Source organism: Dasypus novemcinctus, chromosome 27 (genome assembly GCF_030445035.2).
Source record: "Dasypus novemcinctus isolate mDasNov1 chromosome 27, mDasNov1.1.hap2, whole genome shotgun sequence".
Lineage (NCBI taxonomy): Eukaryota > Metazoa > Chordata > Mammalia > Cingulata > Dasypodidae > Dasypus > Dasypus novemcinctus.
Window position 1 is genome coordinate 16,113,291 of NC_080699.1, and position 121,896 is coordinate 16,235,186.

At 39.6% G+C, this 121,896-nt stretch overlaps 1 protein-coding gene across 5 annotated transcripts; it reads left to right on the forward strand.

Annotated features, from left to right (window-relative positions):
* The first annotated feature begins 41,812 nt into the window (after window positions 1-41,812).
* On the forward strand, window positions 41,813-121,622 carry ZC3H12C (zinc finger CCCH-type containing 12C). 5 transcript variants are annotated; one of them, XM_071212320.1, is made up of 6 exons: window positions 41,813-41,976; window positions 81,223-81,980; window positions 108,853-108,992; window positions 111,394-111,628; window positions 113,700-113,806; window positions 114,425-121,622. In XM_071212320.1, the coding sequence occupies exons 2-6, from the start codon at window positions 81,295-81,297 to the stop codon at window positions 115,816-115,818; spliced, it is 2,562 nt and encodes an 853-aa protein (XP_071068421.1). In that variant the 5' UTR covers window positions 41,813-41,976; window positions 81,223-81,294; the 3' UTR covers window positions 115,819-121,622. The 5 variants fall into 5 exon arrangements, with proteins under 5 accessions (XP_071068421.1, XP_058145385.1, XP_058145384.1 ...); XM_058289402.1 differs by lacking the exon at window positions 41,813-41,976 and adding an exon at window positions 42,242-42,367; XM_058289401.2 differs by lacking the exon at window positions 41,813-41,976 and adding an exon at window positions 42,634-42,729.
* The last annotated feature ends 274 nt before the right edge of the window (window positions 121,623-121,896 follow it).

Here is a 121,896-nt window from a genome sequence, read left to right on the forward strand (position 1 = left end):
TGTTGTATTCATCATTATCTGATCATGTATTGCATCACATCAGGAGGCGTATAATGGTAGTTTTGCTCTCTACGATACTAAATTTGATCACTGGGTTAAGGTGGTGACAGCTACTTCATGCCACTGTAAAGCACATTTCTCCCTTTATCATTAGCAAAAATTTCGTGTGTGGATATTTTGGCAGCTGGTGGAAATTGAGTTCCTTTTACCTAAGACGGTTGTTTTTAAGCTTGGTTGCTCACTAGAAGTGGCCTGGGAAGCTCTGAAAATCTTGATGCCCAGACTTCATTCAGACCAATTTTATCAGAAACTCTAGTAAAAGCATGAATGGTTTTCAAGGCCCTAAGTGATTTCAGTGAGCAGCCAAGTTTGAGAACCACTGATCTAATGGTTTTAGCATTCAGACCTTGACTTTTCCAGGTTTTCATTATACCGTTAGGTGATTTGCTTTCTCTATAATTCCTTCTACTTATATTAAGGAAATGCTTTCCCTTACCATTGGGGTTATTGGAAATACAATTCAGCTGGAAAGAGGACAAGTGCTTAATTCTTTTGTCATGAGACAGTCACATGGTTACATCACTTAGACATTAAAAAGATCAAGGTGAGGAGAGCCCAACAGGACCTGTAACTCTCAAAACCCTCATTTAAAGACTCTTATATAAAATCTTTGATATCACTGCTGTGTGATTCTCTCCTGCTTAATTGCGTTTGATCTCTATATTAATTTCCTAGGGCTACTGTAACAAATTACCATGAACTTGTGCTGTAAAATGGCATAAACTTATTGTCTCACGGTTCTGGAGACCAGAAGCCCAAAATCAGTTTCAGTGAATCAAAATCGAGGTGTCAGTAGGGTCACATCTGTTCCTTGTCTCTTCCAGGTTCTGATGGCTGCTGGCATCCTTGGCTTGTGGCTCACTACTCCCGTCTCGCCCCTGTGATCACGTTGCTTTCTCCTCTTCTGCATGTGTGAAATCTCTCTCTGCCTTCCTTTTATAAGGATGCATGGTATTGCATTCAGACCCACCTAAATGATCTAGAATAATCTCTCCATCTCAAGATCTTTAACTTAATCACATCTCTCTACGATGTGTACATGTCATATCAGGGAACATCCATAGAGTCCAGGGATTAGGACATGAATGTCTTTTGGGAGACCATTTTTCAACCTACCACACCTTCTGAGAAGACAGGCCTTAAGGAGAGTTGGTCAACGTGTGGTTATCCTAGTTTTCATTCTTTCTCTCCTTCCTCCTACATCTTGTTATTACCTCTTCTCCTATATCCCACAAGAAGGAGAAACAAACGTGTGTGAAAACCACTGGTGCATGCTGGTCCTTAGTTCTGCTTTGTGCAATCCAGAAATCACCTGTTGGAATGTTAGAAATGCCCTGCTCCTAGCAGATACTAGTAACTCAGCCTCCTCAGCCTCTCTGCTCCTTCCATCACGTCACTTCTCTTTATGTTCCAAAAACCCTCAGAGTGGACTGATGTTCTCAAACAGAGGGAATTGTATCTCTTGAGAGAATCGGTGGCTCCCAATGGGTTAGGGCAGTCAAGTATGTCAAATTGTCAACATTTTTGCAAGTATCTCTGAATATGGTCCCTCAAGTAATGAAGATTGATTGTCTTGGTGGGCCCTGAGGGGAGAGGGAAAGAGGTGTTGAATACATGGAATCAGGGTAACTGTGGGGCAATGGACATGTTCCACAAGATCATGCCATGATGGATATAGGTCATGTTAAATTACACCAAAAATGTATAAAAGCCTATAGGCTAAAATGTAAACCATAATGTAAAACATAAGATAACTAAAAGTTTAGAAAACTGTATAGTCTAAAATATAAACCATAATGTAAATCCAAATGGAACCATGTTTGAAAGCTATCGTTTCAATATCTGTACATTAGCTATAGCAAATATAATATGAACATGTAAAAAGATCACTGTTGGGGAAGGGACATTTGATGTTGAATATGTGGGAGTACCATGTATTGTATATATGAATTACTGTGACCTAAAACTTATGTCAAGAGAAACTTAATAATCAGGAAAAAAAGAAAGAAAGAAAGAAGGTAGACACTGAGGAAGAAATGGGAGAAACTGCCTTGCCACTGTACATACAGGGCAACACCTGTAGCAGTGATGAAAGGCAAAATGTCAAAAACAAAGCTTTTTTATTTTTTCATTTCTTTGCTACCCCAATTTATTTTTCCTTTATTTAATTTTTTTAAATTTCTATGTATTCTGTATCTAACCTTTAAACCCATCACTATGTTCCATTTTTCTATTAATGGAATCTGGCAATATATTGGGCTTCCTTTTTGAAGAAGTTTTGAACTACAGAGAGGTTCAACTATGGCAGGGGAGGAGCACTTGTGTGGGGTGTCATTAGTGGAGGACACACGGTTGGGAGGGAGTTCTCCAGGGCATGTATACAGGGTACATAGAAAGGTTTGGATATATTCATAGTGGTTTCAGTTGGAAACGACAGATAAGAGAGTGCTGAATTCCTGACCAGGGGAGCTCTTATCACATTCCCCAATGGAACAACAACAATCCCCCAAGTGCAATGGCAAAGACCAATAAAGATGGATGGTCCAACAATGAGCCCTTGATACTGATGGCACCGATTATGAGCCTGTGTGCCTGAAATATGAACTAGGCCTATAGCTGTGGGGTGCCTAAGAGTTACCTCCTGAGAGCCTCCATGTTGCTCAAATGTGACCACTCTCTAAGCCAAACTCAGCATGTAGATGCATTGCCTTCCTTCCCCCCAGCATGGGACATGACTCCCATGGATGAGCCTCCCTGGCACCGAGGGATTACTACCAAGCACCAGTTGATGATGTAACTACAAAAAGACCATGAACAAAGAGGTTAACTGAGACTGGCAGAATATCTCAGCCTACATGTAATATCAGGTGTTAAAAACTGCTTTTTGACTTTGGATAAAAAGGGGGAAATGGATAGGACAAGTGAGTTTATATGGCTAAGAGTCTCCAAAAAAGAGTTGGAAGGTCATTAGGGGGTGATGCTGATGCATGCCTCAGCAGGGTACCAGAGACAGCCAAGGTAGATGGAAACGCAGGTACTGGTTCTCCTGAGGGCTGCAGCAACCCACAGGTGCTATGGTCAAGGCAGATGGCTCTGGAGTTCAGGGCGACATCAGTTGGGCCTACTTTGGAGTTTGTGTTCCTGAGTGGGATGGAGTTGGACTCAGATATAACCTTTCTACACATGCCTCTTCTGTTACTTTTACCAGACCGGTGGTTGGCGTTTGGGTTGGTGTATACTCGGGAGACCTGAATCTCTGAACTGTCCATGTGATGGCCAGGCCCTGGGCCTCAGCAGACTTGCAGCTTCTACCCTCTGGTTTCTTGGACTTACCCTTGCCAGCTGAAGAGGGAGGTGAAGAGAGTTAACCACCACACCAGGGAGGCAAGAGTGCCTACAGCTGCAAGCAGGAGAATTGCATCCATCATCCATGTGGAATCTAAACCCCCTCTTGATGTAGAGGGGGACTGGACATAGCCATCCCAGGTTCACAAGATGGAATAGAGTGGACTTACTGGTGTTCTGCTGGGGAACTATTGTGATTAGTAAGGGAAGAAATTGTAGTAGTGATGTGGAGAGGGTGGCCACGGTGGCTGCTGATGGTCAGGAGAGGGAAGAAAAGATATGGTTTGGGGGCATTTTCAGGATTTGGAGTTGTCCTAGGTGGTGCTGCAGGGACAGATGCTGGACATTGTGTGTCCTGTCATGGCCTACTGGGAAGAGTGTGGACTACAATGTGTACCACTGTCCATGTGCTGTAGTGGTTCTCCAGAATGTATTAGCCGGGTGCAGTGGATATGCCACAATGATGGAAGAGTTTGTTGATGTGGGAGCAGTGGCATGGGTGGGACGGGTGGTTATATGGGGACCTCATATTTTTTTAATCTAAAATTTAAAAGAAAATAAAGAAAACACACACACCAAAAAAAAAACCCTCAGAGTGACCTTTTTCCCACTTACTCTTCCTGTTCAAAGATGTGTCTCTCTTGCTTTACTTGTTTAATCATTTTTTATTATTGTCTTTTTTTAAAAAAGATAAATAGATTACACAAAATGTTACATTAAAAAATATAAGAGGGGAAGCAGACTTGGCCCAGTGGTTAGGGCATCCACCTACCACATGGGAGGTCCGCGGTTCAAACCCCGGGCCTCCTTGACCCGTGTGCAGCTGGCCCATGTGCAGTGCTGATGTGTGCAAGGAGTGCTCTGCCACGCAGGGGTGTCCCCCACATAGGGGAGCCCCATGTGTAAGGAGTGCGCCCCATAAGGAGAGCCGCCCAGAGCAACAGAAAGTGCAGCCTGCCCAGGAATGGCGCTGCACACATGGAGAGCTGACACAAAAAGAAATGCAGAATCCCGTGCCGCTCACAACAACAGACGGGGACAAAGAAGAAGATGCAGCAAATAGACACAGAGAACAGACAACTGGGGCGGAGTCAGGGGGAAGGGGAAATAAATAAATAAAATAAATCTTTAAAATATATATATATAAATATATATATGTATTTATATATATATAAGAGTTTCCCTATACTCCACTCCCTACCCCAATCCCCACTCCTCCCATATCAACATTCCCTCTCATCAGTAAGGCACATTCTTTTTTTTTTTTTTTTTAGATTTTTATTTTATTTTATTTTTATTTATTTAATTCCCCTCCCCTCCCCTGGTTGTCTGTTTTCTGTGTCTTGCTGCGTCTTGTTGCTGCGTCTTGTTTCTTTCTCCGCTTCTGTTGTCGTCAGCGGCACGGGAAGTGTGGGCAGCGCCATTCCTGGGCAGGCTGCTCCCTCCTTCGCGCTGGGTGGCTCTCCTTATGGGTGCACTCCTTGCGCGTGGGGCTCCCCTACGCGGGGGACACCCCTGTGTAGCACGGCACTCCTTGCGCGCATCAGCACTGCGCATGGGCCAGCTCCACATGGGTCAAGGAGGCCCGGGGCTTGAACTGCGGACCTCCCATGTGGTAGACGGACGCCCTAACCACTGGGCCAAAGTCCGTTTTCCCAGTAAGGCACATTCTTTGCATTCATTGCATTTGGTGAATACACCTTGGAGCACTGTCACACCGCATGGACCATAGTTTACATTGTCATTCATACTCTTTCCCAGTTCATCCAGTGGGTTATGGCAGGATATACAATGTTCTGCATCTATCCCTGCAGTATCATTCAGGACAACTCCAAGTCCCGCAAATGCCCCATATCACACCTCTTCCTACCTCTTCCTCCCTCTCCCTGCCCTCAGCAACTCCTGTGGCCACTGTCTCCACATCAATGATACAATCACTTTCATTGTTAGAGTCACAACAGTTCTATAGTAGAATACCAGCAGGCCCATTCTAATCCATATTATATTCCTCCATTCTGTGGACTCTGGGATGGCGATGTCTACTCCACCTCTAAATCGAGAGGGGGCTTAGATCCCACATGGCTGTTGGATGCAATTCTCCTGCTTGCCCTTAAAGACACTTTCGGTTCCCTGGTGTGGTGGCTGACCATTCTCAACCTCAGAGGTCACATCTGAGTCCAATTCCATCACATTCAGGAGCCCAAATTCCAAAGTAGGGCCCACTGGCAGTGCACTGAGCCCCAGAGCCATCTGCCATGACCACAGGACCTGGGTGTCTCCTTAGCCCTCAGGAGCACCAGTACCTGAGGTTGTATCTACTTCGGCTGTCTCTGTCTCTCTTACTTTAAATACGTTGTCTCCTGTTTCTCATCTTTGTGATAGTTAAGACTTTTTTACTCTCCTTCATAGTTCCAGGTGCTCCTGGATAAAGGTAGGCTGATTTCAACAGAAACAAGAATTTGTTTCTCAGATGATTTCCCACTTCCTTCCAGACCTGTGCTATATATTGCAGGGCAGTTTAACCTTGCTTTTCAAGAACTTGGCCAAGCTCATCAGATCTCAATTGGTTCCACACTCTTTTCTGCTATTTGAATCCTATTTAACATCACTATTTCTTTCTGTGTTCCTAGCAGGGAATAATTCATCTGTAAATGTTCATTTGGCCTTGAATATCTTTCACAGTATTCTGTCAAAGTGCAGTACAGAGGCACCAACCAGGATGCCAAAAAACAATTATATCCTTATGCTGGGCATCCTTTCCAAGAAACTTCACACCAGGTTTTTAAAAATGTCTTGCTTTCCAATTTCCCAGGGAGATAGACAAGTGTCCTCACATTTTGCAGGGGAACAAGATAAGGCAAGATATTTAACTGTAGCAATCAAGGTACTGAATTGCAGGAGCAATACTTTTTCAGTTATATTTTATTTATAATAGCTAAAGCCTTTCCATCACTTCAAATGAAACCTAATTTTTATTAATTTCTATAGCACTCTTATCAATCCAATATCACCACTGTGTGATTCTATGCTCCTTAGCTTAACGATTCAGACAACTTGAAAATGGGACGTGTAGTTAATTTCATTTTCCGATTGAATCAATAGGAAAACATTTTTACCCCCAATCTTTATTATTAAATATCTTTCTAGAAGGTATGAGTCCACTTTCTATTTTAGTAAGCATGGACTAGTGGACATGATTTACTTTATTTCTAGATAACTTGGAACCTTGTGATATTATAGGATGAATATGCTGGAAAATAATCACAATTAGAGCAAATGTTCATAATCTGGGACTCATGATTGAGCTTCAGGGTTTATGAATTATCTGAAGTTGTACACAAACTATGTGGCATATTTTTTCCTGAGAAAATTGACTAAGAACCACTTATTTAGAATATATAATGAACATAGAGCATGACACTACTTAGAGTTTTAAAACTTGCCAAAAAACCTATATACTCATTGTTCTTGGATCCACATAAGTGTAGAAAAAGCATAACTTATTCTTGGGGTTAATGAACACAAAATTCAGAATAATGTTTACTTCTGGGAAGGTAAGATCAAAGGGCAATGGGACTGGAGGCCACAAAGAGTGCTGCAACTGTTATCTGTAGTGGTTTATTTCTTTAAAAAATAAATAACTGAAGAAAAGTATGGCAAAATGTTAAATCTGAGTAATAGGGTGGTAATATATGAGTTTTCATCATATTCTCTATGCTTAAAATATTTTTATAAAGAACAAGCCAACGAAAACTTCTTTAGATTTCACTAGAAGATGATTTCCATGTGGACCAGGATTTTGTCTGTTTTGTTCCCTGCTGTTTTCCCATTACTTAGAACAGAAACTGTTCCAGAATTGACATTCAATAAATATTTGTTGAACTGAATGAAGGGAAATATATGAAGAATTAACTTGCAATTTACTGAACCTAAAATATGCAGTGAACTTAAAAACCTTTAGAAACGTTATGTCCATTTTCTAGAATTTCTTTACATATATAAATATTATAAATCTAATTAAAATACTGGAAATAATGGCCTAAGTATCAAAATGATAATAGCTGTGAAACTGTATATGAGACTGTGTGCCTTGCTTCTTATAGAACTATAGCTCATTAGAGTCAGAAGAGAATTCAGGTTAAACCTGATGTTTCATTTTATGATTCCTGCTAACTACATTCCTTTCTAAGGGAATATGGCTTCCCTACAGCCCTGTTAGGAACAGCAGCCGTGTCTTCTAACACAGAATGCTACCACCCGCTGAGTACAGCTGACTGTACGTAATGGGAAGCCGATCAAAGAGTACCTCATCTATTGGTTGGCCAACGACTCAAGTGGATGAGCTGTTTTCAAAAAGATAAGGTAGGCCACACGGATTCCTCTTTGTTAGTAAGAATTAAGTGGAAACTGACCAACTGAGCAACTGGCAGCAGAGGCAGAAACTGAAAAGATATAATAGAAAGAATGGAGTAGGGAGACATGAGCCAATCATAATGGACCAAGTGAAGATCAAAGTTATGAGAAAATGGAAACTCAGTGGAAAAATAGTAAAGCAAATGGTAGAGAGATGAGAACAGAACAGATCTACAAAGGAAAAAAACAGAGATTAGAAGAGAAGGAAAGAGAGAGGGAAGTTAGGGAAAGCCTAACTAAAAATCGTCTAATCAATCTCCTTATTTTATAGGTGAGGAAACAGATGAGTTTAATAACATGCCCAAGATCAACAATGATGAGGAAAGGACATTTATTTCAGTATTTTTACCATCCTTCAGTGCTTCTCAAACTTTTATCATGTAGTAAGCCCAATGGCAGAGGGGAATAAACAACCCCCAGGGGTCAGAGGGCACAACTTGCCCTTTACTACTCTTTTGCAACACTTGGTCCCTCATTCCAAATATTTTGAGATGGCCAGTGTCTTGCTAAGACATCCTGTGGATGAATATATTCTCACTGATACTTTTACTTTGTGTAAAAGTCAATGACTACTTGCACCCCAAACAAGACAGCAGCATTGTTGCAATGCCTAGCACACAGCTTGCTCTTGACCATGAGACGCTTTTGTTTTTAAATATTGCTGGATCTTGTTCATAACGCATCACTTACTTGCCCCAGAGACTTTACCCTTTCTCTGGGGAGCTGCCTGTACACACTTTAAATTTCCTCTCACTTTCTTAAAGCAGGTAAGATCCTCCCTTCAACCTCTGGCATCAGCTTCCATCATCAAATGGGTCCATTTTGCTAATGGAGGGAAATGTCTACCAAAGCAAAGGAAGTTTGCAGTATTAAATAGGATGGTGGTAGGCCTCACTGAAGAGATTTAAGCAAAGACTTGAAGGAGATGAGGCAGCTGGCCAAGAGGTTATCTGAAGAAAGAACATTCCCGCAGGAAGAGCAGAGCCCTCCGGCAGGAGAGGACCTGTGTGTGCCCAGGGCAGAGTGAGAAGGAGAGAGTAGTGGGAGAGGAGATGGAAGAGAGGAGGGGGCTGGTCTTGTCGGAGCTTGGAGCATAGTTTGTGGACTCTGGCTTTTACTCTGAGTGAAGTGGGGCCATTGAAGGGTTTTGAGGAGAGAAGTCACATGCTCTAACTTGGGATTTAACTTAAAAGGACTGGGTCTGAGCAGAGTGAGGCAGGTGTCCCTGTGCAGGGCAGCCTAGCACAGGAGCCAGAGCACAAGCAGGGGCAGGCTGGTGGGGAGTCAGCACCCAGAGCAGGAGAGAAGAGTCTCTGTAGAACAGGGGCTTCCTGTCACATAAACCAGCATTCCTTGGAGAAGGGACTAACGCCAAGGTTTGGGCAGGAGAAGTATAAAATGTGCCTGGAGCATCTTGTTGTGCCAAAAACAAGAAAGTGACCAAAGAATGAAGGGGAGTTGGCAAAAGGACACAGAAACCAGCCTGAAAGGGCTCTAATTGGCTAAATTAGGGACAACTGAGCATCAGAACAAATAATGATAATAATGGGTAAAATAGGAATAAAATAGAAAAATGAGTAAAATCATATAAACTAAAATAAAACTGAATAATATAGAAAGCGACAAGTCTATACCAATACACATAAATACATGAATAAATTGAAAGTGTGATAAGGAGCAGGGTAGTTACATAGTTTCAAAGTAATGCTATAAAAAACAAAGGGGAAAATAGTAGCTTTACAACAGAGAAAACTAACAGACACCAAGTGGTCAAACTAAATATATCTCAATTTCATTGATCAAACAGATCAAGCTGAAGTTGTGTGCCACCAGATGCAGTAAGTAAAACACAGCATCACTTTCTGTCATAGTCCTGCCAAAGAAACATAATCTGCATCTATTCAGGAGGAAACATGAGACAAACCCATTCTGGGAACCATTTTAACAAATAACTGGCTTGTAATCTTCAAGATCAAGGAAAGATCAAGGAACTGTTCCAAACCAAAGTTGTCTAAGGAGACACAACAACACGGGATTTTGAACTTTTGCTATAAAAAGGATTATCGAGGGAAGCAGATTTGGCTCAACTGACAGAACATCCACCTACTACATAGGAGGTCCAGGGCTCAAACCCAGGGCCTCCTGGCCCGTGTGGTGAGCTGGCCTGCACGTGCAGTGCTGATGTGCACAAGGAGTGCCCTGCCACACAGGGCTGTCCCCCGCATAGGGGAGCCCCACGCGCAAGGAGTGTGCCCCTCAAGGAGAGCTGCCCCACACAAAAAAAGTGCAGCCTGCCCAGGAGTGGTGCCACACACACAGAGAGCTGACGCAGCAAGATGACGCAGCAAAAAGAGACACAGATTCCCAGTGCTGCTGACAACAGTGCAAGTGGACAAAGAAGAACACACAGTTAATGGACACAGAGAGCAGACAACGGGGTGGGAGGGGGGCGGAGGGGAGAGAAATAAAAAATGAATCTTAAAAAAAAAAAGGATTATTGTGACAAGTGGTAAAACTTGAATGTGGATTAAGTCTAATGATTTAAAATATGAGGATTAAGTCACAGAGATATATCATTGCTACTTTCCTGATGTTAATGGCTATATTATTGTTAAATACATTATCCCTGTTTATAGGAAATACATACTAAAGTATGGGAGGAGGGGCTGATGGAGCACCAGGTCAGCTCTTGATGCTCAAATGATTCAGGAGAAAGTTCTTTGTACTGAACAGGCAACTTCTCTGTAACTTTGTGATTGTTTCAAAAAAGTAATAATAGTGGTAGTAATAGTAGTAAAAGAAAAGTCAGACTGAAGTTATTGAGTTTGGAATAGGGGTCACAGGGAGACTTTTAGGCAGCTACTAGGGCAGCCCAGGTGAGATGATGGTGGTTTAAAACAGATGGAAGCTCCAGCAGGAATCTGCAGTATATTGAAGAATTCCTCCTGATTTCCTGATGGCTTAGATGAGGGGGATGAGATAAAGAGACACATTCAGTAAGGATTTCAGTGTTTGGGGCCTGAGCAGCAGGGAAGATGAATCACTGTTACCTGAGAGACACAGAGAAGGCTACAGAGAGAGAGAAGATTTGAGGGAGGGTTGGAAGAAGTATTACAGGTCCATTTTTGAACATGTTGAGTTTGATACATCTATTGGACATCCAAGTGGCGATGCCAAATAGGTCTTTGAATATATGAGTCTGGAGCTGAGGAAAGAGGAATAAATTTGGCAGTAGTAAATATATGGAAGGCATTTAAGTTGGGGGACAAGATGAGATCACCAAGGGGGTGACTATATAGAGAGGAGAGAAGAGGACCATATTCAATGGTCCAAATTTATATACATATTTCCCAAATATTTATTACCTAAAAAATAATAGTATAATAACATAAGAGAAACATTTTGGTTCTTTCATTTAGCACATCAAAATTTTACTTTTGAAAAACTGAACAATATTCTGTAAAGAATTCTCTTCTCCTAAAGAAAAGGACAAAGGGAGATTAGTTATGCTGAATATTATATTTTTGCTTTAAAATTAAATTCTGTCTTTGAAACGCCATTTGTTGATAATAAGGTAACCAATGTCTTGAATTATGAACCATCATGGCTTTTACCTTCTGGTCCCGGTTGGCTCTCTACTTTGGATTCTGTCCCAGATCATGTGTCATGTGCCCTGCCAAAAGCCACCTAATCTAGGACACAAATGTCAACCTCACCTCATAAGTGTGAATCATGAAATAGAGAAAAAGGAAGGCAATAGTTTCACAGATCTTCACAGAGTAGAAAAGAGTAGACATGTAATTTTTCTTGAGAGAACATAATAGACTTATAGTTCATACTAATTAAGTGATTAAAAGGATTAATGTGTTTATGTAATTTGTAAAGTTATTAAAATACTCAACTGCTATTCAGGGCTTCTTTTCTTATTAAAGTTTGGCTTTAGGATTTGAACTCCTCTAGGGTTATTTCATTTCCTGCCTAAAAGGACATTTTGCTTTGGAAATTTACTGAAAATTATAAAATACACTAAACATCTTCAAACCTTTTCTGCTCTCTCGTTTCCCCATTATTGTCAATAGCGTCACCACTCTGTCCTTATGCCATGGTCCATAGTCTCCTATGTCCTGACAACATAGCAAAGTGTTTCACTCTGAGTTACTCGAGAGACTATCAAGGATCAAGTTGTGACCTTTGCTTCAGGAAGCCACAAGCATCAGTGGAAACAGCAGAATTTCAGAGTCTCTTTGAGGGACAAGGCTTTGCTCATAGAAATCTCAGCCATTCCTCCTGACTTCAGCTTGTCCTCCATCCCTCTACGTCCTCAGTGCCTCACGCTGACCAGCTTGTCCACCACTTGTTGGCCTGCCTCTTGTTCCTTTCTGGCTGCCACGATTTGCCCTCTCAGTCTTTGCCCTGGTAAGGAAGCAGAGAAAATATAATTCAAGGCAAAATGCACTGAACAGAATAAGGACACACTTCATACTGACAAAGGGTAGAGTCCGACTGGAAGATGCAGGAAAGATGCACCAGTCATGCATTTTTATTAATCTTACAATGTAAGTTTTAAAATATAAAACAAAGCAATTTAAAAATTAGGAGGGAAAGCCTTAACCAGTATAATAAAGCAAAAAAATAAATAAAAAAGATAAAGATAAAAGGTATAAGAAAGGAAAAAATGAAATGTATTATTCAGACATGATTATGTACTATACATAGAAAACCTTATCGAATCTACCCAAAAAATCCTACTAGCATTAATAAGTGAAATTATTACATAAAAAGTCAAATTCTAATTCAAATTTACCACCAGCAAAAAAATGGACAATGAATTTTATTTAAAATACCATTTAAAATAGCATCAAAGAACATGAAATCCTAGAAATAGATCTAACAAAAAGTATGGAAGACCTCTAACTAAAAGCCACAAAACATTGCTGAAGGCAATTAATGAAGAAATAAAAAACATTTATGGATTCAAAGATTCAATATTATTAAGATGTCCATTATTCCAAATTTGATTTATAGATTCAATACTAACCCTATCAAAGTCCAGCAGGATCTTGTGTAGAAATTGACAAATTGACCCTAAGACTTATATGAAAATGGACAGGAACTAAAAAAGCCACAATGATCTTGAGAAATTACTTCCTGATTTAAAGATTTACTCTAAATCTACAATAATCAGAGCAGTGTGTTATGGGAGTTAGGATAGGCAAATCAGTGAAACAGAATAGAGAGCTCAAAAATAGATCCTTACATATATGCTCAAATGATTCTTGACTGAGACACCAAATCAATTCAATGAGTTAAAGAAAACCTTTCCAACAAATTCGTGTTTAAAATAGAAGCAATCTGATATTAGTACAAAAAAAATGAACATTGATCCCATCTCACTATATATACAAAAATTCATTTGAGATGGACATACACCTAACCATAAAAGCTAGAACTATAAAGCTTCTGAACAAAAACATCTTCATGACTTTAGGAGTTCACCAATATTTCTTGAGACAGACACAAAAAAGTATTAATAAATTGGATTTCTTCAAAATTTTAAATTTCAACTTCTCCAAAGTCACCATTAAGAAAATTAAATAGGTAAGCCACAGACCAGGAATATACATATTCACTGTATAAATATATGATAAAATATATATTTGTATCCAGAATATAAAAATACCTCCAACAAATCAACAATAAAAAGACAACCCAAAAAAGCCCAAAAGATTTGAAAAGTTGTAACATGAAAGAAGATATATGAATGGCCATAAGCCCATGAAAAGGTGCTCAATGTCACAGAGAATTGTTAATTTAAAACACAACGAGACAGCATTTCATACACACTAGAATGGCTAAAATTCAAAAGTTGCAAAACCAAATATTGGCAAGGACGAGAAGCAACTGGAACTCCCATATATTGCTGTTGGGTGTATAAAATGGTTCAACCATTTTGGAGAACTCCTTGGCAATTACTTATAAAGTTAAGCATATATTTACAATGAACCAGTAATTTCACTCCTAAGTATTTACCAAAGAGAAGTGAAACATGTTCCCAAAAATCTTACTCAAGATTGTCTATGGCAGCCTTACATATTAACCAAATCCTGTAAACTGTCCCAAGTGTCGATCAACAGGAGAGTGGATAAATGAATTGTGGTATATTTTTACCAGGGAATATTGCTCCCAAATAAAAAGGAGCACTGCTGGTAGATGCACAACATGTATGAATCTCACAGACACTATATGGAGCAAAAGAAATCAGACGCAAAATATACTGTGTAATTTCATTTAAGTCCAAGAACAGGCAAAACTAACTATCAGTGGTAATCGACGTGAGAAAGTGATTGCCTCTGGAAAGGAGAAGACTCAAGTAGAAAGCACTCTGAGAGAATTTTCTGAGCTGACAGTTATGTTCTATATGTTGTTTTGGGTAGTGGTTAAATGGGTAAGTGCACTTGTCAAGATTCAATGAACCAGGGAAGCGGATTTGGCTCAACTGATAGAGCATCCACCTACACATAGGAGGTCCAGGGTTCAAAACCAGGGCCTCTTGACCTGTGTGGTGAGCTGGCCCACATGCAGTGCTGATGCACACAAGGAGTGCCGTGCTACACAGGGGTGTCTCCCACATGGGTCCTCCCCTCAAGGAGAGCTACCCTGCGCGAAAAAAAAGTGCAGCCTACCCAGGAGTGGTGCTGCACACACGGAGAACTGATGCAGCAAGATGATGCAGCAAAAAGAGACACAGATTCCAACAATGCAAGCAGACAAAGAGCTAATGGACACACAGCTAATGGACACACAGAGCCGACAATGGGGAGGGGGGGAGGGGAGAGAAATAAATAAAAAATAAATCTTTAAAATAAGAACTCAATGAACCAAGCCCTTAAGATTTGTGCATTTTAGTGTACACAAATCATATATTAATTTTTTTGAAATGTGATTCAAAACAAAAGCGTAGGAAGCTAGGATAAAACTGGAAGGAAAGTCCCTTTTCTTGATAAAGGGTATGTTCCTAGAACCCCCAAAAAACATCATATTTAATAGGGAAAATTTAGAAGCATTTCTACTACATTCAGATATATGAGGACTCTAACTTGTTCCCGCCTCTCTTGACCAGTGCCCTAGAAGTGCATGTCAACAATATTTGGGGTGGGGGGAGAAAGAAAGGAAGTATAAATACTGGAAAAACAAAGAGAAAATTTCCCATTTGCAAATTATTATCTACCCAGAATATTAAAGAGCGTCAACTGAAAAACAATTAAAACTAAAGGGAATTTCAGTAAGATTATCAGACATAAGATCAGTATATAAAAGCAATTTCATTTCTATTTCCTTTAATGTTTACAAAACATAATGAAAAAGATTTAATCACTACTGTAGCATCAAAACTACAGAATAGCTATGAATAAACCTGGCAAGAAAAGTAGAAGACCTATATGAAGAAAACAACAAGAAATAAGGACTTTTTAAGAGACCAAACTAAATAGAAAAATATTAAATTTCTGGATGGGCAAACTCAATATTGCAAAGATACCAATTCTCCCCTCAATCCATAAATTCAGCGTAATCCTAGATAAAGCCCTAATGAGATTTTTATGAATCATAAGCTGATTTGAAATTTCATGTGGTAAAAATATATATGAAAGAATAGCAAAGTTTAAAAAAAAAAAGTAAAACAAGAAGAAATAGCTCTCCCATTAAAAAAAATATTTGTAATTACTATAGTAATTACATTAGTGTCATATGGATGGCATTTATATCAGTTAGGGATAGATGTACTCATTCAACAGATAGTATTAGAACAAATATCAATCTGGAAAAATGTAAAGTCAGACTTCATATTCAAATTATAATGGCAAATGTACAAAAGAGCTGAGGGTAAAAAAGAAATTTTAAAAATAGAGGGAAACGGACTTTGGCCCAGTGGTTAGGGCGTCCGTCTACCATATGGGAGGTCCGCAGTTCAAACCCAGGGCCTCCTTGACCCGTGTGGAGCTGGCCATGCGCAGTGCTGATGTGCGCAAGGAGTGCCCTGCCACGCAGGGGTGTCCCCCGCGTGCGGGAGCCCCACGCGCAAGGAGTGCGCCCGTGAGGAAAGCCGCCCAGCGTGAAAAGAAAGAGCAGCCTGCCCAGGAATGGCGCCGCCCACACTTCCCGTGCCGCTGACGACAACAGAAGCGGACAAAGAAACAAGACGCAGCAAATAGACACCAAGAACAGACAACCAGGGGAGGGGGGGAAATTAAATAAATAAATAAATCTTTAAAAAAAAAAAAATAGAATAAAATACTAAAGAATATTTTTTGTATATTTAGGATTGAAAAGACCTTCCTAAGTAATAAAACTCCTAAATTCAAAAGTGGAAAGACTGACAGACTTTATTAAATAAAAATAAAAATTTCTTAATGATGAAGTTTATTGTGAATTAAGTTAAAAGACAATACTGGAAAGAATATTAGAACATGAAACAAACGCAATTAATATTTAATCATTATGAAGTCTCATACAAATCAAAGGTTATGAAATAGTAATTCAAAGAAATGTAAATGGCCAATAAAAACCCATAAAAAGTTTTCTGACCTGTTAATCAAGGAAATGCAGATTAATACAGAATATTTTTTCTTCCATCAGTTTAATAAGAATTTAAAGGATATTTAATTTCTAGTATAAGCAAGAAGGCAGGTAAATAGGCAGTTAGTGGATACATTGACAAACTCTTTCTGTAAGAGAATTTGGTATATTTAATAAAATTTTAAATACATATACTTCTGGTCCAGCTATACCAATTCCAGTAATATCTACTACAAAGTTTGCCCATGAGCACAAATAAATATGATTAGAGTGTTCATTATAGTATTATTCAAAACACTAAAAAAATAAGAGTAATGTTACAATAAGGGAATTAATAAATTAATGTTTAAATGAAACATAATGCAATCATATGGAATATGTATGCCACTATTGCTGGAATGAGGTGGACCACATTTTCCAACATGCAAAAATCTTACATACATAGGATAATTTGTTAAAGAACACATACAGAATGAGCCCACATAAACATTTTAAATATATATATATATATCATGTAAAAATTTAGAAAAATATTGGAAGGATACTTTTCAAATATTTAACAGAGGTTACCTCGCAAAGGGGAGTGGTAGTAAATGAGAATGAAAATGGCTTTTAACATTTTACACTGTATGTTTTTCCGTTTTTGAATCATTAGTTAGGCTGCATCTCTTTTATTAAATGGGGTTATGTGAAATTGCTGCTATTTGACCATTTTGACCTTCAAAAATGGGAATCCATAAGATTCAATCTGATAGAATTGTTGTGTATTTGCCTTGTAATTTTTAAAAAAATGGGTAAGGAAAGGAAAAAAACAAATGTGTGTGCCTGTGTGTGTGTGTGTGTTAAAAGAGCAGCATTAGCTAGGATGCTAAGGATTTATGAGAGACTGTTCAAAAAGAGGGCAATACTCAATCATTTCCCATTTAAAACAGCCTCCATTCATCACATGGGCCTTTCTGCCGTTTGGCGTGGGTTTCACGACCTTCTCAGCTTTGGAGAGCCAGAGCTTTCTGCCTTCTCCTCCACCCTGGACCCTGGCTACTGAATGCGACAGTGGTCTCATAACCATTCATTCCTCTTTGGACACATCCTAACTTTTTTGCAGGCTAGAAACAAAAATTCCTTATTTTATAAGGAACATTGAGAAAGTTGATATTTATTATTTCTACACCTCCATTAGTAACTTTCTAAAATAATCCTTAGTTCTGTAGTGAACAATGGTCCAGGAGTCTTTCTTTCTCTTTCCTTCCCTCCTTCCTTCCCTTCCTTCCTTCTTTCCTTCCTACCCTCCCTCCTTCCTTCCTTCCTCTTTCTCGTTTTTGTCCCCATTAACAAAAACCCCATTAGCAATTTTATTTGAATATACTGAGCCTTTTCCTATAACCATGCCAAATAATTTTAAATCAATTCACTTTTATTTCCTAAATGAACATATGGTTGTTAAAAGCTTCATTGATTTAAAAATAAGAAAAGAAAAGCCATTCTTTCTTATGTTTTTTTGCACTGATTTACTAAGAACATATAATCTTATTTAAAACAGATCTGGGGAAGCAGACATGGCTCAACTGATAGAGTGTCCGCCTACCATATGGAGGGTCCAGGATTCAAACCCAGGGCCTCCTGGCCCATGTGGTGAGCTGGCCTACGTGCGGCACTGTGCCTCGCAGGGGTGTCCCCCACATAGGGGAGCCCCACGTGCAAGGAGTGCACCCCACATTGAGCTACCTGGTGCAAGAAAAGTGCAGCCCGCCCAGGAGGGGTGCAACACACATAAAGAGAACAGACAAAGCAAGAGGATGCAACCAAAAAGAGGCACAGATTTCTGGTGCCACCAAGAATACAGGTGGACACAGAAGAACACACAACGGGGGGTGTGGGGGGGTGGAAGTGGAGAGAAATAAATAAAATAAATCTTTAAAAAAATAAATAAAACAAATCTGTGCCAGTCTATTCAAATTCAAAAATTTAAAAATTCCTTTTTAAAAATTTCCCTAAAGTAAATTTGAATAAGGTCTGTAGCTTAGATAACAATATGTTAATATGAATTTCCTGATCTTGATAACTACAGAGTGCTTATGTAAGAGCATGTCCTTGTTTTTAGGAAATACACACTGAAGTCTTTAGAATTAAAGGGTCATCATACACAACTTACTCTTAAACATACCAGAAAAAGAAAATTACACAGATACAAATAAAAAGGAAAGATAAAAATGGATAATAAGCAAATGCGGTAATTTGTTAGGATTTGGTGATTCTGGGTGAAGGGTAACCGGGAATTTTTATACTCTTTTGCAACTTTTTAAAGTCTGAAATCATTTCTTTTTTTAACGTTAAAAAAGAAAACTATTTTCCCCCCAAGTATCCATGGATTCAATAATAGCAACTACTAGCCCCTAAGTGCCCCTGTGTGCCAGGCGGCCGGCCAAGCCTGTACAGGCACCGTTTCTAATTCCAGCATTACCCTGGGAAGGGCAGTGTCAGCGCCGCGCTGCGGGGGATCGGGGCCTCCCCAGGACTCCAGCAATCCTCTTGCCGCTTGGCTGTACTTAGCCTTTGATTTATGGACTTACACAAGGCTATTCTAAGCCTTCATTCTCTTCCAGCCTGCTTCCTCTCTCACCCTCCCAACACGCTCCACTCCCCCCTCCCGGCACATTATTTCACTCTTTTGGTCATCATTTAATTCCGAGTCTCTTTTTCTCAACTGATCCTCTCAGGCCATACATATGGTGAATTTACTTCCATCCTATTTAAAACATCCTCCCTTAAGTCTATGTCCTTCTCTGCCTTCATCCTTTTGTCTTCCTTTAACGATCAGGCTTTTTTGAAAGAATAACCTGTATCTCCAACCCTCACTTCATATTCATGCCAGTCAAGAGAGGGGCTCTACCATCTGATCGATTTTTGCCAGTTTTTTATAGACATCTAGTGAACAGAGAAACACTGAATTTTGAAAAAGAGATAGGTTGGGGAGCAGATGTAGCTTAAGTGGTTGAGCGCCTGCTTCCCAGTTATGAGGTGCTGGGTTCGATCTCTGGTATCTCCTAAAAACGAGCAAACAAACGAACAAGCCAGCTCTCTTTGGGGAACAGATGAAGCTCAGGGGTTGAGTGCCTGCTTCCCATGAACACCGTCAAATCCCCGGTACCTCTTAAAAAACAGAGAGGGGGGACAATGCTTGCAGGAAGGACTTCTGAATATCTATGTACAAAGCACTCTTAGGTATTTAGATACTGAATGATTAAGATGAAGTTCTTGTTAAAAATCTTTTTCTGACCATAAACATAAATCCAACAGCCAGAAACAAAATAAATGCTAAAGACAAAGCTTCCAAATGTAGTAGAACGATGCCAATCAGTCTTCCAGGTTTTTAGATCAGATAATACACTGGCAACCAAAGACAAGGTTGATAAAAAACTGCTGCCAGGTGAATCTGTGATCAATTCTTTTGTCACCAAAGGATACTATCCTCATTTAAAGAGGCTTAAAACACAGGAGAGTTTGGGGCTTTGCTTTCTTTTGGGATCCAAGTATCCTGTGGATCTGGAAAGGACTGCCAAGGGAACCTGAGCTGAATGAGCCCCTACCTACTGCCTGCTCCCTCCAGGGGGTAGCTCTTATTAGTTTCCTCACCGTGGCCTGAGGTCAAGGCTTTGCTCCACTCCCTATATCTGGCCCCTTACCACCATTGGGAGCCAACTTGGAGCTGCAGGAACAGAGGCAACTTTCTGCACTGCTGAGGGAAAGAATGAATGAATGAATCATATCCCTAGTGTCCAGCACATGGGTGAAATTTCATGAATATTTCTTGAAAGAATGAATAAACCCACAACCCAACTGACAGAAGTCAAGGCAGAATTTCTGGCCCTGCAGCTATAAACCCAACCTCCCATCCCTAATCAGCCCAAGCCCCACCCTCACCCCCAGGGTCCTAGTCCCTGAGGAGAGAACAGTTGACAAGCCAAGCCAGGCCTGTCCACTTAGACAGCTTACGTCTTCATTCATCCAAATGACAAATATTTACTGAGCAGCTACACATGCCAGGCCCTTGAGGGAACACTGAGTATACATTATCGAATAAAACAATTCCAGCCTCCATGAAATGTGCACTCTAATGGAAGAAAAATGGAAAATAACAAAGTAATTTATATTGTATATTGGAAGGTGATGAATCCTGTGGGGGGGGGGGGTGATGGAAATAAGGAAAGGGGATAGAGGGTATGGGAGGGAGGGTGCAATTTTATATACGGTGGATGAGCTGGACCTCAGAGAGAAAGTGACCTTAGGAGGTGAGGTAGCAGGAAATCTGGGAGGATGAAGACTTTGCCCTGTACTCTGACTGAGATTGGAAGCCATGAGAAGGTTTTGAACAGAGAAGTATCATAATCTGACTTGGGGTTTAACAGGCACACTGACTGCTGGGCTAAGAACAGGATGTAGGATGGCAGAGAATTGGTGGGATAGCGAGAGAGCAAAGTGAGCTCAAGAGAGGACTTTTAAAGCATGTTTGCATGTCGACGGTGAACGTAGGACGCTCTAGTGAAAACAGGAGATTGATACTGCAGGGTGAAGAGGGATAATTGCCAGAGAAATGTTCTTGAGGAGGCAAGAGGAGGCGGACTCTAATACCCAAGTAGAGGCACAAGGAACGCGGAGTGTTTCTCAGTGGTCAAGGAGGGAAGGCGGAGTTTATGGGCATAGTGGGCAAATGTGGTGGAACTATGTGCCATGTCTCTCGTGTTTGTCTCCATTTTTTTTCAGTGAAATAGAAAGCAAGATCATCAATTGAGAATAAGACTGGGGCAGGAGCTACTGCAAATTTGAGAACAGAATCATACAAGGATGTATACTTAAATAATTCCCATGAAAACCTCATAAAACAATCACATAAAAGTAAATTCCTGACTATAGATTTGGTTCCTGAAGAAAAGAATGACCAGAAATGCTTGTATACATACAGCATACGTAAAGCCAGCTGAGTACAGCAACATGTATAAACCAAGTGACGTGATTGGCACATTTCCTTGAAGCAATGGAGACCTAAATCAATTCCCTAAATTCTACTGAGATTTGAAGCAGGCAAATACCTTTTTATTATTGAAGATGATTTAAATTTAGGTCATTGCCTTAGGGATTAAATATTGTAGTGTAAAGCACATGGCCAGCATTGGTCAAGTTTGAAACACTGGCCAAGAGAGCATCATTGTAGGCTCTTTCTCACGCCACACACTGAATTTCCACACCAAGTGCCTTTCTGAGTTCTATGTTGCGCCACTTGAACTAGAGTCTCCAAGGAAGCACTTTCCTCCAGTGGTTGGGAACCTGAACTTCCCAGGATTTTTTGACCCTTCCTTTTCCGGTAACAGCTCATCATCAACTCCACTACAGGAAGCATGCTTAGGCTACACCCAGTTTCACTCCTAGGTCTTACCATCTGGGTAAGACAACTTCATGGTGCATCATGGAGGCAGTTTAGTTAAATTAAAAAGCCCATAGCCCTACATCATTCTTTTAACTAGTTTTAAACTTGAAACATTTTTAAGCACTATGGCTTTTCTCCCCGTGGCTTCCCTTGGTGGCTGCAGGCTGTCCTCCAGCCCAGCCTTTGGCCACATTCCCAAGGTCCCATGGCTGGTTGCTGGGGTGCCCCGCTGGGCCGTGTAGGGGTACTCCAGGGTTGTAACAGCTGTCCCACCCCACAGAGTCCTTAACCAGTGGTGCAGAAGTGGGAACCAGCCTGCTTGCAGGGCAGCCACACACCCTTGCTCTCAGCTGTCAGCTCTCTGTGCATTTACTGGATCCTCATCTCGGAATCCTTGGAGGTTTGTCCCCAGATGGAGATGTTAAACCTGAGCGTTTTGATCTATTATGCTCTTTTACTTTCGTTTTTAACTCTGGGTTTTTATTTTCTTAATTTCTCAGTCTCAACTTATTTGCATTATTTTTAGCACAATGTATTATATTCATTTTTTTCTTTTTTTCTTTTGTCTTTATTTTTTTAATGTTACATTAAAAAAATCTGAGGTCCCCATATACCCCCCATCCCTCTCACTCCACTCCTCCCCCATAACAACAACCTCCTCCATCATCATGAGACATTCACTGCATTTGGTGAATACATCTCTGAGCACAGCTGCACCTCATGGTCAATGGTCCACATCATAGCCCACACTTTCCCACAGTCCACCCAGTGGGCCATGGGAGGACATACAATGTCCAGTAACTGTCCCTGCAGCACCACCCAAGACAACTCCAAGTCCCAAAAATGCCCCCTCATTACATCTCTTCCTCCCACTCCCTACTCCCAGCAGCCACCATGGCTACCTTCTCCACACCAATGCCACATTTTCTTCGATTACTAATCACAATAGTTCATGAATAGAATATCAGTAAGTCCAATTTAATCCATACTCTATTCCCCCATCCTGTGGATCTTAGAATGGTTGTGTCCACTCCACATCTGTATCAAGAGGGGGTTTAGATTCCACATGGATGCTGGATGCAATCCTCCTGCTTTCAGTTGTAGGCACTCTTGGCTCCCTGGTGTGGTGGTTGACCTTCTTCACCTCCATGTTAGATAAGTGGGGTAAGTCCAATAAACCAGAGGTTAGGGGTTGCAAGTCTGTTGAGGCTCAGGGCCTGGCTATCACATGTTCAGTCCAGAGATTCAGGTCCCCTGGGTATACATTAAACCCCAGCACCAACTACAGTTCCGGTAAAAGTAACAGGAGAGGCTTGTGGACAAAGATCACACCTGAGTCCAGCTCCATCACACAGAAACACAAACTCCAAAGTAGGGCCAACTGACATGGCACTGAACTCCATCTGCCATGACCATAGAAACTGTGGATCTCTGCAGCCCTCAGAAGAACCAATACCTGGTGCTGTATCTACTTTATCTATCTCTGGGACTCTGCTAAGGTATGCATAAGGGTGACCCCTCTGATAACCTCCCAACTCTTTTTGGAGACTCATCTTCGGTCATGATGGCTTATAACATTTAGCCCTTTTGTCCTTTATTTTTTTGAAAATCTTTTTCTAGTTTTATTAATAGTATTTAAGTTTTCAAACTATTCAAATATTCAAAGGAAAAGTAGAAATTTAACACATGAAATTATCAAATCTGTTAATGTGCAATATTTGTGTCATATCCAAACATGTACTTTTTTAAACTTTTTATTGTAGTAACACAAATACAGTTCAAAAATTTCCATTTTAACCACTTTCAATAGTACAAGTCAGTAGCGTTAAATACATTTGCAATACTGTGCTACTATCATGTCCATACTTACTATTTAATCTTTGCATTTTAATATTATTTTTAATTCTACTAAAAATCCTATATTTGCTTTATCTAGTCAATTTTAATTCTTTGACTACTTTTTATAAGACCAAATTTATTGCTATTTTGTCCTTTTTTCCCCTTTAACTATCTATAGAATTGCTTCTGATTTCTTAACATTGCATAGTAGCTCCCCCAATTCTTGCAATTTTAGCAGTTGGTCATCATTCCCCATCCACACTCCCAAACTCCTACCTAAAATCTTTAGCCCAAATAATTTAGAAGATTCACCAGCCACAATTCCTTCCTTGCAATATTTTTCTATTCTAGCTGCACGTACTTGAACATCTGGAATAGTATTTTTTCCTCACACTGTGCTCTGTAATGCCCTCCAGCTAGAATTTATGGGGTCTAGAATCCATGTCTCAATGCTATAAAATCAGTCAATAGAAATAAGACCTGCAGAAAATCACTACACAGCGGAGAGGAGGGGAGCAGATTTCTTTCAGAGAGGGGCCATAATGTCCCCGATTTCTTTTAAGAGGGAGAATACCGAACCTTATAACAACTGGCCCAAGAAGGAGGTGCAGTAAGTCTTCAAAATACAAACTCCCTCAATTTGCCTAAATCTAATACAATTAATCTTTTTTCCAGGTTCAATATTATAAAACCCTATTCTTGAGTGGGTCTTCTGCCTTCCTTACTTTCTTTTACATTTCAGGGAAAGATGGGTTATAGCAGGAATTATCCCCAAAAGGACATGAGTTTGGGTTTTGTTTTAAAACATACATATAGAGAAGTGGTTGTGGCTCAACTGATAGAGCATCCGCCTACCATATGGAGGGTCTAGGGTTCAGTACCCAGGGCCTCCTGACCCGTGTGGCGAGCTGGCCCATGTGCAGCGCTGCCACATGCAAGGAGTGCTGTATCACACAGGGGTGTCCCCCATGTGCAAGGAGTGCGCCCCACAAGGAGAGCCGCCCCGCGTGAAAAAAGCATAACCCACCCAGGAGTGGCACCGCACACACAGAGAGCTGACACGAGATGACGCAAGAACAACAAAAAAAGTGACAGTTTCCCAATGCCACATGACAAGAATGCAAGCAAACACAGAAGAACACACAGCAAATGGACACAGAGAGCAGACAACAGGGGGGAAGGGGAGAGAAATAAATAAAACAAATCTTAAAAAAAAAACTCTCCCAATATAATCTTATTTCAAAAAACCATACGTATGTTTTTTAAAAATACACATGTTTAAAAGCATATATATACGCTTTTCATATGCACATGAAACACATATGCAGGCATTTACATTATATATATCCATATGCTTACATAAACACTATATATATATACACATATTCAACTGTGCTTTTGCTATATTACTTATAAACCCAAATCTTATTACACAGCCTGTTCTGCCATGAACCCCAAAGGCCCACAGGAATGATTGACCTGCCTCACTCCTAAAAAGATACAAGAAAACAATGATCACCAAAATGTTAAGATGGTTATCTCAGGGTAGTGGAATTTTAAATGACCTTAACTTCCTTTTATGCTTATGTATTAAAATATACCTGTATGTATTGATAAATATATTTTATATTATATAATTTATATGTTAGATTTTATTTATTATATTTTCTATAAAAATATAGCGATTTAGCTGTGTAAAAGACAAAGTCAAAATAAATAAAAGTAGGCCAATGAGTGGTGCAAAGAAAAAAAAATGCCCCCTCCTCTTAGCCCTTACTTTAATACAGTAGTTGTTCCCAAATCTCTTTGTACACATATATGCACTATATTGAACTGAAATAAAAAGGATGTCCCTAATTCTATAGCAATCCTCTTTTTTTTTAACTAGAAGAGCTTCATAATCTTAACCCCTGCTCCAATGGCCCTGCCTACCTCCTAGTGGTTGTTAGGTACGGCACCCTTGCTGTGTGCACTTGAGGAGGACTGCCAGGTAGCAAGGTTAGCGAGGAAAAAGGGAACACACAATGCTGTGCTGAACTGACCTGGAAGCACCATAACCAACCAGCCCAGTCACTTGCCCCAAGTCCTATCACTTGGGGAGGTTAAAGGTGAGAAACGCTAAGCTGGGGTGAGGGCAAGGGAGATAGATAATGCATGAGGGCAGCACTAGAACAAAGCTGCTGCTAGATCCTTAGCATACATTTAGGGTTACTGGAATGTGTCTTTGCTTTGCAACCTGAAATAGTCTATTATTTCCAGCTTTAGAATCCTAAAATGACTTTGCATGCCTCAACTTCCTCAAGTTTTGTATATTCTAAGCCATTCTCAGATTGGACCTGATCACTAGCCTTGTAATTCATCTGAATAAACCTCTTCACTTAAAGTTTAGAGTGACTTTGTTTGACCCAAAACCATTTAGCTTCTGCTCCCCCACGATGGTACACTTTCTCATCTCAGAGAAAATTCTAAGACTGTGATGTGCATGCCTGCAAGAGAATAAGGTTGCATTGTGTGCCTTCTGGTTCTCCCTGAAGGTGTCCCCTGGGAAGTGGTGGCTAGAGATTTTGCGCAACCACCCTTAGATTGGGGCCTGGACTGGATGGGTTAACGTTAGACTTGGAGGGAGGACTTGGGTAGCCATCCTAGCAAGGGGAACTTAGATAGTCAGCATAGCTACTTTAGAAGCCATCTCAGAGCCCCATTATCTGGAAGCAGAGGCTGTGCTTTGGGGGTGGGAGGGCCAAAAGATGAGCTCTTTGGGGGAATAGGAGAAGGACAAAGGGTAACAGAGGTTGGGTCTAAGGACTGAACACCTGGACCTTATTCCCAAGAGGATCCTATATTCAATCTGATAGAGCACAAAGAGAAGGCTAATGAACAGGAGTGGAACACTGAACCTTCACACCTTCACCAGGACCTTACAGAAAGATCATTGGCCTGCAAGTGCTTTGAGTCCTCACAAACCAAGACAACTGGCCACATTCAGACAACCCCAAGCCTCACTCCAGGATCCACATGAACCACTGGTCATCTAGCTGGGGCAGGAGAGTTCTCCATTGTGCATTTTGGAGCCAGACCATGGTTCACTGAAGCAATCCCACAGGGAGAGAATAGAGCAGGCACTTCCATTACAACTGTTTGCAACTTTCAAAGACCCATCATTGCCCTTTCCTTCTAGAGGCATAAAGGGGCTCTGGATCAAGCTGCATGATCTCAGTACAGACTCTGATTATTTATGTTCATACAAAACCAGGGTAGGCACAAGGGGATCCTGACAAGTCAGAGGATAATCTCCAGTGCTATGTGTTCTGGTCCTACTTCTTTTACATTTATTTGACATTTTGAAATTATTTAAAATGACCTGGATGGTGCTCTCTTCCACAAATAATAAGAAATTAAGCATTCTGAAATATGCCATTAACATGATTTTATTATGAACTGGGAGATGGTTTCCATAAACAATTGCTCATTCAGTATATTGCCAGAAAGAGAGGGTCAGTATCAATTATGCTAAAGCTAAATGAATTGTCTTTGCTAGTCTCCAAAATCAAACTTCAAAGCTTAACTTAATAAAAGAACTGCTTGCCACAAATTAGTTTGATTTATCATCTAGAGGTACATTTTGCTGCTAATTTATCCTGGAAAGTAACTGAAAAGCTCTAACATCCATCTCTTCCTCTTCATCAACTCTGCCACTGTTGTGGTCCAGGCGTTAATGTTTCTTGGTTGGACAACAGAGCTCTAACTAGACTCTATGTTCTTGGTCTGTCTCATCCAGGCTACTTTCAATGGCCCATTCTTCTACCCATACAAATGTGTACTGGAAATATGCAGTTGTGCACCAAGAACACATTAGAGTCCCACCCCATAACAGTGCCACTGCAGGTGCTAGATGGAAATCTTTGAAATATACCCAGGAAACCTCTTGTTCCTCCTATTCCAATCTGACCCTCTATGTTCTTGTCGCCTCTGGGTCTCTGTCCTTGGCTTGGACCCTCTACTCCAGTTTCATCTCAAGTGTGTCTCTCAAACATAATCCTTATCGCTTCTAGCACCTTCTAGCTAGATATTCCCTTCTAGCACTTGGCAAAAGATACTTCTAATCCTCTCCACATCAGTCCTTCAGCACAAAATAGTCTGCCCAAGGAAATTAGACAGCTTCCAGTCTTTTCTCTTTCTATTCGGATCCTTTAAACCAAAGCCAGGTTTCTTTCCAAACTGAAACCCTGATAATCTCCACCCCCCCCACACCCGCTTAAAATTCTTCACTGCTTCCCTATGACCTTTGAGATAAAGTCCAAACTCCCTACGGCAAGCATGGCAGACAAAGTCTTTCATGATGTTCCATCAGCTGCCCTTTTCAGCCTCCTCAGTCACAACTCCTTCATAACCATTCTTCATCCTAACCGTTCTGATATACTTGCAGGTTCCCAATGTGCCATGATTTTCTACCTCTGTCATTCCCCCTTCCTAGAACGCCCTTTCCTGCATTGTTCACCAAGTGAATTTTTACTCAAGTCTTCAAAATTAAAGTGCTTTCTTCTCCAAAAAGCCTTACTTGACTTCTGTGAGCAGAGCTTACCATTCCATTCTTGATGGTTCTAGAGCAGGGGTTCTTAACATTTTTGTTCCACAGACCCCTTTGCCAGTCAGGTGAAAACCACAGATCCCTTACTAAGTCCACACTGTGTTATTTAATAAATATATCACATCAGCACTAACATGTCCCCAAAAGAATAATTTTTTAAAAAATTTAAATTCGAGCTATGGACCCCTGGTTAAGAACCCCTACTCTAGAGTGCTTTTTACTAACCTTGTTATATATCACTATAATCATTTGTTTTTACATTAGTTTTCTGACTATACCACAAACCCTTTTGATAAAGGACTATCTTTTCTTAATCTTTGGATCCCTTGTTCCTAACACACCATTAACTTATAATACTTGTCAGATGAAGGCACTAATAAACAAATGAATGAACATTAGAGTGGATCCAAAATGCAGTCCTGGGAAGTTTTCAACCTTATCTTTGGATGTATCATTCTATCCTATTTGTGTAACATCACTGATTTCTTTTTGGTTAAAGAGAAGGAGAAGCATGTATTCTATAGTTTTGGACCAACGTTTTGAGAGAGGTCACAGCTGTTTTTCTGGAGACACTGGTGATTCCTGCCCATCTTCCAGGAATTCTGAAATTCAAGAGATTGTGCTGGGAGAGAAGAGAAAGAAAGGAACGTCAAAAAAACAGTGGCTGCAGATTTTACCAGGTGAAAAATAGAAACGCTGGCCTTGATATTGTCTTCAAATATATTAGCTGCCAGAAAAGAAACCGTAACTGACCAACTTTGTCCAAGTTAAGAGGGAAGAAAATTTTGCAACTGGTGATATAAGGCTGTGTTAGTAATACTATGAGGAAATGTCATGCTGGCAGACAGGGAGGACGTCAGCCGAGAGGAGATGATGTCATCCAAGTGTCATTATCAGTACAGGCATACCAAGGGGCTGCTGATTCTGTTGTTATTGTTTTTTATTATTTTCTATCTTAATGAGGGGGAAAATATGGTTTTTGTGGCATCAGAGAATAAACTGAACCCTGAGATCTGTTTTACAACTCACATAACTGATGACATATGCTTTTGCTGATTCTATTGAACTTCTTTTTAATTTTGAAAAGTTGGGTGGGGAAGAAAGAGTTTTTCCCTCTCCCACCCTCCCTGTCTCCCAGGTGCTGTACTTCTGTACTTAAGATTCTCTGGTCCATTTCCATATGGAGGCAGAAATGACCGTCCAAGAGTGTGATGAAAAATATTCTATATTAATAGAATGACAATCTGACTCTCCTATTTTTCTGATTTTTAAAACACACATCAGTTTCAACCAGCCACAGACACCACTGGTGCATCAGGCCCTGTTCAGGAAGGTACCTTGGCATTATCTACCTCCTACTCAGCTGCCATCAACAGCCTTGCTGAGCACGGCATTATATAGAAATGATCTTTTATGCCCTGTGATTCCTTTGTTCTTTTTAGGTACTATGCTATAGCCTTGAATCAAATGAAACCATCAAATGAAAGGTATATCAATAAAACCTGCAAGAAGCAGTCATGTGAAATTTGCTTTCTGATTTCCTATTTTTAGAAATCATTGAGTTCATTAATAGCCATCCCTTACATAAAGTCTCATATGTAACATTTCTTTTGAACAATTAAAATTAAAACAGGACGAGGAAATTCTTGGTTACCCTGAAACAAATTGGGTGCTTCTTCCTTTCCAATAAGGCAAGTCAACACCACAGCCTTGTAGCCTGCTGACTTCTCTGCACCCTCCATATCAGGTACTATGGCTACTGCAGCCCTTACTCGCTGCCTCTGAGTTTACAAGCCCGCTCCTCCATCTCTTTGTGATTTTCCTCTTGTTTTGTTAGCCTGAAACCTTTTCTAGCAGTAAACTCTCAGTCTTCCTCTTTTATTTTATTCGTTCAACAAATTGCATTGAGGACCCACAATGAACCAGAATTGTGGTATGTACTAGAGATTGGGAACAAGACAGAAACAATCGCGGAGTTTGCAGTCAGAGCTGGAAATCAGCTCATCCTGAGTTAAGTACCTCTTTCACAAACCCATGGTTTCTCTCTCAAAAACTCCAGGCTCTTAGCAACTCTGCCAGCCCCCAACATTGGTTCCTCTGGCTGGAGGCCAGTGACCAGGCTCGTGTTTATCAAGCACCGGAGCAGCAGGGTAATGAAGATCTCCACCCCACCCATTTTGCAATTGCCTGCCCCAAATTCATAATGGCTTTTGAGGAAGCAATTTAACAAAAAGACAGATTATGGGGAAGCAGATGTGGCTCCAGTGATTGGGCTCCTGTCTACCTTATGGGAGGCCCCAGGTTCGATTCCCGGGGTCTCCTGGTGAAGGCAAACTGGCCTGTGCCACAGAGAGCTGACAGCCCATGCTGTGCGGAGCTGGTGCAGCAAGATGACACAACAAAGGGAGCCGCGGAAGAGAGACAGGGAGAGATGCATCAGATCAGATGCATCTGAGATGGCTTAAGCAATTGAGTGCCTCTCCGACGTGGGAGGTCCCAAGATCGGTTCCCAGTGCTTCCTAAAGAGAAGATGAGAAGACAAGCAGACACAGACGAACAGGCAGGATATGGACAGAGCAGACAGTGAGTGCAGGTGGCAAGAGGGGGAGGGAATAAATAAAACAAAATAAATCTTAAAAAAAAAAAAAGATTATGCCAGAGGTTGTAGACTTTCCAGGGTCTGGAAGTCCTGGTCTACCTCCCAGCTCCCTCCCTTCCTTGCATACTGTGTGTAATAGATACCAAACTACCCCTTGCCCTGAACACAGTGTCTTTCAATTCAACAGGCTTTTGCAAATGCTGTTCCCTCTTCCCCTCTGCCAACTCATCCGCCTGACATACTCCCATTTACCATTCAAATCCCAGGTTAAGGAACATCTCCTCCCTGATGCCTGCTCTCCTCCCTCCTCCCCACTCCCTGCTCCTTTCTTCCTTCCCAGGTAGAGTATTATGTGGTGGTTTTGGGCTTGGTTTTCAAATTCAAATAAATCTGGGTTCATTTCTGGCTCTAACACTTAGTAACTACATAATCTTGGACAATTTATTTAACCTTTCTGGACCTCAGTTTCCTGATCTGCCAAATAGGGATAATAATGGTATCTCTCTCATAGCGTTGTCAGAATTAAAGAATGAAGCATACTTAGAGCAATGCCTGGCACATAGTAAGCACTTTTACCATTGACCATATCACACTGGGTTGTAGTTATTTATTTCATGGTCACTCTGCACCCTACACCGGTAGCTCTTCAAGAGCAAGTATTGTGTCTTGTTTCTCAGCACCTAGCACAGGCCCAGTATACAGTAAAGGCACAATAAATGAATATCTAACTGAATCTCTTAAAGGTATAAAATGTGCATGTCATAATTCACAGGCACGGAATTGTAAAGAACAACTCATCCGGACAACTATACTAACTGCAGCTAGAGCTCATTCTACTCTCCCGCCCTTTTTAAAACTCCCCGTTGACCTCCCTCCCTAGCTTCACTTGAGTCATTCAGCACTAAATTCTCAAGTGCCTACTGTTGGAAAGAAATCTTCTGGAAGAAAATAAGGCTCACCTGATTGTGGAGAAGAAAAGAATTTATTCTCAATCTTGCAAGAAGGGGCTCACAACCAGAAAACGTGGCTGGTGCCCCAAACAAAGAAAAATGACACAATTTATACCCCTAAGCCTAGCACGCAAGTCCTTCCTCTGTTTCTCCATAGATTGGATACTTCAGAAGTTGCAGCCTATCCGAGAAGATCTAACTTCCCCCACAAAAGTTTGTGATTAACCACTTCCCCCATCACATTCCAACCATTTTAGTTTTTACCTGTTGCCCTTTGCCAAATAAGGAATGGAATTTAGTGCTGAATTGGTATTGACTTAGCTTGCTCTTGGGCATTTTTTTTTTACTGCCTATAGGACTGGCTTAAGCTGGTTTCCTTTGTTCTTGCTTAACCCGGGAATGGGAGACTGAGGCAGTAGGCTGCCAGGTTACATTAATCAATATTTTCTTCCTTTATGTGAAAACTAAACTAATCTTCGTTTCTTACATCTACTATGTGCTGAGCAGGGCGCAAGGCAGTGGGGATACCTTAGTGAGTGTAAGGCAGCCGCACGGTCCAAAGCCCACCGTGGGATCATCAAAACTTGCCGTGGGGGCCCCCCTGCCGCCCCCCCTTCTGGGAGTCAGAGAAGTCTGGCTGAGACAGCCCCGAAGTCTTTTGTTAATTAAGCATTTACTGGATAGCTACTGGGGTGCCGTGATTAGTATCGCTACCCCAAGGGTTAACATATTTTGACTTTTTAATTCTTTGTTTCATCCCTCACTTACACCTGTGGGTTTATTTATATGGTGAAGCAATTTGAGGGAGGGTGTGAATACACCAAAAAGAGCAAACAGCAACAGAGTCCCTCATCAGAGTTTAAATGGCTTCTAGGCCATAGCTTGGGTGACTCCACTCTAAAACTTCCCTGGAGAGCAAGGGGGTCCTTCCTTTACCTGAGTATCACTCTAGAGCAGTTCTCTTTAATTCACATTTCTTGCTCCCCATTTAAACTATAGCACTTCCCCTCCTATTACTCACAGAATATAATTCTAGGTGTTGAATTTGAGGTAATTGGTAAAGATTAAGAGCTACTGGATGTCAGACAGCACTGTGTTGGAATTCTGGCTTCACCACTGGCTAGGTACATGACTTTGGACAAGTTACTTCACATCTCTGGACTCAGTTTCCTCAACTGAATAGAGCTGTTGTGAAAGATTAAATGAGATAATTTATGTATAAAGCTTAAATGGTTTTCAATAACTAAGCACTGTTCTAAGAGTTTTAAATGTATTAATTCATTCATCTCTTACACAGTGCCCATCCAATAGGGGACTTAGGGATAAGGACAATGTGACCATTTTCCAGCAAGTTCTACCAGCCCAGACTTCCCTGCCCTGCCACGGTCTGCACCTCCCGGTTGCAAAGATAAGGGCAGCTTCCTCTCCTCTGGTCCCCCGGCCTGCTGCAGGCATCCAGCTCCCTTCTGAGCAGGGCTTTTCCAGGCTCCACGGGTCGACTTCCCTGAGGTAGGCCGCATGCTGCACTTTGCACTGGCTGCAAACGGCTCCACATTTTAGTCTAACAGAGCTGGCTCTGCTGACGTGAAGGACTCGGTGCAAAGCACAGCTCTTTAGTTTCCAAATGAATGAAAATGACACACTGAAAGCGAGGCCGGCCACCGCATCTAGCTGGAAAACAATAATGACTCACAGGAAAGGCGAAGACTGAGTAAGCACAAACGAAAGGCCACTCGTCCCTTCATTATCATTGCATGGGAAAATGCGGTCTCGCTATGGAACAACCAAAGCATATGGACAACAATCTCCCAGGCTTTTGAGGATAGCCTAATTCCCATCTGTCTTTTACATGTCCTAACTTCTAAATTAGCTACCCAGGAAGGTGGGGGGAACATACAGGAGACATAGATAGTAGAAATGTTTTACATGGGGCATCTGCGTCATGACTGGCATGGCTGGCCTGTTGTGAGATGACTATTAGATAGCTTTGATAAGAGAGCTTGTTATTTACAGCCCAGATATTGGACCACCAAAATATTTCACTGGGGACAAAAAGGCATTGAGCATTCTTTACTGCATTTGCATATTGTCAGAGGTCTGGGCATAATTCTAAAGAAAAAGGAGAATAAATAAAATATCTAGGATATTACTCCTTCTCTGTTTAACTTATTATTGTTGTTTTTATTATGATGTACCTTTCATGCTACCTAATCTTGGCATATCTTAAGCGTGAGCGTATCTTTTTAATACATAAGCTTTTCTTCCAACTTACTTATTATTTCTATGGGTCATTATTTGTTCAGTGTATTAACAATTATCTTTGTGCAACGAAAACAGATCTTAATTTTAAGAAAAGTAAATATTCAGTGGTTTGAACTAAAAATACTATTTATCTAATATTCCACAAGTGGGGTGGGCACTTAAAGAGTCTGATCAGTCTGTATTGTCTTCACTTTCTTGGGGACTTCTCAGGAATTGCCATAGAGAACCGAAAGTCAAGAAGGAAATGTCTAGGATCTTGGGAATCATGTACCAAAATATCTTGAATTCTCTAAATCAAGGTTTATTAACCCTTGATCAAGCAGTCATAGAAAACAAGACTTGTACACATTTTTATAATGTTTTTGGCTCTCCAGCATCTAAACCTCCTTGCTATGTACAAGAAACCTTGTGAAGCAGAGCCCAACTACCACTATAAAAGCTGAAAATACCATGCATTAGCTTGCCTTGCTTCCCTTGCAGCTAGAGTGCACATGGCTTTAGTTTCCTCCAACCAGACACACTCACCTCAGATTTTGAACCAGGAGCTAGTGACCAAAGAAGGAAGGACCTCAGAGTCCATCCTGGTGAGATCAATAGGAGGGACATTCGTTCTCCAAAGGCAGTAGGTATTTCAGGTGGAGGGTGGGGAAAGCTGTGGTGTCACGGCCCATCAGCAGAGGCCTCAATAACATCATGTTTAATTCTGTGGCATGATTTTGGGTGTGGCACCTGGTTCTCTAGCCTCCAAGTCTGGTTTTCTAGCCCTTCTAGAGATTATGTGGAACACCAATATTCTTTAATAAATTCCATTGTATGAGACCAGAATCCTGACTATTTCAGTGTATTTACTTTAAAAAATATAACAGATACATTATTCTAGAAAAGAGGCCTTTTTTTTTCTAGATTAAGAGAGAAGAGGTTATAAAAACACATAAACAACAATGGGCAGCCATTGCATGAATTCGAGAATGTGCTTTCCAGGCATTTCCAGGTACAACAACAGGCAGTGAGCATCAGCATCTAACTGTTCCTACTTAGCAGTCCTAGAGTCCTCACACCATACTAGGGTTTTTAGCCTGTTCTTTCTCCACTCTGACTGGCCCACATTGGGTGCTTGACTTGGGGAGTAATTCCTGTCCACTGAGAACATCTTCAAAATTCTAGGTCAACCTTCTGGTTCCATTAGATTGTCCCTAGTTTTATTCATTCTTTTCCACTTTCTCATTAGACATCCTTAGTAAAATGTTCTGTTTCTTTAAAGAGGAGACTTGACTAGCTATCATATCCCATTTCATCACAAAATCATAGCAGCAAAATCATGCAGGTATAGACTATTCCTGCTGGTGTTGCCCCCATATTTACCCTCTTTACTAAGGAATGCCTTATTCCTATATTTCTGAAAGAAGAGAAAACCTTTTGTGGGAATCATCACATCCTTGTCTTATCCCTGGAGACTAGCACTACTGTAAGCAGAACCTTGACAAAGGGTTTCAGCAAGTAATTTAATAATTCAATTAAAAACTGTCTCTCTTACTAAGCAAAAAAGGAGTTGTTTGGGACCTGATGATTTAGGGTAGTTATAGTTTATATAGTGCTTTCCAAAGGGAACACCTGTGAAATTATGTACATATCCAATTAATAAGAGAAGCTAGAGATAGAGAAGTATAGTGGCTTGCTCAGAATCACAGCTGATAAAAAGTGAAACTGGGTTGCTGGGACTCAAAATCAGGTATTAAGACTTCAAACCTCATACTCTCTTCTCTACACAACCATATCTCTGATGTATAGTTGGTGCCTGCCACACCCAGAGCCCAGAGCCATTTCTACAGGAAGTTGCTCAATCTTGGACCCTTGCTGACAGGGCAGCCCTCTCCAACCTCTAATGACTAAACAGAGCTAGACAACTGACCCCCAAAAGGAGGCCAACCACAGGCTTGCCTATAAGATGGCTGACACAAGAAGTTCTGACTCAACGAGATTCTGGGTCTTGTTCCTTCTAACCAAGAGACCCCAACTGACTCAACCTCTTTGTAGATAATGATTGTATACACTATTCTGATTAACTGATTGTGCATAACTTTCTATTTCACCACTCTTGTGTAAATATGTCCAGACAGTACATTGCATGTTTGGAAGTTCCCAATATTCTTACTCTTAAATAGCTACTTTTTCATTTAGAAACATATTTTCCTTTGATTCCATGACCCTACACAATCTTAATCCTTTCTCAACTTTTTGGTCCTTCCCTCCTCTATGCACTAGGCAGCATCTAAGTGCTTTACATGTATTATCTTACTTAAGGCTTATAACAACCCTATAAAGTAAGTACTATTAGTATCCCCATTTTATAGATGAAGAAAGCAAGGCACAAAGAGATGGTGGTAGTTTGAATCAGCGTGGTGACAGAGGAGAAGAGGACAGATTATAAATACTTTTTGAAGGTGGAATGAGCAAGGCCTGGCTGCTGGATTAGATGCAGGGATGAGGGAAAGGAAGAATCAAGAGTGGTGCCTCAGTGATAGGGTGAATAGTGCTGTCGTTTGTCCAGCCTACTGGTCATCTCTAATTGAACGTACCAGAAGCACCTCAGGTTCAACATGTCCAAAACTGAATTTATAATCTGTTCCCCAAGATCTTCCCCTTATTATATATTATCTTTTTCAAAAAATGGCAATATCACAGTTACAAAGTAGCAAATTTCTTCAGCAAAAAGGGATGTGAAGGAGAGGAATTTCAAATATAGTAAAAAGCCTTGTGAATATGCAAATTGGTTTCTCCAATTCCTTCATTTATTTACTAGACTGTTAGCTCCCTCATTTGACCATAAGCTTTTTAGGGGCAGAGATTACATCTATAATTAGAGCTAACATTTAAGTTTTCTTTTTTTTTATTTCTTCCCCTCTCCCCCAACCCCCCCTCCCCTCATTGTCTGCTCTGTGTCCACTTGCAGCATGTTCTTCTTTGTCCGCTTCTGTTGTTGTCAGCGGCCTGGGAATCTGTTTCTTTTTGTTGCGTCACCTTGTTGTATCAGTTCTCCATGTGTGCAGCTCCATTCCTGGGCAGGCTGCACTTTCTTTCACACTGCGTCGCTCTCCTTACGGGGCGCACTCCTTGCACATAGGGCTCCCTTACGCGGGGACACCACTGCGTGGCACGGCACTCCTTGCACACATCAGCACTGCACATGGGCCAGCTCCACACGGGTCAAGGAGGCCCCAGGTTTGAACCGCAGACCTCCCGTGTGGTAGACGGACGCCCTATCCACTGGGCCAAGTCCGCTTTCCTAGAGCTAATATTTATTGAGCATTTCCCAAAGGTCAGAGATTGTGTTAAACATCATCCCATGTCATTCTCCCAACAGTCTTCTGAGACAGGAAGTACAGCACAATGGTTACAAGTGGGGCTCTGGAAGTAGAAAGCTTGGGTTCAAATTCTGGCTCTGCTGGGTGATTTGGGAGAAGTAACTAAGATTGGAAGTGAGTACCTGAAGCCATCTACATTGGTGCTTTCCCCTGTATCCTTTCTGATCTTAGCCACCAGCCTTATTTATCCTATCCTATCCTGCCCCCAATCCTGACTCTGAAATCAGACTAGACCCTAACTCAAAATGCCTTGTCCCATTCCAACCACCCAAGTCTCCAGTGGTCCAGTGACTCAGCAACAAATCCACTTTGCTGACAATCCTGCTCTTCCTGGAAACTGTAGGAAGTAGTAATGGGACTCTCTCTACTCGTTTATTGTTCTTGCTATTTGTTGTTTATTTGGAGGATTGTTTTCTTTTAGTTTGTTTATGGGTTGGTTGTTTTTCTTTTTCTTTTCTTCTTTTTTTTTTCTAACCGAGCCCCTGCCTCATTCTGCTAGTCCAGTAGATGGTTCCCTGCTTTGTCTCACCATGCTTGAATATTTTTCTAATTTCTCAGTTCCTTTGAGATTTTAATTCTAGCCCATTCAGAGACTGGAGCCTAGAGCCCATGGCTATGTCCTTACTACCCTCTAACAGATTAAAGTCTAAATAAGCAGCTACAGACTGGAGAGTCACAGGGTATAATGGTGCCCAGTACCAGTTGTCCTAGCTGTCCTCAGTGCCTTGCATGTGTCAGGCACAGGGGAATTGAGGACAGTCATGGGCAGCAAGACAGAGACAAATAACCAGAATTGTAGGTAATGAGGTTTAGGTATTAGCATTATGAAAAAACATGCTCCACCTGCTCCATGCCTCCTGATGACCTGCTGTGATGCCTTCAACTTGCGTGAACTTCCTCCTGTAGCTGCTCATGAGAACTTCCCTGAATGCAGCCCTTTCTTAAAACAGTTCCCTTTGGAAATCTTCACAGAATCTGAGCTCACGACTTTTGACAACTGAATTGTAAAAACGGTGACTAATGTCACCATTAGTAACCATTGGTGCTGGCTGGGAATCCTCTAGCAATTATGGGATCTCCCCTTCCACACGATGGGAGGAATATTCCCCTTGACTGGGAAGCCCCAAACTCCACACGGGCCACTCACAGGACTCCTGCAACTTCCTTTTCCTTGTGACGAAGCTACTTTTGGGAAAAAAAATCAGATCTGGTTATTTAAAGACTCAAGTAGAAAGGTGAGGACATAATACACTTCACCAATAAATGCAGCCTTGTAAAAAATATTTTTGAATGGCTAATTAAAGAACCCAGTTTAAAAATCTAAAGGGTATAGAGTCAAAAGTATTTCTCTCTCCCACCTCTTCCCCCAGTCACCTAGGTCCCCTGCCCAAGGACAACCACTGTTACCAGGCTCTTGTGTGTCCTTCTGGAGATAGTACATGCATATGTAAGCAAGTAGAAAGATTTACTTTTACTTTCACACATGGTAGCATACTGTAATACAGTGACCTCTAGACTTACTTTTTCATTTAACAGTAATATGTCACAAAGTTTATTTCTTCTCCATAAAGCCACTTTACTCTTTTGAATAGATGAATAGCATTCCTATGTACGGAAGCACCACAATTTGTTTAACTAAGTCCCTATTAATGGACATTTAGGTTGATTCTAATTTTTACCTTTATAAGTAATGCTGCAATTAATATTCCTGAGACAGAGCCTTTTAACATAAGATGTACTCTAACCTGAAAATTCAGTAATTCTAGTTTCAAATTATCTCAATTTTGTAAATTTGCAATTTTGTGTATCAATTTCCTTTTAAGAAAACAGACGCTTGCAGAAGTGGAAAGGATGTTTTGGTGATTGAAAGTCCATGTTGAAACACAAATTTTAAAACTTCTGGGTATAAAAACTTAAGCGTGAAGAGTGAAGTGCGATGAAATGACAGGTGTGGCCCTTGTCAAAATGGCAAAGTGCATTTTGTCTACAGTAAGTGTGCACTGTCCTCACAATTCCTGCCTTGGCCAGATGTGGTGAAAGTAGGGCAGCCTCGCCGTCTGGTTCAGGTAGAAGAGCAAGCACATGACCGCATGACACCAGCAGACTGAAAACCTTGCCCTTCCAGCCCTCTCACTACCTTATCAGAAGCCTCCCACAAATGTTGAAAAAAAACAAGAACCACGGTGGTGGTTGGGAATCCTGTGGTAAACCAAGAGAGGAAAGGAGCCCGGGGATTGGTCAACAGCACATATCTCACATCCTCTAGTTTCCGATCCCTAAGAAGAACTTAGTCTTATAAAACAGTTCTGACTAGTCACTAAAGCTCTTGGCCAGGCATCTGTTTTATCCTGCTGTGTCTGCCTTGTACTTACCGTCTGCTTAGCAAATGGTTGTTTAGGGGCATGATGCTAAGTGAAGTTTTTCATTTCATAGGTCATTGGAATTAACCAGAAATTTTCTAAAAGACATGGAAGAAACTGTGAATGAAAAATCGTAATAGTCTCCTGGCTATGCGTGTGAAGCTCTTCAACAGGAGGCAATAAGATGCTGACCAGAGAGCTGGAGCTGAGGTGCATGGAGGGGACCGCTGACAGTGTTCAAATAAGGTAAGGGTTTTGGCAAAAATGGTAGGGGTATGAGACATGACAGTAGGAGAAGCAACTCTCTTGCAGTGTAGTCTCTGTGTCTACACATTTTTAACGAGAAAACTCCTGAGGACACCACTAGGAAGTCTCCAGACAGGACTAGAAGCAGTTGCCAGGACTGTGGGCTGGTTTTGAACGTGGGAATGACCTCTGGGCCACTGGTTTTGAAGCCCCTGGAGTTCTTAGATAAGGCTGCTGTGCCACTGGAAGTTCCAGGCTGAGGCAGCCATGGTGGGAGGTGACGGGGACCTGAACCTGCCTTTTAAAGTCCAAATGTGAAGAATCTAGGTGTGTGGTCATCTATCTGGAAGCCAGCTTTAGAAAGCAGAGGGCTACCTTGCAACCATTGACCTGTTCTTCCCAAAGCATTTCCTTTTAACTAGTAAGGCTGTGCCAAGTGGAGCCACAGCCACTTGAGTTCCTTACGTGCAATTCAAAACCTTAATTCTGAGGTCCAGAATTGATTTCGTAACAAAAATATGAATCAACTCTTCAGAACTGGTAATAGAAAAAGTACCTTATTTGCTTAATCCTTGGTTTTAAGCTTTACTATCAGACACAGAATTTGGTTCCCAATGTTGCCATTTGTCATTAAAAATGGAGTCACATAAAATGATTTCTAAATTTCCTTTCATCGCGCTAACATTCTGTGAACCCATGAAAATTCTTCCCTCTATATTTTCTTTGCCTTTTAAGTAAATATAATTTGGAGTAAAGAAAAGATAATACAAGAATTCCCTAATGCCCATTTAATTCAGAGCCATAGTAGCATTTAATTCTTGTTAGAAATTTTCTTTCAATTCTGGTTTATAAACGGGAACAACCATGCCTGGTTATTATTATAGCAATGACCACATAAAATTTGTATACTTGCTCTCTCAATTGCAGATAAGGGCTTCCTTTACCCAACTCTCTGCATTTTCTAGATAATACTATAAAACACTGCCATGTGCATATCCCAGTAATACAGCAAGCACATGAGTAAAACCAAACTATTCTAAACATTTGCTCAAAAAAGTTACTTCTCTGCTCCTAAATGGCCCCATTTTTTTCCACTCAGTAATACTCCAGATTTCTCATTCATACCCACTAAGTCATTTTGGACACCTTCCTTTTCTTACGTCCATCTCCATGAACTGTATCCAGCCATTCACGAAGTCTTAATGATTTTCAAGTCACAATGTCCCTAACCCATCTCTTCCTTTCCTTCCTATCTACTTTGTTAGTTCATGTCAGTTCTCACATATTAACCTTCAAATTTCTTTCCCTACTCCGATCCCTCCCCTTTCCAAACCATCCAATTACCTTCACAATACAGGTTTTCCTAACTGGGATTTTCTCCTTGTCTTCTGTTCAGAATCCTCCTCAGTTTCCTCCCTTTGTGTACCTTACATCCATCCTTAACTTTCTGCACACATCCTCTCGTTGGCAAGTCTCTGTGTAATCTGGGGTAAATTTTTTAACCTCAGACTTCTGGCGGAAAAAAAAAGGGATTACAATTCCTAGCTCACATGGCTGTGGTGGCAACTGGGAGATAACCCATCTAAAGCAGGCTACCCAGCCCGCGGCACACGCCAGGGACATAGGCCATCCGAGTTCCCTTCCCTCTCACTCCGAAGCATCCTGCCGGAGGCTGGGGGTGAGGCACCCGGTGACAATTCCGCAGGCAGGTGAGTAAGATGATTTGAATATTTCGGAAACGTTTACTTGGACTGGGCTGGGTGTGGTACTTAAAAGGCTCTCTGCGCTCCCCGCTTCTCACAGTCGCAACTCGGGAGCATCACCTCGTGGCCGAGGGCGCTTTCCTCCCCAACTTCGGAGAGAGATCTGCATTCAGCCCGAGCTTAACCTCCGTCTGGACTGCAGTGCCACTTCCAACAGAGCCGGTTTCCTTGCCGGGAGAAGTCCTCCCCCTAGGTGAAATCCCAACAGCTTCATTTGCTTAAGTCCCCTCGTTGGTTTTGCCAGTGCCCGGTGTGGTTTCCCCCCATTACGGAATATTGATAATAAGCAAACAGCCGGGGGAAACTTGCCCGAAGAAGGCGGCCTCTCGCCATCCTCGACTGCCCCGGGGGTGGCCGTGTGGCCGCCGAACGCAGGCGGTGCCGCCGCCGGGAGCGCGTGGGCGGCGAGGTCGGGCCCCGCGGCCTGCGCGCGGGAGGGCGCGGGGGGCGCGGGGCGGCGGCCCCAGCGGCGGGGCCGAGCCCGCCAGGTCCCCGCAGCTCGGCCCGGCGCCCTCCGCGCCTCCCGGGTTTCCCCGGCCTGCCCGGGGTTTCCTGTTTCAGTTCTCGGTGATCTCCAGCAGCAGGTGCTGGTTTGCCAGCGTCGGCTCCAGAGGCGGCGCGGGAGGCGCAGGGCAGGAGGGAAGGGGCGGCGGCGGCGGCTGCGCGGCGGCGGCGGCGGCGGCGGGCGAGGAGCGAGGCGGCGGGCAGAGCCGGGCTCGCGCTCGCCGGCGGAGGGGCGGCCGGGGCGGCGGGCGAGCGGGCCGCGGCGTGCGGGCCGCCGGGCGGGCGGGCGGGCGGCATGGGGGAGCCTCCCGCTCGCCCCGCGCCGTAGCCGCCGTCGCGGCGGCCCAGGGCGAGGCGTGAGGCGGCGGGCGCCCGCCGGAGAGCCCCGGCGCCGCGCGGGCTTCCAGAGCATGTCGTCATGGCCGCTGAGAAGAGGCTGCAAGTAGGTTGAGCGCCGGCGCGGGGGCCGCGACCTGCGCCCGCCGCGCCTCGGGGCCGGGGGAGGGGGCGCGCGGGCGGCCGCGGGCCCGGCGCGGGGAGGGCCCTCGGCGCTCGCTCGCGGGCTCGCCAGGCCGGGTCGCGGCCCCCAGGTTTGTCCCCGGGGAGGGGGAGCCGGGGGGCGCCGACGGCGGCCCTGAGGGAAGCGGGCGCGGGCAGGGCCGCGGGGCCGAGAGGCCGCGCTCGGGCGGAGGGGCCCTCGCCAGGCCCAGGCGGGGCGGGCTCCCCGAGGTCGAGTGGCGGAGCTCCCGAGGCGGGAGCCGGGGCCCGGGTGGGGCCGAGCGGAAAGTCCGGCGCGTCCTCCCCGCGGGCGGCGCCCGCCCCGCCGCGAGGTCGGGAGAGGCGAGGCCGGTGGCCCCCGCCGCGAGGCCTAGGGCACGGGGCGCGGCCGCCGGGAGCCCCGGGCCGGGTGCGGAAGCGGACCCCCAGCCCTGCCCCTGCGGCTCGGAGCCGGGCGCGGAGGCATCTTCATCCGACATCCCGGATCCGGCTCCAGCCATTCGCTCGTATTATCCGCCCCGCCGTCCAAACCGCCGGCGCTCTGCAGGCCGGGGCAGCGCCCGAATGCCCTTTCATGTGCTGCGTCCCTTTTAGCTCGGGCATTTCGCGTTTTAAACTTCCCTACTAAGGGGTGTCGGACAGAGAACTTGGAGAAATGAATCCTGCTTTTCTTCCCTAAACTGTCCCAAGCCTCAACCCCTGAAAAACAGCCTTATCTTCCAAGTCCCGAGTACTTTCAATGGCTTTCTTTCTATTCGGGCGTCCGTTGATAACCCTGGTTTGTGCTGTGTGTTTTGTGATAAAGAGATGAAATACTAATCCGGATTTAGGGAAAGTTTTCCGATTGGTTGCAAGACTCCTGGAGTAGCCGCAGCCCCATCAGGCTCTTATTGATTCCGATGTTTTTAAAAAACTGTCTTGAGAATAGATGCAGAGATAAAAACTTGGAGCTGTATATTTAGAAATTTGGGGAAGTTCCTCGATTCTTGACATTTCCTTATTTAGCTTCCCCCACCCACCCACCCAATGTCATATCATACATAGAAAACGGCTATGCCTCAAACACGTCAGGAACAGTGTGTTATATTTTTTGTCTTAATATATTTAGGATTTAGAGGGAGTAACTTCCATTTATTTAATCACTTGCATATACAATTAATTTCAGTAGCAATTTCTTAATTATAGCATCCTCTGAGGTTAGAATACATAGATGGCTTCACCAAATATTTGTGAAACTACCTTACTGTGAAAAGCCCAGATGCCTATTTCAGACATGCCCCTCTGTTCACCTGGGTTTTTTTTTTCCAATTCGGTATTTGTAAGTTACTTGAATCTGTCCACTTGAAGATACCATGAAAATATCATAATGGTCTAGTAATTGACTATGGTGCTATAATTTAAAATGTTCAAATGATGAGTGTTTTTACTTAAAGAATGGGGTTTACTTTCCAAGTAAGTTACAGTTCTGTCTGGGGTAGCTATAGCACTTTTATCATCTGGTCATCACAAAAGTAATTAAACATTGTTACCAAACTAAAATGAACTCTTAAACCAAACAACAACAAAAATGAGACTAGTGTTTTTTAACCTGGGTTTAATAATGAAACTGCAATGAATGAAACTATTTTAGTATAATGGAAAATATTAAAGGCTTGGAAACAGAAACTTGGAATGTTTGTATGCTGATGGGAGTTTTTATTAGTCACATCCTTTTACTAATTATTTTTTGTTTAGATTACCAGACTAATAAGAATATACTAATTTGTATAACTGGCTTCTTTGGAGCCACATTTTCATGGGTTCTTTCTGCAAGATTGGACTGCAAGTGGTTAATAGAAATTAGATTCCTTAAGTATTTTTCTTTTTCTGCAACTGGGTTATCTTGCCTTCATTCTAGCAGACCATAAATGGTTTCTACATTAATTTTAATTACTGTAGCAGATGGAAGGGTTGCTATCATTTTATACTTTCTGGGTGTTTTTCATTGTTTTTGCACATAAATTCAGAAGAATTCTGTTTCCGTTCTAATTTGATACTTAGCAGCTTTTAAAACTAGGAATTTTTAAAAATTCTTTAAGTGCAGAAATGTAGGATTATATCCTAATCTATAGTTATTGCTCCTTTGAGACTAGCATACTTCCATCCTCTCAGGAAATGATAATTTAGTATTAATCAAGGTGATGTGAGAAGAGAGAGGTTATGTATAGATAGAACATAATGCTGGGTGGAATGTGCTATAACAGAAGATGTGAGAAACTCGGGAATGGGGAAGGCTGCAGACCCAGACTCTCGAGGTGGGCTTCCACAGGCAGGGCTGGGTGGGGGGGGCGTGATTTCCAAAAGAGGGCTGTAAGGAAGTGAGGCATGGCAGGAAAGCAGGGAGGGGATGGCCCCCTGTGTCTGGAGGTGTAGCCAGCGAGAGGAGTGGGTGATTAAGGTGGCAAGGAGAGTTTGGTATATAGTGTTTTATTGGGAAGAAAAGTATTGAATAAGATAGTGAATAGTAAAGAAAATTTTATTAAATCAGGATTCCAAATGTAAACCTAAAATATTGAGATTCTGGGGTTTGATCTTGAATCTACCAACTGTTCTTTTAAAAAGCTCTGTGTTTTAAGTGCTAATATGCCTCTTGGACCTGTACCATGTAAAAGGTCAGGTCAACATTCACTAAAAAATGTGTTATAATCATTGCTGCTCTTTCACAATGAACAGTTCAGGAAAGTGATGAGCAATTAAGAATGGATTTTTTGAAAATCTGTATCTCCAATTTCTTGTTTATTCGGTATGATTAAAAAAAACTTTACAGGGCTGTTGTGCAAGTTAAATGAGACAACATGTAAAAAACAGTGCTTGGCACATCGTATCTTTTTACTCTGATAGCTTAAAGATAACTTTGAAATCTGTAAGGTGGAGATATCAATTCTCTACCTTTGTTGTTTTTATAGCTTACATAATAATAGCTAATATATACTGAACATTGATGTGCCACACACCACGCTGGGCCCATTGCGTGTATTATCTCATTTAACCCTCCAACACTTTGATGCATTCATGACTTTTATTCTCATTCTATAGATGAGTGTCTTACACCACTGGTAAAGGAGAAGAGAGTTTGAACGCAGCAGTCTGACTCTTCACCCCGTGCTCTAACCACTGACCAGTTCTGCCTTCCTGTGATTCTGTTTTTAGTTGGTTCTCGAAAGTGTGTGTCATGGTGTTGACATATCATTTGAAAATTAAGAAATGCATTAAAACTAGTAAGATGGGTATGGAAGAAAAGAAAAGTACAGTAGCCTTTTCTCACAAAGTACCCCATTAGCAGGACAATACTGAAATGCTGGCTGGCTGGGTAGGTTGCAGGCATGGACTCTTTTTAGCAGGTTGCTTAGTTCTAGTGAGGAGACAAATCCATATACAGTTTTCAGTCCAGCATGGCGAACTTTTTAACAGCTGGGTAGTCCACAGAAGGGAGAGAACTTTTTGGCAAAAACCTCAGTGGTTTTTTAAATTGATTTTTACAATTCTTATTTCTGATTATAGAAATGGAATGTACTTATGGTGGAAAATTTCGAAAATATGGAAAAATACAAAGAATTATTTGTATAATTCAACATCAGGGTGACTTTTCTTACTATTTAACTTTCCTGTGCATCGACAATTGATTGTTTTACTCTCTTAAAGTGAAAAGAGAGAGGAATCACCCATAAAAAATAGTAGTATGCATGGTTTTGTCTTATAATACTAACAATAATTCTTATGCCCAGTGAACTAGCCTAAAGCAAAGCCTTTAGCAGATATCTGAACATTCAATGCAGTCTGGCTTTTTAACTATCAAATACCTAAAGGTGAATGGGGAATAAGTAAAAAAATCCCAACACCTGCCTACTTGCCTGGATCATCTGTGACTCCCTGTCCCACCCCTAACCTTTTGCCTGGCTCATGGCAGGTCTCGGCTTAGCTATCACCTGGTTTGGTACCTCGTGATTTAGAACTGATAACAGTAGATAACATTTACTGTGCCAAGCATTGCTCCTAAATGTTTTATGTGTATTAGTGCAGCTAATCCTTACCACACCCCTAGGAAGAAGTATTTCAATACCTCTTTTTTCAGATGAGGAAACTTAACCACAATGTGGTTAAATAACTTGCTCGAGGTCTCACAGTTAATAGTGGCGGGGCCAGGGCTCAAACTTAGACAAGCCAGAGCCCTTGTTCTTCACCACATTGTTTAAGTCTCTGCAACCTAATACTTGTTAATAGAGTTGTCCGTTATTGTGAGGTTAAAACAATATAATGGAATCACCTTTGGGGGGGGCGATGGTTCTAAGAAGATTTGTCTTTTTTCCTGTGTAATTGGAATCATAGTGTTTGTGGAACTTTATTCAGCCTTCCTGCCACATATACATATACTTAACATATACTAAGAATTTTCTCATGACCTTAAAAATATTTCAGACATTTTCTTCCTAAGAATGTGTCATTTTAAAAAAATCGTTTCCCTGTTTCAGTTAGACATTTGTGTTTTTTCCCCAATTCTTTTGTTGTTGTTGTTTGTTTGTTTCTTTTTTGAGGTACGGGGGCCCAGGGATTAAACCAGGGACCTGCCATGTGGGAAGGAGGCGCTCAACCCCTGACCACATCCGCTCTCTTCCCCAATGTTTTGATGTCATAATGTTTCAGTGGAACATTCTAGTAAAAAATGTTTCTGCATCTTTGTTCTTAGGGTGGATTCCTAGAAGTAATGATCAAAGAAAATGCTTTAAGGCTTTTGATGGCCAAAAAGCTGAACTGATGTGTATACCCATTAGCAAAGAGCCAAAGTGCTTGTTTCATTAAATGTTTGAATGCACTGTTAACTTTTACAATCCTTGACAGTTTGATAGATGACCATTAATATCTAATTTTGCATGCTGATTTTTCTACTTATATTTTAAATTATTAAAGTACTACAATTTAAGAAAAAAGCCAAGTACAGAGAAAATTAAAGCCACTTAAAATTTCCTTACCCAGAAATAATTTCTGTGAGTATTTTGATCTATATTCCCCAGGTTCTTTTTGATTCCCATACTTATGCTTTACGGAATTTGTTCTTGGAAACTTAAGAATATATCACAAGCATTTCCTAATCACCCATCCTTTGGTAAATTAATTGCTTACTAATTTCAAAACATTGTATATTCTTTAACAACACTTGCACATTTTATGTTAACTCTTCACTTACCTGCTTTCTGTACCTCTACTTTTCATCTGGAAAATGGAGAAAATACTTCCTCCCTTGTAGATTTGTCATTAGATTTAACTGATAATACAAAATATTGATAACAGTACATTATACTATGCCTAATTTTAAAAAAAATCTTATTAGTAGCCTTTAGGCTCCCTGAGGGCAAGGACTGTGTGATCTACATAATTTCACCGTCAGAGTTTTCTTCAGGGCTTGCCATATAATAGGTATTTCCTGGATGTGTTTTCCCCCCCCCTCCCTCTGCCTCCCCCTCTCCTTCCTCCCCCCCCCCCCCCCCCCCCCCGCCCTGCAGTTTTTGCTGGCCTATGTCCATTTACTGTGTGATCTCCTGTATCTATTTCTCTCTTTGTCTTCTTTTCCCATTTTTTCTCCTCTAGGATTCTCCTTCCAGGATTCCATCCTGGAGACCTCTGATGTGGAGAGAGGTTCCCTGTCAACTGCGCCACCTTAGTTTCTGTTTTCTGCTGTGCTTCATCTTGATTCTCCTCTTGTCTCTCTGTTGTGTCATCATCTTGCTGTGTGACTCCCTTCCACAGGCACTTGGCTCACCGTGTGGGCACTTGGCTTGCTGCGTGGGCACTGGGCTTGTTGCGCGGGTACTCGGCTTGCCACGTGGGCTCTCCCATGGGCACTTGGCTCACCGTGTGGGCACTCCACTCACCACATGAGCACCCGGCTCACCATGCCTGCACTTGGCTCACCACACAGGCACTGGCTCACTGCCCTTCTATTTTATTAGGAGGCACAAGGGATTGAACCTGGGTCCTCCCATATGGTAGGTAGAGGCCCTATCACCTAAGCCACACAGGCTTATCCCCGGATGTGTTTTTACTGTTAAAAGCTGTATAGCACTTTTAGGAGAATCTGCCAGTAGTGGGTAGAACAAATAGAAGCCAGTAGACTTAGTAGAAGATGGTCACAGTAATCATTACAGGGCAGATAACACAATTGGCACCCAAACACTTGTAAATTAACTTAGAATGTGTGATTTTAAGGGTGCATACACATTTGCCTTTAAGAATATAATCAGACCTTATTTACCCCACTCAGCAGGGAAAAGGATAGTACAGTGAATTTTCGGGAGCAAGCCCTTAAAGTCATGCCTCACTGATGTAGTTCAATCAGAAAGCCCTAAATCGATCTTATCAAGTGATTCTAATCAAAGGACCTGCAACCAAATTTAATGTCATCAAAGGCTGTCACACCCAGAGGAATAAGTTAGTTTACAAACATAATCTTTCTGTTTTTGGGATTCATAAAATAATCTCAAACTACCACACACCCCTTCAGTAAAAACACATAAAAACACTGAGTGCTAGAGATGGGGGCTTCTTCAACATCACACAACTGAAAAATGACAGAGCTGTTACTTCACCTCTGCTCTTCTGATGCCAAGAACCTAGATTACTGTAATTTCCATGAATTCGCATTGTATTAATAATTTAAAAAAAACTAAAGCAAAGACAAAAAGAAAAAAAAAGGAACAAATAGTTAATAGTTAATTTTAACTATTTTAATGAAAGAATTTTTACAAATATATTTTTCTACCTTCAAATAATATATGACCTTTAACATCACTCTTTTCGAATGCTAATAATAGCTAACATTTATTGGATACTAACTCTCTGCCAGGCATATTCCTAAGAACTTAATGTAGATTATCTACTTGACTTTTACAACTCCGTAAGATGTATACTGATGTTTTGCCTGCCCTCCAGGTGATGGAATTGATACCTAGAAATATTAAGTAACTTGGATAAGGATATTGAGATCTCGGATTTATCCTGAAAAGTGATCCTTGCTGTGCTTTTTGACATTTTTTTTTTAAATGGGGAGTGGCAGCAGTAATCAAGGATTTATGGGTTTTCTTTCTTGTCTCCTTGCTGTTTGCTCTTATCACCTCTTCTCTGATTTGCATCAGATATTTGCTAAGAACTGCGAAATTATGACAACATGCTGTCATCTAAAATGAAAGTATTTAGGGAGAGACTAAAGGCTTGTAGGACACTCATATAGTCTTAAGTTGAAGAACTGAAAGTTTGCAAGGTATGGCGAGAATAGGTGGGGCCTCTAAAATCAGCAAGACCTGAATTTCAACCCCAGCTCTACCATTTACTGGCAGTGACCCTAGTCAAGTATCTTAATTTTTCTCTTTGACTTCTACTTTGCAGATTCATTTTAGAGATTTCAAGATAATATAGGTAAAAGTGCCTGACACATATAAGGCACTCAGTAGAAGGTTATTTATTATTATAAAATGATTGTACAGTATCCATTCGATTGGACAGAGATTTCATTTGTTTTGTTTTTGTCAACTTATTCACAGCTCTTAATTGTGTTCTGAGTAAATGAGCTTGCCAGATTAAAAAAAAAATTCTGTAAAATCAAGTTTACTTTGATCACTTTCTATATGTCAGTTTATATGTTAGGTTTTTTTTTCCCAAACGGCTTTCAAATCTATTCGTGTCTTTTAGAGTGAAGCTAAAATTAGTTTTCATTCTTTGTTCTTAGTCATCTGTACTCATTTCCTATTCAACATTATGTGGTCTTAATTTTATCCTTATTCCACGGCTTAATCTGTTTCAAATCTTGGCTTTTTCTTTGTAGTTTTTTTAAAATTATGTTGTACACTTACAGGGGTAGGGTTTCCCATATAATTGGGGCTGCCTCCTCATTGTTGACTTACACATTTTTTCAATCTTTATGTTATCCTTTTCTACGATGGGCCCACTAAGTTGGTGATCTTATGAACTAGATTCTCTCTGGAATTTTACTGTAGTTTTAAATGACTAGCACACACCTAAAAAGCTGAAAATATGCAATAAATGGTCCGTTTTAGGTAGAGTAGATTATTTCTGTTTTTGCTGAGATGGTAGAATGCCTTAAGTAACATTAAAAATCATGAACATAAAAGTATATGGAAATAAAATTAGCAGTGTCATAAACAGGAAAAATCATTTTCAATGGGTGAAATGTTTTCTAAACTATATTTGATTTTTTGGCTAGTTCACATTACCCTTTAAAGTTAAGACTTTAACATTTAATTTTTTGTATCAGATTTGTAACAAAGGAAAAGTATAAAATGGTAGTGAAAATCATCAAGAATTCTCAGAAAGCTTAAGATTTAATGTCAGTATTTTCATTTTTTATAATCTTTTAATTAATATAAATATATCCTTTAAAAAACATGTATGCATATATAATTTGTTTCTTGCTTTTTTTATTTAATATATCAAGAGTTTTCCCCATGCCATTAAAAATCCTCTTTTTTTTGTTCTTGTTGAATATCCTTTTAAAATATTATGTTTATTGACTGAATGACATTTAACACATTAGTGTATGGTAATCAAGTTCCTATTGATAAATGCTTAGATTGTGAGCAGGTTTTTTATTGATATAAACAACATTGTGATAAATGTCTCTGTATATTAGCTCTTTGTACACATTTGTGGATTTTTTTTAACAAATTCTTAAGATGTAATCTTGCAAAATTACCTTCCAGAAAAGCTGCACCAATTTATAATTCCTGTCAGCAATGCATAGATGTCCATTTCCTTGTACCCATCATTTCCCTGCTCTCCTATCTTTTGTCAGTTTGGTAGCCAGAAATGAGAATAAGTGCTAAGAAATTCATTCTATAAAGTCAGAGAAACTGAGTTTGAGTTCCTTTTCTGCCACTTAACTGGTTACCTGATCTTGATCCAGTTTCTTATTCTCCCATGTCTCAATCTGTAAAATGATGACCATAGAACCCATTATCATGTAAGAGCATGGTTGTAGAGATAACTAATAATGTATACTGACTGAAGCACTTCAGTCCTTGAGAAATGTTAGCTATTGGTATTTATTATAAATGCGATATCCCATCATTAATACTATATTTTATACTGGTAGTTGCAAGTATACAGGAAAGTTATTCATTTATATATAACTTTTTGGCTACCTAACTGATCTCTTTTAAGTATTGTTAGATAAATTATAGAACTTAGTTCCAACACTTTTTCATTTGAGTCTCTTGATTTTCAGGGTATGTAATAATAATCCAAATCTTAATTTTTTTTCAGTATTTCAATTATACTTCTTTTTTTCTTATCTTATTGCATTGCTTGAAATCAGAACATAGTGTTGAATAATAGATATTTAGGGCTTATTTTTTGTGTGTTTATTTTATTTCTGATTTTAATGGATCTTCCTCTTTGATATTCCACTTTTAAAAATAAGGATGGCTATTGGTTTCTGACAGAGATGGCCCCTGCCTTTTTATATGTGTCCCAGAAAAAAGATATATAAAAGTTAAACGTGAGAAATGTGAAAATAAGTTTGCTTGTAATGGGGGATTCCCTTAAATTATTAAGTCTCTAAGTATCTTTTAGACACGTCTTCACCAATATATTTTTAACATTTGAGATATATTGTCTTTTATTATTGAACACTCAATCAGCTTAAATCCACATATCCAAGTCACACACATACCCAAGCCAAGACGCACATGCAGAAAGGATCAGGTAGGCCCCTATATTTGACCTCTAAACTCATTTTATGGATAAGCTCTGAAGGAGAATACTCACACAAGTCAATCTGAGGGAACTGGGAAAGGTATTTCCTTTTTACTTTTTTTTTTTGTTAGCTCCTGGCATTCAGTGCAAGCTCTGATTTACACTGGCTGGATTCAAGTTTAAGGAACAGATACCTCAGAATCTAAATTCCATTGATAACACATTGAAATATCAAAATATCCAGGTTTTGACAAAAGGTTATAAAACATACAAAGAAACAGGAAGCGATGGCCCAGGAAAAGGAAAAGATTAAAGCATTAAAAACCTCAATGAGAAGGACCACACATGGACATCTAGACAAAGAATTTAAAAAGGATCAAAAAAAAAAAAAAATGCTCAGAGAGCTAAAGGAAAACATGGAGAAAGAACTAAAAGAAATCGGGAAAACAATAGATGAACACAAAGAGAATATCAATAGAAAGATGGAAATTTTGAAAAGGAACCAAACAGAGCTGAAGACCACAGTAATAGAAATTAAAAACACTTAGAGGGGTTCTGCAGCAGATTGGAACTAAGAGAAGAAAGAAACAGAGACCTTGAAGATAGGACAATTTAAATTATCTGGTCTGAGGAGCAGAATGAAGAATGAAGAAAAATAAACAGAATGAAAAAATAAATAGAGCCTGAGGAACCTGTGGGACACCATCAGGCATACTAATTGATGCATAGTGGAGTCCCAGAAGGAGAAGAAAAAGAGAAAGGACCAGAAAGAATATTCAAAGAGTTGATGACTAAAAACTTCCCAAATTTAACAAAAGATATCCAAGACTCAGTGAGTTCCAAACAGGATTAACCCAAATAGAACCACGCTGTGGCATATTCTAATCAAACTGTCAAGTGTCAAAGATAAAGAGAGAATTCAAAATGCTGTAGAAGTAACATGTTACATACAAGGGAACCCCAATAAGATTAAGCTGAGTTCTCATCAGAAACCATGGAGGCAAGAAGGCAGTGGGGTGACATATTTAAAGTTCTGAAAGTAAAAAATTGCCAACCAAGAATTCTATATCTAGAAAAACTCTTTCTAAATTGAGGGAGAGATTGAGACATTCCCAGATAAAAGCTGAGGGAGTTTGTCACCATTAGACCAGCCCTACAAGAGATACTAAAGAGAATTCTACAGGTTGAAAGTAAAGGACAACAGACAGTAGACTAAAGCCATATAAAGAAATAAAGATCTCTTGTAAAAGGTTATGGGTAAATATAAATCCCAGTACTGTTGTATTTTTACAATGAGTATTAGTGTCTGCTTTTAAAGGGCAAATACATAAAATATAATAGTGGTTTTAGACTCATAATGTATAAACATGTAATTTGTCACAAGATTTACATAAAGGTAGGGGGATGGAGGCATATAGGAACATGATTTGTGTATACTACTGAAGTTATGTTGGTATCAAAGCACACAACATTGTTATAGATTTAGGATGCTAAATTTAAGCCCCATGGTATCTATAAATAAATTACCAGAGAATATACAAGCTCGTAGAGACATAAGCTGGAGTACAAGATGCCAGGGGCAGAGGCAGATAAAATGGGGAGTTAATGCATAATAGGTGTAGGGTTTCTCTTTGGGGAGATGGGAAAGTTTTAGTAATGAATGTGATGAGGGTACTGCAATACTGTGAATGTGATTAATCCCACTCAATGGTATGCTTGGGAGTGGTTGAGATGGGAAGGTTTATTATGTTGTTTATATGTTTCTACAATTTCTTAAAAAAAAAAAAAAAAGAGCAACTAAAGAGACAATGATAGGAGCAGATGTGGCTCAAGTGGTTGAGTGCCTCATTCCCATGTTATGAATAAGGTCTGGGGTTCAATCCCTGGTACCTCCCCCCCCCCCAAAAAAAAGAGAGAGAAAGACAATGACAGTTACATACAGTACAGGATCCTGGATGGGATCTACCAAGGAGAAAAGGTTCAAAGGGATGTTATTGGGACATAATGAAAAAAATTAGAATATAGAATGTAAGCTTTGTATCGGTGTTAAGTTTCTTGCTTTATAACTGCACTTAAGGTGAATAGCCTTGTTTGTAGGAAATATACCTGGCAGTATTAAGTATTAAAGGAGTGTGATGTGTACAACTTAAACTCAAGAGTTCAGAAAATGGATTGGGAGATAGATAGAATAGAGAGAGAGAAAGAATGATGTAGAAAATGTTTAAAATTGGTGAATCTGGGTATCTGGGGGAGTAGTAAGGTATGTTGTCTTCCCTGGTGTACCCTTGTGGACATCTCCACATGGATAGCTGTTGGTATCTGAAACAGAAACTATCTAGAAAATGTATCCCTCCAGATCGGTTCCTTCCTGAGTTTCCCCTTCTTCACTGTTACTAGCTTCTCCACAGTTGCTTAAACCAAAAATCTAGATGTTCTTTATTCCTCACGTCCTTCTCTCATCTTCCATACAATTAGACACCAAGCGCTTTAACCAACAAATGTAATGAGTTGAATAAACAAGTGTTGTTCATTATAAGAAAATCTGTTTATCATAGTATAAAACCTACCTGGTCAATTTATTTTAATAGACTATATGAGTTACTTATACGTAGAGCTTTTGAATATCATATAAGTAATACTTTTATATATATATATATCATATATATAAATTTTTTAAAAAAAAGATTTATTTACTTATTCCCACCACCATCCCCCACCTCATCCCCCCACTGCTTGCGCTCGCTGTCTGCTCTGTGTCTATTTGCTGCACGTTCTTCTGTGTCTTCTTGTCTTCTCATCTTCTCTTTAGGAGGCACCAGGAACTGATCCTGGGACCTTCTGATGTGGCAGAGAGATACTCAATCACTTAAGCCACCTCAGCTTCCTGGTTTGTTGTGTCTCTCACTTTCTCTCCTCTGTGTCACTTTTTGTTGCATCATCTTGTTGCACCAGCTCTCCGTACTGCATGGGCCAGTTTGCTTTTCACCAGGAGGCCCCGGTACCAAACCCAGGACCCCCCTTATGGCAGATGGGAGCCCAATCACTTGAGCCACATCTGCTTCCCTATATAAGATTTTATGTATATAAAATCATGTATGTATATATTGACTAGTTTGGATGCCATTTTTAAGTTTTGTCAAAATAGTTATTCGGGAAGAGGATTTGGCCCAATGGATAGGACGTCCGCCTACCACATGGGAGGCCCGCGGTTCAAACGCCAGGCCTCCTTGACCTGTGTGGAGCTGGCCCATGCGCAGTGCTGATGCGTGCAAGGAGTGCCCTGCCACGCAGGGGTGTCCCCCGCGTAGGGGAGCCCCACGCACAAGGAGTGTGCCCCCCGTAAGGAGAGCCGCCCAGCACGAAAGAAAGTGCAGCCTGCCCAGGAATGGGTCCGCACACATGGAGAGCTGACACAAGATGACGCAACAAAAAGAAACACTGATTCCCAGTCCCGCTGATAAGGATGAGGTGCCGCTGATAAGGATGAAGGGGACACAGAGGAACACACAGCGAATGGGCGGGGGGGGAGGAAGGGAGAGAAATAAATAAAAAATAAATCTTTTAAAAAAAAAAAAAGTTATTCTAACCTCATATACCAACTGAGATGTTTTCTATCTTCTTCAGTGTTTTTGAATAAACTAAGTAACATAGGAGTTCCTAGATGCTTTGAGGTTTTGCTGGAACACATCAATAAAACCTATGGTTATAGCAGTTTTTGTCAGGAACAGAATAGAGGGCATAAATCTTTAACAGTGGTTTAATTTCTTCCATGGTTACTCTTACTTGTAACTATATTTCTTCTTAATATTTTGACATGAAGATTTTATGCAGAAATGCTACATTTAAAGACCCTTCTATGTCTTTGAACAATACATTTGTATTGTTCTGTATTTGTGGACTTCCCTACCCCTCAGTTATACTTTTGGAGGTTTTTAAATTCGTTTATTTATAACTAGCTCTCCATTTTATCAGCCAGTTCTACTTTTCACTTCTTAATTTATGTCTGCTTTTATTTTTATTCCTTTGTCCATTTTTATTTTGGTTTGTTTTACTCTTTTTCAACCATCCCAATTTAAGTGTTTAATTCCTTTATTTCTTGTTTTCTATGAGATATATTTAAATTATGTATTTTTCTTTATCAGTTTGGCCACAAAGTGATTTCATTGTCATCTACTTCTAAACAGTTCATCATTTCATTTTTTATTTTTCTTTAACTACAGACTTATTTGGAAGAAAGTTTTAATTTACACAGAGATGGACTTGGGTTTTTTAGAGTTTGTTTGTTCGTTTGTTCTGTTTTGACTATCCACCTGTTGCTGACACCTCATTTTTGTCTACCTTGGTCAGCATAGGTTTCTACTCTAGGTTTGAGTTTTTCCTCTATGCCTTGAAAATACTGATCTGCATATATGCCTGTCTGTATTATCTCGCAGCTTTGAAGTCAAGCAGCTCATAATGGAGTTATTATGTGAGTACATGGGATGAGTCATTTTGTTGTTGTTGTTTAAATACCTATGTACTCCAAAATTTCGTGCCATCACAAAGAGTAAAAGCTTCTGTTTATCAAAGAGGTGACAATTGACATTACCAGACCTCTTCCCACTCTCAACCACTATTTACTAAAGCTGACCTACATAAAACTACCTGATTTCAAACCCTGAAATGATTTTGCACAACTGTATTTTTCCTCCTCTCTGCCTAATTTTTTTCTACTTTTTTGTTTAAATTACACAATAAGTGATATATGATCCTTGTTTTTTTTTTTTTAAGATTTATTTATTTATTTAATTTCCCCCCCTCCCCCGGTTGTCTGTTCTCTGTGTCTATTTGCTGCGTCTTGTTTCTTTGTCTGTTTCTGTTATCTTCAGCGGCACGGGAAGTGTGGGCAGCGCCATTCCTGGGCAGGCTTCACTTTCTTTCGTGCTGGGCGGCTCTCCTTAAGGGCGCACTCCTTGCGTGCAGATGATCCTTGTTTATAAAGCAAAAGTATATAGACTGAAAAGAATCAAAGCCTGCCCTTCCCAGTCTTACCCTCCAGCCTTAAATCCCTTCTTAGAAATAGCCATTGTAAAGTCCATAGTGTTTATCCAGCAGATCATATTCTGTATGATACATACATGTATCCCACTGCACCTATCCTTCTGCTCTTATTTTTTTTTAAGATTTATTTTATTTACTTATTTCTCCCCACCCCCTTGTTGTTTGTACTTGATATGTCCGTTCGTCTTCCTTGTTTCTTTAGGGGTACCGGGAATTGAACCCACGACCTCCAATGTGGAAGGGAGGTGCCTAATCACCCTGCTTTTGTTGTGTCTCTCATAAGGTTTTTCCTCTTTGCATCTCTTGTTGCATCATCTTGTTGTGTCATCTTGTTGCATCAGCTCTGTGCGCCTACCCATCACGTAGCGTGCTGTCTCTTTTAAGGAGGCACCAAGAATGTCCGCTCCTTGCTTTGTTGTGTTTCTCATTATGTTTTTTCCTCTTGTGTCTCTTATTGTGTCAGCCTGCCGCATCTGCCCATCACACCAGCTCACTGTTTTCTTCGGGAAGCACCAGGATCCAAACCAGGGACCTCCCGTGTGGTAGTCAGGAGCCCAGTTGCCTGAGCCACGTCTGCTTCCCTCTACGTTTTTAATACTTAACGTATGTTTTGGAGCTCTTTCCACATCAGCTACATCTTTCCACAGAATGAGCTAACTCGTTCTTTTTAGTCAGTGTATATTATTTTCTGCCATCAATGCAGCGTAGCTTATTAACTATATATTTTAAGTGTAAAGCATTGAATGATTTTGTGAGGTTATTAACTAGTATTGTTTTCCAGATGAACTGGAGCTTTAGGATGAAATACATGCTCTTTGAGGTAAATGTGTGAACTGAGCCTTAGCAGTTCTGCCCTGCCCTGCAGCTCTTTTGCTTTAATTCACCTAGAGGCTGTTAACCAGGCCTGCCGTGGAGGTGTGTGTAGAGAAGTCTCTGGGGAAGGTAACTGGCATTTATTGAGTACCTACTTTGCCATTCCTAGTTTTGCTTCTCTGAGTGCTTTGCATTTTGCTTATAGCGATCCTGAAAGACAAGTGGTATGCTATCCATTTTACTAAAGAGAAAATTGAGGTGCTAAAGGCAGGATTTGAACCCCATAGTCTGATTTCAGATTACTACTCTTTACACTTTATTACAAGCAAAAATTAGCGCTAGTGAGTGGGGGTAGGGGGTTAAAAATATAAATCAATAAATCTAATGCTTTGAATTATCAGGGCTTTTTGTCATCATTAGGTAAGGTTAGGATGGTGTAACTTATAAAATGAGCTGATTTCCCAGTGGGTTTTTAAAGTATTTGGGTTCCTTAAATGGGGTTCCTCAGCCAGTAGAATTTCTTATCTGCTGGCCCTGATGTGCGCCTGTGTTTTTTTAAGAATTTCCTAAGGGCTGGAAACTCGGCCAGCACCTGTGGTTTCTCCATGAACCCTACTACATTCTCTTTACCTGGTTAGTAGTATTTGGGGAGCAGCCTCTGAATACCCTTCCGACTGATTCCATTATAAAGAGAGCCTCTGGCGGGTCCCTTTTGAATAAGAACAGCAGGGTACAAGAGGCACCTAATTTTTTAGTCAAATCTTGATCCCACAAAATTAGAAAGATTTTCTGTACTAAGAGATTAGATTCAGAGTATAGATAGTGTATTTTTAAAGTATGATTTTGACCAAAAAAAAAAATCGGGAATCATCTTGTAAGGAAAAATCTTCATGAAATTAATTTTGAGAGTTTGTTTGAGGTAGGAGATTTTACTCTGGGCCAGGATGTTTGGAAAGCATATGCCGGGTTGGCAGCTGTAGCTTAGTTTCCAGACCATGCGTGCTGTGCTAGCACCTGAGTGAAGGTGGTGGCAGGTGGAGAGAGCACTCTGGAGCTCCTGAGTGACAGTCAGAAGCCAGAATGCTAATTTGGCAAGTGTGCCACCAGCTGCTGAGTATTGGGCCAGAGCATTCCTCAGAGTAACAGGTAGATCATAAATGTTTATTTCCTACTTTGATAGCAGATGACTACTTTTATGTGCATTTTAATCGATGCGGTACTCACTCATTTAATGATAAATACCTCATGGAAGCAGGACAGTTCAACATGGATTTACATAAGATTAAAATCCCAAAGTAATTTTCCTTTATAAACCTTTAGTGTAGAGAATTCCTTAAAATTGTCAATGTGATAGCCTCTTATTCAACTTTTTATGATCTCTTAAAAAGTTAAAATTAAAAGATAGGAAAAAGGACCAGTTACATATTTTAGAAATGCTGATTCGGAAGAAAATTGTTTAATTGCTAATCTTTGTTCTGCCTCCAAAAGTAGCTTTTTGTTTTAACCCCAAAGGATTAAAAATTTCTTCCAAGGATGAGACATGGGGTTGGCGGATTCTACCCCCATAACCCCTTCTCTCAGTGCGCACGCACACTAACATACAAACAGAAGAGAAAAAGTGGCCCATCAGGCGCGCAGGAGACCAGGAGCACCCCAAGATTCTTATATTAAAACACGTTCTCGGTCTTTTATCTAGTAACAAGCTAGCCTTATTGTTTCTCTCGTCCTCCCCAAGACTCTCATACTTAGGTATTCAATTGCTTTACTATAAGCATCTCAGTGCCCTTGTTGATCTTTCTCTTGAAAATTTGATTTTTGGTGGGGAAAATCTGGGAAGAAGCAACAGGGTGGGAGTATTTGGACTGCCAAAAAAGTGGCACCAAGTCTCTGGGGACCTTGAAAGCTAGGAGAAAAGATGGGGAAGGTTAGAAAAGGAGGTGGAGGTACAACAGGGAGGAACTCCTGCCCCAACGTCTGCAGCTCCCCCTCTCCCCCCAGGGCTGCGGAGTGGAGTATGGCAGGATGGTTGGTTTCAACAGAGAAGTACAGGATAAAGTCTCCTGTTTTTCCCGCCTTGCTGCTGTTCCTGCTCAGTTACTCATTCATCCTTTCAGTGACCCATGGGGGCTCGCACACACCTTTCAGCTGTTTGCCCCATTGATTCCCTTCTCCTGGTTTAAAGTTCTTACCTCCCAAAAAGAACAAAAAACCCTTCTTTTGACACCTTCATATACCTGCCCCACCTCTGCCCCCCCAGATGTCTTTCTCTATCCTGTCGCTTTCCTGACAAACTTATTTAAATAATACCCGTGCTGTCATCTCTTCTCCAGCCCACACTTACTTCTTAACCAGGGTTTAAACCTGTGGTCCACTCCCAAAGCATTCATGGATAGAACTTGGAGATTCTGTGATCTTGGATGGGAAAAAATTTACATCTTTATTTTTATATCCTCTGGTCGAAATTTAGCATTTCCCTCCATTATGGATGTAAGCAACAAGCCCAATCTTATTAGGACTGCATGTGTCTGTCACCCGTAGAAATCACTGGTGTTGCCCTGTCATGTTACAGTTGAAGCCAATACCCTGGAATATCATTTGCACTTCTACTACTTCAAAATCACGGTAGTTATTAGATCTGCTTTTATATCTTGTTATTTTCATGTGTTGATTAAGAGGCATGTATATATCACTATGTCAACATTTTTAAAACTTTTGATGACTATAATTTTATACACTTGGCTTCCTTTGTAATACAGTATTTTATTTTATACATTTAAAAGCATTACTTTGAAGAGTTCTGTAGGCTTAACTAGACTGAGAAAGGGGTCCACAGCCGGGAAACACGATTAAGCATAGCTTCCTGTGCCTTCCGCTGCTCCTCGTCTCACAAATACAGCTTCCTCTCTGGTCACTGCTGGCGTCACCCAGTGTCCTCTTCTCAGTCATTCTGAGACATGTTTGGATCATTTGATGCCATCAGTAACTCCCTCCTCTTTTGTCTTAAGTATCAAATTCTGTCTGGACCCATTGTCTCCATCCTAGAAAGTATCTCATAATTGTTTCTTTCCTCTTTTTTTTCTGCACAACCTTAGCTGCCAGTCATCTTTTGCTTGTACTGTTACAATACTTTTCTAGCTTGTAGTCTTTTAGTTTCTTGCCCACCCAGAGTATAGCTAGAGACTTCATCCTGAAAGACAATTGGAAATACATCATCCCATTCAGAAACCTTCAGTGGCTCCCTATTACTTTTCTAAAATGTAGGTAGAAATATGCCACTCCTGTTATTAAAAACCTTCAACAGTTTGCATGACCAAAGTTGGAACTCCTTGGTTTGGCCTTGAAGAATTTCTGTGAGCTAGCCATGGCCTGGCCTTCTAGCCCCTCCTACCACAGTAGTAACCACACCACCTTCTATATTCTTTATCATCTCTCTCACCTCTGGGCTTTTTTTTTTTTAAGATTTATGTTATTTATTTATTTCTCCCCACCCGCTTGCTGTTTTTCGCTTGCTGCGTCTGTTCATCTTCCTTGTTACTTTAAGAGGCACTAGGAGCCAAACCCAGGACCTCTGATAGGGGAAGGAGGTGCCGAAACACTTGAGCCACCTCCACTCCCTGCTTTGTGGTGTCTCTCATTCTGTTTCTCCTCCCCACATCTCTTGTTGTGTCTTCGTGTTGCATCAGCTCACTGCGCCTGCCCATCGCACCAGCTCTCTCTCTCTCTTCTTTAGGAGGCACTGGGGCCTGAACCAGTGACCTCCCATGTGGTAAGCAGGAACCCAGTCTCCTGAGCCACATCCACTTTCCCACCTCTGGGCTTTTGATCCTGCTGTTTTCAGAGCAGAAATCCTTTCTTCCCCTGCCTTATCCCACTTCCTGGCTTACCCCTCCGCCCACCCTCCCAGTGTGCCTAGGAATATATTATCACGTTTTTCTGTACTTGTTCATGTCACCTCTCAGAGCCTTCCCAAATCAGAGGAATTATCTTGCTCTCTTATACCTGATGATATCTGTCATAAGAGATAGCAGCTGTACCCTTGTTTGTAAGCTCTCCCATCTCGTAACATTCCCCTTTCTCATAGTAGGTATTCAGATGTTTCTTGAGTGAATAAATGAATTTACTGAATATTGGCATAATCTTTCACTTAATTAGACTGGGTAATCATGCACCATGCTGCTTGTTTCCTGCCTCTCATCAGAATATTATTTTAAAAATGTATTTATTTGTACTCAATTTAAAAAGAAAATTTGGTCAGCTCAATAACATTTATACAGTACCTTAAGAAGTAAAGTACTTATATTTAAGTGATATTACTATCAATAAAATAAACTCCTCAGTCATAGGGATGCTTTTGTTAAGTAACAATTAATTTCGAGGGAAATTTACTATGGCTTTATTTTTTAAGAGTTAATAACCTTTATAGATCTTGGGGGAAAACTAACTCCTAAAAGTATAGCGATTTATTACATGAGGAAAATTCTGACTAGAATTTAAAATGGTGGTGAAATTACATTATGGGAAGTGGGAGGGGATAGGTGATCTTAGTCCACATATAGCTATTTATTTTTTACTTTTTCCCTCACCATCATCTTTTTTTTTTTTTAAGTAAGGTGAATGTTTTCTCATTTTCTAGAGAAAAATCTTTGTTTCCTTTCAGGTGCTTATTATGCTTTCCTCTAATTATGCTTACATTCTCTCCCTCTTACCTTCATTCCTGCCCACCATCAAACGTATGTGTTTCTAAATCACTGATCCCCAACCATTTTTTACACTCATTTTCCTTACCAAGCTTTTTAACAACATCTTCTGAATAGTCTCATTAGCCAAAATATTCCATGGCACTTTATTCTTGATTTTTCTTACAAAATTGAATAGGTATATTGGCTTTTCCAAAATAAATGTTATTCCTGTCCCCTTTGAGAATCATTATTCTAAATTTTACTGATTTTTATAAAATTCATAAGATATCATGAATAAAGAAATAGAGTAGGGCATTTGAACAACCATAATTTGATTCCTTGGTTCTATAAATATGTGGTAATAAGAGCTAGTGGGACATGATGGTAGCCTTTGCCTACATAGACTCCTTTCCTTTCTAGTAATAAGGAGAGATCTTATATAATTATATTGAGGAGAATATAAAATATGTAAAGAAAATCAGGTTTTCTAATTTTTTGTAATAAAATTTCACACTTAGTGTCAACTTTTATTTAAAGATAACACTTTAGCATTTACTGTGTGCCAAGCACTATTCTAGGTTATTACATAGAAAGGGTAATTTGGTATTTTTGATGTTGGTTCTTATATCCATAAATTATAAAATTGCCCTCTTGCTCATCCTCTTTTCTTCAGATCCCATGCTGGAGTAAACTCTACCCCGGAATTTATAGTAAGGGTTCAGGGACAAATTTCAGAAAACTAATTAATCAGAGCTCTAGAAATAGTGATTCCTATATAGGAACAGGTAGCCTAACCTAGTCTAGCTCCCTGTGGCACATTGACCAGTTGGTGTGCCATTGAGAAAAATTTTTTCATGGAATACCATATCCCTTTGCTAAGTAAGCAAAATAGTGGTGCCCAAATGTGGCAGAGCAAATAAGTTAAAGCAAATGTCTGGCCAGTGTTATGATTATTGATAATAAAATTCTTAGTGAAATGTTAGCATATATAATCCTCCCAAAATTATAACCATGTTTCTATATTTCACAATCTACTAATATAATTCACAATATTAGTTAGCCAAATAAAAAATTATCATCTTTATAGGTCACCTTAATGCAATCCACATTCCTGATTTTCCCCCCAAACCTTCTTGTAGAAGGATAACATATTTCTTCAAATGATTTTTGAAAGGTTGTTTGTAGTGTGCCTGAGAATAAATATAGTTGCATGCATGCATAAAGTCACATATAGCTAACACTTATTGAGTGTGCCTGTCCCTGTTCTAATTGTTTTATACTTACTAACTCATTTAATTACAAGAAAACAACTGTATGCTATCCCTTTTTTCTTTTTACACTTGAGGAAACTGAGTTATGGGGAGATTAATTTGCCTAAGATGATGTATCTGTATGTGGTACATATATATATATGTATAATGCTTAATGTTATTACACTAGACATATTTCCATTATTAAGAATGACACAAAATAACCATTGTTATTTAATATTACAATGCAGTTAGACAAAAGCATGGAATAAGAGTTCTAAAAATCTTCAAGGAAGAGACAATCTGATGATTTTATGTGCCTGGAAAACTGAAGAGACTCATTGGAACACTGATAGAAACAAAGAGTTTGCTGAGATGGCTAGTTCACTAAAGTTTTTGTATACAGGAATAAGTATTTTTTTAACATCATAATTAGAAAATATAATAGGAGAAGACTTCCATTTGCAGCTGCAACAAGAGAAGCAAAATATTTTAACACAAGTTTAATAAGAAACATATAAGTCCCCCATAAAGAAACCTAGGCAGCCTTATTGAAAGATAAAGAAAATTCTGATAAATTGGTTTTTTGACTTTGTTTTAAAGATTTATTTTTTAATATCCGCCCCCCATTGTCTGCTCTCCATGTCCATTTGCTGTGTGGCTTGCAAAGCTGGTACTGGGAATCCGTGTCTCTTTTTGTTGCCTCATCTTGCTACGTACGTCAGCTCTCTGTGTGTACAGTGCCGCTCCTGGGCAGGCTGCGCTTTTTTCCCAGAAGGCGGCTCTCCTTGAGGGGCGCACTCCTTGCGCGTGGGGCTCTCCTCGGCAGGGGACACCCCTGCATGGTACGGCAATCCTTGCGTGCATCAGCACTGCTCATGGGCCAGCTCACCACACAGGTCAGGAGGCCCTGGGTTTGAACCCTGAACCTCCTGTGTGGTAGGTGGACACTCCATCATTTGAGCCAAATCCGCTTCTCTGAATTGTTCTTGACTGAACATTTTAATATAAAAACTCTATAGTGTTTTTTTAGGCAGCTATTACTGCAGCACAATCTCAATCAAACTCCCAACAGATTTTTGGTTAGAACTTGTCAAAACAATTCTAAAGGTCATCTGAAAGCACGAACATGCAAAAATAGCCAGGATAAAAATCTGAAAATAAGGAGGAAAAATAAAATGATAGAATAATTGCTATGTGGGGTACCAAATATATTAGGCCTGTAGTTCTTAATTTGTGATCAGGAACAGAAATAGAAGATCAGTGGAACACAATTGGAAGCTCAAATTTATAAGACAGCTTAGTGTAAAATATGAATTGGACCATCTCTCTCTGCTCAGAAATTCTCCAGTGCTTTCCCTTATCTGAATAACTGACATCCTACAAACTTACTACTCAAAGTGTGGTCCGTGGACTAGCAGCAACTGCGTCACCTATGAGCCTGTTAAATACAGAATCGCAGACCCCAACCCAGACCTCCAAAATCAAAATCTTTTAGACCATCAGATGATGGCAATGTGTAATTTAGAGTTTGCGATGCGTTGCCTCTCAAGACTCCGTGTGATCTGGTTTCTCCTGCCCTTACCTGTCTAGCCTCATCGTCTGACTCCTTCCCTTGCTCACTTGCCAGCAGTAATGCTGGCTGCCTTGCTTTTCCATAAACATACTGTGTACACTCTCATCTCAGGACTTTGTGCTTAGCCCTTCCTCTGCCGGTAACATGTTTGCTTTCACTTTGTTAAGAAATGTGCACGAATATCACCTTATCAGAGAACTTTGCCTGACCCAAGGTATCCCAGTGTTTACCATCTCCTGGCATGTACTGATTGTTTCTGTTCTCCTCCTCTTCCCTGTCCTTCCACTGGCATACTACACTAAAACTTCATGAGAAAAGATGGGCTGCATTGCCTGCTGTGTCCCAGTGCCTGGCACCTAGGCAGTGCCCCTTAGTGAAACTGCTCTTTAAAACACAGGTGAAATAGCTAAAACTTCTGAAGAGAGGGAGAATGCACATCATTCTTTCACTAAGTATTTGTTGAATTTCTGTTATGTGCCACACTCCCAGAATTACTCACCACTCAACCGTTTGTCAAGTGCTACCCTTATAGCAGGGGCCCTAGCAAAATTTAAATAATGTAAAAAGTTCAGGAGTTTCCAGGAACAATTCCATGGCAGAGGCTGACATATAACTGTATCTTCAGTAATTAGGGTAGGAATTTAACATGGGAATCACCTGAGGAGCTCTAAAATGCCTGTGGCATTGATCCCTTCATATATTATAAAAGAGTTTGACCAGACCAGCTAAGTAGAAATCTCCAGGCTTGGGACCTGTGCATCAGCATATTTTAAATCTCCCCAGTTGATTCCAGAGAGAAGTTGCTTTAAATACTTGAATTTGGTAGAGTGTAGGTTATATGAAGAGCACTAAAGACAATTTATATCTGCAAAAGAGAGTTTGACCCAGGTATTGAGATGCCATCATTTATTTCACAGTTTTATTAAGCACCTCCTGAGTGCCAGATACTCTGCTAGGTGCTGGGCCTAGAAAACAGTACAAGAATCCCTGTCCTTGTAGAGCTTACAATCTAGTTGCAGTGGCAGCTCTTTAGGATGATTCATTATCTAGGCTTAACTAATTATAATATATGATGACTTATATTTAGAAGGAATCTCATCCTGAGTCCTCAGAATTCCTCATTTAAGTCTAAATTATTCTATCACCCTGTGGTATGAATAGAAAATTTTGTTATAAATTTTAGTGATAATTTCACTGAACATTTTCTAATACAATCATCAATCTTTTTAACCCCTCAATGTTTTCAATTTCTTGCACATCATGACAATTGTCTAAAATCAGTACTATGCAGTTATTTTAGATTAGTCATATGAGGCCATTGAAAAGTACTAACATAAGTATTTCATTTTCCTGTCTTAAAAGAATTGATAAAGTAATGGTCTTCTATATTGTTTCTTAAGAAGAATTTATGTTTAGATCAAGCTTCTAATTAACAAAGTGCTTTTATTAGGTCATAGTTGGTTTGCAGTTCCTTTTTTCTTTGCTGTATACTGTGTTTTTTCCTAAGTTCCTTTACAGTTATTTAATATGCCATATACCCTGTAATATGCTATTCCATTGACCATTAGTGAATACAGATAGACCTGAAGATAAAGACCTCTTTAAATTCTATATGATATAAATATTCTTTATAGCCTGTCAAGTTCTTTTTTTTTTTTTTGGTCTCTCAAGTATCTTTATTTTTTTAAAAGATACTTAGATTATTAAAAAAAAATGTAGGGGATTCCCTTATGCCCCACACCCTACCCCTTCCACACTTTCCCACATTAACAACATCCTTCATTAGTATGGTACATTTATTACAATTGATGATCACATATTAGAGTATTGCCACTTACTATGGACTATACTTTACATTATAAACTCTCCTTCACAATTTATAAGTTATGACAAGATATATAATGGCCTGTATCTGTCATTGCAACATCATTCAGGACAATTCCAGTGTCCCCAAAATGCCCCCGTATTACACCCTTTTTTTCCCCTTTTCCTCCCCTCAGAACCTCCGGTGGCCATTGCCTCTATATAAAAGGATAAAAGTTCTTCCATTGTTAGAATAGCAATAAGTCTATAGTAGAATAGCAATAAATCTACTCTAGTCCATTATTCATTCCCCAATCCTGCGGATTTGGGGTTGGTGATGCCTACTCCACCTCTAATTGAGAGGGTGGGCTTAGATCTTGTGGGGCAGATGGATGGGACTAGGTAAGTTGCAGTTTGAGACTCTCTCTGTAACTTGGGCTGGTCGTTGTCCAGCATCATTTCCTTGTTAGTTGTCCTGGATGAGTCCAGTGAACTGGAGAATAGGTGTTGCAACTCTGTTGAGATTCAGGACCCAAATGGCTCATGGATAGCCCAAGGATTTAAGTCTCTTGAACATAAACATATCAACTCTTCAATTTCATTTTTAACAATGCTTTTTAGTTAAACAGTTTTGAATTAGATTAAGTAGAATTATATCATACTTAAAGAACAACACCCCGTCCTCATGCCATTAGGTGCAGCCGAAAGACCACACACCTAGTCATATAAGTACAAACATATGTATGAGGAATGCTGTAAGAGAGTCATGTGGTAGCGTCAGAAAGAGAGCTGAGTGGAAAACGGACTTTGGCCCAGTGGTTAGGGCGTCCGTCTACCACTTGGGAGGTCCGTGGTTCAAGCCCCGGGCCTCCTTGACCCGTGTGGAGCTGGCCCATGCGCAGTGCTGATGCGCGCAAGGAGTGCCCTGCTACACAGGGGTGTCCCCCGCGTAGGGGAGCCCCATGCGCAAGGAGTGCACCCATAAGGAGAGCCGCCCCGCGCGAAGGAGGGAGCAGCCTGCCGAGGAATGGCGCCGCCCACACTTCCCATGCCACTGACGACAACAGAAGTGGACAAAGAAACAAGACGCAGCAAAAAGACACAGAAAACAGACAACCGGGGGAGGGGAGGGGAATTAAATAAATAAAAATAAATCTTTAAAAAAAAAAAAAAGAAAGAGAGCTGAGTTTTGACCAGGCCTTGATAATATGTAGATGTTGTTATTATTGTAAGAGCTACAATATCATTTAACTAACATCCAGTTTCATAATTCCAAGAAAGTCTTGTATTTACGTTTCATACTATATAAAATTATACATTTGTAGTCAGCTTTTCCTCCAATATTTCAGGTATACTTAATATATTTTATATATATATATATATACACATACTTAATAGTGCGTCTATTAACATGAATGATAGTATGTACTTTCTGCTTATTTTAAAATCATATGTGTCCTTTGTTCATGAATTTTCTCTTTTCTCCCGAGCTACTACATTAGCTGCTATAGTCACCAGATGTCATTTGTAGTCCCTGAACTTTTCTAAAAATCTTTGTTCCTTGAGTATTTACAGGATTTGTAGGAGTTGAAAATCATCTTTTTTAAAAATACATATTTGCTTGTGTTTTTTAGAAAATAGTAAGTGGTGAGTTAATATTTGAGAACTATCTCAAGTCTTAAGATATAGATTATATTGCCATTTGAAGTGGCTATAGAAAAGTTTATGTTTAGATCACTGAGAAGAAATGCTGTTTTGGTGGGTTTATTTGGTATTTGTCTCAGAATTTTAAAGAGAATTAAGGGTTTTCTGCTCTTTATAACTTGACACTGAAAGATTTTCATAATCAAACCCTAAGAACTTTGATGTTGGGGAAGCATTATCTTCTTTCTTACTTGCTGAATTTTTTTCTTCTTTGTTTTTTGGGTTTTTACTTGTTTTTCATTTTGTTTTGTTTTTTCAATTTATCTCTTCATGTGGATTATAAAGTTTGACCAGGTTAATTTGTGTGAACTTTTTATTACCCTCCTTTTTTCTTCACAGTTCTTTATAACCAAACTGTTTTATTGTTGAGTATTGTTGGAGCTTAAGGGAGTCTTTTTCTTGCCTTAGTTCTGAACCAATTGAGAAATAGAGGAAGGAGCTGGGGAGATGGAGATCAAAATAGCAGCTTTTTAAATTCAAGGAACTCTTGGAGAACATGACTTAAGAACAGAGCATAAAGGGCTTAGTAACACTGAAATCCAAATTGGGAAGAGTTTGCCACCCAGTCTCAGGTAGTGCTGGAAAGGAAAGCAACTGGGTGCTCTGCATGTGGACAGAGCCCCAAGCGAAATGTGCGGAGGAAGGAACTGGGTCCTCTCCCCAGACTTAGTCATCAAGAAAGTCAACCTCAAGCGAGGAAGCAAAGGCCCAGTGTTACTTTTTTGGCTGCACTCAAGCTGGGAACCTGAGGCCAGAGAATGAGACTTCGGGAAAAGACCCACTAGGAGGCTTGGGCTCACTCCCACAGCTTCCTTGAATGCTCAAGCAGCCCCAGTGGCAGTATCAGAGCTACGGAACCTTGTTTATAACCGAGGGCTCTTTGATAAGCTCATCTTTTCCTAAAGGAGAAATAAAAACGTGTGTGCTGCAAGGTCAGAGAGAGTGCATAGTGCTGAATCATCCCATAGAGGCATCCTAGAAACTTCTGCTGTTGAAACCCTGGCTTAAGTCTTGGTCCCTGACCTTCTGAAGCTTGAGCATTGTTCTCCCTTTGATTTTTAACTTAGTCCCCCTCCACCCACTAGTATGTTTATGTTAACAGTGAGAAATAGCAAAGATAACCATCTCATTGGATGAAGTTTTTGCAGATTGGAGCTTTTTTCATTTTCACTGCATGTTCATTTAGTGCCAAGTTCATACATTTTTGTTGTTTTACTTGTTTCTCATTTGTGTGGCAGGTCTACATTCTCATCTTCATTGGTGTTTTCTGTATTTTTATCCTTTTTGAATGAGCCCTCATTTCCTATTTCTTTGTCTTACACTCTTTTATTTCACACTGTACTTTTTAATATTTTAAAAGGTTAACTCTGGGATTTATTCATTGAGATATCCGTTTCTTGGTTTTGTTACCAGGACAGAGATTTTCTTGAGCTTTGGGCCTCCTGTCAGGAAAGTCTGCCCAAGAGAAATGCAGCATGCTGCAGAATTTTCCCTGCCTTTATGGTCCTCTGTCTTGTCGTAAACTTCTGCTTGTTTGTTTTTGAGTTCTCCTGTTTACAGGAGGTTGATTGTGACCTCTGTTTCCAAGGAGACAGCCTTCCCTCTCCTGGCTGTTTGAAGCTGGCAGGCTCTGTCCCAGACTCTCCGCCTTTTTAGTTTTTTACTCTCCTTTTGTTGTCTCCAGCTACTCTTGCCTGGAGAGCAAGTTCTGGAAGGAGGGCACAGGGAGAGAACTTTCCCTAGTCAGTGTTTCCCAGCCACAATGGGCCAGGGACCCACAAAGAGGGCAGGGACCAGCTCCAAAGTGCCCTGGGGCGGGGATCAGGAAGGGCATCAAGAGCTTTTCTGACACTTCCCCAAAGCTGAGCTTGCCTGGCCTGCTCACCAAATGTAGCCCTGCAGCTAACTGTCCCCCCAGCCTCAAAAAGCCCAGTGTCTGCAAGTAGTCCACCCCAGCTGAAACAGTGGCTGCTGCCACCCCTGACCCAGGCAGGTTGAAACATGAGCTTCGCTCAGAGCCAGGACCCAGAGATCAGAATTCGCTATTCAAAAGCCATGATCAGTGATCGGCCATGCCTACCCCTGTTTTTGAGGAAGAGGATTTTTTTACGTCCCTTTCTGTCACCAGCCACTAGCCAGGGACTGAACCCAGCAGAAGCCTGCCCCAAGAGTGGGGGGATGGGCTTCAGCAGCTGCCACTCACAGAAAGCAATTTAGAGTTCTTCACCATAATTTATCAGCCTCTTCCTCCCATTGTTCCCTGGATGCTGTATAGCAGGGGTGCTTAATCAAGGGTCCATGAACCCCCAAGGGGTCCATGGAAAGATTCCAGGGGGTCTGTGAATTCGGATTGAAAAATATTAACTTATTATCTTTATTTCCTCTGACCTCTAACTGAAATCTAGCATTTCCTTTGCTTATAAATGTATGCAATAAATAAATTACAGTAGTTTTCATTTCACCTGACTGGCAAAGGAGTCCATGGAACAAAAAACGTCAAGAACCCCTGCTGTACAGTGTCCTTCTGGCCTTCAGAGTTTCAAAATCATTGTTTCAAACAATTCCTGCCAGTTTAGTAGTTGTTTTGGTGGAAGGACTGAGTTCTGGAGCTCTCTTCTCTGCCATCTTCCCACAATCCTTGCCTGCACTTGTTTTAATACATAATCATGTATAGATGATGATTTATTTTAATAATATGAGGATCCTGATCATGGTTGGAGTTCTTTTCGTACAGTTAATATTAACTATAAAGATATATTTTTCTAGCATGCACTTTGGGTAATTGACATTCAGGGCAGGTTCCAACTATGGGCTCATGTTGGGATTTTCAGGACCTGCCACTTCCCTGAAAAAATGGAGTGGTTTTCATTGGCAGACAGGTGTTTAGAGGACAAAGAGTGTTCAATGGAACACCCCGAAATGAGCACATCAGAGATGGTATTCACCAGGCTTATATAGCTGACCCCTCTGACTTTCTTGTACATAGTGCTGTCTGGAGTTTCAGCAATTTGTCTCTAATTCATATAGGCAATATTCTTAGCCATGTTTTGTGGTTTCAAGTTAGTCTTTAACCCTTTCAGATAACACTGAGGAGTAATTTTCTAAAATAAAGCTCTTATGACCCATCTGACTTCCTAAATATAATAACTCTCAGGGGTTAGAGTTAGTACCTGATTGTTTTCACGCCATTCTTTGATGCCATATATATGGATTTGTGTTTTTTATTGGTCGATTGGTTGGTTTTTGGTTAAAATTTTAGCCTTCGAACCTTTTGGAGATACTTGGGAAAACTTGATATAATAATCTAACTTTCATGGTTATTGTTAGGGTTTAAAGACATTACATAGTAAAGGGAGACAGGTCCATTCCAGGAAAGTGGAGCCAGAAGGTCAGCCCAGATCACCACTGGCAGAGAGACTCGATTCCAGAGCACACTTGGTTCACAGTCATGCCTCAGCAAAAAATAAAGCCCTCTCAAAAGTTGAGGCTTCCAATGTTAGACCCATCCTGGTGTGCACAGATTTTTCAGTATCCTTCTAAAACTGCATTGTCTTGTTTTTTCCTGCCGTCAGGGTGCGCTGTGCTCGGTCATTTGTTGCAATACCTCCAGCACCTCTGACCAGCGGATTCTCTTTGCGCGGAGGAGGAAAGTGGATGAGAAACCTGTGACCAGCAAAACCAGAGGGCCTGCTTTTCCCCTCCAGATGTTTTAATGTGCTTAACGTTATCCAATACTAGCAACTGAGATAGTCTAAATACCACAGCAGGATCTGATTAGCTTTTTCAGATCACTGCCTTTATTTGCTGTTTGCAAAAAAGCTTAATCCAGTGCTCAAGACCTGGCTTCCTGCTGAGCTGGTCGGTAGTTTTCTCTCATTCTTTATGTTCACAGTGGCAGGAATTAGTGAGAAGATCCCTCCTCCTGAATGAGAGCTCAAAAGTAGCAGCTATAGTAGCAAGGGAGAAAGAGAAGGAAGAAAACCCAAGGAAGGGAGAAGAGAAAACTGTCTTTTCGAACCTAGAAGTTTCCTTTTAATAAACAAAAGAAAAAAGTCTTTAATATGAATTCATAAATACTTATCTCGCTGGCTCTCTTTAGTCAAATGCATAGCTATTAAGTTTTATCACGTTTTAGTTGTACCTAGTTTGAATAGATGTTTGTTGTTTTTCATTTTTGTTATTAAATTAAACTCAGTTTCACTAGAAGAATAAAATTGACTAGCCATAGCAATGGTCTTGATTGATCTTTTTTAGTCCTTTTAGGATTTGTGCCTTCTATTCACGAAATTTCAAAGAGCTACCATCACCACCAAAAAAAAATTCTAAATCATTTCTGTGATGTGCATATGCTTACTCAAGACATGAAATTTGAACTCTGTGTAATTAGCATTGTAATTGGCAATAAATTATAATACTAGAGATGCTATATCCTAGTTTTTAATGGGCTTAAAGTACCCTATAAATTAAACCATGGGCTTAATTATTTCATTAACATTACTGTAACCTTTGGCAGAAAAGAATAGTTCTTGTTTGAGAAATTAGTTTAGCATTTTGGACCTAAAAATTGTATTAGCCTGAAAATATTTCACATATTTCTAAATTTGCTAACATTTTTGAATGCCATACATTAGTAAAATATTAAGCTCTGGGCAAAAATACCTGTAGACAAATGGTGATCAACAATATCATACTTTATATTTTAGTTTTCTTCTCAGAAGCAGCAATAAGTTTTAGGTGTTCCCTGGACATAAAGAGTGTTTTCAGTGAGTAACTGAAAAACTATTAATGTATAGAATAGATCTTCTATTTTGTAAACAGAGAAGGTCTCATTTGCATTTGAGTGGATACAATAAGAAAGAACATGGATAGGAAACCAGTGTTACTAGTTCCCAAGTATTCACAAATGTTCCCAGTTGTGAATAGATTCTGTATTTGTGTGAAAATAAGAGACTGATGTAGATTGTTTGGCATGTTCTAACCAAGTGTTATATTTTTAGAGTTCACTGTCATATAATGAAGAAGTCTGGGCACTCTACATAAATCAACCTATGTTAGAAAATTATATGTTAAGAGCAGTTCTTTGCCTTCATTCTTGAAATTTTCACTGGAATAAAAAGGTGATTCATGTGTGTAGGCATCTGTATGTGTCTCTGTGTATTATGTGTGTGTGTATTTGCCATCACATAAGTAGGTAGTAGCATAGCTATGGGTTTCCTTTTTCTTTAGTAGGGAAATATTCTCACAATGTCTTATAATTTAAATTCGGATTGAATTGTTTTTTCATAATCAGAGGCCACTCCAAATATGACTTCTGCAGCTATCAAAAGCAAGTAGACAATAGTATTACCAGTGTGGTTTAATCTGGAACTTTGAAGTATGTCAGGAACACCAACCTTCCTCACTGAAGGGGCTTATTTTTGTTTACTTTATAGCTTTTATAACTTTTCTTATTTCCAGCAAAGTTAACTTGTACCTGAACTGAAATTTGAGTAGTACACCTAAATAAATTACATGAAATACAAATAGTTTTAATAGGCATAAAATCGTGTTCTATATTAAAGCTTAGTAAAAGATTTTTCCTTTTATTGAATTGCATAATTAACTAGTATTCATAATAAAAGAATTTTACTTTCCTATTTGACATAAACAAAATGGACTGTTCTGATAGTTTGAAGTTACATAGTTTTGCCAAAGTGTAGAATTTAGATAACTCATTTGGCACCAAGTTAGGCCAAACTTTTTTTTTTTATCTTAACTATAATTTTTAGTGGTCGTTACTTTTGAAATATCAATTCTCATTGTAAGCCCTTAAACTTTTTCTTTCATTCTTATTTCCATCTGCTTTATTGGTTTTATTATCTTGCAACAAATTAACAAATACTTAAATACTTTTTAGATATTCTACTACTTCCAGGGAAATGGTTTACTATAACGTCTCATTTCACCATTAACTCATTTATTAAAGAAAAGGGATTACTACTTTGACACACCTCAAGTAGAAAGGAAAGCTAATTGTCTAGGATACAGCCTGAACTTTTTGGAAACATGCAACTTTTACTACTTTAAAATATAATTGGTTTCTTTGTTTCCTGCATTACAAACAGCTAGGAAAAGCTGAAGTCTGCCCAAGCCAGGTGTTTCTTGTTGGCAGCCTGCTGCCTAATGACTGTGCTCTCAGCGAGCAGCTGCCTTCCAGTGGGCTTTGTATGGGCTATTGTTGCTGCACACCCCTCGTTAATACACATGCTGCCCGGGGCAGACCCAGAGAATGACATCAACTTGCTTATCTTAGAAACCTGCGAACCTGACGCTGGGTGCTGAGGTTGGCTTGCATCTGCCTGGCCAACTAATTGTGAGCTTTCCGGCCTATGATTGGCTGCTATTCCACTCGGTAATAGGTTAAGCAAAGACACTGCCATTCCATCTGCTCAACCATTCATTGTTCTTCTTGCTTGCCTGCAAGTCTGCAGCTAAAACTGTGTTAAGGAGTACTGCTGAAGCTGCTACAGAAGCCAATGTCTTTGTATTTTACTGCTAACGTGAGTATCTGTGCTGTTTTCCATGCCTTGGAAGTTAAACTTGGCTAAATATTTAGAGGATTCATTTGAACTCTGTTAAGGATAGAGAGCACCTCAAGTGAAAGCCTAAAAATTATTATACAGTGCCAAAATCCAGAAAATTGAATTATTTCTGCCTGTGAGGCAGATTTTTGTGTTTTTATATTCTGGAGTTGTATTATTAGTTACAGCACCATGAACATTTTACAAGGCTTTAGGGATTGGTATGTAATCATTTGGAACTTAAAGACAAGTTATAATAATGTTCTGATATTTTGATAAATGGTGAATTTAGATTTTGTCATCTTGTCAAATTCTTATGTTCCTTAGGGTATCACTGTCATACCTGGGTGCTGTAAAATGATGGTAACATTTGATAGATATTCCATTGTCTAAAGAGTCTAGCTTGGGGATATGGATTAAGATAGGTGTTTCAAACAGATTGTTTTAAATATGATTAAGCATTCAGTTGCTTCAGCAGCAGTTTTAATGTTCATATATTTTCCTAATTTCTTCTCTCCATCTTTTTTTTTTCTTGCATTAGTTTCAGATATTAGATTGAAGATGTCATTCCAAGAACTAATGCTTTCAAGAGTTCTGTATTGGGGAAGAGAGGAGGAGACAAAGACGTTCATCCATCAGTTGGGAGGGAAAGCAAGCGCATAAAGGGTTAAAAGGGGTTTTCATTTTTACCACATGCCCTATTGTGTGAACATATGCATAAGTCTATTGAAAGTTTTCAGAAGATGGGCAGGCCACCAGTTGCTGGTCTCCTGCAGTTCCAGTAGACATCTGTTGCCCCAGAGCATTAACCAATCTGTTCAAAGGGACATCCCTCCTTTGTTAGCTAGAGGGATGCAGACAACAGCACTCACAGAAGTACAATGGTGATTAAATACACAGAGACTACAGCAGTAGGTATTTATTACATATTCATTATTTATTTTCATTGTTCTCATAGTATTGCCATTTGGATAACAACCAGAACCCACTTTTATGGTGTTGTAACTTTACATTACAAACAAATATATTGCTTTAACAAGTTAATGGTCTAATATGCCTGGTTTAATATGAGACTTTTTAGAATATTAAAAATATTTTTTTTCACCTGATTTCAGATGGATTACCCAGGTTAACTAGTGAGAACTTTCAGGAAATCTGCTCACTCACTAAATTGGGAGATTTGAGTACATACAATAAATTTCTGTAAATAGCCATTATGTCATAAACCTGCATTCAACTAATATAAAGTGTTCTTTTTTGACACTTAAAAAAATTGGTTATACTTCTTCATAACCTAAAAAATATACAAGAAAATTTAGGTTGTTTCCAACAAATGGTATTATTTAATTTTTAAACTTACTAGGCCCTTAACAAGAAAAATTGAGTTTCAGATACAGTATGTGGAAGGAATCTAGATTTATAAGTATAGAAATCTGTTTTCAGGCATTATATTTTGCCTAATCTCTTTTGTGTTTCAAAAATATAGTATATAAAGGCCAGTTATAATGGGTCCCTGATAAAATGTTTAAACATTAAGCCATGTTTCTTACAGTTTTTTAATAACTAAGGGAACATAATTCCAGACCTACTTTGCATGGGAAACTTTGTGCTGCTGCTCAATGAAATGAAGAAAGTTACTCTTACTAGCTATTGGTTAATTTAAAATTGATTTACATAAGTTTGCATTTGAGTAATACAATAGCCCAGAAATCTAATAAATGATTTAGAAATTGAGGAAAAACTATTTTCAACTTTATATGAAGTAATAAATTTTGTAATGTTATTAGAGTCTCTTTATTTTCTTCTTCAAAATTGAATTGATAACTTTTAAGATGCTGAACAAAAATAAAGGTCAGATGCCATTTTTTGTCCTAAAGTTACTTACAATAATTCCCTTGTAAGTTTTGTACGTTCCATTCCATTAACAAGTACTACAGCCTATGAAAATATTTTTTCATCTACTTTTAAAATCGTAAGACTAACATTTTAAATTTTTTTAATGATTTCAGGGTATTGCCAAATTCTGTTATTTTTCAGTGCCATATCAAGTCAGGGTAGTCTTTTGCAAGTTATAAGTGAGTAAGGAAGCATTTTTGCTACTAAAGTTTTGAAAACCAAATCTTTACCATTTATGTCAATACAAATCAGGTTAGTTCAAATTTGTATCATGGAGTAGAAAAAATAGATGTGGTCTATAAGCCTGGTAATTGAACTCATTTGTCCTTATTTGTACTATTTCACATTTTGTCTGTTACTTTACAGGTTCTAAAAGTTATTTAACTACTTGTTTAGAACAAGATGACATTCAGTAACTTTCTCTGAGCTAACCAGTGCAGTTGAGAAGATGGAGAGGGCTGTCAGTATGTAAAAAGTTTAACAAGAATATTTAAAAAGAAAAATTGTGTTTCCTAAGTAAAATTAGATGGAAATAAAAATAGAGTTGGTAAAGTTTACATTTATCTTTAGTATTAAAAATCACGTTGGTCCAATTATTGTAAACTTTGAATTAAGATACTTTATACAAATAAGATGAATTTACACTAATTAAAGTTGATGTGGTATTCATTAAATATATTGACATAAATGAGTTTTATCTAGCTTGATTTTATAAAAAGCAAACAACTGATTTGGAAATCACTTATTTTGGGGAAAAAATCACTTTTTTTATTCTATCTATAGATAGATCTGTCTTTATTATATAGCTATTCTATCATTATAGCTATATAATAAAATTACATAGCAGAGATTTTTAAATTATATGAAGGTGTTATAGAAATATTTAAATATTTTAGTGGTTTATTTTCATTTTAAAAACTTTACAACACCTGGCTTTGTTTCTTTGAAAAATGTGAAAATTAAGAATAATTTCACTTATCCTCTTAACACACATTTATGTTCCGCTCCAGCTGTATTTTTATAAAGTATTTACCTTATACAGTAAAAAAGAGTACTACAGATTAATATTAAAATAATATTTCCTAGTTCAATTCAGGAATTTGGTCAGTGAGTCATTATCTTGAAGAATTATCTCACAGCAGTACTTATGCCAAACCCAAACTTTTCAGGGGAGATCAAAAATGTTGCCCGTTAAATACACTTCCTGCAGTCAGAGCAGATTGTGGGGTTTACAGAACAATGATGTCGGAGCTTTCAGATTGGTTTGGCAGCTGCATTGTTCTCAGAGGGTAAACCAGACGCACTTAAGTCCCAGTCTCTTTTATAGGCTTTTGTTCATACCAAATTATTCTTTCACTGTGCTAGCATTCATGATGGCATGTTAAAGGAGTGCAGCTTAGCAACCAGCTTCTGGTTGCCAGGCAGCCCAGCTTCCAATAGGTTTCCCTTGTTTAAGATACTTTTGGTGGGGAGCTCTACCAAGGCCACGGTGCAGGTTTTTCTTTTAACTGTATCCCTTTATTACGATGCTGTTGTGATTTGTTACTTGCATTATGGTGTCAGTATATTACAGTAGTTAATAAATCACTGAGTGTAATGATTTGCTTTCAAAATCCTTTAATTCTAAATAATTGGGCTCATGCATATCCATTTTAATAGGAAAAAATGGAAATGGATACAGCTTCATAATGGAGCAGATGTTTTTGGATGGACTTCTCCTACAGGACATTTCTTTTTATCAGTTAAGCAATCAGGAGCTCAGAGACTTTGATGGTTCTTTAAAACTAAAGAATTCTATGTTATTAGAAGAACAATGACATTAAATTTATCTTTAATGTTATCTGTTTTCTCAGGGGATAAAACCTGAAGAATATCCTCTAGAAGTGAGCAGAAGGAATTTTAAGTATATTGTTATCAAGCTAAAGATTCCCTAGTATTTACCGTATTTATTTCATTATGTAGAAATACTTCACTCTCTAATAAGTTCAAGTGCACATTCAGATTGTGACATAAAAGAAAATAACTTAGCATTTTCTTTTAACATTTATAGAATAGCTCCTTTCTAGTGTAAATAAGATGTTGAAGAGCTTTAGAATAAAATATTTCCCCAATTTTCTTTTTTAGATTATTTAAATAGGTGTTTTATGACATTCTCAAAGTCAACTACCTCTGGCTTGCTAATTTTAACTCTGGTGGAACATTGAAATTGCCTTAAAAAGTAGGCTGCTGATGTGAGTATACTGCTTACAATGCAGCAAAAGAGGAAATAATTTTATTTTGCTTAGTACTTGTTAGTAGAGGAATAACAATTATTACCAATAGACTTGAAAGAAAAACAGTAAAACAGCAAAAGCATTTTAACGATAAAAGCATTCCTGGGGGGTGGGGTGAGGAATGGGAGAAAAGATGACTTAATCAAATGTTAGAGCAAATGATGGTTAATTAATCTGATGGAATGTGGAAATATTTTGTCATGCAATTCAAGAAATTGAGATATAACTTTTTTTAATGTATTTACTTATTTGCTGCCAACTTCAATTGAAGTATTTATTTTCTTGGTTTGCCATTAATGTGCAGACTAAAATAACTTTTTTCCCCTGGGAACAAAAATAGACTATAGTATCCCTGACACTTAATGAGGGTGGCCTAACATTAAAAATTGTATTCCATTGCCACTTCTGATGGTCACAAAATAATGATTATTAGGACAACTAATATGTTCTTTATAATGTGTTCATCTCTAGAATATGATTCACTTTGTAACTACTTAATTCCTTGATGGTTATTTTAGAAAACATGCTCTTTCATTGCAATATCTAAATTATGTTTGAAGCTTATTTTAGGTTGTTGTTAAGATTGACCCAAATTAATTATAATATTTCAAGTATTTGAAGTTAGTGCTCCCCTTTGTTTCCATGTGGCTTTCCCTTTTAAAGAATTTTCACAGATTTTTAGGAATTCTGTTAGAGAACATGTATATAACCTGGTCATGGCATATCTAAAATGTGGTTTATAATGATGTCCTATGTGCCACTCTAGAGGCATGGGCTTTTCTAAAAGTGGAGAAATCGCTTCTATCTAGTTGGAGAAGCAGTGTGATATGGTGGGACAAGGATGAGTTTTGGAGTTGGACAAACCTGGGTTTAAAATTCAGTTCCACTCTTTGTTTTGTTGCCTTGGAGGCATCACACGGACTTTCTAAATCATAACTTCTTCACCTGAAAAACGGGCTTGATGTTGTCCTGGCAAGGGTGGGATGAGGGATGAGAAGATGGAGACAAAATACAGAGCAGGTGTTCAGGCTATGGTAATTCTCTTCTGACTTGTCCACTGGGACAAAAACAAAATAGTAAATATTTTTCTTTTCTCCCATAGGAATACGGGGCCCTTTGCATTCAGGATTACAGGAAAGGCAACAAGGTGGAGTCAAGTACACGGAGCAGCTTCATGGGCCTGAAGGATCGCCAGGGGCATGACCTCGGCCACCTCTACGGGGAAAGCCCTGACCCACGTTTAAGTGCAGCTGTTTCTTGGCCAATGGTAGGAAAGCCAACAATGGAGAAAGATAGTTCCGCAAAGGAAGATACAGAAAAAGAGATGCCTGAAGAGAATGCAAGCTCTGGTGACTCCGAAGAAAGCACAAATTCTGAAAATGAGTCAGAGCAATTGAGTAGCATTTCAGAAGAGCCATGCTTATTCACCAAGACGCACAGGCAACTGTGTAGGTCTCCCGGTTTAGAGCCTCATGTACTCAAACGCAGTGAGGTTTTGCAAGACTTTAAAACCGAGGATGCCCAGACTCTTCCCAAGGAGGTAAAGAAGCCCCCTGATGTGGTGCGAGAATACCAAACAAAACTGGAGTTTGCACTGAAGTTAGGTTATTCTGAAGAACAGGTACAGCTTGTGCTAAACAAACTTGGTACCGATGCTTTAATCAATGATATTTTGGGAGAACTTGTCAAACTTGGGAATAAAAGTGAGACTGATCAAACAGTTAGTACAATTAACAGTATAATGCGGGAAACATCTTCCCTGGAATCTCAGAGATCTGAATCGCCAATGCAAGAGATTGTAACAGATGATGGTGAAAATCTGAGACCAATAGTTATAGATGGCAGCAATGTGGCAATGAGGTAAGTGGGAAAATGTTTACCAATAATTATCACCAAACAATCTTTAAAAGATATTTCTAATTGTGTGGCTGTTTCTACTTGTGCTTGAAGTCAAGATTATTCCAACTCTCAACAAGAGCTTACATATTTCTCTTTTAGCCTTCTATTCCTCTACTTCCAGGGTGCTCAGCCATCCTTGCCACCAAAGGGAGCATTGCCCAGATGTTTCTTTTTTACTTCATCTGGCTAAATTGCTATGGTATAAAACCTTCTGTATGTTCCTGGTTTAGTGTTGATCACTAGTTGTAAATGAAGAACTTGATTATGACACTCTGCAGCAATTTTGGGATCTAGTCAAATAAATAGCCTAGTTCTACTTGAAGTTAAAAAACCATAAGGGGAAAACACTAACTCTTTTAGAAAATAAACTATTTATTTCTGTGGATTTGGGAACAAATCAAAGCTCTAGTTTCAAGTTTTTGTTCCATTTAAGAACTGGTATTCAAAAGTAATTATTTAGGAACTCGGGGGGAAAAAAACTAAAAGCAGAGCTTCTAATGCAATATTTTTTGATGAATTGTAGTGGTTCAAAATTTAAAGTGCATCTAAATTCAATCAGTACGTAGTTAATGACCTGTTTAACAGAGCACTATGGGGACATAAGAATAGATAAAGGCATCAGTTCTTCGTGGGCTGCAAATGAAATATAATGTGAGGCACATCTAATTTTAAACTTCCTAATAGCTATTAATATATTAAAAAGTAAAAGGAACACATGAAATTAATTTGAATGATATCTTTTATTTAAGCTAATATCCCCAAGATACCATTTCAACATGTATTTCCAATGAAAATTATTGAGATATTTTACAATGTTTTTTAATAGTCTTCAAAGTCTTACGTGGATGTTACATTTATAGCACATCTCAGTTCCAACTACCACATTTTAAGTGCTCAGTAGCCACCTGGGGCTAGTGGCTACTGGATTGGACAGTAGAGTTCTAGACTCCACGCAGACCTACCAAGTCAAGCACCAGGTGTAGCCCAGCCATCTCCTTTTGTAAGAAGAACGCTAATGATGCAAAATTCTCAAAATTTGAGAACCACAGTGGGAGTAAGTTCTTCAGTATAGCGTATAAGAAGAAACAACACATAATCCTCACCTCACAATTATCTTTTCAAGGAGAGGCAGTATTGCCCTTTTCTCGTTTATAAGCAAACCTAGATTTATAGAATTTAAATTACTTGGGAAGTGGACTTGGCCCAGTGGTTAGGGCGTCCGTCTACCACATGGGAGGTCCGCAGTTCAAACCCCGGGCCTCCTTGACCCGTGTGGAGCTGCCCCATGTGCAGTGCTGATGCGCGCAAGGAGTGCCCTGCCACGCAGGGGTGTCCCCCGCGTAGGGGAGCCCCACGCACAAGGAGTGCACCCTGTAAGGGGAGCCACCCAGCATGAAAGAAAGTGCAGCCTGCCCAAGAATGGCTCCACACACACGGAGAGCTGACACAACAAGATGACGCAACAAAAAGAAACACAGCTTCCCAGTGCCGCTGATAAGTATAGAAGCAGAGAAGAACACAGCGAATGAACAGAGAGCACACAACTGGCAGGGGGCGGGGCGGTGAGGAGAGAGAAATAAATAAATAAATCTTTAAAAAAATAAAAAAATTCCTTACCAAAGGCAAAACACAATTTAAACCCAAATATGTCTGGCTTCAAAGTCTACTCTTTCCTTGTGTAATGAAAGAGAAAAACACGTTGAAAAGATTTTGAATGCCAAGGTAGAGAATTTAAATTAGGCTCTGTAATTCAAGAATAATTGAAGGTTTTGAGTAGAGGCTATCAACAGTAGAGTTGTGCCTTACATGGATAATCTGGCAGTGATGCTTAAACTGGATTGTCAGAGGTAGAGACTAGAGGCAAGGAGATGAGTTGGAGGTAAGCCCCCCTTCCTAGTGGAGTAAAGAGGGTCTTAACAAGAGTTGCAGAGGTACGGAATGTACCTCAGGCTTAAGAAGCCCTTCTGTAAGATATCCTCGCTAACCTCTTTCCCAACCTTGGCCACAGAATGATATTTTTCTTATAATAATCCAGAACTAGTTAATGACTACCTTAACAGAGCAATGACATTTAAGCCCCAAATCCATAAAATTGCCAAGGGAAAGAGAAATGAGGGAAGATACTAGATCCCTGAGGACGACTCTGTGCCAGAATCACTGGAGGAGTTTTTAAACATGTATCTTCTCAGGCTCTACTCTTGGAGAACCTGATTCAGCAGGGCTACAGTAGAGCCCAAGTGACTATACTTTATAAAAGTGCCGCCGGCATTTCTGATACTTCCAATGCTGAAAGTGTTGCCTTCCACGCAGAAGAAAGGAATGATCCAAGGATGCTGTAATGCAGAAAGCTTAGTGTTAGAAAAGCCCCAAGACGTGTCTATCCTGAAACTCAAGAGGAAGTCTGCAGGGAGAGAATATCTTGTGGAGAAGTCAGGAAGAAATACTGGAAAAAGACCAGAGGCTTGAGAGCCAGACAGTCACTCCTCATCGGGAATGCCATGTGCTCTTGAAGGTAGAAGCCCAAATGCAGGGGGGTTGAGAAATGAAGGAGTCGAGACAGTATTATTTGACAGAGGAAGAAGGAAAATTGAGAACGAGTTTTTTGTTTTTAAGAGTGAGGGGAAGGGGTAGTAGTCTCCATAGGAGAGAAAGAACAATAGCAAGAGAGAGGCAAGTTTAATTTTTAAAGCGAAGTTCTAAAGGAGGATGCAAGAAAGTACAAGTGGAGAATGGGACATTGAAGGGAAATGCACTTTTAGAGATTTATAAGACTTGCAGTCCATTGAAATGAATTTTTAAGATGGATGTCCTTTAGGTAAGTGATGCCCAGTCAGGTCAGCTCATATGAGTGAAATCTACCTCCCAGTTGAGATGGAAAATACTTGATAAAAAGTTTACATGACGCCCTAAAACTTACTCATTCCACATGGGGAACTTATCCACAGGAAAACTTTAAAGCATTTCAAACAACCCATTCTTATATAATCACAAAAGCAAACTTCTGCCCCTGTATTATTTTGGCACCATCCTTTTTCCCTTGATATAAAGATAGGACAGCGCAGATTTGATACTTCTCCAACATACAGTTTAGTCTGATGCTTAAACTGAAGTGCTTCAGGCAGTCCCTAGAGAACAAGTTGACAGGAATTGTGTGATACTATGTCCATAACAAAGTATACAAAGTCATTTAAAAACACATATCTGTTTCAGATCCAAAATCTTAATGTTATGAAAATGCAGGGATATTTCAACCGTTTCATGCTGCCTAAAATATGAGGTGCTTTTACTTTTGAAATAAATTTTTATGCATAAGCTTAGCAAACCTATTATATATGCATACATATAAATGTATATGTATAGTAATAGTATAGTAAATGTGGGGGATTGGTTAAAAATCGAGTACTATTTTATTTCCTTTCTGATCTCCCAGGCAGATGCATTTTGTAGGTTAGATGAGTATTTTTTAGTTTCATGTAAATGCCGGCCATAGAGCTGGTATAAATGATTCTTTGGATTTAAATTAAAAGTAGGAAAGTTAAAGGTGTTTTCATTAAAAGTACCTAAACAGACTTTTTAAAAGCATTTTTAATTTGCTACATACTACTTTTATAATTCTGAGCAAGTTGTTTAAATTCTCCAGCCTCAGGCTTCACATTTGTAGAAAAGAGAATTCTTACGTTACAGGCTGGTTATTAGGATTAGAGATAATTAATACCAAGTGCCTGTATGTAATAGGTGCTCAATAAATTATAGTTGTTATTGCATTAAATAGCAAATCTCACAGTCCAGGATATAGTAGCTAATGTAATGAAAAGTTAATTATCTCAGGTTTTTCATGCAACATTTAACAATCACAGCAATTTAACAATCCATCTTATTCTCATGATTTATAGGTGTATTTTCATTTTCACTTCAAGTTTATACCACCAGTGGGTTTTCAGTGATGATTTTTACAGGTTCATAAAAGAACCTTGGGCTCTTGGAAAGAGGTGGACTCCAAAGTTGCCCAGGGCCTTCAATTTCCCAGTCCAAACTGTAGTAGCCTTTTTCATGGCTTGATCTGCAAATACATTTCGTCTTATTATGTGGTTAAGTTCTACAATGGATTACAGAAATCTGTTGGAGAAGTGGCTATTTCAGTTCCCATTGGCATTAGAAAGCCTCTGTTCTTCAAAATTTGGCCGCTAGCACGACAGACCCCCAGCGCATACCTGCTGTCAGTGTATTCACTTTGGTGGCCTCCTTCCCAGGAACTCCAAAAACAGCTCCCCGGAGTACACAGTGTGCTAACTCTTAGTTTACACAACAGGTCTCTTCCCAACAGATTAACACCACCAAGTGACAAGAAAGGAGCGTGTTCCTGTAACAGGGACCCCTTTACTCAGGAACGTCAGAGGAGAAAGAACAGGTAGAAGTTTGTCCAGAGGTACCCACAATTCAGTTCTTTGTCTGGGTCTGGGTAAGATGAAAGAGGTCAGTAAAAATTGCAGAATATTCAAAAAAAAAAAAACAGGAAAAAAGGCAGGAAAAGAGAAATAGATTCATTAGGTTCTCCTGTTCCCATCTCTAAGATTCCCGCATTTTGTCAATCGTACTCATGTGCCTTTTACCAGTTATTTCCTGCCAGCTTTCCATGGGGTGACAGTCTCCTAGAGGAAGTAGTAAAGCTTCATAGTGAGGTTGTGTCCCTGGTGTCTTCCTCTTTTTTTCCAGCATTCCTTTTGCTAATGTCCTAGCTTCTGGCATTAGTGATATATTGACTTTTCAGTAGGGACTCCCTCTTATTGGTTGGTGGCTCCAGATAAGTATTTACACCCATTGTGAAAAATTCTATAACTGGGCAGCTAAGACTGCAGTCTTAAGTTGCTTTTCGTCTTCATATATCTCTGTATTTTCCCAAAAGTGGGTTGCTACTGCTAATGCCTGACAAACTGCCTTTGCCACCCAACTATCTTTTCTCTTGCTTGTACTTGAATTCTTAGCAACAAGGCTGCCACAAAAGAAGGAAAGACTAAGTGTTTGTTCTGATGTGCCCTGAATCCATCCCTGTAAATTTAGAAAATGCCTCGGTGAGCCACTAATGAAAAGCGACGGGAGGCTCATCCGACAGCAGCACTGTGCTTTTCCCAGCTCCCCTTCTGCCAGAGGTTCCTAGGACTGCCAGCAGCAGCCCGGTATCCTCAGGGCCTGAGGAGGGGCCCGCGCTACTATAGGAGGGAGGTAGCTTCCTGAGACGTGGCACCCCTTGTGAGGGAGGACTTAGCCCCATCATGCCAGTCCCATTAGTCAGCAGCGTCAGTCCATTAGTCAGCCAGAGGCTCTTTCTGGAGCACGGGAAGATAACCTTAAGATGGGGGAAAGGGCACCAAGACTTTTCAGGCTTCGTCATCCTGGCATCCAATATAACTTCAAAGAGGCATTTGAATCACCAAGTTCCAAAGTGGGAGAGCTGATTTTCTTCATGTTGAGGTGAAAAAGAATTTGGTTTGTATAGCACTGGAGCTTTATTCTTATTTTGTTGTTTGATAACTTGACTCCTTTTGTATTCTCTTTCTTCCAGGGCAACTACTCACTAGTCTGACACCTTAATTCTAGAACACTGTCTCTTAGCCAAATTCTCAGACCCCATGTTCCCTCCTCTTAATCATTTCCATCTTCCTAGCTAGTTCTTCACATTCAATATAGGGGGATCTTTTCTTTCTTTTTTTTTTTTTTTAAGAGAAGTTGTAGCTTTAGAGAAAAATACTGCATAAAATACATGGGTTTCCATATACCAACCTACTAGTAACATCTTGTATTTGTATGGTACATTTGCTATAATTAATGAGGGCACATTTTAATAATTGTACTATTAACTATAGTCCATGGTTTAACTTAAGGCTCACTGTTTGTGTTGTATAGTTCCATGAATTTTTAACAGTTTTTATTCTGGTAACATTGCAGCTTAAAATTTCCCCTTTTAACCACATTCAAATATATAATTCAGTATTGTTAATTACATTCACAATATTGTGTTACCATCACCAACCATCTATTACCAAAATGTTTCCATCAGTACAAATAGAAACTATACATTTATACCCTTAACTCCCTATTCCCTACCCATTCCAACCCCTGGTAACCTATATTCTAAAGTGATCATTTCATATCAGTGCAGTCATACAATATTTGGCCTTTGGTGTCTGGCTTATTCCACTTAGCATGTAGTCAAGGTTCATCCATGTTGTCGCACATATCCAAACTTCATTGTTTTTTACAGCTGAATAATATTCCATTATGTGTATGTACACCTCATTTTGTTTATCCATACATGGATAAAGGCACTAGAGTTCCTTGTGTCTTTTGGCCATTGTGAATAATGCCACTATGAACATCAGTATGCACTTAGCAGCTTAAGTCCCTACTTTCTGTTCTTTTGGGTATACACCTAGAAGTGGGTTTGCAAGGTCATATGGTAATTCTATATTTAGCTTTCTGAGGAGCCACTGAACTGTCTTCCACAGTGGCTTCCCCAGTTCACTTCCCACCAGCTCTCCATTTGTAATTTTCCATTTTTTAAATAGTAGCCATTCTAGTGAGTGTTGAAACAGTATCCTATTGGGGTTTTGATTTGCGTTTCCTAATGACTAATAATGTTGAGATCTTTTCATGTGCTTTTGGTCATTTGTATATTGTCTTTGGAGAAAAGTCTGTTCAAGTCTTGCCCATTTTTTAAATTGGGTTGTTTGTCTTTTCGTTATTGATTTGAAAGATTTTTTTGTGTATTCTGGATATTAAACCCTAATGGGATATGTGGTTTCCAAATATTTTCTCCCATTATATAGGTTGTTTTACTTTCATGATAAATTCCTATGATACACAAAAGTTTTTTAATTTTGAGGCAGTCCCATTTATCTCTTTTTTTTCTTTTGTTGCTTGTGCTTTGGGTGTAAAGTCTAAGAAAGCATTGTGTAACACAGTCTTTTGTTGTTGTTACATCATCTTGTTGTGTCAGCTCTCCGTGTGTGCAGTGCCATTCCTGGGCAGGCTGCACTTTCTTTCGCGCTGGGCGCTCTCCTTACGGGGCGCACTCCTTGTGCGTGGGACTCCCCTATGCAGGGACACCCGTGGGGGGCACAGCACTCCTTGCACGCATCAGCACTGCACATGGGCCAGTTCCACATGGGTCAAAGAGGCCTGGGGTTTGAACCGCGGACCTCACATGTGGTAGACGGGCGCCCTAAGCACTGGGCCAAGTCCACTTCCCTGTAACACAGTCTTGAAGGTGCTTCCCTGTGGTTTTTTTACCCCAGAAGTTTTATAGTTCTGACTCTTATATTGAGGTCTTTGATCCTTTTTAGGTTGGTCTTTGTGTATCGTATGAGGTAGGAGTCCACCTTCATTATTTTGCATATGGAGTTCCAGTTTCCTCAGCACTAATTGTGAAGAGATTTTTCTTTCCCCGTTGAGTGGTCTCTGCTTCCTTGTCAAAAATCACTTGGACATAAATGTGAAGGTTGTTTTCTGAACTTTCAATTCAGTCCCATTTCTGTTTAGTTTGCTAAAGGCTGCTGGGAGTAATATACCAAAAATGGGGTTAAAAACTTACGGTTCTGAGGCTGTGAAAATGTCATATCAGGGTTTCATCAGGTGATTCTTTTCTCCCGGAGGACTGGCTGCTGGTTATCCTGGACTCTTGACACACGGCAAGGTACAGTGGCAGCTCTGACAATCTCTGCCTTTTCCTCCAGGCACACTTTTTCCCCCAGCTCAACTGTGGATGATCAAGCACCTGGCAGGGCATAATGGCAGCATTACTCTTCTCTCCCTTCTCCTCATGGCCTTGTTGCTAGCTCTGCTTCAGGCTGCTCCTTCTGTGGCTTTTCTATTTCCTGAGTTTGTCAACTTCTGGAAGCCTCTCTCTGTCTTTGTGGCCTTTTTCTCTGTGTCTGTGACTTTTATTCCTCCATTTATAAAGGACTCCAGTAGGAGGATTAAGACCCACCCTGGACTACACCCTACTCCAGCAATCTAATCACATGGCGCTTAAGTGATCTAATTTAATCAAAGGTTCACAAATAGGTTCAATTTAAGAACGTAATTTTCTGGGGTCCTCATAAAAGACTCAAAACAGCACAATTGGTCTATATATCTATCCCTGGGCCAATATCATGCTGTTTGATTACCATACTTTTGTAACAAGTTTTAAGATTGGTAGGTGTGAGTTCTCAGACTTCTTCTTTTTTCAAAATGGCCCCTTACCCTTCTGTATAAATTGATGATTGTCTTTTCTATTTCTGCAAAGAAGCCTATTGGAATTTTGATTGGGATTGTATTTAATTTGTAAATCTCTTTAGGTAGAATTGACATCTTAACAATAGTTCAGGGTTCTTAACCTTTTTTGTTCCATGGACCTCTTTGCCAGTCAGGTGAAAACCACAGACCCCTTACTAAGTCCACACTCTACTGTGTATTATTTAATAACTATATCATACCTGCACTAACACATCCCCACAAGAATAATGGGTTTTTTAATTCAATTAAATCTCATGGACCCCTGGTTAAGAACCCCTATTCTAGAGTGCTTTTTACTAACCTTATTGTATATCACTATAATCATTTGTTTTTACATTAGTTTTCTGACTATACCACAAACCCTTATTGTAGAGGACTGCCTTTCATTAATCTTTTCAAATTTGCACACTGATGTTCATAGTGGCATTATTCAGAATTACCAAAAGACGGAAACAACCCAAGTGTCCATCAACCAATAAATGGATAAACAAAATGTGGTATATATGTACAGTGGAATACTATGCTGCTGTAAGAAGATATGAAATTGGGACACATGATAACATGGATGAAGCTTGAAGACATGTTAAGTGAAATAAGTCAGACACAAAAGGACAAATATTGCATGGTCTTACTAATTACGAAGAATAAACGTGTGGAGTGGAAGCCTAGAGTATAGGTTATTGAGAGATAAGAGGAGGGCTGTGAAGGAGCACTGATTTAAATATATGTAGAAGTTTTAATTAACTTGATTGTAAAAGTGTGGAAATGGATAGAATTGATGGTAACACATTATAGTGAGTAAAATGCAACTGGTTTATAAACAGGACTGTGGCTGAAAAGGTAGTCTAGAGATGTAAATGTTGATTGAAAGAAAGCTAGAGAATAATCCTGGGACTGAATAACACAGTGAACCCAGAGGTAGAAGAGAACTGAGGTTAATAGTACAAATACAAGAATGTCCTTCTATGAACTAGACAAATGGTTGTCACTATTGCAAGGTGGAAAGATTATGGAGAACTTTGGGAAAAGTACAATTAATGTAGCCTATGGACGATAGTTAACAGAAATGCTGTACTATTGTTATATCATTGCCAAAGATGTACTGTGTTAATAGGGAGTATGAAAAAAATATACCAAATATACGCTGTAGACCGTAGTTAGTGGTAATAGTCTGATATTATCTAATCTTCCACAACAATGTAGTGTCTTGGTGGAAGGGTATTATGTGGGAATTCCACACATGTGCATTATTGTTCTGTAAGTTCACAACCTCTCTAATAAAAATATATTTTAGAAAAAGAAGAGTCACAGACCAGGAATCAATTCTGGCTTTTTCTCTCCGAGATTTAGCTTTTTCACCTGTAAAATGATGATAATAGTATTTGTTTCCCAGGCTTATTGGTGATTTAAAATAAACTGTTACTTTATTTGTAATAGAATATTTGACTTGTCCACCACACCTAAACAGGCCATTGTCTTTCTTGCTAAGTAGTTCAGTCTGATGTCAGCATCAATCCCTTTACTTTCCATACCTCAGTCATTACCCTTTTCCTTTCAAAGCTGCCCTCTAGCTAGAGGGATTTTCATAGCAGAGCCGGGACGTGGTGTTTTAGTAGCCATCATTGCAGAGCACATTCCACCTAGGACAGCTCTGAGCTGTCTACTCTGAACACCTTCCACCTTCCACCTTCCAGGAAAGGTTCCTTTTTAGATGACTCTTCTATTGGAACTTCTAGAAGCTCTTGAAATAAAGTCCTTTGCCAAGTAAAAAAATAAAAATTTCCCCATCAAACCTACCTGGTCCTGGATTTTTCTTTATTGGGAGGTATATATATATATATACGTTTTTTAAATTCAATCTCTTTACTAGTTACTGGATTCTTGAGGTCTTCTTTTTCTTCTTGAGTCTGTAGGTGGTTGTGTTTCTAAGAATTTGTCCATTTCATCTAGGTTATCCAATTTGTTGGCATAAATGTTCATAGTATCCTCTTATAGTCTTTATTTCTGTGAGGTTAGTTGTAATGCCCCCTTCTTCATTTCTGATTTTAGTTGTGTCCTCTCTTTTTTTCTTCATCAGTCTATCTAAAGGTTTGTCAATTTTATTGATCTTTTTAAAGAGCAACTTTTGGTTTTGTTGGTTTTCTCTGATGTTGTTTTTTTATTCTCTATTTCATTTAGCTCTTCCCCAATTTTGTTATTTTAATGTTTCTTTCTTTGGATTTAATTTGCTCTTCTTTCTCTGGTTCTTCCATTTTTGAAGATAGGTCTCTGATCTAAAATCTTTTTTTTTTTTTTAATGGAAGCATTTTAGAGCTATAAGCTTCCCTCCAAGCACTGCTTTTGCTGCTTCCCATATGTTTTGATATGTTGTAATTTCATTTTCATTCACCTCAAGATATTTCCTAATTTCCCATGTGATTTCCTCTCTAACCCATTGGTTACTTAGGAGTATGTTGTTAATTTCCACACATTTACTAATTTTCCATTTCTCCCTCTGTTATTTCTAGCTTTAATCCATTATGATTGGAGAAGATACCTCATAACATTTCAAAATGTTTTAATTTATTGAGACTTGTTTTGTTACTTGTGTTATTGTCTATGCTGGAAAATAGTCCATGTGCACTCAAGAAGAATGTGTAGTCTGTTATTGGGTGAAGATTTCCTTATTGATCCTCTGTCTAGATGCTCTACCCATTATTCAATTTGGTAAATTAAAATCTCCTACAAATAATGTAGAACTATTTCCCCCTTCAAATTTGTAAATATTTGCTTCAGATATTTTGGGGCCCTGCAGTTAAGTTCATATATATTTCTAATTGTTATGTCTTCTTTTTTCACTGACCCTTCATCAGAATATAAAGACCATCTTTGTCCCTTGTAACTGTTTTGACTTATAGCCTGTTTTATCCAATATTAGTATAACTGCCCCAGCCCTCTTTTGGTTACTACTTGCAAGGTATATTTTTTCCCCATCCTTTCATTTTCAACCCACTTATTTCTTTAAATTTAAGGTGACTCTCTTGTAAACAACATATAGTTAGGTCATGCTTTTTATTCATTCTGCCAGTCTCTTCCTTTTTACTGGAGATTTAATCTGTTTACATTTAAAGTCACTACTAATAATGCAGGTCTTTCTTCTGCTATTTTGATATTGAGTCCTTGTAAGTCTTAAAATTATTTTGTCCCTCAATTCTTCTCTTAATGCCTACTTTCATATTTATTTAATTTTTTGTGTGTTGTACCATATTGAGCCCCTCCTCATTTCTATCTGGATATATTTTTCATATATTTCCCTTGTGATTACCATGGGATTAAATTTTAACATTCTAAGCATATAACATTTTATTTGATACCAATTTAACTTCAATAACATACACATACACTGTTCCTAAACCTCTCTGTCCCCCCACCATTTTTCTGTACTTGTTCCAAATTATATCTTTGTACCTTGTATGTCCAAAATCATAGATTTATCATTACTTTATATGCATTTGCCTTTTAGTACCTGTAGGAAATAGAAAGTGAAGTTACATACCAAAAGATAATATACAGGGAAACGGACTTTGGCCCAGTGGTTAGGGCGTCCGTCTACCACATGGGAGGTCCGCGGTTCAAACCCCGGGCCTCCTTGACCCGTGTGGAGCTGGCCCATGCACAGTGCTGATGTGCGCAAGGAGTGCTGTGCCACACAGGGGTGTCCCCCGCAAAGGAGAGCCGCCCAGCGCAAAAGAAAGTGCAGCCTGCGGAGGAATGGTGCTGCCCACACTTCCCGTGCCGCTGACAACAACAGAAGTGGACAAAGAAACAAGACGCAGCAAAAAGACACAGAAAACAGACAACCAGGGGAGGGGAGGGGAATTAAATAAATAAAAATAAATCTTAAAAAAAAAAAAAAGATACAGTAGTAGTGGCATTTAAAATTACCCAAATGGTACCTCTACTGGAGATTTTTATTTCTTTTTTTTTTTTTTTAATTTCTCTCCCCTTCCCCCCCCCCCCCCCAGTTGTCTGCTTTCTGTGTCCATTCACTGTGTGTTCTTCTGTGTCCACTTGTATTCTTGCCAGCGGCACCAGGAATCTGTGTCTCTTTTTGTTGCGTCATCTTGCTGCGTCAGGTCTCCGTGTGTGTGGCCCCACTCCTGGGCAGGCTGCATTTTTTTCACACTGGGCAGCTCTCCTTACCGGGCACACTCCGTGCATGTAGGGCTCCCCTATGCAGGGGACACCCCTGTATGGCATGACACTCCTTGCGCGCATCAGCACTGCGCATGGGCCAGCTTCACCATGTGGAAGGCGGATGTTCTATCCATTGAGCCAAATCCACTTCCCAGATCTTTATTTCTTTATACCCCTTTCATCTACTGCCAATCTGGAGAACTCCCTTCATTGCTTATAGAGCAAGTCTTGTTATAATGGACTCCCTTAGCTTTTGTTTATCTGGAAATGTCTTAATCTTTTTCTCATTTTTGAAAGAAAGTCTCACAGGATATAAAATTCTTGACTGGCAATTGTTTTCTCTCAGCACTTTAAGTATTTCAGCCCACTGCCTTCTTTCCTCCATGGTTTCTGATGAGAAATAGGCACTTAATCTAATTGGGACTCCCTTGTACATAACACGTTGCTTGTCTCTTGAAGCTTTCAGAACTCTGCCTTTCTTCTTTGCATTTGACAGTTTGATCACTATGATGGGGCAGACTATTCTTGAAGTTTTTCCTTTTGTTCTCTGGGCTTCTTGGATGTGCATATTCATGTATTTGCTAAGTTTGGGGTAGATCTCTGTCATTATTTTTTGGAATATTCTGCCCCTTTCTCTCTCTCCTCCTCCTGCCTCTCCCATAATGCAAATATTGGTACTCTTGATAGTGTCCCAGAGGTCTCTTCAGCTATTTTCCCTCTTTACAAGTCTTTATTTCAGCTCCTCTACCTGACTCACTTTAGTTGTCTTTGTGTTTCTGCCAGCTCCAATCCACTGTTGAAACCCTCCTGGGCATTTTTCATTTCATTTATTGTGGTCTTCAACTCCAGTAGTTTTGTTTGATTCCTTTTTAAATTTCTATCTTTTTATTGAGATTCTCATATTGTTTAGTCGTCGTTTTCCTGATATCCTCTAGTTCTTTCTCTGTAGTTCCCTTAATCTCCTTGAACATATTGAAGATCATATTTTTAAAGACTTTGTGTCTGGTATGTCCACAGTCTTGTCATCTTCACTGATGTTTTCTGTATTTTTATCCTCTTCCTTTGGATGGGCAATCATTTCCTCTTTCTTTGTCTTGTAGTCTCTTGTTTGCACACTGTACATTTTAATATTTTCAACTATCACCTCAGGGATTTATTCCCTGAGATACCTTTTTTGAGTTTGTATCCAGCAGTGATATGTCAGAGATTTTCCTGTGTGTAGGGAGCTCACAAAACCAAGCAAGCCTAAGGAAAAAACTATTTTCACCATCTTTGCAAATTGGCTTTGTGATGTCTGGTCCTCTCTGTCAGAGTTCAGCGCTCCTATTGGGAAGGTCAGCCCAAGGTGTCTGCAAAGTGCAGGTGCCTCCCTGTCTCTATGGGCTGGTCTTTTCCTTGGCTTGTGCTTACTAGTGGCCCTAGGAGTTCCCCTGTTAGAGGAGTTTGAATGCCCCCTCTCTTTCCCAGGGTTCCTCTGCAGCCTTTGTCCCTGGCTGCTGCCTCAGTTGTTTGTTATGCTGCTTTTGCTCTCTGAAGCTGCTTTCGCCTGGAGGGCAAATTCTGGCAGGGGGCCATGCCTGTGAGGAGTTTCCTAGTCAGTCTTTCCCACCCAGAAGCCCCGGGACCCACAAAGTAACACTGGCCAGCTGCAGACTTCTGGGGAGGGGATAGGGGAGGGACGGAGAACTGTGCCAGGAGTTACTTCCGTGCCTCCCTAAGCCACACCTTGCAAATTCTTCTTGCCCTTTTCCTGTCCCCTGCTGCTGCCTTTCTCTGGGGTGGGTTGGAACAATGGCTGCCCTCGGAGCTGGCCTCCAGCAAGCTGAAGTAGCTAATTAACAGCAGTGGGAAGCCATCAGAGCACTCATGCCTCCACTGCTGTCCCCCTCCCCGCCCTGGATCGTGAGAAGTGGATTTTATTATCCCTTTGGCACCACCGAACTCTGCCAGGGACTGGACTTCACTGCTACAAGAGTGGGAGCTGGACGACAGTAACCTCACATGGGAAGAGCAGTTTACTGGTATTTACCATAATTTACTCCCCGCTTTCCCCAGCTCTTCTCTGGAGACTGGGAACATGCTGGGAAGTGTTCTCCTTGACTCTGGCGTTTTTGTTTTTTTTGTTTTTTTTTTTTGTCTTTATTTATTTTTTTAATGTTACATTAAAAAAATATGAGGTCCCCATATATCCCCCACCCCCCTTACCCAACTCGACCCCTATAACAACAACCTCCTCCATCATCATGAGACATTCAATGCATTTGGTGAATACCTGTCTGAGCACCGCTGTACCTCATGGTCACTCTTCCTGCCTGTTCTGGTGGAGGAACCAATTCCTGGAGCTTCCTACTCCACCAACTTCCAGTTTAAGGGGAATCTTGGAGGTGGGACCCATAATAGGACATTCACATAAGACTGGCACTTCTCCACCTCCCAGACAGAAGTTATCCCCAAGTCCTATAATCATGGGAACCATCCATCCAAGAGGTCATCACCCCCTCTTCTAGATCCCAGATTGAAGCACAGAAGAGTAAAGGAAAGTAGAGGGAGCAGTAGAGCAAACAGCAGAGAAAGATTGAGCACCTGGCGATTCAGTGTCTTAATCTCTTTCTCCATTTTCTTAATCATTCTTTATGTCTGTCCAATTCATTCTTTCATTTATTTCCTGAGATCCAGAGAGACCAATAATCTGTTAGTTTTAAGTGGAGTTTTTCTAAAAATCTCTGTAAATGCACCAATTTGTCTACCTTAAACTTTTCTCTGGCCATTGCAAAACAGGATTTTCCTAAGTATACCTATTCTAAACATGACAGTGTAAAATAAGCCTAAGAGACCTGCTGGCAGCATCCTGGGCTTCCTGTATTTTTCTCCCATCAGAGCCAGTGGCAAATCCGATGGGACCTGTCCTAGTTTTCCACAGGGCTGCCGAAGCAAAGTATCAGAAGTGGATTGACTGTTACAATGGGAACTTTATTTGGGAGAAAAGCTTACAGTTCAGAGCCTGTGAAATGTCCAAATCAAGGCAACCTCAGAGAGGCTTTCTCACCGAAGTCAGCTACTGGTGATCCTGGCATCCTGCCCTGTGGTGAAGCAAGATGGTAGCCATCTCGGCTAAGGCTCCCGCCTTCCCTTCCAGCCTCACTGTCTCCCAGAACCCAGCTGTGGAAGACCAGGCATGAGGATTGCCTCTTTCTGGGCCTCCTCTCTCAGCCTTGGCTGCTCCACTTTCTTCCCAAGTTTAGCTGTGGGCCCTCAGGCATATGGCTCAGCTCTGCTACTCAGCCTGAGCTGCCCCATGGGCCCAGCCCCTCGGGGACCTCTCTCTGTGCCTTTGTGCTCTGCTGATTCTAGACTCCAGGGCCTGTGTCAGCCTCTGGAACCTCCCTCAGCCTCTCTCTCGCATGGCAGGATCCATATGGCGGCTTCCGTCTCTCTGTGTGTCCTATTTCTATAATGCTCCATTAGGAAGGCAGATACCCATCCTGAGTCACGCCTCACTGACCTGGTCCATTCAAAAGGACCCCACACCCACAGGAATGGATTAGTTCAAAAACATCATCTTTTCAGATTCACCAATCTGCCACAGAATCTTGGAGCCAGAGTTGCCCATTTTGCCCAATAGTAACTAAAAATTCGCAATGAGGGTTTGGAAATTTTCCTGGGGACTCAATCCCATTAAGCCAAAGTAGTTGAAGGAAGACTTAATAGAGAGTCAGGGTCTCCTTCCTAATCAAAGGTGGCCACAAATCCTTCAACCAATTCACCCAGCTTAGGACTCGCTTGAGAGATACCATCCTCTTTACCAAACTGGAGATGGGGATGTGGGGCTGAGTCCAAAGACACATGCCGATTCATAAATATAGATTTAGCTAATTTTATTATTGAGGAGGAAAAAAACCCTAAATGCATGATGGTAAGCTCAGAAATGGCTGCAAAACTATAGTGAATTATCGCCCCTATTTCTATGGAATTAAACCTAAAGTTGTTAAATGTCCTTTTAGTGAACAATCACCACATAATTAATTTGCACCAATAGTTAAATCGTGTTTACCCTGGCATCCTCTGTTTCATAATTCTTTATCGCCTCCTACAGTTCCTTCTTACAGTGTTTCTAGTGCATATGATCCTTCAACGTGCCTCATAAGGTTAGATTAAATTCAGTCTTCCAGTTACCCAAATTCCATCTGTAATTTGGAGCCACCTGATAGTTGTCTGCTCTGCCTTAAACGTTACTGGGAATGATTCTGAGTTTTGGCGGCTATCGGCATTCCAAGACAACAGGAGCCATTCCACGGACTTCCTGGTTAGCGTTCATTCGCTTCTTTGGCCTCATCAGGGGAAAAGTGGCTGGGAAAGTATTGGAGACTCAGGGACTCCAGCCTCCTTATCCCAAGTTGTCTGCCTTTCCCTCTTCCTGTGGAAGATAAGAAAATCTGCCCGTTTCCCTGTTAGAACTAAGCCCAGGCATAGGATAGAGGCCAGTTGTTTACTGTGGTACCTTGGGGGTTTTATTAAACCTGGATGTGGAATTGCTGTGTTAGAGGAAGCAAGCCTTCAACTTTATAAAGTATTGCCAAATTGCTCTCAAGTAGTTACGTCCATTTACACTCCCACCTGTAATGTATAAATTCTTACTTTCACACATCCTTAGAAACATCTGGTGTTTGCAGACTTTATTTTTCCCAATATGGTGAGTGTGAAGTAGTGTCTCATTTTGACTTTAATTTGCATTTTTCTACTATTGAGCATCTTTTCATATGCTTATTGGTCATTTGTGGTTCCTCTTCTGTGAATTGACTTCAAATCCTTCACCTTAAAGAAAACAAAAACCTAGTTACCCTTCTTGATATAGAAGAGCTCTGTATATATCCTGAGGACTAACTTTTTGGTTGGTCCTATATGTTTCAAATATCTTCCCTGAGTCTATGGCATTTTTATTTTGTTTATAGAGTCTTGCAGAATAAGTTTGTGTGCAATCAAATTTATCAGTCTTTTCCTTTTCCTTGTTGTTGTGTCTTGTTTGAGAAGTATTTCCCTATCTGATGTGAATATCTTCTATAATTCTAAAAAATTTACAATATTTCCTTTCATATTTAAATTTTTGATTTAGCTAGAATTTTGTGTATGGCGTGAGATAGGATTTCAATTTTAGTTTTTCCAATCCATTTGTTGAGTAGTCCATCTTTTCCCATTGATTTGTAATTCTACCTTTGTTATTCATACACACTCACATACATGTATGTATACATGTATATATATGTTTTTTTTAATAACTTTATTTCAAATTAAAGAAAATGCTTCAGAAAAAACACCTAAAGATTTTGATTGGAACTGAAGTGAACTTATAGATTAATTTGAGAACAGTTGCCATCTTTACAGATTTACTATCCATGAAAATGACGTAGTGTTCCTTTCACTTAGGTTGTCTTCTATGTCCTTTAATCCAGGTTCTCAATTTCCCTTTTCTCCATAAAGTTCTCTGTGATTTTTTCAACTTCTGTTGCTATTACCAATGGGATTTTTTTTTTGTTGTTTTAAGTTAAAATTTTAAGTTGCTTTTTCTGTTGTATAGCAAGACTAATTTTTGAATAAGGATCTTAAAGCTATAATGTAATAAAAATATATATCTTCATGTGTTCTTGAAAAGATTCTCTCTTCTCTAATTAGCTGCAGGGTTTCGCATGTGTCCATTCGATCGAACTTATAATTGATTGTTTCAGTCTTCTATATCCTTACCAATTTTTTTGTTTCATCTGGCAGTTAGTCTGATTGTGAATTTGTTAATGCCTTCTAGGAATCCTGTCATCTTTTGCATTGCTCATTTGGAAACTGAGTTTAGAATTATTATAGTTTCCTTTTGAATTGTTCCTATTTTGCTATCACATAACTTTTATGCCTAATAGTGTTTTATCTTAAAATGTATTTTTTCTTCTATTAATAGAGCTGTGTCAATTTTATTTTGGTTTATGGTTTACTTAATGTGACAGTTAAGAATGAGGTCAGCTGCAAATAACAGGAAACGTGGCTATTGTTGCCTAAACAAATAGGGGGTTACTTTTTCTCAATAAGAAGACATTAGAAAATGTGTTATGGCGTAAGTGGGTGGGCTCGCTGCCCAGTGCATAGAAGTTAATACTGTGACACCAGGATTTTGATAAAAGAGTTTATTACACACAGCCAGTAAGGAGACAGGAGTGTAAACTCAGATCAGTCACCCCGTTGGAAATGCTTAGGGTTTCAATGGAATTAAATAAAGAGAGGTGGGGATAACATTGGTTGTATATATATTCAAATTAAGGATTCAAGTTAGCTTATACTGATTGGTGGTGTGTACTTTCAAATTAAAGTTTTAAATTATATTATTTGGTTGTGTCTTTCAGCCGCTGTTGGTAAGGAGCAAGCATGGACCTGAGAAGTCCTTGAGCTAACTGGTTGTAAAGGAGGGGCATGGGAACACTGTTACAAATCATTTAACTAACACAGAATAACGATTACAAGTGAAGGAAACTACAAGGAAAGGAATGAGCAAAAATAACGTCTACAAGTATAAGTAAAATCGCTGCAGTCAGTGGTTAAAATCCCCCCGTATTTTTGTTCATTCCTCAATCTCGAGGATGTGGGACGATGACTGCTCTGGCTGCTTTAGGCTGAGGAAGGATGTAGATATTGTGGGCAGAGGAATGACGTTGTTTTGCTTGCAGTTGAGGGAATTTGTGAGTTCCTGATTGTTCTTGGAGAAACTGGTACCCCTGGGCTTCAGGGCTCAACTGGCATAGGAATAATGAGGAGGCTTTAAGTCTTTGAAAAATAACAAGTAAATTGAAAATTCTAAGTCTAAATAAAGGAAACGGAAGGATTATGATTAGGAGATTGATAAGTGACTATAACCATGTCATATTGGGGAAGTAGCTTTTCATAGATTCCCAGATAGAGCACAGGGTGTGGCTGTCATGTAGCTACGTGGCTAGTTTATGGTGTCCATGTGTTCTTTTGGGGCTTTGCGTAGTGTGGCTCTTTGCAATGTCTGGCTGAGACCTGCATAAGAGCAACCTCTGGAATGATTCCCCGACTCCATTTGAAGTCTCCTAGCCATAGAAACTTTATTTTGTTTTATTCCTTTTAATATTTCCCCCTTTTGTTTTTGTTTTTTGTTTTTTGTATTTTGAAGGAGAAAAGAATTTTATTAACAATCTTGCAAGAACAGGCATTGGACAAAATGGCCAGTGCCTTTTCCCCCTTTTGATAAAGCTCTTTCTCCAAAATCATTGCTGATCAATATTTGGTGTTAGTCCCTCAGCGCCAGGGAGCTGCATCCCTTGGAGTCACACCTCACGTAGTGGGGGAGACAGTGAGTTTGTGTACAGAGTTTTTCTTAGAGAGGCCACGTTTGAGCAACAAGGGGATTTTCAGGGGGCAACTCTTATGTATTAAATTATAATCAGGCTTAGTCTTGTCATTACAAAAGAAATGTTTTATAAGTGCAAGCCTCAAGATTGAGGGCTTGACTCATTAGCATATTTCCTTTTATGAAACAAGGGTTACATGTTTCCAAGTTTATTTTTATACATCTCCCTGTTATAAGTCTAGATGTGGATGATTTATATTTCCCAGAGGGTGTGGATTTTAGATTTAGATATTGCAAAGTTTTTTCATTACAGTTTCAGTAAATCAGGAGCCCGCATTGCTTGAGAGAATAGCAGGGCTTTGGCAGGTGGGGAAGTTTAGTAGTGCCATGCGTTCCTTCCCCAGTCCCTTAAGGCACCTTACAAATGATTGTTTTATTTTATGCCCAAACTCTCTGAAAAGCTTCAGGATATTATATTAACCTATACAGAATACCAAGATCTCATCTTTTCCATTTTTATTTTTATTTTTTTTTAAAGATTTATATATTTATTTATTTCTCTCCCCTCCCACCCCCCCACTCCGCTTGTCTGTTCTCTATGTCTATTTTGCTGCGTCTTGTTTTTTTTGTCCGCTTCTGTGGTTGTCAGCGGCACGGGAATCTGTGTCTCTTTTTGTTGTGTCATCTTGCTGTGTCAGCTCTCCATGTGTGTGGTGCCATTCCTGGGCAGGCTGCACTTTCTTTTGCACTGGGCGGATCTCCTTACGGGGTGCATTCCTTGCCTGTGGGGTCCCCTATGTGGGGACACCCCTGCGTGGCACGGCACTCCTTGCGCGCATCAGCACTGCGCATGGCCAGCTCCACACGGGTCAAGGAGGCCCGGGGTTTGAACCGCGGACCTCCCATGTGGTAGACGGACGCCCTAACCACTGGGCAAGTCCATTTCCCTCATCCTTTCCATTTTTAGTAGGGCTATGTTAATTAACGGGTAGAGCATAATTTATACACTTGCTTTGATTCTTTTTTGAAGTTCCTTTTTGTTGAAGATGAAGCTCTGACCTATAACTGACTGCATATACTTTTAGAGAAGCATTAGAGTAAAACAATATAGCCAATAAGGAAATCTGATTGTTTCTGTGACATGTAACATTTTTCTGAGAATGACTAAAACCATGACCAACATTACACTGTTGGTTGTCTAATATGCAGATCAATATCAGGATAGATCGTGGACAGTGAGAACAGCGTTAAGTTTCTAGGAGTTTTATACAATCTTTGAATATTTATATGAACATTTTATCCATACAAATTCAATTAACAAAAGGTTAGAAAATTCCTTTTAATTTTTATAACTCTTCTTGTGCAACTCATACTAATGAACTTAACTATGCCTAGCACCTCTCTGTTTACCAAGTGGAAAAACAAATCCTTGGCTACAGTTTGAAATAAAAAGATATCCAAATGGGTTTGATTTAGGGAAGGGAAAACGTTAAAAGCTGTCAGGTCTGAACATTATGTTAAACAGGAAAGTGGGTTATTGTGAAACATTATTTTGTTCCTTATTTAACCAAAGTGGCAATGCAATAGTAAAATAGGAGTTAATATGCTTGTAAGACAAAGACTTAGTTCCTTTAAAAGTGAGAAGACTTGTCTTCCAAAATAATAAATAATGGTAAGGTTAATGTAAACTTCAATGAGGATATTATTCTGAAATGACATAGAATATTTCTCTCCTTAAACAACCAAGGACATGATAAAGTTAATATAAAGTACAAGAAGTTATTCGTTATTCTCATGAAATACCGACTATGTGCTTTTTATATTGGTTATTCAGAAAACATCTTTATAGCCTTTTACTAAAACTGACCAATAATTAAGAAAACGTTACTTTATCAGAGAGAAAACTAAGTTTTAGTTTTGCATCAGTGTATTATTTGATACTAAGCCTCTTAAAAATATTATAGACAGACCTGTCAAATCTTACTCAACTTTGACTATAAGAAATAATTTTCTTTTCTGTGAACCTTCTGCAACTTTATATATCTATGCAAATTTTGCCCTACATTTTTCTTTCTCATTCTGCAATAACTAGTCATTTTATTTTAGGGCAAAATTACTCTCTTTTTCCTTAATAAAAGCACACCTGAATACCTTACATACTTAAGTTACTAAAATGATTTGGAAAATATCTTCAAGAAAACGTCTTGCAAAACATAATGACTGGCAAAATAAAATTTGTCAGAATAATGGCTTAATTTGATTAAATGCAAACATAACATTTTTCTCCTTTAAAATATTTAGTAGATGCAATACAGCTTATTTGATCAATAAACTTGTATAAATTCAGGAAGAATATACCCAAGTAGAATAAAATGGTATGCTTGTATTGTACTTGACGTTGATAGCTCAGAAGACATAGCTATTTTAGGGGACGGTTTCCAGAAATACTGCTTTCCTCAGTTTATCATTTTATCAGTATTTCAGTTAGATATATTATAACTAATTTCTGAAACAATTTCCTAGAGGCAAGTAGGAATGGCCGGTTTGCTATTAGGGCCAAGCCATGATTTAATTGCAGGCTTACAAAAGCAGCCACGTTGTGTGGTTGGTTGGTTTTTTTGAACCTGGGACCTCGTACATCAGAAATAGGTGCTCAACCACTGAGCTACACCCACTCCCTCGGTGTTTTTTTAATTATTATTGTTCTTTTTAATATTGTCAATAGAATCGTTTGGTTCAAAAGTTATAGGAACAGGAATAGGACTAGAATTTGTTGCTGCATTTTTTATTTTTATTTTTTGCAGCTGTATTTGCCTCATGGTTATCAGTGTTTTCATTAGTATTTGCCTAAGAATGACCAGGAATTTTAATTGTAGCTAAAACTTTGATAATATGTAGTATCAAGTCATTTCTTAATGCAAGAATTGTTTGTTTTATTTTTTCCCATTGGAGGTTAAAAACCTGTTTCCGTATATCCTAAAATTATAAACAACCTCAAAAGCATACTATTAGGCCGTGGAAAATAGAAGCGAGATAAGAGAGTTGGCTTAGTATTTATTATTAGAGCTCATATGCCCTCATGTTTGTGTCCAATTATCAGATCTGTTTAGCTTAAAGATGTGATGCGGACAATTAGAAAAGTCTCTGCTGTTCCCCAGGGCAGCCCTTGCAGTTATATTGACTTTGCTCTCTTAGAGGACAAAGCATGGGGTGTGGGGGGATGCTGTTTTCAGGAGGCTTTAGGAAGTCTGTTTTCAAAAGTCCAGGTTGTTTACAGTAATAATAAGTGCTAGTGCCCTGAACCCTGGTGCGTAGAGGTTTGTTTATTAAGTTAAGTTAAGCCAGCCGTTCAGAGGGACCCCAGCAGTTCAGAGCGACCCAGAGGGATGTCTGAGAGGTACACGGCAGCTCTGGCTCGATTCTTCGCTGTGGCGGGAACTTAGTACTCTGGGAAAGTGGAACTGGAATGCAGTGTGCTACTGAACATCTTCTAAGTATGCTATAAACTGCTAAACAAGGCCAAAACCACAGCTGGAGACCCAGGGGGGTGCTCAGGGACTAGGTCTTGTAAGCTTCGGGGTCTTTACCCAATAACCGAACCAAAACTGGCAAAATGTCGACACAGCTGTTCAGCCCCCAGCCAATTACCAAATCTTTGCTCCTTAATTTTGACAGAAGAATGTGACCCCCAACCAATTATTATTCCCCAACAAAAGGGTTTTACTCCCAAAGAACCACAGAGAACCAAACAGGCTTTGGCAGAAGAGTAGGCATAAATCAAAGTTACTCACCCAAAAGACACCTGTTCCTGAAACCGTTTTCACCTCTCAAAATGAAACCACACTGCAGGGTCTGCAAGAGAGGCTCCAGCTCCAAGCCTCTAGGACAGGGATTCTGAACCTTTTTTGTTCCACGGACCCCTTTGCCAGTCAGGTAAAAGCCGCGGACCCCTTCCAGTCCACACCACACTGTGTATTTATTAAATAATAAATATATCACACCCACACAAGACATCCCCACAAGAATGTTTTTTTGGATTTCCTTTCAAGCTTGTGACCCCTGATTAAGAACCACTGCTCTAGATTAACTGGTCTAGGGGGCTATCAGAGTTGGTGACTGGAAAATTCTGTCCCACAGGGCCACAAGGCCGCCGGCCAAACAGTCCCACGTTGGGCGCCAAATTATCACATTCGTGGGCAGGCTCACTGCCCAATGCGCGTAGGATTTCGAGAAAGAGTTTATTTCATGGCAGTTGTAAGGAGACAGGAGCGTAAACTCAGATCAGTCTCCCAAATTGGAAGCGTGTGGGTGTTTATGGCATTAAACAAAAGGAGGCAGGGATAGTGATGTGATTGGTTGTATATATATTCAGATTAAGGATTTGAGTTAGTTTATACTGATTGTTGATGTATAAATTCAAGTTCCTGGTAGTGTTTGGAACTGTCATTAGGGAACGGGCGTGGGCCTGAGAAGTCCTTGAGCTCACCAGCTATGAAGAGGGACACGGGGACATGGTTCTGAATCACTCAGCTAATGCAGAACCACAGTGACCAGTGAAGGAAACAAGTCAAGGACTAAGCCAACATAACAACCACAGTGATAAGTAAAGCCGCTGCGGTCAGCGGTGACCGTGCATGTGGACCATCTGCTCAAGAGCCGTGCTCCTTCTGTGTTTCTATTTACCTTTCACCACGTGTCAGGTTTCCGTGTTTTATTCCCTCCTCATGAGACTTTGACTTTTTATTTGGAAACCACACCCCAGCAGATTTCTTATGTCTTGGAGAATCAACTCTTAACTCAGTCACTGGCCAAATGGAAAAATATCAGTATGGCTAATTTAAGCCAGCCGTGATGTCTTTCATAGCATAAGGCCATTCTTTCTCTTCTATATTCCCTTTCCCTTGCATAAGAAGAGAGGAAAGGGAGCGGATGTGGCTCAAACAGTTGAGCGCCCACTTCCTACATGGGAGGTGTCCTGGGTTCAGTCCCAATGCCTCCTACAAAAAAACCCAAAAACAAACAACAAGCAAAACAAAGGAGAAAAGCCTACTCAGGGGAGCCAGTGTGGCTCAGTGGTCGAGCACCAGCTTCATGGCCTGGTACAATATTCTGTCTGGGGTCTATGGTGCCTTTATGCCATGATTGCAAATGATCTGCTCTTTACACACACTTTATGGAGGTTCTTTAACTAGAAGACATTATCTGCTATTTCTAGAGTGAGTAAGGTGTGACAATTCCCCTTCCCAATTGAAATCATCAGGAAGAAAATGTTATACGGGCCTCTCTTAAAAGCCAAAAACAGTTACTTGTCTCAGTAAGCCAAATGTCATTGGTAATTAACAAAATATAATATACCTAGGTTCTAAAACATTAACATAAAATAATATAGTCAGATTTTTCGCAAGTTGAGTTTTGTATTCATGGATATTACAAATTCTATGTTCAGGGACCTTTGTTCACCCAAGACCAGGGGTTCAGTTTATTTGCTTCTTTAAACCTCTACATGCAGGACTATAAAAACATATAAAGGATATGGCATGACACATATATTTCTTGCTTTGAGATAGTCAGCATGTGCCAGAAATGAGGCCATTGGGTTATACAGCTTCCCTTTAACCCCCGCTAGCTTTCTGCAGTCAGCTGCTCCTCAGCCATTACACCAAGGTAGCCGTTTTTACCTATGAGGAGTAGTTTCAGATCCAAGTGATGAGGATACCATGATTTTCCAGTTTGGCGGAAGACTGATTAAATCGAGGTATTTTCCATAAACCCTAACAGCACTTTGTAGCTTTTGCTGGGGCACTAACCAGGCTATTCAGAAATGAGAGCGCAAACTCTCACTTCCCCTATCCCATCCTAACTTTCAGTGAATCTGAATCCACCTTTAATATTCCCCTGGACAATTAGAACAGGCCAGCCGAACTGCGAACAGGCACTGTGGCTTGCATCTGTAGCTGTCAACATCTGCAAAGCAAGTCGGTCTACTTCTGTTTTGTCCTAAAGATAAGTTTAGCCTATGTTAGATGGTTCTCGTGCTTCCCAAGGGACGACCGGAACAATATACTACTATGTGTACTGTTTGAGTGTGCTGAAAGTTACCAAAACATGTATATGTATTATCTCATTCAGCTCTTTGAGCCTCAACAAGTAAAGAATGTCTATGTCCATTTTAGATGAGAAAATGAAACCATTAGGGCTCCAATTGAAAAAGACACATAATTGCTGGATTCAAAACAGGAGACTTTTCTTTAGAAACATTGGATTGAGTGTTATTTTTTGTTTATTAAAGTATACAATCAGAGTCCTGTGGTAGATAAATACTTATTGAATGATTGTGTACTCTTTGAGTTGGGTGTTTTCTCTTAGGCACTAAGATGCTAATCTCATTTTGAAAGCCCTTTTGTCATTATTAGCCCTTGTCCAACACAATAGAGTTGAACAGAAACCAGGTGTCTTTTCATTGAGATATGGCAAGTGTTTCTTGTATGAGAATTAAGCATTGTGAACTCGTTCTGCTCTTCTAGTGAATATGCAGTATATTGTTTACCTGATAAAATATGTGCGTTCCTTAATCATTAGATTGGACTATAGGCAGAAGAATTCTTGAGAAGGAACAGTTTTTAGAAACTCATTAGTGTTCCATTCCACTGTTTTTAAATTTTTTCTTCTGTGCAACTTCTTTTTTACGTTTGACTGAAATTCTTCTTGTCATGGTTAAAGTCCCTTTCTTTTTTCCCTATCCAGATTTTTTTTAAAAATAAAAATAAACTTTTAACTTTCTGAGTAGTTAACCTTTACAACTTTACATTTTAAGACTTGTTTTTTTTATTCTCCACAAAATATTCATTGCAATTTTTTCCTCACAGATTTTGACTTTCAACTCCTAAGTTGCTGAATGTTTTTCTGAACTCTGTGCAACTCCATCTTAAATTGCGAATCTCCTATTACTGTCATAATTGTGTAATCATTTCGTTTACGAACTTGAATTAATTGAATTGAATTAGGCGTTGTTTTAAGTGTGCTAAAATAATTTTTCAGCCATGGAAACAAAGAAGTGTTTTCCTGCCGAGGAATAAAATTGGCAGTAGACTGGTTTTTGGACAGAGGCCACAAAGATATCACAGTTTTTGTTCCTGCTTGGAGAAAAGAGCAATCCCGACCTGATGCTCTCATTACAGGTAAGCTCGGTGAGCAGTTTTTTCTCAGCTTCCATTTAATGCCTGGTCAGATATCTGGCACTGTCAGGGGTTACAGAGTTTCCAAGGAACACTAGTTACTGGGAAGGACCTTAAATTTTCACTTCAAATTTCATAAAACTCTGCTCTTTAGAGATATTCTAGGAGTCAGGAGGAATAGATTCAAATTCTAGCTTTGACATTTACTTAAGCCATAGGATTTTGAGCAAGATACTAAATCTTTTTGGCCTCAGTTTTCTCATCTGCTATATGAAATTAGACTAAGTGAATGTCAAATTCTAATTACTGCAGATCAGAAAAGACCTGCAAAACTTTGGGGTGGGCTGTCCATATGAAGCAAAAGTAAATGACTCCATCCCATTTTGCATCATATTGTAATGTTTAAGTGTGTAAGTTTCAGACAAAAATGTCCTCATAGCTGTTCATTATTGTTTACCATTTTAATAAGCATCCAATCCTTCTTACCCCTCTCCTGCCTTCAACATTAACAAAACTGTTGGGAATCAGTGTGAAAAACTCCATATATTTTTTAAAAAAAAAACAGCAATGGAGACACCAAAGGAAACTCTGCCTTGCTCGAGATCAGAGTGGCAGAATGAGAAGCTTCAGGGCTCTGTGCCCCACAGCAGCTTTAGCAACGAGCAAGCAAGCTGGGGCCATGGGAGTTAGTGCAGAATGCCTGTGGGATTTCTGCTTGGATGCAGGGAAAGCTCTAGCAAGGGACGTGGTGAGGGGAGTGCGGCCCTGTGAGGTGGGTAATCCCGCTGACTGGTGTGCTTGGAGGGGATGGGATGGGAAGGTTTAGGTTGTGTAAATGTTTGCAGAATTTAAGAGAGAGAAACTAAAGAGATAATGACAATTAAATGCAATGCATGATCCTGGATGGGATCTGAGCATGGAGGAGAAAAGGCTCAGAAAGACATTATTGGAACATAAGAAAAAATTGGAATGTAGTATGCCTACTTTTATACCTGTGTTAAATTCCTTGAACTTGATAACTGCCTTTAAGGTGATTAAATAAGTGCATATCCTTATTAGGATGTGTACAACCTGCTCTCAAATGTTCAGAAGCCAGGTAGGTAGGTAGAGAAACAGAGGGACAGGTGGATAGAATGATGCCGTAAAGGCAGCAAAATGTTAAAATTGGTGGATCTGGAGGTGGGGTTATGTTGGACTTCTGTATGGAGTTTGTACTATTTTTACAACTATCTGTAAGTTCAAAATTATTTCAAAATATAAAGTTTTTTATAAAGATGGAGATTTGAGCCTAGACAGAGGTGGTGGTTGTATAACAGTGTGAATGTATTTAAAAACACTTCTAAACTGTTCACTTTAAAATGGTTAATTTTATGTTATGTGAATTTCACCTCAATTTTTTTAAAAAAATAATAATAAAGAGAGATGATATACCTTGAACCTGAATGGGAAAACTATTATAAAGATGTGTATATGGACCAAATTCTGTACTCCTTTTTCTTTTCTTTTTTTCTTAAATAATTGACAAAATTATTCTGAATCATCTGGAAAGATAGAAGCAAGAACAGCTAGAGAAGAGTACTGGGAGAAGAGAGAATTGGCCTATCAAATATTAAAGCATTCTCTCTCTCTACAATTATTAAATCATTGTTAAGCTAATAAAGGACTAGATTAGTAAGCAATGGCTGTGTCCAAGGGATCAGACCCTACCTAGTTCTGTAAAAATACGAAGTAGGAGAGGTAGGTAGGAGTCAACCAATAGAACAAGACACTGGATAAGGCTCTCCCCAGTAAAGAATGTCATAAACAAACATCACAGAAGAAATACAAGTGCTGAATAAGAAGAAAAAATGTTAAACCTCATTAGTAATTAAAGAAAATACAAACTAAAACAATCGCTGATTTTCACTCATCAATTTAGCAGAGGTTAAAAAAGTATCAATGCTAAGTGCCTTAAGGAAGGTGCACTGCTGTGGAAATGTAAATTGTTACAACCTTTCTCCAAAGCAGTTTGGCTTTAAAATGTTAATACTTTTACATCTCCTAGTTCCTAGACTAGGAGTACTTCCTAGGAAAACAGTCAGAGATGCAGGCAAAGATTTATGTCCAAAAACATTCAGTGCAGCATTATTTATAATAGAAAAATATGCAAACAAACTGTACATTCATCATAAGAATGGTTCAATAAAGTAGGATACATCAATATACTAGAATATGCATTGGAACTTTTAATGATCTGAGGAAGTGCTTTTTTACATAAAAGGAAGATTTTATTGTGTGTGTACATATGCATCTCATACCTGTATCAACAAGGGAAAGAAGAAAAAAAATACACAGAACATAACTAGAAGGAAACATTCCAAAATGTTAACAGTAATTTCTGGGTTTATCCTTATTATTATTTCAGATCAAGAAATTTTACGTAAACTAGAGAAGGAGAAAATCCTGGTGTTCACGCCATCTCGTCGTGTCCAGGGGAGGCGAGTGGTGTGCTATGATGACAGGTTCATCGTGAAGCTGGCTTTTGAGTCAGATGGCATCATTGTATCCAATGATAACTACAGGGATCTGGCTAATGAAAAACCAGAATGGAAGAAGTTCATAGATGAGCGATTATTAATGTATTCATTTGTCAATGACAAGTAAGTGAAACCATGTACTTACCAGTAATACTGCTTCCCAAACATTAGAACTGTCTCTGGCAGCTGCTACAGACTCCCTCTCTTTTTACCTCTGACCAATTGATTTCTCCACTGATCCTCAGAGGCAGTTGGAAAAAGTGCAGAGTCAAGCCTCAGGAGGCCTTGCCCTTCCTTTCAACACACTGACCAGGCCCCCAAGGAAGAGCAGGCTTTCCAAGACACCAGGTGCCTTGTAAAACTGACAGAGGGAGAATTCCCATCTTCAGCATTGGCAGATTTTGAGCACATTAATATATTGAACTACCAAGATGCCTTTGCAACTCTTCTTAGAGCATCAGTAGCTTACTAAACATAGGATTTCTTTTAAAAAGTTATTCCAGTATAAGACTCTTCATAATCAGAGTCTGCAAGGTGGTAAACAGCCAAGTGACATGAACATGCATATCCCATGAGAAGTATAAATATGTAGGAAAATGTTTACCTGTTTCTAATCAAAAAAATGCAAATTAAATCTACAAAGATTCTATTTTTCACCCATTTAATTCACAAAAATATTTTTGCATATGACTTGTGGTAAAAATGCAGGGAAACTGATATACAACTGAATATCCATTTTACTCGCTGCATGGTTTATCAGAAGCCTTAAAAATATTTGTGACCTATCAACCTTATAATCCCATTTCTGAGAATATGTAATAGGGAAAAAAGAAAGACTAGGGATGTTCATTACTGAATTATTTATAATTGTGAACAATCAAAGGCAAACTTAAATGTACAGTGATCAGTTCAATTGTGATCCATCGCCTATTTGAATATTATATAGCAATTTGGAATTATTGTGAAATCTGTTAAGAAACATGGAAAAAGATATATTAAGACAAAGCATAAAATTATGTTTGATTAAAGCCATGTAAAATTATATATATATATATATATGGAAAATGGCTAAAATGCCCCACAGAGGTGGGAAATTGTTGTATTAGGATTGTGGGATTGAGTGAATTTGTTTTCTATTTTTTAACTTTTAACTTTTGATGTTGCCATATTGTTATATAATATTAAACACTGTGCTTACTAAGTTATTGCTTATTCATGTTGGCACTCCTATAAGAGTTTATACATTATTCTAATCTTATAGTAATTTACTTGATTTATTTCAAGTTCAGTCACATAATTAGTATTAGAACTCTTCATTCATAAATGCTGTTCATTAAGCATGCCACAAATTCTTCTTGCTTCCACTGGATAATCAGTCCAAACAAAATACATTTGTTTTCTTAAGACTCCTTTTTTTTAATCTCTGCTAAGAAGCACCTTAATGGAGCTTTTCTTTTTGGAGTAATGAAATTGTTCTAAAATATTTTGTGGTGATGAATGTACAACACTGTGATTATACTGAAAGCTGTTGATTGCTTTGGATGGTTTGCATGGTATATCAGTAAAACTGTTTTTAAAAAGCAGCCGCAGCAGCTCCTTAGTATAATGGGGAGAGAATAGACTTTGGAGTCAGACATATTTGAATCTTGACCATGCCATGTGACCTGAGATAAAAAGTACTTGATTCATTTGGCCTACATTAGAAAAGCTTATTAATCTTTAAAAGGGACCTAATAGTATTTCATGGGATTATTAGGATGAAATGAAATACTGTGTCTAAAGTATCTGACACTTTTGTGAGTTTTTGGTCTGCCGGTTACTTTCTCTTCCTCAGCTGCCCCTTCCTCTCCAGCTACTGCACAGGTGACTTTTCAAAGCTCTCCTAAAATGTCATTATAATGGTTTTCCAGAATCGTGACAAAATCCCAAGACAGAGAGGAAGGAGGAATTAATTAGACTCTATTGGACTCAAAATTTGAATTAAAACAAACACAAGTTCATCTTAAATGTTTTGGTTTTAAATGTCATTTACTGTATTTCTTTTTTACCCTGTTAATGTTGAATCAAAATACTTGGATTAAAATTTTAAAAGTATATGTCTTAGAGTGAATAAGTCTTTGTACTCTTTCTGTTTAGAGTTTGATGATCATCCATCCTCCTAACTCATTATAATTTTTTATTAAATCTGTGACAGATTCATGCCCCCCGATGATCCCCTTGGCAGACATGGCCCAAGCCTGGATAATTTTCTGAGGAAGAAACCAATTGTTCCTGAACACAAAAAGCAGCCTTGTCCATATGGTAACTCTCTTTATGATTATTTAATATATGCCTTTTAGAACCAAATACCTTGTTAAACTTTTGTTAATAAGAATAAACATTTTAAATTTTGGATGGCATAGTATGTGGTTCTTTTGATTGTGATGAAATTTAAGAAAATTTCTTAGCCATGAAAAGGGATTATTTTACCTAGCCGGCTTCAGTACAAATGGATTTCCCTGAACTGAAGTATGGTTCCAAAACCTCAGTTAATTCTATGTGAAGTTAGTTTTCAGGTGCGTAAAAATTGGGGGTGCTTACATCCAGGGTCAGTTCAGATGAGCATGGGGTCACATTCCAGCAGGGCACGTTCCTCTTCAAAACAGAACTCCCTGCCTGATTGTAAAGTCCTGCTGGAAGGAAAGAGGCAGGTGTGAGTCGGAGGCAGTGGGGTTTTAGCCAAAAATTCTGGAAGAGATTGTTTACCGTTTGACCAACTTCCTTACTGCTCATGAGAGTAAGGAAGCGAGACGACTGAAGGGTGGTCTTTCTCAAGGATAAGGAATAAAGGAACACTTAGTGCGTCTCCCAGTAGTGCCAAACTGAATTTTCAGGATCTGGTAGAGTGCTCCTTTGCCTAATTAATGTTGCTCTTCATAGGAAAGAAGTGTACCTATGGACACAAGTGCAAATATTACCATCCCGAAAGGGGCAGTCAGCCTCAGCGGTCAGTGGCTGATGAACTCCGGGCCATGTCTAGAAATACAGCAGCCAAAACCTCAAATGAAGGAGGACTGGTGAAAAGCAACAGTGTGCCTTGTACAACCAAGGCTGATAGCACTTCTGATGTCAAACGAGGGGCTCCAAAGAGGCAATCGGATCCAAGCATAAGGACTCAAGTCTACCAAGACCTAGAGGAAAAGCTTCCCACCAAAAACAAACTGGAAACCAGGTCTGTACCTTCCTTAGTTAGTATTCCGGCCACTTCTACTGCAAAACCCCAAAGCACTACATCTTTAAGCAATGGCCTTCCCTCTGGAGTTCACTTCCCACCTCAGGATCAAAGACCACAGGGACAATATCCTTCAATGATGATGGCAACCAAAAACCATGGAACGCCAATGCCTTACGAACAGTATCCAAAATGTGACTCGCCTGTCGACATTGGGTATTATTCCATGTTGAATGCATATTCAAATCTGAGCCTCTCGGGCCCGCGGAGCCCTGAGCGGCGTTTCTCCTTGGACACAGATTACAGGATAAGTTCCGTCGCTTCCGACTGCAGCAGCGAAGGGAGCATGAGCTGTGGCAGCAGCGACTCTTACGTGGGGTACAACGACCGGCCCTATGTCAGTTCTCCTGACCCCCAACTAGAAGAGAACCTCAAGTGTCAGCACCTGCACCCTCACAGCCGCCTTAATTCCCAGCCCTTCCTGCAGAACTTCCACGACTCCTTAGCCAGAGTGCAGAGTTACAGTCACGACGAACCAAAGTTCCATCACAAGCCTCCTCTCCCGCACCTGGCCGTGCACCTGCAGCACCCGGCGGTGGGCGCGCGCTCCAGCTGCCCCAGCGACTACCCCTCCCCGCCCAGTTCCGCGCACGCGAAGGCACCGCACCTCGGCAGGTCCCTGGTGGCCACGAGGATCGACAGCGTGTCTGACTCTCGGCTCTACGACAGCTCTCCTTCAAGACAGAGAAAGCCTTACTCCCGCCAGGAAGGGCTGGGCAGCTGGGACCGGCAGAGCTACGGCGTCGACGCGTACAGCTACCGGCAGACCTACTCCCTGCCCGACAGCTCCACCCAGCCGTGCTACGAGCAGTTCACCTTCCAGAGCCTCCCTGAGCAGCAGGAGCCGGCCTGGCGGATGCCCTACTGCGGCGCGCCCGACCCGCCCCGGTACCAGGACAACCGAGAGAAGGTGTACGTCAACCTGTGCAACATCTTCCCCCCCGACCTCGTGAGAATTGTCATGAAAAGGAATCCTCACATGACCGATGCCCAGCAGCTGGCCGCAGCCATCTTAGTGGAGAAATCACAGCTGGGTTATTGAAAGCTGATGCATCTTTGTGGTGTTTAGTAGTTTTTCGTTCAGCTCAAATGCTGAGGGAGGTTTGCTACAATAGCACATGTGATCTCCTTCTCAGCAAGGAGGTTAAAAAGTATCCATTTATGTGAAATACTGTATCATGGAATCTTGTATGTACAGCCCCACATGATGGAAGTATCACAGGATTGCTTTACTTTCAAACTTTTTGTTTTGTTTTGTTTTTTAACCTTTCCTTTTTAAAGCTATATCCTTGGCTGGAAGTTTTTCCAGCTAGATTTAATAGATGTATCTGTGATCTTTGATATTAATCTTTGGTGCATCAGGGGTTTATATGCAGCACTTTTTATCCTTGTTTCATGTTTTATTAACTTGGTGTTTGTCTATCAATCGCAAGCAATTACACCTTCAGAATGTTGAACATTTGACTAGACCTAGCCAACTATTTTTTCAAGCAAAGCTTAATTAGAATCTTTTTAAGCTTTTTAAGTTATTTTTTATTTGGGGAAAGTGGGCTTCTTTGTGCTAGAGTCATTATTTATAGAAACAAAGTTATACTATAGCACTGACTTTATATTTTAAACCAAGTGTAAGTTACCAGTTTATGTTGAAATGGGTAACAGTATATGTTAGACTGATTTTACAATATGGCACTTTTCATTGTTTTATTTTTGTTTGGATTTTTTTCTAAGTAATTTGTTAATTTAATATGGTCGATTTAAAGGAAAGCAGATGCAATCAATGGGAAAAAGGTTTCCGTTTTTTTAATGACTAAGGCAAAAGCCGTAACTGTCACAGTTTAGAGCTTTGTTATCCAGCTATTGTGTGCTTCTAGACAGTAGAAATGGAATTGAATTCCTAGATTTCCACGAACCTGTATTTTTAATGTGTCTGTCTTTTTTGTTTTGGGGCACAAAATACTGGATAAAATAACCCTTTTGCAGTACTTGCCTGTTTTTAATGAATCTAATTATTCTCAATGCAACTTTTGTATTTAAAAGCTTTCCTGCTATTTATCAAGGCTGGCCTGAGGTGGTTTTATGAGTTGAGGATATGCAACGTTTATTGATAACTGCACTATGGAAATGGTGATGGAGGAGTTGTAAATGGTAACTTAACATTTTTGTAAGATACTGTATATTTTCCATTTTCCTGAAGGTAGTTTTTTTGGGCCTATTATATTATTAAGGCCACATTCTTGCCACAAATAGTGTAGTTTTAGATACAGACTAAAGTCTGTTCTGGTATTAGTAAGGGATATTTCTGGTTTCAAAGTCATGGGTTTTGCTAGATGCAAATACATTTCTGTTGGTTAAAAGATAGATTTCACAATCAACGGCAGACAGTTGTGTGATGGATGTAACTTGGATGGTCGCCTCCAGTTTTTGAATTTTACTTAGTGTAACAGAATCATTCAGATCTCTTTCTGTAGTCTGCCTAGATGCCTGGTTCTTCCAATTGTTCTGCTTGGCTGCAGTTGCAAAGAAAGCCCTGAAAAACCAGAAAGTACCTTTTACTGTTGATACAAATTGTATCTTTTTAACTATAAGAACTATTTTGATTTGTAGCTCTAGTTAAAACACAAATGTGTAACTATGATTAGACTTTTGGGCAACATTTTATCCCTTATTTAAATACAAATTTTTAAAGTAAAATTGAGGTCTAGAATAGAGTAGAAAATAAAAGTAACAATTTAGGTAAATAAAAGTGTCTGTCTTAGTTTTATATAATATATTCAAGTATTAAATAAATTTATTGGCATTTTTTTTCCTCCTAAAATTTATCTAGTGTGAACTTAACTTAAAATAAAGGTAAAATGCTGCCTGAAAATAATGTCCAAGCACCTTTGACTAGGATAGCATTTTCACTACTTATGTAACACTGTGTGTTGCATGAAGTAGAATTTGGGTATACAGTAAATGCTTCTAAAAGGCATTATGCATATTGACATATCCAATAATCTGAACCGTGTTCAGCAAACTTAATTCAGGAAAGTGGTGTTCTACACAATTATTGCTGTTGTTTTTTGAGGTGAGTGCGGCACTCATCTGTACCGAGAAATGATGCAGGGGATGCCACACGAGCCATTCCGAGTGGTGTCTGTCTGAGCGCAACCCTACTCACTTGTGAAAATCGTTCTCCTTGATTTCGTCAGTCACTCTCTGTAGAACAAGTTTAAATGTAGAGGCTACACCAGTGCCAAAAATAGGGTTACAGAAGTGTAGTAGCTATTATTTTAGTCATATTTAGGACTCTTTTTTTAGTACGAAATCACACTTTTAAATTATGTGTACAGGTTTTGCTTCATTTTCCTCATTCTTAGAGTTTTAATTCTTTGAAGGTTCTGCCAACCTTTACTGAATTTATTTCAGTGAGGTCTTAGGCGAAATGTATATCACACTTTTAATCTGGCCTTAGATGATTGACTATTATTTCTTCGTTGATGTTAAACTATGGAAAAATAATGTAGCCAGCCACCACCTGTACTGAAGCAATGATCTCTGACCTACCCATACTGAAATCCTTCACTAATAACGAATTGCGAGTTGCAAAATAGCAGCCTTCTTATGTCAAGAGGACAGTTTGTCCCTTTGTTTTAAATTACCAACATTGCTTCCAGAGTCTAAGAATGAGAGAGTTGGCAAATTTGAAGTACAGCAAATTCGTAATTAGCCAAAGCAATTAGTAAAAGGAGTCCATCTTGAAAATTAAATCCACAGCTGACCCCAAACCTTCATTTCTGCCAAAACTTTCTCCCTAATCGAATAGTTTACCAAACTTGCTAATAAGTAACCAGAGAGAAGTGTGTTTAGTAAGTAGTACAAATTGCCAGAAGTGGTCAACTGATAGAAGAAAGAGGATTCAGACTAGAATATTCTGCCCCTGGATAACTGACGGTTGACCGTACCTTACTCAGTAATTGGCCAGTCCGTTGTCTCTGTGCCTTAGTGCAGAGAGAATAGTACCCAAATGGCCAAATTCTGGCCCTTAGTATTCCTCCTTTCTTGCATGGAACACATACGTTTTTAGTCTCGTTTTTATGATCTCTGTATCTGATAGATTTGTTGTTGACCTAAACATTCGAAAGAAATGCACACCAGTATAAAATGTTTGGTACTGGTAGATAATTGAGCTTTGTGTTTTTATGAAAATTCACTTATGAGAAAATATAATATAATTGAAAAGAGTGTTTTATTTATCTATACATACATGCATATTTGTTATGAAGTATTAAAAAAACTGGGGGTTGCGTTGGATAGCTAACTTTCCCCTGGTAAAACTGTTTCTCTGAGGTGTGGATGACCAAGGATAAGATTTAGAACCACTTGAATGGGAAGCAGCTCTTCACTCCTTTTACTTCTGGTATTTTTAAAGAATTACATTGACAATTTTAATAGAATGTGTAATGTTTTAAAAACTTAAAGTAGTATCGATTATACAAATATTATTTAACGTCTTTTATGGATGTATGAATATGTATATAGACATTAATATATTTATAAAACAAATATACATTGGTATATTATAGCTGTTTGTGATAGGTGGGAGGGTGGCTCAGGATGTGTGTGTGTGTGTTAAAAACTCTGAAGCTGTTTTTCCCTGATTTAATGGTGTTTACAGTATCATTGGTTTTCAATTCTTTTTGCTAACACATATCCACTTCCTTATTCAAGCTAAAATAAGACACACAGTCTTCTGACCCTTCTGTCATTGTGTTACATCCTTGTTACGATGTTCCGATCATCTAACTCCTGGAGAAATCCTTGAATGACCTGAAGCGAAACAGTTATGGACAGAGCTAATGCTTCTGTTCCAAATATATTACAGATGAAAGCTTGGCTTTTAAGTTAAGCTCCCAAGGTATATACAACAAATAAAATGAAGGAAAAAAAAAAAAGATGGATTGCATACATTCATCAGAATAAGAGAAAGCAAAGTATTAATAAAAGTAAAGAAACACGTCCTTATAGATCACAGAGCAAGGGTTGGCAAACTTTTTCTGTGAGGAATAACATAGTAGCTATTTCAATATATGAGAATCATCTGTTCTCTAGAAACTCCTCAACTCTGCCTGAAAAGCAAAACTGTAGACAATATGTAAACAAATGGGCATGGCTGTGTTCAATAAAAGTTTATTTACAAAAACAGACAGCAGGCCACATTTCGCCTGTGGGCCATAGTTTGCTGATCCCTTCCCTAGAAGGAGAAACAAAAACAAAAGCAGGCATATTAAACAGTAAATCTAGATATATGTTAATAAAAAAAAATTGTGCATCAGTTTTCACTAAAACAGAATCTGATACTTATCAATGACCATCAAAAGAAGATTGCTGAGAGTCATACTGAAGCATGTTAATACATTTGTGTGTTTTTTAACCTGGTCACACCATTATTTATTATTTATTCAAAATATTCCCTGCGTTTAACCACCAAAAAAAGTATTCTGTAAAAAGATGTTATAGTAAGTATTGAAATTGTTCATGAACTTTGCATTTCTAATAGGAATCCATTACCTACTCTTTGTCTTTTAATGGCCTCATGGACCAAACATTCTATTGTATTTTGAAAATTATCATATACTTCATTTGCCACAAAATATTTTAAAGACTGCCATTCTTTAAAAATGGCTTTGAGGAAGATAAATATATTGTAATTTTACATACTGCAGCTTTATTCTGTAGGATTAAAAGTTGTGATTAGTATGATTTTAGCTATAATGTGAGTGTATTTGTTGTATTGTGACTCTCTTTATAAGAAACAAAGTGTATCCTTTGCTTTCTCAGTCCAAATCTTCAGTGTAGATATTTTAGGCACTTTCGGACTACCCTTGGTGAATGTTATTCTAAATATGATCACGTGTAATTTTAAATTCATTGAAAGTAAACACTGCTGAGCATGTTCACTCACGGCGCTTTCTAAACTGTGTTACGGCAACATTTCCATAAGAACATTAAATGGTTTTGAACATTGCCCTCCACATCAGTAGTTACACTCTTTTAAAAAACTGGAATACAACGGTGTGGCTTTTAATAGTATTTATTGTTTGAAATGATTATTTTTTTCTTTCATGTTGCCTGTTTACCTGCTTATTACTTCTGTTACATTAATACCGTAATGTATTAGAAGGGGCTTTTCCCCTCAGGTTTCAATGTTTCACATTTCAGATTTTAAAACAATTTAAGGTTTTGACCATGTGTCGGTGGAAAACCATCCAGTCGTACACATAACTTGCAGCGTCCACCGTGCAGGCCGTGTTCCAGAAGTGCCCTTGCTGTGTAGGTATTTCAGGTGAGTGCCGTCGTGAAAACCTCTCACCCCTTTCCTAAAGCAGCTTGTGTCCCAAGGGGAAAAGACATTGCAGAGCAATGGTTTGTTTTTATTTTAAAAATCAGTTTGGGATTTCCTTTTGTCTTCTGAAATTGTAAATTTCCTACCTAATAACAAATACCCACAAACGTTCAAACTTCTGCAGAGACATAGCTTTGCAAGTGTACCAGGTTTCTGGTTTTACCTTTTCCTTTTAGGTTTTTTCTCTTTCAAACATTTAAAGTAATTGTATTCTGATAATGAGATTTCCATTTTGATTCTTCAGGCCTTTCTTACAGTAAAAGTAAGGCAAAGAATATGTTTAGAGCAACCATCTGATAAATGGATAGGAACTTACTTATCCTTTGTCCACACTGTGTGTTTCTGTACTGGAATTTTCACAACTCCAAAAGCAGTATGTTAGCCCCACTGGAGCTCCATATGAAACACAGCTATGTAATTCTGCCACTGAGGAAAACAAATTAAAAAATTCATTTTTCTTATTGTGGTTCGTTTTTGTTTTGTGAAGAAATGGACTTCCTACAGCCAGCAGCACAGATAATAAAAGCATTCTCTTTCCCTCTAGTTCCAGGGCTTGCCTGGCGAATAACATTATGATTAAAATAGCACTGAGCTCATCTGCAGGACAAGCAGGTAATGAGAATTGGTAGAAGTTTGGGGGCCAGAATTATTTCATATGAAAAGTGAAATTAAAAACCAAGAATAAGTGTTCATACCCTAAGAGGGAGTATGTCGTTGTTTTGTATCTAGTGACTT

Bases quoted from the DNA above. Each gene is read 5' to 3' on its own strand.
- ZC3H12C (XM_058289401.2), top strand. From the start codon at position 42,706: ATGGCCGCTGAGAAGAGGCTGCAA. The intron at 81,981-108,852 runs GTAAGTGGGAAA...ATAATTTTTCAG, and splicing joins GGCAGCAATGTGGCAATGAG to CCATGGAAACAAAGAAGTGT. The intron at 113,807-114,424 runs GTAACTCTCTTT...TGCTCTTCATAG, and splicing joins AAAGCAGCCTTGTCCATATG to GAAAGAAGTGTACCTATGGA.